At 38.0% G+C, this 144,179-nt stretch overlaps 4 protein-coding genes across 6 annotated transcripts; 1 reads left to right on the top strand and 3 right to left on the bottom strand.

The window, feature by feature from the left end:
- Nucleotides 1–33,937: 33,937 nt before the first annotated feature.
- On the bottom strand, nt 33,938–48,637 carry apip (APAF1 interacting protein). Its single transcript, XM_023299469.3, has 8 exons — nt 48,508–48,637; nt 44,232–44,300; nt 42,728–42,828; nt 41,116–41,164; nt 40,859–40,976; nt 38,442–38,577; nt 36,194–36,361; nt 33,938–34,440 (listed from the first exon to the last, which is right to left on the bottom strand). The coding sequence occupies exons 2-8, from the start codon at nt 44,295–44,297 to the stop codon at nt 34,338–34,340; spliced, it is 741 nt and encodes a 246-aa protein (XP_023155237.3). The 5' UTR covers nt 44,298–44,300; nt 48,508–48,637; the 3' UTR covers nt 33,938–34,337.
- Nucleotides 48,638–60,420: 11,783 nt separating this feature from the next.
- Nucleotides 60,421–64,270, top strand: LOC111588880 (uncharacterized). Of its 2 annotated transcripts, none has more exons than XM_035943476.2 (5): nt 60,421–60,576; nt 62,367–62,996; nt 63,092–63,154; nt 63,248–63,326; nt 63,426–64,270. In XM_035943476.2, the coding sequence occupies exons 1-5, from the start codon at nt 60,510–60,512 to the stop codon at nt 63,595–63,597; spliced, it is 1,011 nt and encodes a 336-aa protein (XP_035799369.2). In that variant the 5' UTR covers nt 60,421–60,509; the 3' UTR covers nt 63,598–64,270. The 2 variants fall into 2 exon arrangements, with proteins under 2 accessions (XP_035799369.2, XP_023155238.2); XM_023299470.3 differs by having other exon boundaries at nt 63,077–63,154.
- Nucleotides 64,201–109,277, bottom strand: LOC111588877 (uncharacterized). The gene is made up of 21 exons (XM_035943477.2): nt 108,530–109,277; nt 107,449–107,619; nt 107,072–107,197; nt 105,033–105,147; nt 104,192–104,409; nt 102,206–102,403; nt 101,917–102,099; nt 101,512–101,578; nt 99,342–99,604; nt 97,290–97,630; nt 95,289–95,452; nt 76,320–76,459; nt 75,003–75,155; nt 72,934–73,184; nt 72,727–72,835; nt 72,228–72,354; nt 71,836–72,069; nt 70,921–71,115; nt 69,725–69,859; nt 67,616–67,826; nt 64,201–66,706 (listed from the first exon to the last, which is right to left on the bottom strand). Exons 1-21 carry the CDS (start codon nt 108,633–108,635, stop codon nt 66,635–66,637), a joined length of 3,579 nt encoding a protein of 1,192 aa, XP_035799370.2. The 5' UTR covers nt 108,636–109,277; the 3' UTR covers nt 64,201–66,634.
- A 5,886-nt stretch (nt 109,278–115,163) lies between these two features.
- Nucleotides 115,164–125,540, bottom strand: slc35c1 (solute carrier family 35 member C1). 2 transcript variants are annotated; one of them, XM_023299468.3, is made up of 3 exons: nt 125,426–125,540; nt 120,687–121,191; nt 115,164–117,002 (listed from the first exon to the last, which is right to left on the bottom strand). In XM_023299468.3, exons 2-3 carry the CDS (start codon nt 121,165–121,167, stop codon nt 116,422–116,424), a joined length of 1,062 nt encoding a protein of 353 aa, XP_023155236.2. In that variant the 5' UTR covers nt 121,168–121,191; nt 125,426–125,540; the 3' UTR covers nt 115,164–116,421. The 2 variants fall into 2 exon arrangements, with proteins under 2 accessions (XP_023155236.2, XP_054869209.1); XM_055013234.1 differs by lacking the exon at nt 125,426–125,540 and having other exon boundaries at nt 120,687–121,206.
- Between the last annotated feature and the right edge of the window lie 18,639 nt (nt 125,541–144,179).

Here is a 144,179-nt window from a genome sequence, read left to right as displayed (position 1 = left end):
CGGGCAGACGGCGCTCACTGGTGATGTTGTAGGTGTAAATGGAGTCATGCTCTGCTGAGAGACTGGGGCTGGTGTGTGCGCTGCCCTCATCCATCATATTTGAGGTGGTGTGTGTGTGTGTGTGTGTGTGTGTGTCGTCTTTGCGGGCGAGGAGAGACGGAGGATGCTCTCCAGCCGGGCCCAGGAGATGGGCTGAAGGAGGAGGGATGACAGATGACGGATGAGGTGCCGTCATGGTTTCCTAAAAGCTCAGTAAGACCTGTCTTCTGGCGGCACGTCTAAATTATGACCTCAGCTTCGCCGCCGTTTGTAGCGCTCAGCCCCGGTCTCGGGTTATCCAAGCGAAACTGCCAGACCTTTAGATTTTGTGGGCTCGAGGATTTTTTTATTTATTTATTTTTTTGCCATTCACCTTCTTGCAGGAAATAAGATAATCATCTGCATACGTCTTGCAGCTGAAATGACAAGTGCCTGCTAGGTTCAGGAGGCTGTGATTATAGCAGCACATCTGAAGGGTGTAATAACTAGAAGATCCCCAGTGCCCGTGCTGGCTTTCCCGTGGTCTTTTTTCATGTACAAAATACTAAAACATCCAATTTTTGTGTAAAATTACCTGTCCTGAGACCAAATCAAATAAAACTAGGAGAAAAGAATGTTTGAAAATATTTGAAAATAAGTCTGGAGTTCTCCCTAAAATGCAAATTTTCTCGTCCCACTCCCCTGATGATCAAATAAAACTGTTAAAATGAAACTTGAATCTCCTATTTTTGTTTTTTTTTTTTTTTTTTTTGCATTGATGTCTCTTGTAATTGTGGGAAAATTTTTTTGGAGTTTGCATGGTCCCCCTGTCCAAGCTTCAGTTTTCTCCTTGTACTTCGACTTCCTCCCATAGACTAGAAGGCAGCAAGTGCAACCTTTACTAAATGTACAGAACTATACAGGGTGAATGAGACTTGATATATTGTAACTGGGGCTGGGACTATAATGTGTTAATTTCAATTAATTACAGAAAAAATAACGCGTTAAAAAACTAGCACATTCAAACACGCCTTTCTCCCTAATTTCTGGCACATCAGCACCGATGCACACTCCAGCCCAGATTAATTGGTAACTCTCAATCATCTGTACAGGCACCCAGATAGCTCAACTGGTTGAGCGGGCGACCCATAAACAGGGGCTATAGTCCCCAACGCAGCAGCCAAGGTTCGATTCTGGCTCCTGGCCATTTGCTGCATGTCCTTTCTGGACGCTTCTCCCCACATTTCCTGTCTCTCTCCACTGTCTACTACAACAAAGTCTGAAAAAAAGCCCCTAAAAATGTCTTTTAGGTGTGAATGCGAGCGTGAGAAATTGGTGGCCTGTCCAGATTGTCCCCTGCCTTCGCCCCAAATCAGCTGGGATAGACTCCAGCCCCCTGCGACCTTAATGAGGATTAAGTGGTGTATAGATAACGGATGGATGGATGTTAATGCAAAGCGCTAATGTCAATGCTTCCTTTTTGCCAATGAATCTCAGATCTGAAAGTGATGTATTTTTCAGTCCCCACTCCAACTGCTTTGGAATATGTAAGCATGCGTGTTTCATGATTCAACAATCATGTTGAATTTTCCACCTCAGTATGGATTTACTACGGGGTTGGAATTTGTACATGAAGCTCATTTCCATGCTCCCTGGAACAGCTGGTCTCGAGCAAACACTGCTATTATAAAATACTTGACACAAACAAGCCCTAATGATGAATCCTGCCGCATGCTCATTAATTCAAGAGTTATAAAAAGAAAAAAAAAAAAACCTGCGTGGAGTGTGATCTGCTCCCCGCAGGCAGGCGCTCTCGCTGTGAGCTCGGATAGCGGAGGGCCCCCATCGGTCGGTGCTCGACTGTGGCCCTAGAAAGTATAACTGGCAGCGACGCTCACAGGAAATGTGCACCTGACGCACGTATCTGCCAGACACTGTGGGCTAGTGCTGACTGGGAGCGTCGACGTGCCAAGTTGGTGTGGAGGAAAGTAGGGCAAGCGATGCCATCCAAAGCACAACAAAGTGGACACATCCCTTTGTGCGGAAATCACACAAATTTATAGTGTCAACAAGATTTGCATACATTTGCAAGCAAAACATGGAAGTAATTGTTACAGCAAGTGCAGCTTCTGTTAGCAGTCCAATGCCTCATGTGCGGTTTTATAATTTCACAAAAAATCTGCAGAATCTCTGGTCTTAATTAAGATTACATTTGATTGAACTTTATTGTCATTATACGTGTACAAGTATAGATAACGAAATGTAGTTTGGCATCCGGCCAGAAGTGCAAGATTTACTAAATGTACAGAGATAGACAAGGTGAATGAGATTTGATATATTATTCCCATGAAATTGTTTGTTATAGACACAATGCACCAAATATTGAGACGCTATGCACATATTTACAGACTGTGCAGTTGTTGTGTAAATTTACTTGTCCTGAGACCAAATCTTAAAGAAAAAGAAAAAACTAGGAGAAAAGAATGTTTGAAAATACTTTTAAAATTACCAAATAAGTCTAGAGTTCCCCCTAAAATTACATTTTTCTCTTTTCCCACCCCCCTGATGAGCAAACTGAATCTTAAATAAAACAGTTAAAATGAAATTTAAATCTCTCTTTTTTTTTTAGTATTATTTCTTTCATTGATGTTTCTGGTGATTATGATTTTTTTTTTTAAATCAACATAATATTTTAAATAATTATTATGCATGGAATGTGTGTTCCACAACAACCCTGTTAGCATAACCTTTTTGCTGGTTGAAGAAGAAGAAAACAGTGACTCACAAAAGGAACTGTCTCAATCTGAAAGGTCAGCTTTTTTGAAAACCAAAATGACTCAGTTCGAAATGTTTTCTATAAACAGAATTTATCATTTCTCTGGTCTGATTTCAGCATCTGATGGTTTGTTATTGCTGTGTTTTGTAGAGAGAAATTAACATCTCATCTGTTCTCAATTTAACTTAATGCCTCTGCATTGCATAAAATAAAATAGAGTCTAGGTTCTAACATCTGCCATTTAAGGAATGTGTAAAAATAAGACGCGTTTGTGTTTCATCTAAAAATCAGGCTTTTGCAGAGAAACTTGTAGCATTATGTGGTACATCTCACCATTTGGGGGGTTCGTTTTCCTTTCTTTCTTCTCGTAAACATGCTCAGATTTTCAGATAACTTGTGCTAAAAGCTATAACAGTGCTGCTTTATGATACCTAAAAAAAATACTACAATAAATTTTAGAATATAATAATGTAAAACTTGCATTAGCCCCACAAAACAGCATCTGCAAATATTTAACTAAAATGTATTTATTTTTAACCATGTTTCGGCGTTTGAAATGAACAGATATACTAGTGCAGCTTAAAGCTTATGTTGAGACTATGCTAATGGGGTGGTACAATATTTTCACAGTCATACCTCTGCAAAGATGAGCTTGTTTCTCTATGTCAGTATACACAACATCAACATAGCAGCAGGTATAGAAGTTAATTTTCTTCCATATACGTACTGAGGTGATGGTAGAAGTCCTTTCTAGTCTACACTAAGTTATCCAAACAGTTATAACAGGTTATAAATGTTTAGCATTTGCACCAGAAAAAATGCTTTGGAGCCTTGTGTGTTTGAATCAATATTAAAAACTTTTGCGTTTGTCTTATGCGGTGGGTAAGTATTTCTAATGAACTTAAACATTACAGTGATTCTCGTTGGAATTGACATCATCAAACAGTTTTCCAATAGAATGTGTAGAGGAAAGCTATGTCCTCTTCTCTATTTTTCATATTTTCATAACATTGTCAGCCTTGATTGAATGTCTCACTCTACCTCATATTATCAGGATCAGGCTAATTATTTTGACTGTTTTCCATCAGTCAGTTTGTCCTCTTGGTCAGCAGTAACAGCAGCTAAATATCTAGCTTCTACTGCTGAGAAAAAGATCACATTAGCATGGATTAGCAACCCTGTTACTGTGATTAGAGTAGGGTTAGCAAACAACACAGAAAACATGGAATAAAAATGGTGCCATTGATGTGTAAGCTGAGCCAATCAAGCCTTTGATAGTTTATTACCTATTATTGATGAATGCGGAGCAGAAAATTGGTTTCTTTTTCAAAACTTTGAAGCCCAAATGTCCTCCAATTCTGGAATGGCCCACAGACATAATATAAATTTAACTGTGCAGATATATTACTGGAGAGGAGAGTTGTTTTTCACACATGCAACACAAAGACGCAGAAGATATGAGCTATACAATAAGATGTTATATAAAAATTGGGTGTAAATGTGTGTAAAATGCGCTTTCTTTCATTGAAGGTGTAATAAAGAGATGTCCCTCACTCCCACTCTCATTTGTGCAGGATCCCTGTTCTGACTCACTGTCTTAGTCATCTCTATTGTGAAAATCTTACGTGAGGATCTTCATTAATTACCCACCGCTGAGGTTCAGGCGGGCTAATGAGAGCAGCGCAAGGAATCATCTCTATGGTCTCATAGCTCTTTTTTTTGTTTGGTTTTTTTTAGTTTTTTTGTGCAGGATTTTTTACAGCGAGCATGAGTTTCTTTTCTTAATTTATTATTAAAGGGAAACTTCTGCATTTTAGTTTGTGATTGAAATCAGCCTGTTTTGGTTTGACAGCCTGAAAGCTGCACTCCGACACGGTTCACATTCTACTTGTCAAACTCTAAGACAGACTTTTTTTTTTAAATGCGCTTGTTGGTCCATTAAGCATTTATTGCAAAGTGTAGTTTCACATGACATTAACCCTCAAACCTGACGAAGACTTTCCATACTGACGCTGCAACACGCCAGAAAGACTCCATCTAACATCAACCAAATCTGAAAAACCCAAACTATGTTGAATATTAGTTTGCAACAGGAGGAATCACAGCATCAAATGTGTGTAAAAATGCTCATTTCTTTGCCTCTAACTTGTTCTGACCAACATTCTGATATAAGCCTTGAAAGTTTACCCAGAATGCACTTTTTAAAGTTTTCTCTGGTGATTTATCAGAAAACAGAAACACATCAAGGGTACCAATGATTGTTTAGGACAGGTTTGGAACAATTTTAAACAGGTTTTTGTTATTTTAGTCAAATTTTGAGTCATTTTGGACCAAAGTTTTATAATTTTGGAGGCATTTTGGACAAGTTTTGTGTATTTTAGGCAAATTTATTCTCATTCTGGGAAGTTTCCAAGGCAATTTGGATAGATTGGAGGTGTTTTTGGTAACTTTTTGGCTCAGTTTGGACAATTTTCTAGTGATTGTAGACAGCTTTTTAGTTATTTTTACTTGGTCATTTCAATTAGTTGAGTAATTTTGGACAAACTGAGTGTTTTTAGATAATTTTTTGAATGATTTGAAACAACAGAAATGCACTTTTTAAAGTTTTCTCTGGTGCATTGTCAGAAAACGGAAACATATCCAGGGTACCATCTGTGCCATAGACATTAAACTATTGCAGTTTTCCTGTTCAAACTAGGATACATCCCATAATACTGATGCTCAACATTGGTTACAGAGCAAATGAACCAAAAACAGATTTAGTGTTTAGATTATGATACCTTGAGGGGATGTAAAACTGATCTGATTGCAATTTTCAACAGAAACTTGAAAATGTCATGTTTCCAGTATGAAGGCTCAAAAATGTTGAAAAAATTGACCCACCAACATGTACTTGGATGGTCTGTAACTGTAAAATATTCATTGTATGAAGGTAAAACTTCATTCAACATACTAAAGTCACTTGAAAATAAAAAATCTGTTCATTTTGTGGGGGTCAGATGAGAGGAACTGATTGATTTTTCATGGAATAAAACCAAAACAACAAGCAGAAAGATGCTAAAAAGCTCCTCAGAGCTGCAAGAACAACAGAAGCTGATAATGAATCTGTTTGTGACTACAAATGACCCGTTTCATGTGATCCAATATTCATATTAAACATTGATTATCTGCAGCTTTAGCATGACATTAAGTCAATGAATTCCCTGCTGACAAATCAATTGATCAATATATTAATTGTAGAATGTCACTCTCCAGTATAAACGGAAAACATTCATTGGCACTGATACTGGTAGATGGAATGTAATGAGATGTTTATCCACTTACTGGTTTGGAAACCTGAAATAAAAGCTGAGCAGATCCATCTTTTTCAGGATTAATACCTAAACTACAATAGAGACGTCAAATTACAAACATTATTCTTCTGATAAACGGAGAAATGACAACTTTAAATCAGTTATGAAATAATTCTCAGACTGACATTTGACTGCCTAACCTGCAGAGAAAACACTTCTATGGCAACAGCTCAGTAATTACAGAAGATCTATGAATCACATTTTTATTGTCTGTGATGATATATATTTTTTTGTTCTATTATTACTGTGCTGTTAGACGTGTTATCCAGAAGCGGATTTTCATACTTTTTAAAAGAAATAAGAACCTTCCTGAGTCAATCTATTTATTATTAGAAGGTGAAGACAGCTCAAGAAGTCAAAATGTTCTTTTACAGTGCATCTAATCGCTTAACTGAATTGAAAAACAAATCAAATCAATATTAATTGAATGCCACGAGCAATTAGCGACAACAAAGCACCAGCAGAGGGCAACAAAAAGTCACCATCCTCCCAGTCAAGTGTTTGTAGGGCAACACCAAGAGCTGCATTTCACAAGAACCCAAAGGATGCAGTGGGGATGAGTGGCAAAAAAAAAGAGATTAGAAAAGGGAGAAACTGTGGGGCGGCCACATGCTTATGGGATCTGCATTTGACAGCTAACATATTGCTGTCATATCGTGCTGGGGAACAGTAGTGAAGCTGTCAGCTCACACAAACCTTAAAGTAAAAGCGCCGCACAACCGGACAGTGGCGGCTGTCAGGAAGAAGAAGTCACATTCTGCAAACTGTTGGAGATGTTAAACCGCTCACACCGCTGCTCCTTTCCACATAAACCATTTCTACCTCTGAGGTTCAAAGTAAGGACTAATGCAGTAACGCCTTCATCCAATCATCTCCCCGAAGATAACAGCCTCCATCCCTCAGATGTCAGATAAACAAGGTTCTGCTTTGGCTAGTAAAAAAAAAAAAAAAAAAAAAAATGTGTGTAAAACAATGCATCATCCGGCATCTACTTTGGCTCGCAGTTCATTTAATCCAGATGTGGAAGTAACTAGATTAGCGGCAGGTCTGCCAAATCTCCACTGGATGTATCCAATCACGTTATGTATGAAATGCACTGCAGGAATACGGAATATTTTCAGCCGTGATGGCTGAGATGTGTGGCGGCAGCTGCATAGGCACTCTGTCTTGTGCTGCTTCTCGGAGCAGGGATGCGTGCCAAGAAGGAACTAAGTCCCTTGCAAATCCATTCACTGGGAATGGTTGTCATCCCTCCAATCCATTCAAATTTGATTTGGCAAAAAGTAGTTTGCATGACAGAACCTTGAGCTTCAATTGGGGGAGGTGATGAGGGGGAGGCGGATGACGCACACGGCCAGGAAGCTAAATGAGTCAGGAGGAGGAATCCTGCAGCTCGTACAATACGCTTTGTTAATAAAGCTAATACCTCCTGTGGAGAAGGCAGTTTATTCAGCCAGATAGACCCACAGTAGACTCATGGGAGGCTCAGCGTTCAGACCTTGTGGCTGTTTGGTGATTTTCTGTGTAGATTTTGTTTGTTCTCAGTGCTCTTTCATCATCTTTTCTTGGAAAACTATAAAATTAATCAGCTCCTCTGGTGTCAAACGCTCTGATTGGCTGCTAAAACAACACATTTATAATTTGCACATATTAACGTGCACTTTGTGATGTAATGTGATATTATGTCAAGTACAGCAGAGAAAATATTTACTTTATGTTATCTGCATGAACATTTTTTTGCTTTTAAAGTTCAGTAAAATGAACAAACATGCTACAGATATTATTAAGTTTGCAGTCACTGGTGAACGTGGGAGTATTTTTTCTGCCTCTACATGCCTGAAAGTGACATCTTTGGCATTTTTCTCAATAAATTGTCAGATTTTTTGTCCATAAGTTAATTAAGTTATCACATTTCAGCACATCAGCATCTTTTAGCTTATGTTTTGGTTTTTGGTCACAAAATGAGTAAAAATCACACTAACTACTTCAAAATAACACAAAATGCCTTGAAATTCTCACAAAATCTGCACAAAAATGCATATAATTACCACAAAAACACATGAAATGATGACAAAAGTAAACAAAATATCAAAAAATGGTCACAAAATGACAACCAAAGATATAAAATTAACCCCAAGTAACACAAAATGTCACAAAATTTGCACAAAATGCATAAAATGACCACAAAAACAAATTAAGTGATGACAGAATTCCACAAAATTCCACAAAATATCAACAAATGGTCACAAAATGACAACAAAAGACATAAAATGACCCCAAAATAAGACTAAATGTCCTTAAATTGTCACGAAATTGCATAAAATTACTGCAAAAACAAATTAAATGATGATAAAACTACACAAAATGTCAACAAATGGTCATATCTGTTTTTCTCTTTTCTGTGTAGATTTTCTATGTTCTTAGTGCTCTTTCATCATCTTTTCTTGCAAAACTAGAAAATAAATCAGCTCTTCTGGTATTGAACGCTCTGATTAGCTGCTAAAACAACACATTTATAATTTAGCTGCACATATTAATGTGCAGTATGTGATGTAATGTGATATTTTCAGTACAGCAGAGAGAATATTTACTTTTGGTTACTCTGCATAAACAGTTTTTGTTTTTAAACTATACATTACTGCAGATGGTTTGCAGTGAATGGTGATCGTGGGAGTATTTTTCTGCCTCTATGTCCGTTTTGCTGTATTTTATCCTTTTGGTTAGGGAATAACCAGAAGCATAAGTCCATAATAACATTTCATGTAACTGGATAAACCATTCTGATGATGAAAATGGATTCAAATGTTTGTATAAGTGTGATTTTGCAGTCGAGTTTTTTGCCGTTTGAAATGATTCTTCGTTGACTCTTATTCTGTCCAACCAAACGCCTAAAAGTGACATTTTTGGCATTTTCTTAACAAATTGTCAGATTTTTTTTGTCCACCAGCTAATTAAATTATCACATTTTAGCACTGCAAAGTTGCAACAGTCTGTATTATTCATTTATTTATTTATTTTATTATCAGTGAACCACATGACTGTGTGATTGTGAGAAACCCACAGAGAATTATTTGAACTCTGCAGAGCATTTTGGCACCTTTTAACTCCTTGTTTTGGTTTTACAGAACACATATCTGTTTTTTTTTTTGTCACACTACTATCATCACTGTCAGTTCCGGATCCAGCAGTCAGCTTCTGTCTGATTTATTTTTGAAAAACTGGTTTAAAAACCAGCTCATCTCAGATCACAGTGGAACGTTTAGCAGAGAACAACATGAGAACAGAAGATTAAATTGATTATTTTGCCCAACCAAAAACCTAAAAATGACATTTTCGACATTTTTCTTAGCAAACTGTCAGCTTTTTTGTCCATGAATTGATTAAATAATCGCATTTCAGCCCTGTAAAGTGGCAATAATCTGTTTTTAAATTGTTATCAGTGTTTGTGAAAGCGTTTGCTCATTACAACAAATTATTTCCAAACTCTGCAGAGCACTTCAGCATCTTTCAGCTCTTTGTTTTGCTTTTTACAGATCACGTCTGTTTATCTCTTGTCACACCACTTTCATCACCATTTATTCCAGATCTTCTGCCTGATTTTGTGATTTAACTGTACATTTCCTGCAAAGCTGTAAAAGACAGATAAAATTAGAGACTACCTGGAGATCACAGTGGAACTAATTAAAAAAAAAAAACAGTCAACATTGGATCTGGATTCATTAAATGGTCAAAAACAGAATCCTAGTGTCTGTTTAATGTGTAAATAAACAACTGTTAGCTTACAAGTTTATGCTAGTGCAGATCAGCAGCATTTCCACTACACTTTAGACTTTATATTTAATATTCAGGAGATTCCAAATACCAGCATTTAAGTCACTTTAAACGGCTTCTTTCTCATATTATTATTTCTTTATATTACAGGCTAATAAACGAAGCAGGTCGTAATGTTTCAGACTGATTTTCATTCTTTCATTCGTCCGTTTCACATTAAGTCTGCATTTAGCTGCTTGTGACTATTTGTTACCTAATTGTCATGACTTTAATTCTATCATTCAGTAAAAATCTGGCATTTCCATTTGTATTTAAACTTCACTATAAAGCTCTGTATGGTCATAATATGATACGTTGCAGCATATTTCTGTCAAACACTCACCTGAGACAAATTCAAACTCAATATTTTGTAGTGTTCGGTGGATTAAAGTCTTTTTTTTTTTTAACAGATCTGTTGTAATCATTTTTCAGGTTTTATTGTTGCAAATATCACCTTTTGCGTGTTTAGTCATGCCTTCTGCAGCTGAATCACTAGTCACCAGCTGTGAACTAGACGGTATTAATAGATTTTTGACGCTAACAAAGACAGAATGAGAGCTTTGTTAGCTGCTGCGACGACCTCCTGAACGCCCAGATGTCTCCGTTCCTGCAATGCACTTAATGTTACTATACAGACTGAACACAGCGTCACACACCCACACACACAACTGTGACTCTTGAAGCAAAGTTGCATAATATTACAGCCCGGTGATGTCACGTCTTCTTTTTGTTTTTTTGAGCAAGATGTGAATAAAATAAAAGGATCTGGCCCCTGGTGTGACTCGATAAGCCAAGACAAGACTTGACAAGAAGTGACTGCTTGTCTTTCCCTGTGCAGTGTATTTATCCAGAATGCTAATGAGCACATCAGCAGTCAGATGAGCCGTCTACAGTCTGCTTCCCTCACGCTTTTTTATTTGCAAAAACTGTCCAGTCAGAACTACAGAGAAGGAGTCAAGTTTCACTTTAAAAGCAACTAGACAGAATATACCATGAAAAGAAGACAAAATATCTAGATAATAGTCACAAAATGAATACAAAAACACATAAAAGGACCACAAAATGACACAAGATGCTCTGATGTTGCTACAAAATTTGCACAAAAATGCATAAAATTACCACAAAATAAATGAAGTGACGACAGAATTCCACAAAATTCCACAAATGTCTACAAAAGGTCAAAATCAGACCAATAAACACACAAAAAGCCTTGAAATTGTCACAAAATTTGCACAAAAATGCATAAAATTACCACTAATACAAATTAAGTGATGACAAAATCGCATAAAATGTCAACAAATTGTCACAAATTGACCAAAGAAGACGTGAATGTAGCCGAGACTAAAGTGTCAGATTTTAACTTCAAGTCTAATGTAAAAACAGGATAAAAAGCCTCATTAATTATTTGTTCATTCTAAATGCTAATGGTTTCTGTAGGGAGTGTTTAGCGGCAGTTACATGGAACATACGAACTTGTGAGACTTATTTATGATGCTGTTTCCTCCTTTTCATTGAGTCCTTCATCTGTAACTGAATCATTTATTCCTATTGTGTGTGGATGTGGGGGTGGAGAGTGTCAGGTGGGTTTTGTTCTTTTGTGTAACATTCTGTTTATTTGAAAAGTACAAATCCAGTCTGATTGATGGACTGATACCACAGTGAGGGAGAAAACTGCTCTGCACTCGCATCGCCATGAATAATTGGTTCTTGAATGTAAAAAATGAAATGGGTGTTATCTGCACTAATGGCGCTCATTTTTCCATTTGATCTGCAACATTTAATGAGTTTTCTTTACTGTAGCTGAATGCCAGAGGACGGTAGACGACATGAAAGTTTTATATTGAGCTACACACATATGATTGTTTTATATGTTTTGATCTTTTTCCACTGCATTTTATTCTTTATAGTAAAATACTCTTAAAAAAAATACAGTAAAATCTTCTAGTTTTAGAGAAGCATTGCAACATTTACTGGTCATATGTGTTAAAATGAATGTAAATATAGAGAGTAACAGCTTGTGATGTTTAAACTCTGGTTAACTAAGCCTACATACTTTATATATTATTTCTAACCCCTCTACAAATGCTACAGTTGTGTAGCTCATTTAATAGTTGGTTTGCAGTTGCAGTAACATATTGAACTTCATTAGTCTTTTTATTGATGAGGACATTATTGTCTTTGATGCTGCAAATTTTATTTATTTATTTATATATTTATTTATTTATTTCACACAGCATAAAAATAATAATAAAAAAAAAAGCATTGATGCTAATATCTGACCAATCCCAAAATATGACAAAATATCATCAATCTCATGTGATTTAACAAAAAACAAACAAACAAAAAAAACTAATGGCATAAATTTAAGCAAACTGGCATTTAAATTGCTAAAATCAAGATCAAGACTGACGGTGGTTAAAATAAATCTGTCATTAAAAGTGGAAAATAATATTAATATATGACATTTTTAAAACAGGTATTTAATTTAATTTTATTTTAATAAGAAAATTTTTGTCTTACACTGCATAAATAGGAAAAATGCACCAGAATCAACGTTGTTAATCACTGATGCATATCAGATTGTGATCATCAAAAAAATGTAATTCAATTCAGCACCTGATATATGTTTTAAAAAGTTATTAAAAAACTGTGACATAATGTGAACAAACTGGCATTAAAAGGTTTAAAACTCTAAAAATCAGTGAGTATTTGGTAATGATCGGAACTGACAGTGGTTAAAATCAATCTGTCATTAAAAATGGAAAACAATATGAATAATAATTACTATTAATAATAATCATGTAAAATTGTTGTTGTCAGACTTCAATTTCCCATTTAGCACTTATTTTATGGAAAATACATATTTTTATCCTTTTTTTCATAAAAAACACAACTGTGGCATCATGTAAACAAAGTGGCAACTAGAGGGTTAAAATCCTGAAAGTGAATGAATATTTAGTAATTGTGATCAGGACTGATGTAGATTCAAAGAAATAAGTCATTGAAAGTGAAAATTACTATTAGTATGGGACATTTTTCGGCATCATTTTTGACGTGGACATTTTTTGTCTTTAGGGACCCTAGTGTGAGTGGCTTTTTTTTTTTTTTTTTTTTTAAATCCAAATAAAAATAATAATAAGACATCAGAATAACTGTTGTTGTTAATCACTGACACGTCATACCGTGATAATCAAAAAGAGAATTCCATTTAGCATTTATTATATGGAAAATAGATCATTTTTTCCATTAAAAAAAAAAACTGTGTTATCATGTAAACAAACTGGCATTTAAAGGGATAAAATCCAGAATATGAATGAATATTTACTAACTGTGATCAGGACTTATGTAGATTTAAAGAAATAAATGATTGAACGTGAACATTTTTATTAATATATATTATAATTTGGCATTGTTTTTGATGTGGACATTTTTATCTTTAAGGACCTTTAATTTCCACATAAAGGTTAAAGACAAGCTTTTTTTAAACTAATTATCTAAACTCATATCCTGTGAAATGTCAGCAGGACCACACATATTAGCACGTTTGAGTTTACATGAAGGATTTTACAGGACGCATTACATGAATTTATGATCGTAATCCATGTAACCGTTGTCAGGTTATTCTCCAATATCATAACTTTGACTGCAGAGGCTCCCGATAAAGCAGGGATCACCAACCTTTTTGAACTTGAGAGCAACTTCAAGGGTACTGAGTAGTAGGAAGGACACCTTGTTTGATACAAAACTTCCTCAATAGCAAACTTTCTTTGCTAATCTTTAAACAATAATAATAATGAAAATAATATGAAAAAAGACTGTCTGATCACATTTATGTTAATTATTACTTACAATAATTATTCACGACGATTTCCACAACAATGACGGTCGGAAACACACACACACACACACACACACACACACACACACATATATATGGAAATCTGTTCCAATATTTAAAAGTCAGAGGTATCCCATCTCTGAAACTTTGGTAAATATCTTTCTTGGCAGTTTTGTATGAATCAGCATATTTGCAGCATTTTGTTCAAAATCACACCAGTTACATTTCTGTGCAAATTATCACTTCTAACATTTTTAGGAAATCATTAACTGTCATCAAATCATGCTTCATTTGTGCAAACTACTACCTTTGTAACATTTTTGAACAATTCATGAACTCTGTCCCATGTTTGTAAAAATTATCAGTTATCTAAGAAAAAAATCAACTCTTTCACATTTTGAAATGAATCCTATCACATTAGTACTAATCACCAGCATTTTTCACCAGCATTGCAACATTTTTAACAGATCATAACAACAAATCATTACATGTTTTCAACTAATTATTTTTCACATTTTTGTGTAATGGCACGGTGTTTTGAATGACAACATGTTACCTCTTTCTCTGTCTGTAAATGTGTGTTAGTGGGAAGCCTGGCATTGCAGAGTTTATCATGTCTTACCTTTACCTTGCAGCTCACAGTTCAGATGGTTCAGTTTCCCAGTGATGTCCGTTAAAAATGCAAGGGCAAGAATCCACTCAGTGTCCTCAAGTAGCGAGGTGTCTTCCCCTTTGGATTGCATCAACTCTTTGATTTCGGCCAACAGTGACAAAAAACGCTGCAAAACTGGTCCCCTGCTGATCCATGGGGTTTCTGTGTGTAGTAACAGGTCACCATGTTCAGCTAACAGCTCCTCCAGCAGCACCTTCAATGTCCTGGTTGTTTGGCTTTGGAGCCATTTATGATCTTCATGACACGAGTCATCACATGATCAAATCCGTCCACTTTTGTACATACATATGTCCTGCTGGTGAATGATGCAGTGGTAATGTAGGAATGCTGGGAAGTCTGGCTCACCTCTGCATCGTACAATGGAGCCTGCATTGGCGACCCGTCATGGAGGAGCCCCATCTGTCGTCAGTAAAACAAACTTTTCTAATGGTACATTTTTCTCCACGAAGAAACTTTTCGCCGCGTAGTAGATGCCAAAGCTGCCTTTAAGTCCCGGCTTTTCCTGTCCGTAGTGCGCATCCAGTCTATGTGCGCTAGCAGGTCCCGGCTTTTCCTGTCCGCAGTGCGCGTCCAGTCTATGTGCGCTAGCAGGTGGCTAGTTAGCATGGAAGCTTTGTGGCAGCTAACGTAGCGTCTCTCCACATTGTGCCGCTTTGCCGACGCAATAGTCGCCCCGCAAATAGGACACACACATTTATCTTTCACTGTCGTGAAAAAGAACTCTTCCTCCCAGTCATCGTGAATAAATAGTGTTTTCTCTTCCACTTCTCTGTCATGTTTTGGGGGTAAAAACCACATCTAGCTTCCCAAAGCGTCTGCGACCGGACGCTTCAGCAGAATGACGTAGTGGTTTGACATGCGCAGTGAACTTTGACTCGGACAACGTCAAAGTTCATTTACACCGAAGACATTTTTAATTTTTTAAAAAAAAAATATCATAAATATTGTAATTTGAAATCTGCATTAATGTAAGTATTTTGGATTTAAAAAGAACAGCAACTATAATTTTTTTAATAAGGAATTTCATGGTGACTAGTGTTATTTTTAGAACGTGTTGCAGGCAACTCACATGGTCTCTGCGGGCAACCAGGCGCCAGCGGGCACAGTGTTGGCTACCCCTGCGATAAAGTGACTGATGTCGGCTTGTCAGATTTATATTTTACTGCAGTTTATTTAATCCAGACTTCTACCCAACATAAACATTTGATGAGATTAGTGCATTTCCTCACTGGTCTGCGTCTGTCTGCGGTTCAGCTACATTTAGCATCATTATTAAGCTGCTTCTTTGTGTAAATTTGTATTCGAGTCTCAGATTTAGAAGGAAAGCGAAGTCTGCAGGTTCAACATAATTTCTTACTTTGGGCCGTCTAGAGCCTCGTCGTCACTTGGAAATTAGGATTTAGAGGAATTCTTATCAATCAGTGATAAGTCTAGCTCTTCTTCATCTTTATATACGTTCTGAATTGCAGTGAAATAAATGCGCTTCCATGTAATTAAAATAAAAGGCGTCTATGCGTTGAGGTTTGCACATTAAAGCTCATATAAATTCTGTATTTTTACTGATGATCTTTCTTGTCCGTTTGAGGATCTGCTCCAAGCTCTGGGGAAAAGTGCCTCAACTAAGGAAAGAAACCAAAGCTCCAGTCAAAGCCTCCTTCTCAAAGCCAAACTTATAATGAAGCACACGTGTTTGAAGAACAGACGCTCGGGCGCCTCCTCAAAGAATACTAAACTCAAATATAAAATGTATAGCTGGAGCATGAAGAATTAATGGGAAGGTAGTGATTCCTCATTGATCGTCACATTCTTTTCAATGGGGCTTTTATATTTAGATTCTGTCCAGCGATCTAATTAAATGAAAAGACATCTGACGTCCGTTTGCACTATATAGAAAAACTGCAATAAACGAGAAATATAAGGAAAACGTTCAGAAGATTGTCTCTAAATGACATTTATTTCTGACTGGGATGTGTGATTTAAACCAATATAGAGAACACTAGTTACTTCTTTGTAATATCAAAAGCAATTGTTTCTTTAATGTGACAAAAATAAAGAATTATGTTTCCATTTTAGAATTAGTTCAACCTCACTGACATGTTGAGAGTTTGGTTGGATGCATCCTATGCAGAACTTTGAAATAGTGCCGTTGACTAAATTTGTAGTGTATGACAAAATATCTCCAATAAGGGTTACAAGAAGGAGGATTTGAATGCATTTTTCTTGCAAACACATCAACGCATGCATGACTTTCCATAACCCAGCTGTTGCATGTCATTGCAGAGAGCTCTGAAATTCGCTGAGAGGGCTGCCATGGAAATTTCTGCAAGGCTGCGTAAGACTTTACACTTGTTATCGGATGTGCTAGCATCTAGGTTTGGCTGTATGTGGGAGGATTTAGCACCGGATATCTGGAGACTTTAGAAGTTCTACTCAGTTCAGCTGCTATAAGGCACGTATATGTACAAATCAGTCATTTCCAAAGTCAATAATTGCACAATTGCACTGAATGGTTCCCTGTGCCACTCCTTATCATTTAGATTGATGTATATTCATTTTATAAATTAATATTATTAATATGTCCAGAACATGTATTTGGATTTATTCAGGACTGATGTTGATGAAACAGAATCGGTCATTAAAAGTAGAAAATAGTGCCATTATATTAAAGTTTTGTGGTGTGTGTGTTTTTTTAGAGAGAACATTTTTGTCTTTAAGGTACTGAATGAGGTTTTTTTTTCCCTTTCACTGTTGGAAAAAAAATTAAAAAGAAAAAAGCATGACTGTCAATGTAGCTGATCTTTGACACATGCCACATTGTGATAACCAAAAATAATTTTCTACTTAGCACTTACATAATGGATACGTAATTAATTGTTTTCATAAAAAACAACAGCTGTGGCATTATGCAAACCTAAACTAGCATTTAAATGATTAAAATAGTGAACGTGAATGAATATTTGGTTTGTATGATCAGAACTGAAGCCACTAACAGGGAAAAGTAATTTTTACTGGAACACTCTTTCGCATTCCTTTTGATGTGGATTTTTGTCTTTAAGGTCCTGAGTGTGAGTTACACTGTTAAAAGTAATAGTATTGATAGTAATAATAATAGAATTATTAACAATGCATCAAAATCAAAGTTATCAATAATCATTGACATGTCAGATTATGATAATAAAAAAAATCCATTTAGCACTTAGTTAATGGAAAATAAATAATTTCTCTGGTTGTTTTCATTAAAAAAAAACAACTGTGGCATCATGTAGCCCTAAACTAGCATTTAAACGATTCAAATCCTGAAAATGAAGGGATATTTGGTTTTTATGATCAGGACTAATGTAGATTAACAGAAAAAGTTACTGAAAGTGAAAAATAATATTTATTGGAACATTTTCTTTGGCATTGTTTTGACATGGACATTTTTGTCTTTAAGGTCCTGAGTGTGAATTACACTGTTAAAAATAAATAAATAAATAAATAATAACAATAATGAATAAAAATGAAATTTGTTCTTAATCATTGACATGTCATTGTGATTAAAAAATAAATAAATAAAAAATCCACTTAGCACTTACTTAATGGAAAATCAATCTTGTTTTTTTTCCCCTGTTTGTTTTCATTAAATAATAATAATTTAAAAAAAACTGTAGCATCATGTAAATGTAAACTAGCATTTAAAGGGATAAAATCTTGAAAATGAATGAATATTTGGTTATTATAATCAGAACTGATGTAGGTTAAAAGAAATAAGCCACTAACAGCAAAAAATTTATATTCATTGGAGAATTTTTTGCCATTTTTTTGGACATTTTTGTCTTTAAGGACCTCAGTGTAACTTATTTAAATTGATGCCTACGGGTTAATATGTATTTGTTTAATTTTTGAATATTTTTCAGCTTTGTTTTCCTTCACAAAGTGTTTTTTTATGCCGCTGATCCATAAAACCAGTTACTGACTTGATCCATGCCTTCATGAAGTTACACACTGCAAGTTCATGCAATCATTCTGCAGAAACAGGAGCTGATGTGACCTTTAAGCATTTATTTCTAATCCCTCCTTTCAACAGTCCGAGGTCTACAGTAGCTCAACTATGACTAGTCCTTACTGCTCCCATTACCATTAACCAAGGAGGCATCGTCAGGCCACACAGGAGCTGAACTCGCTCTTATCAGACCTGACAGATCTGTTAAGAATACATGCGGAGCGCTTTGCAACTTTTGTTTTGAAAGGTGTTGTAGAAATAAATCTTCATCTTCACAGCTGCAGGAGTCTCAAAGAGCCCTGACAGCCGTGGGTGAAGCAGATAAATCAACCGTCTGGAGACCCGGTGAACGAGCTCCTCTAGTTATTTAAGCGCAAAAATAGACCGACTTGTGCCTGAGCCGGTCCCAGCTGAGGTTGTGCCCACAACATGTAGTGGCTTGTAATGAATAATACTATATATACAATAATGCAGCAGACATTTACTCTATTGATTGGACGGAAAGCAACAGGTAGCACAAGAGTAGTTCAGATAATTAAGAAAACCTTCCTTCATGACTCAATTAATCAGCAATACAGAAAAAAACTATAATAAAACTTCAAATCCTACAAAAAAAAACATTAATTTTAAAGGCAAATAACCATCTTAGACAATAAATACTTGTTTTTTATGTCATGAGATGCAGCCAAGAATAAAGACTACAACAGACCTTATCACTAAATCTGGGTAATCACATGGGATAGAATAAAAACAATGCTCTAATTAATGTCAGTTTTTGTAATTTTTACCACATTTTACTGGTTTAATGGTGGCCATATTGCTAGTTACTATAGCAACAGTACACCCAATATTTGTCAAGTCCTCTCCGTTGAATACATTGGACCCAAAAACATGCATTTTGGGAAAATTATCACAGCTTTATGGCTTTATATGTCCACTACTAGTGGCGGCTCTTGATACAGAAATATATATCATAATGCAGCTTAGCTTTTCTGTATTAATGGAGGAATTGCAAATGCTATTGCAAAGGTAGTACAAAAGTAGTTCAAATAAAAAAAATTAAAATAATAATACTACACTTCCTCGAAGACTTAATGAATTAATAATACAGAAAAAATATAGCAAATTTACATTTAAATAAATTTTTTTTCAAAAACATGTATTTTACAGTGAATAGCCACCTTACACAGGAAATACTACTTTTTTCTGTTATGAGATGCAGCCATAAAGAGTACAACAGATCTTATCATTAAACCTGGGTAATCACATTGGATGGAATAAAAACAATGTTAGATTAACATTTTCTTAAAATTAATGACAGTTTCTGCAATTTTTACCATATTTTCCTGGCTTAATGGCAGCCATATTCCTTGTTACCATTGCAACAGTCGAGCTAACATTTCTAAAGCCCTTTCTGTTGAATCAATTGGACCCAAAAACATGGATCTTGGACAAAATATCACTTGTTTGTGGCAGAAAGCATTGAGAAATGTGACTTGACTATATTCGCACAAGAATGACAGGTCCCATTATTTAAATCCCAATGACTAATAATTAGGAGAAAAAAAGCAAACATTTATGGGCCCGGTTGGTAATTTCAGAATCATTTAATTCAGTAAATGTGCTTGAGACAATAACTATTACATGGTCTGCAGGAAAACAAGGTGCATTCATGGACCTCAAAGGTGGGAAAACACAGTAACTGCTGCCAAGTGCTCGCTCGAAGAGAATCCAAAGGAAACCTTGGGTTTGTTGGGTCTCTTTGTATAATTTTCTGAGGTCTTCACCTTCATACGTGAAGTGCCGTGAGACACATGTTGTGAACTGGCACTAGATAAATAAATCTGAATGGAATTCAATAAACAATGTGAGCAGAAATTCTATGTTCTAACTGGAAGAAGGTTGCAGGTCGAAACATTGACCCTGAGAGTCTTTTAAAGGTGAATGCAGTGAGAGAATAAGTGAGGAATGAAGGGAAAGGTAGAGCAAAAAGAGCAGCATCATGGAAGGTGAAGTGGAGGCTCTTGTAGTAAAGGAACACACAGATTAAAGGATAAACAGAGCAAGAATGGGGAACATTTTAAACTTGCCGTCTCATTTAAAGAGTACACAAAAAGGCAAACTTTGCACACCCTTTCTTTTGCACAAGAATTACACAAATATAATACTAGAAAAGCCCTCAGAGAGCGCAGTACTCTGCCAAGGCTGCTCAGTCGTATCATTTCTGATGGCTGGAATCTTGAAAAATACATGGCAGAAATCATGGCACCATAGAATGTAGTCATTTAAATATAGACGAACCCACAAACAAAATGGCCTTGTGGTGAGCACAGGCGTGTGTTATGCATGTGTACGTTTTGTGCAGATACCGAATTGTGTGACCAAAATATGTAGCGGGCGGTGGGAGTTGATGGGACTCGGAAACACCCCCATTATTTAATCAATTGTTCCTTGTGTCATTTCTGACGGATAAGTCCAGATAAGTCCACAACAGTCAATTTGTAGTAGGATCGCAATCATGTGATCATCAGCAGGCAGCTGACGTAGTGTTCACTTGTAGTCATAGTTACAGTGAAGCCATGCTGCTATCTCCCATCCATTCCATCCATCCATCCATCCATCCATCCATCTTCTTCCACTTATCCGGGGCCGAGTTGCAGAGGCAGCAGGTGAAGCAGGTCACTCCAGACGTCCCTCCCCCCCAGCAACACTTTCCAGTTCTTCCTGGGGGATCCTGAGGCGTTCCCAGGCCAGACAAGATACATAATCGCTCCAGCGGGTTCTGGGTCTTCCCTTGGGTCTCCTCCCAGGCGGACGTGTTCGGAAAACCTCCAAAGGAAGTCTCCCCGGAAGCATCAGAATTAGATGTCCAAACCACTTCAACTGGCTCCTTTGGACATGAAGGAGCAGCAGCTCTACTCCAAGCTCCCTCCAGATGTCCAAGCTCCTCACCCTATCTCTAAGGCTAAGTCCAGCCACCCTGCGGAAGAAGTTCATTTCAGCCGCTTGTATCTGCGATCTCATTCTTTCGGTCACTACACTACAAGCTCATGACCATAGGTGAGGGTTGGAACATAGATGGACTGGTAAATTGAGAGCTTCGCCTTGCGGCTCTGCTCCCTCTTCACCATGACGGTTCGATACAACGCCCAACTTACTGCTGACACCACACCAATCCACCTGTCCATCTCTTGCTCCATTTTCCCATCACTCGTGAACAAGATCCCAAGATACTTGAACTCCTTCGCTTGGGGAAGCAAAATAAATGCTGTCTCGCAATGATACAGAAATCTTTAACAAATCCATGGATCCAGACCATAAGTTGCATCACTGCCAAAATCTGATCTATTGGTCTCTGTGTCATTTCTGACATTCCCCAAACATTTCATGTAAATCCACTAATCCGTTTTTGAGTAATGTTGCGAACAGACAGACAAACCAAAGCCCATCGTTACATAGCTCTGCCTCCTTGGCGGAGTAATAAAAGGCTTGTGAAGATACAGCTTCAAGAGGAAGTGAGTTCCAGATGGTACAAATTAAAGGAAAAACCAACATGAAGCATCTTAGTAAGATGTTGTGCCACTAAAACAACTTCAGTGCACCTTTGAATTGATTCTACGAGTCTCTGAAACACCATTTTTCCATTTGATTTTGTTATTTTGAGCTCAAAATATCTCATAGTTGGGTTGAGATCTGGTGATTGTGTCTGAGCAACATCATTTTCAGTGACCCTGTTGATGGGTGGAACAACACTGTCATCCTAGAAGACTCCCCTCAGGATATAGAAGTGCTTCATCATAGGATAAAGGTGCTTACTCTGAGCATCCTCATATTGATTTGAAGTGATCTTTCCCTCTATGGGTGCAAACAGACCTGAGCCATGCCAGCAAAAACGTCATTTAATTTGTCACTACTCCAGCAGTTTTTAACACAACATACTTCTTTTTTTGACTGTTCACTTGAAACTACATGTATGTACAGTTTTTAAAGGGAAATAATTGCATTTTGTGGCACATACAGAGGGTTTTCCAGGGAAGTGGATTGAGGTTCTTTTACATCTCTATCAGCCAAGGCAGAGCAAGCAAGAAAAACAAAGTGAGGCCCGGGTGAAAGGATTAAGGGAGGAAGAGGGCCCAAAGCAAAGAGCTGCTGCTGGTCTGATAAGTTCGTTGAGGAGGCTGATTCACTCCACATATTTGGTAGACATCAAAACCATTAACCCTTTGCTGAGGACATCATCAAAAGTAAGTAGACGATTCGTTTTTTTTTCTCCAGAAACCTGTAGCAGCAGACGGTGGCGAGGAAACCTCTCGTTTAACTTGATTTATACAGCTCACTAAGCTTATTTAGCCACTTCTCCAGGTTAGATTTTATGGCAGGCAGCTCGGTAAATTAAAGTTTCAATGCCAACCTGAACCAGCTGCAGCACTTTTTCTCATTGTTATTAGAGGCTGGATTAATACCCTCCTAAAACCTTCCACTGAAACGTTTCTTTGTCAGCTTTAATTAGCCCAGCCGCTTATTCATGAGTGTTTTATGTGTTTGCAGGAGGCGATTACTCCATTACAAGTAATAATTCTTCGACATCAAACAGTCATGATTCATTAAGATCAATTGTGTAAATATTGATCGCCCTTTTGTTCATAAATTTTAACATGTGATTAGATTTATTGACTTTTTATTGGTTCAAGCTGTAGCAAACCTCAAATACAATCTATTATTTCACTTTCAAGTATGTCCAGCATTCAATCATTCAATGTTTAATCAGAACTAAGAGGTAAGCTTTTGTCAGTTTCACACAAAATTTAATTAACTTACAAATTCACTGTTCTGTTCCAACATTGGACATTTGCAGCTCATATTACAGGCAGGAAAGTCTGATTTTGATGGTATTACATCATTATGGATTTATATACACTGATCAGGCATAACATTATGACCACCTGTCTAATATTGTGTTGGTTCTACCTTTTCCTGACCCGTCAAGGCATGGACTCCATAGACCCCTGAAGGTGTGCTCTGGTATCTGGCACCAAGATGTTGGCGGCAGATCCTTTAAGTCCTGGAAGTTGCGAGGTGGAGCCTCCATGGATCAGACTTGTTTGTCCAGCACATCCCACAGATGCTCCATTTGATTAAGATATGGGGAATTTGGACACCAAGCGAACACCTCAAAGTTGTTATTGTGCTCCTCAAACCATTCCTCAAATTTTTGCTTTGTGGCACGGTGCATTATCCTGCTGAAAGAGGCCACAGCCATCAGGGAATCCATGAAAGAGCTTTAGTAGTTGGTACGTGTCAAAGTAACATCCACATGGATGGCAGGACCCAAGGATTCCCAGCAGAACGTTGCCCAAAGCATCACACTGCCTCCGCCACTTACCTTCTTCCCATAGTGCATCCTGGTGTCATGTGTCCCCCAGGTAAGCGGCGGATCCAGCCAATCTTGTGAATTTTGGGACATTTTGGTCAAATGTTTATGCATGTTGAACAAGTTTTAGTCATTTTTGACTAATTCTGGATAAACTTAGGTCATTTTAGACAGATTTAATCTAATTTTTGACACCTTTTAGGAATTTTGGATAAATTTTAGTCTTTTGAGACATTTTGAAAAATATTTTTTACAAGATTTGTGTCATTTTAGTCTACTTTTGAGTCATTTTAAGAACGCTGGTGCAGCTAGAAGCAGAACAGTGCATGCAAGGACATTCTTTCTTCCATTTGCACATTTTGGACTAATTTTGGGTAATTTGGGACAGATTTCACCTAATTTTGGGCACATTTTGGCAAATTTTAGGATACGTTTTAGTCATTTTGGACTAATTTTGGTTATTTTTTTTGATGCTATTTGGATAATTTGGGGCATTTTTTAGTAGTTTGTTTACTTGCCACAATGTACACAGACGGAAGAAGAACAGTGTAAACAAGGAGGAATACTGATGCTAACATATCCATAGTTGGTGCTTTCTGCAGAGCACAGGAGTCAGCATGGGCACCCTGGCTGCTCTGCAGCTATGCAGCCCCATGCACTGTGTATTCTGACACCTTTCTGTCAGAACCAGCATTAACTTCTTCAGCAATGTGAGCCACAGTAGCTCGTCCGTTGGATCAGACCACACGGGACAGCCGTCCTCCCCATCTGCATCAATGAGCCTTGGCCGTCCATGACCCTGTCTCTGGTTCACCACTGTTCCTTCCTTGGACCACTTTTGATAGATCCTGACCTCTGCAGACCAGGAACACCCCACAAGAGCTGCAGTTTTGGAGATGATCTGACCCAGTTGTCGAGCCATCACAGTTTGGTTTGTGTCAAACTTGCTCAAATCCTTACACTTGCCCATTTTTCCTGATTCTAACACATCAGCTTTGAGGACAAAATGTTCACTTGCTACATAATATATCCAACCCACTACCAGGTGCCATGATGAAGAGCTAATCAGTGTTGTTCACTTCACCTGTCAGTGGTCATAATGTTATACCCGATCGTTGTATTTGCCAACTTCTGCAAGCATGTGACTGATACGCTTCCACGGTATTTAAGTAGTTTGTTTTAGTTACCTTTTACGGCTGTTAACACCAACTATAAATGGCCATGGCTGAATGTTCAGCTTCGGTTGCATTATGTGGCTTTTAACCAGCAGGGGGTGGAGAGATTTCAAACTAGACTCATAGAAATGTAGCTTGGATGTTTCATCAGCTTAATGTTACTGCTGACATGTTCAGAAATGATCTTTATACATCTAGTAGACATGAAGCAACATGCACATGTGGGATGACCCCATACACACAGCTCCAAAAAAAGTCCATTTTTATGAAGTTATCTTCCTTCTCTCCTCACTACAATTGTCTTTTTATAACAGTGTATTACACTAGTGAGTAGATCTTTGTATTTTATGCAGCTGACCAAGGTTATTCAGGCAGTTATTTCTCATGTTCCTCACAGTACACTACAAGCGGGTCTGTGTGAAATTAAATGACCCAAATGACCTTTTGGAATTTTATACCATCTAAATTTCTTGAAGGACACACGATGAACACTGTGCCAAAATAGAAAAGAGAACCTTTTATCCCAATGAAGAGAGAAAATAAGCAGCACAGGGAGCGGAATCTATGAATAAACAAGTGTGTGTCCTCTGTGAAGCTTGGCTCCACTTTTAGAAAGAAATCCATAAAATAACAGTGAATCTACTAGCAGCTCATGACATGAACTTTTACATATAATAAAACCATAAATGTTCGGTGTATTAACAGTGTGTCCACATACAGGACAATCAGTATATTTTCTGATTTTAATGGCAAATATTGAAAAAAAAAACCCAGAGATTTCCTACTATTTCATTCTGTATCTAATGAAAAATATGACATTTTCTTTTATTTAATGGTAAATCTATGATTAAAAAAATGGCTATTTGCTACTAATTTATTGTGTATCTAATGAGCAAAATAGAACATTTTATGATATTTAATGGCAAATCTATGACAACAAATTGACATTTCTTATTACTTAATTGTATATCTGATCAAAAAATGAGACATTTTCTATTATTTAATGGCAAATTAAAAAAAAAAAACAGACATTCCCTACTATGTAGTTGTGTATCCAATGAAAATAGGACATTTTCTGTCATATTTGCACCTTCTTTCTTCTATTTGCACATTTTAGACTAATTTCGGGTCATTTGGGACAATTTTTATGCATTCTGGACACTTTTTACTAATTTGGGACAGATTTCACTTCATTTTGGACACAATTTGGACAATTTTTTTTTAGGAATTTTAGATAGTTTTAGACATTTGGAATAGTTTTGGTTATTTTTTGACAAGATTCGGATAATTTAGTGCATTTTTTTAGTAGTCTGATTACTTGCAACAATGTGCACAGATGAACCGTGTAAACAAGAAGGAGGAATACCAGCATGATTTGCTCGACATTTTCTGGTATTTAATGGTAAATCTATGGCACCAAATTGACATGTACCATTGCTTAATTGTGTAGTTAATGAAAAAAGTAGGACATCTTCTTCTCTTCATAAATTTTGCAGTCATACAACTGTTTATACCCAGATATTTCTTAAAATGTACCCAATAGGACTGCAGGATCATAATACAAGCCAAATTCTGGATGTTGTAGTTGTAATTATACTTTTGATTTAATAGAATTGCTATTTGGCAAAACACATTTTATGTAGGTCTATTGTTTGGACATCTGTCACTTTAAAAAGACACTTTCATTAACAAATTAGAGGAATAGTCCAGACAGTTTACCACCTTCGCTACAAAAAAAGCCCAAATTAAAAGGAAAACACAACCATCAGTTCAGTTTTATCATTTAAATGTGGTTTTATACAACCCAAATGATAATCAAATACTAAAGTATCTCACATATAAATGCCCATGAAGTCAAGAGAAACAAAATTTAACTGTTAAATGTTTCCTCATATACTAAATGACAAAATGCCATCAGATAATTTCAACTCAAAGTGTGCATGGAGAGGGATGTGTTTGGGGGAGGTGAACAGTCTGTAGTGCTTTAGAAGGATTTTAGTTCAGTTAAGTTCAGTTCAGAGAGATGTGGGGGTGTTTGAGGAAGAGCAGGAGAGTAGGAGGGATGCTGCAAACTAAACTGAGGTAAAAGAAGATTTTAAAGTAAAAAAGCTGGAAACTTATCTTAACCAGGGTCCAACAAACACGCATCATCCATCTCTGAGCGAGCAGGCCGAGGAGGTAGGGGAAGGAGGAAGGAGCTATATCCAGCTTCTCCTGGGAGCCGCTCAGCATCAGCACTTTCTTCTTGACCAGGAAACTTTCACAAACCCAGCCAGTTCCTGGATCCGAAGCTGCTCCGTTTACTTTTATGGTTTTAAAGCTGAGATGACCTGAAACTGAATCAGTTATTTCCTGTTTTTAAACTCTCACTGGATTCTCCTCCATGCTGCCTTTGTTAGCTTTTTCAGCTCTTAGGTGTGTTTGATTCATTACCTCACTTCCTCTTCCCGTCCAGGTACAAAAAAGGGGCAACTGTGTATTTTCTTGCAACTTCCTGCTTCATAGTTTGTCATGGAGGTGGTTTGGTCTGTGGTGTATTTTCAACACCATTGAAGGCACAGTTATGACTCTTTCTGCTACTTCTGCATCACAGATGACGCCATGAATTTAGAAATTTGTCAGGGTCACAGCTTCTAACTTGCACTCAGATAAAGGATCAGTGAGTCACCCAGACTAGACTAATATATTCAACTAAGCAACCTCTCTGCTCCTGCACTCTATGAGGAAGTGGAGAGTTGGGGATGGCAGGTTAACAAGGTGGATGCACTTTAATCACTTTGCTAACAAGAGGATCTCCCCTTCATCCCCCACTCCAATCACATGGAGGGGAAACAGTAACTTTAGTGTGCTGGCTCCATTTACAGTTCCAATCTGATAGATGCTGGTTTCTCTTCACATACGAAGTCAGCGAGGTTTGTTTCTACATGTAAAAATGGTCTCAGCAGTTGTTTTCACTCATTCAGGTGATGAAATAACATGTTTTTTTCTTCTCCAAAAAGCATAAAGGGAATCACGTCTTAAAGTGATTAGATGTTGGTCAATCATACAGATGCGGTCGCTGCCTAATCGCTGCTCTTGTAAAGCCAAGGTTCACTAAAGAAAATCCATATAGCTTTGTTGCAGACGGGCTGAGAGTTAATCACCAGTCAAAGGTCACCGTGTTCGACTGCTTGTATAATGTACTCTATGTTATTGTACGAAATGCATATTCATCATGTTGGCAAAGGGTAAAGAGGAAAAAAATATTACATTTGGGTTATTTAGGCGGCTACAGTAAAGTATATTGGACACACATATAACAGATGCGTTACGTAACAAGATATAATGTCAGAATTTCAGGAATTTAGAAGAATTTTGTGTCATGTGTTGGTCATTTTCAATCTCCTTACAGTGATTCTGTCACTCTACGAGGTCATTTTCTGCTATATTTGGCCACATTTTGTCCCCTTTTGGTAATTTTATGTCAGATCTTAGTCATTTTGTCACCTAGCGAAGTTTCTGTAGGTCCCATTTGAGGTCCTGTTGGGTGTGAGTTAGGGCCTCCATAGACTAGGTTTGTTCCATTTCATCTCTTGGATGCTCAGTGTGATTGTGATCTGGGCAGATTAGAGGCCAGATCATCTGGGGCTCTTGGTTGTATTCCTGTGTGCTCATTGTCTGTCACATATGACACATTCTGGTAATTTCTTCACCTACCAGAGAATCTGTAGGTCCCTTTTATGCTGCCAGAACAGCTTTGGCCAACTTTTGAGGTCTTTTGGGGCTCAGGTTTGTTCTTATTTATCTTGGGGATTGTTAATTGGATTAATGCCTCAGGCTCTTGGGTTTTCTGAGCAGTTTTTGCTGTTGCCATTTGCTCCATCTGCAGCAATGTTTACATGGTTGGTGCATGTCAAACATCCACATGCATGCCATGACATGCATGTAGATTTCAGGGGAATGCTAAGGCTCATACCCCTCAATAGCAACAGTATTTGCACGATTATGTTTACTTATTGTGTCTGAATTGTGTCTTTTTCTTGACATATTTAAAGACATTTCCACCAGACTCTTAATGTGCCCCCACCCCCACAGCGTTCAAATAAAATCCATGCCCATGTGCCAGGATCTAAGGTTTCCCAGCAGAACATTGCACTGTAATGAGATAATCAATATTATTCCCTTCACCTGTCACTGGTTTTTATGTTGGGGCTGATCAGTATGTGGTAAATCAGTGTGCTAAGGAACATAGAGTGCCACAAAACTGCGCACTGCTCTTTTATCATATTCTGGCTCCCATCTTTCAATATTTTCTGTCACTCTTGTGTTAGAACTGTCAGTCTGAAGCAAAATGCCAAAAATAAAAAAGAGCAGAATGTCAGAAGGGAGCCATCAAAGAATGTCAAAAAGCAAAAGTGGTGTTTTTTGACCCCCAGTAAGATTCAAGTGTTTTCTGTTTGGATGTGCGACTGTGTGCTGAGTGGCTGATACACATAAGCTTACAGTAGTCGTGTCTGAACGTCAATAATATTAATTTATCTCACCATTTGGCCTGTCACAAGGCTTTTACTGAAGCTAAAAATCATAAACACATTTACACTTTAATCAATATCATAAAAAATATGGTGCGGCAATGAGTGTTCCTTCTCTCCTGAGACATGGGTGCCAAACACGTTAATACAACTTGAACATAATTTATGGGTTGAGAGGCGCCACTACAGCACTTGAACCGTTATCCATCCCTCAATTGATTGAATAGGCTCAGGGAAAAAAGAACATTTTCTGCAATGCTTATAATGAGATGCCCTGTGCAGCAAATGATAATGTGTCTCAAAAAGGATGGCTAATGGCTGAAGTGATGAAGTGGAAGAGGATCAAAAATGGTGGTGCTTTCTTTGCTGTCTGGGCTACGTACTGTGTATACTATTGATGGTTTTATGAACAAACGTAGATTGAAGTGAGCTTTTTGAAGGAGCTCAATTCGAAATACAAACAAGGCAAAAATATGACCAAAGATGTGTCAGGTGTTGTTTCATGGAAGGCCAATAGAAGACTTGTAAGACCATGTATGTCATGGCAGTCTTGAGTTTCCAATGACTCTTTTAACTGGAACCACTGAAACATTTGTGCCATGAAACCTTAGATCCTGGAACATGGGCGTAGATTTTATTTGAACGCTGTGGGTGTGGAGCACATTAAGAGTGTCTGGTGGAAATGTCTTTAATTATGTCAGGAAAAATACACAATTTGAGTACAATAAGTAAATATAATCATGCAAATACTGTAGATATTGAGGGGTATGAGCCTTAGCATTCCCCCTGAAATCTACATGTGTGTCCTGGCATACATGTGGATGTTTGACATGCACCAACCACGTAAACATTGCTGCAGATGAAGCAAATCAAAAAAACAAATAGAACAAACCTTAGCCTTACAAGACCTCAAAGGTTGGCCCGAGCTGTTTTGGCAGCATAAGAAGGACCTACAGAATCTTTGGTAGGTGAAAAAACAAAACAACAATCATGCATTTTGATTATTTCATAGATTTATTACACATCTTCTGGAAACACGACAAAATCTGTTGGACAAAAAAATATACATACAGCAACTTAAATTTTCAGCTTTGGTGAAGTAGAAAGCTGTGCTAATCTCATTTTCTTGGTTTCATGGCCTCTTAACGTGTCGAGAGTGATGCCGATTAACTACAGCTGGTGACTCCTCTGAACCAATTTAACTAGGACACATTTGTTTTGCTCATTAGACTCAAGTTTCACTGATTTCCGTGACTCCATCATCGAAAATTTTGAGTTATGGGAGTCATTGGAGACCCAGGAATGCATGACACATATGGTTTTTATAAGTGTTTGGAAACTTCTGTTCACAACTGCCTATCTAAGAGTTACAATAGTGTAACTTTATTTATTTTCTTTGGCTGGCATGCTAGAGAAAGTATTTTTACTGTACTACGTGAATGATCTTAACCCCAAATACCTTCCAAAATATCATTCAACAAGCGAAGTTTCATTGTTTATAAGATCTTTTCTGGGAGAAAGATGGTTCGTGTACATGTGACATTTATTTTGGATTACGTGTTACTTGTTAGATATCTGATGGTACATTCTCAAGGATGTCTTTTTTTTTCCTTCCTTTTAATATCATGCCTTGAGTGTCAGCTATATTGTGGAAAGTAAAGCGAGATGCAGTACATGTGCACCGTGGAGTTGTCTTAAGCAAATGTCATGTTTGCATTTAGGATTACTCACCAGAATGCACTGTGTGGATCCTCCAGCTCTAACAAAACACACTGCAGGCATTTTAACTTCCATAGAACATTTGAAAAGCTGATTTAAAAAAGGAATTCCTACAGTTTATATCCATGTGTACATGCCTGACAAGTTCATCTTCCCCACCTTTGATGTTGTTTTGTTGCATATCTTGGCATGCTGGCAAGAGTAGTTACTGAGGAATTGTAACTACATTCAAGTATTTTGATTATGTGCTGTTATCTTCCTACCTTACTTCATGTCAAAGAGAAAAATAGTGCAACACTGCAATTATCAGGCTGTTAAAGTTACTAAGAACTTTTCAGATTAAGCCTCTGAACCTCAAGCATTTCTCTGAGAATTTCGTTGCTCCTGTCACATTTTTCCTCACTGTGGGCTCATTTTTCAAGACAATATAAAGTCCTGTACCTTTATGGAAACAGAACAACCTTGAAGTGGGAGAGAGAAATGCCTTCTGTGCAGTACATAGCTGTTACAAGGTCATAAATCATAAAAAGAGAGAAAAGAAGTTCAATCTCTTACTTTACAGAAAATTGAATCAATTTGTCCAACATTTCTCCAAGTGCCCACAGGTGTACTGGCTGGTGTAATGTTGGCTCCACATACTACAGATATTTAACTACCTACTTTTTAAATTTGTTTCTCTAACCTGTGTCCTATCTGCTATGTGTAAACATTTCCTGCAGTTCACCTGAAACCTCTGAATTTTTGTAATGACTGTTGGTCACAGCTGAAATAATTTCTGGCTTTTCAGCTGCACCAAGCGTTTGTTTTGGGTTTTTTTTTTTTTCTTTTTTAGAGGATCTGGTGCAAAAGGTTTTTTTTTTGTTCAGAATTTTTAAGCAAGGCATGCAGATTAGAATGAATTAAAGAAGTATCTTGATTTTACTATTAGATTTAGTTCATTTCTCCCACAGAACTCATCTGAAAATCTGATAATTCTGTCGGTTTTTGCCTCATAAATTGTGTGATTTTGGCATTATTTTGTAAAGATAACATCCTTTTCAAGCTGATTTGTGGTTCACAGGGTTTAGATCTCACATTAGAGTGTTTAGAGAGTTTACACAGAGTTGTATGCATTTAATATACATAACCAAATTCATGTATAAGTGTGGTTTAAATTAGCTCAATTTCAACCAATTCTAAGAAAAAAAAAGGCATTTACATCTTTTTGCATTTAAAAAAAGGTCTAATATTGTAATTCATTTCCATGTATTACCCAAAGGGGGTATTTCTGTGCACTGCAAATACTTTTACTATCATTTTGTGTCTTCTTTGTGTCACGTTTTTGTCATTTAATGTCATTTGTGTCTCATTTTTATCATTTTTGTAATACTTGAACATACTAGTTCTTGTGCTATTAGTACAACAGGACTTCTGATAGATGTCTTTGAAATCTATGAAATATGTTTTAGTCTTTACATCCAAACTATGTTTTTCTATGACAGTAAAATGCAAAGAAAGTCAATGTTTTTGCAAGAAGTAGTCTAGTACTGCTTTCTTCCTGCTTGTTTCTAAAGTCCCTGACTGTATGCAGCAGCTCTGGGCTCTTTTCACTTTCCAGAATGCAGTAGTTCTGCTCAGTCACTAGCTTTTTTTCCTACTAAGAACGCTGTCTGTGCCCAGCTGGCCTCCTTCCACAGTGTGGTTAATGTGCCACAGCGCCCCCCTGAGCTCTCACATCAGGCGAGTCTGTCTTCATATTCTATTCTTAATGTGTCTGTTGCTGAACTTTTCTGGCTGACAGGTGATAAATATTAATATGAATGCATAATAGAATGAATATTGGAAAATATAATATACATAACATTTGGTATGAGCAGTTTGAGTCTCTCAAAATGTTAGTGTCAGACTTTGACATTGCTGAATATGGAGGGTTTTTTTCTCCTCAAATGTGAATTTGCAGATATATAAAAAAGTAAAACAAACTCAACAGCGGCAGCAAGGAAAAAATATCTCTAGTCAAAAATCTTAGAACTCATTTCATATGAGACACTGAGTCTCTGACATTGTGAGCTTCACAATGTCTTTTAATGCTACGGGCTGCTGCACTTTCTGTTGCAAATGAGTTTATCAGAATTCCTCATTAATCAGAGGAGTGAGGAATCTTGGCAGAGTTAGTGCAGCACGAAAGAACAGTTTTTGTTGTTTTTTGTGTGTATTTCTTGTTTTTTACCAATTTTAAATAAGCCTGCGGCACATTTGACAGTGCTCTGTTCTGAGCGAGTGCCGTGGTGGAAGCAAGGGGATAGTGGCAGCAGAGGGAGCTTATTAAAAGAACAACAACTCCGGCTTTCATGAGGAATGAGTATGCAGACGACTGAGCGCATGCTGCGCGAGGATCTACAGACGTTGTGTGAGGTTTGCACCAAATGCACTTTCCCGCTGCTGGGATGGTGGTGTGGGAATTAAAGGATGTCCACGGACACAGCGAGAGGCCTTTTTATGCAACATCGAGTTGTTTTCAGTCAAAAGGTGTTTGAATGACCGCAGTCATTTGTGTGGATGTGTGTATGTGTGTGTGTGAAACTGAGATTCAGATGTGATTTGTAGCACAAACAAAACATCAGGCATCACTGTTTGTGTCTTCTATTTAAAAAAAATACCAGTATGAGGGAGAAATTGTTTCAGAAAGTGAAAATAGTTAGACTTTTGTGCAAAAAATCTTTTTCTGTGACTCACTTTTAACATTCCGTCTTTTATTTATCGATTGAATCAAAAAAAAAAGTTAAGCGTCAATACAGATCAGTGGAGATGCACGGTACACTCATGCCCGACATGCAGCGACACTTTGATTCCATTGCAGTCAGACTCGAACAGGAAAGCATTTGAACCTGAGGACATTGATTTGACAGCCGCTCACTCATGAGTTGTCCCACAGCGCCTTACATTGTACCTCCAGCTACTTCTAGATCACAGGCATTCAATCTCCTCAAACCCCGAATCAGCCCTCACCATCAAATTTCATCAAATTTGAAGCAGGCCGGCATGAAAGGCAAATGATTACAATCTGCTCTCCTGATTGAACTCCGCTAACCTTTCTGTAACAAATGTCTCTTTAAAAAGCGCCGCTGAATGTCACATTATTCCTTTCTCCTCCTCCGTCGGAAGGGCTGAAGGGTCCAATCCGCTCTGCTTCATCTGGACGGCGATGTCGAACAGGTAGTCGTAGCACTCGCACCTGCAAAGTGCGGCAGTATTTTTTAGTGTTTGAAGAGAAAAATGCGACATAAAGGGAAGTTAGGAACTAAACTTTTACAGCTAGAATATGCAGGATTGATACCAGGAAGAATAAACTAGATTATGAAAGCAGACAAATGAAAAAATTCTATCCTGTCCCTGCAGGTCTTTTTGCAAAACACAAACATGCAACATCTAAGTACTGCTGAAAGACTAATCCATGAGAGAGAGTACCGTCGTGTGTAAAAACATACAAAATGGCTGCATAATCATGTCTGCAAAACATACCATAAAGAGACACTCACAGGAAGGCTACAATGCAAAGAAGTGGGGGCCGCATATACAGAAACATGAGAACATCCTCTAATGAAACTGGAGGAGGATGGAGACTACAAAGAGGACTGAAAAATGCACAACATAAGTGGATGCAAAAATATTGCATGTATAGAAGTACAGAAATAAGCCGCACCATCACATCAGCTGAACATGCATAACGTAGCATAAAAGGACACTTGGACAAAGCTAGCTAAACTGCAGAGAAGTGGGGGACAGACACAGAAACATAAAAAACATGTACTAATAAAACTGGAGGAGGATGGAGGCCACAAAGAGCACTTCAAGATGCACAGATGCATACAAAAGACATGAAAATATGGCATGTCTACAAGTTTAAAGCATAAGAAGACACTTGGACAAAGCTAGGCTACACTGCAGAGAAGTGGAGGATATACACAGGAACATAAAAACATTCCTTATTGAAACTGGAGGAGGATGGAGGCCACAAAGAGCACTTAAAGATGCACAGATACAAAAAAAACACGTGAAAATCTTGCATATTTAGAAGTATAGAAGTAAGCTGTGGACAAGCGGGAGACAACTACATAGAAATGTAAAAACATCTCTGAATGCAACTTAAGGTAGATGGAGACCACAATGAGCACTGAGTAATGCACAGATATATAAAAAAGACATGAAAATCTGCCATGTTTAGAAGTTGAAAGCATAAAAAGACACTTGGACAAAGCTAGGCTACACTGCAGAGAAATAGGAGACATACACAGAAATATAAAGTAATCATACACTAATAAAACTGGAGGAGGATGGAGAGCACAATGAGCACTGAAAGATGCACAAATACATAAAAAAGATGTGATAATCTTGCATGTTTAGAAGTTTCAGCATAAAAAGACACTTGGACAAAGCTAGGCTACAGTGCAGAAAAGTGGGGGACATACACAGAAACATAAAAACATCCCTTAAAGAACCTTAGTGAAGATGGAGACCTCAATGAGTAGTGAAAGATGCACTGATACATAAAAAGGATGTGAAAATATGGCATGTTTAGACGTTTAAAGCATAAAAAGACACTTGGACAAAGCTAGGCTACACTGCAGAGAAGTGGTGGACAGACAGAAACATAAAAATGAAACTTAAGATAGATGAAGACCACAATGAGCACTAAAAGATGTACAAATAAATGAAAAAAGGCGTGATAATCTGGCATTTTTAGTAGTGTAACATATTGGAGGTGCAAGGCAGGCATCCAATCATCACCTATGATCTGAATGCATTCATTGGACAGGATTTTACAGGCCTGTGACTGGCACAGGTAGCAGATTTTTAGTCTTTTCATTATCGAATCGCTTGATTTATTGACTGCTGGCGGGAATATAAACAGGTTGCATAATATAGCCTTGATAAAATGATGCTAAATTATTCAAAAATGTTAACAGTGCCGGGAGGTAAACGCTCACATGGTCTTGGCTTTTTCCCACGACTCGCCCCAGACGTAGACACCGTGCCGGCGGACGAGAACCGCGCACGAGTTGGGGTATTCTTCCATCGCCCGAGCCATGCGGTCTTTCAAGTCCTTCTCCTCTGGTGTATTCTCAATAATAGGCACCACCAGGCAGTCGTCATACCTGTGCAGAGTAAAACACACCAAATGACACCGGGGATGACATTGGACCTTCACATGACTCGTTCTCAAAGACGAACCCTGCAGCTGCTCTCTGACTGTGTGGCAATCAAATCAAATTGAAGGAACACAGTGACTGAATCAGGCTTAAGTGTGAAGCAAAACAGCCACAGGATTTCTGATTTCCAGCCCACGAAACACGACGGTTTGCTGTCTTTGAGTCACGGACTGCTGGTAAAACAAGACAAGTTGTCACCTTTGAAATCTTTCACCATTGTAATGAATAAAAATAGTCACTTCCTGCCTTAATCCAGAAGGTCGATGACCGACTCTCGTACGACATTTTCTACTATTATTCAGCAGCATGAGTGAGTAACTACCTCATGGTCAAACCTTGCCAATTTTATGCTCATTTATAGGTGCATAATTGTATTTTTGAGGTATACTAGAAGAAATATACACAACTTTATTTTATAAAAAACCACAACATACTGTACATCGCAGCCACACTTCTGTTTACCTTCTGTCTGAAACGCTAGTTTTTACTCTTTAAGCACCACCTTCTAATAAAGTTGCTCATTGTTATTTACAAGAAATGAATGGAATTCAATTGAGACTTTTCATGCAGGTAAGGAGCAGTGTTTTCTATCAGACACAATAACTACCTTTAGCATGAACTTAAGGGTTTTTGGAACTTTGCAGACCTTTTACATGCACAAAAAAGCTACATAACAAACAAATGAAGGGGGGAAATGTCATATCTGTACTTGTTTAAGGTGTACATAGTGTTTATATTTTCATTTTCAGCTTTATTATAGTTTTGTATTTATCGTCTTGCTTATTGACTGTGCTTCATTTTTATCTACACTAGCATTCAAAAGTTTGGGGTCACTTAGAAATGTCCTTATTTGTGAAAGAAAAGCTTTTTTTTCCAAAGAAGATAACATTAAATGAATCCAAAATCCAGTCTATCCATGTAGTAAATGACTATTCTTGGTGGAAACAGCTGATTTTTAATGGAATATCTCCATAGGGGTACAGAGGAACATTTCCAGCAACCATCACTCTGTGTTCTAATGCTACATTGTGTTAGCTAATGGTGTTGACAGGCTAATTGATGATTAGAAAATCCTTGTGTAATTATGTTAGCACATTAATATAAGTGAGAGCTTTCATGGAAAACATGAAATTGTCTGGGTGACCCCAAACTTTTGAATAGTAGTGTACATGTTGGAATGTAAGAATTTCTCCAGTAAAGGCTCATTAAAGTTTATCCAATCTTAAGAAATCCAAAACCTTTCTGCCTCTTCTATTGTTGACAAACTGTCAACTGGGCTCTTTAAAAGAAGAGTTGGTGCATTTTAAATGACCAAACACGCAATTTCACCCAACTGTTACTGATTCTGTGCACAAAATTAAAAATGTTTTTAAATCTTTAAGTTCCACTACAATTCCCCTGTTGTACAGAAGAGAGTCACGGTAGACGCCAATATGTCTCAGCCTGTGATTTTCATCAGACATATTGAAGGAAACTGAGGCAAGACCAGGCAGAGTTATGGACACGGAAGCGACCCAGAAAGAGCTGAGTTTATGTAACGGGCTTTCCATGTAAATACCTGCAAACTATTATGAAATTCTACTCTTTACGCAGTTGATTTGACGTACGATGGATATGCTTTTCCTAATTCTAGTGAAACCAAACCACTTGCGGGTTTCCAGAAAAAAATTGGCAGATGTAAAACCTACGAATGCTGGAATTTTGTGCTGTGTGACTAACAGCCCGGGAACTTGAGCCAGAGCCAGAAATATTCTGGGTGGGCAAGTTTTAATTCATTTCTCTACTCCGTGGCAGATGAGCAGCGTTACTTTTGAGTGAAATACAACGAGAAACAAACACAGGATTCACAGGGTTAGCATTTCATGTGGAGTTCAGCAGGTCATCCATCACATTTAAGTTTGTGTTTTCTGCTCTCAGCGCGCAGATACTTTCCTAACAACGGCTTCTCAAACCGCTCCTCGGACGAGGAGTAACAATGCTGGGAAGCTCTTTGCACTGCACTAATCCTTGCTGCTTGATTACATACCGATAGTTTGTGCCTGAGGTGCCCTTACGAATCCCCTTGATCATCTCCTGGTGTGTTATCCTGAACTCCTTGCCAGGATACAGCAGCGTTGCCATGACAGCAGCCTTGGAGTGGGTGTGTATAACTGCCTGTGCCCCTGTATTTTAGCAAAGGAAAAGCAGATTTAGATTTTTGAATGTTCTCTGCTCGTATTGTCTTTCTAAACTGATAACTGTAACAAGCCAAGAGCATGCATGGACTGTGCTTTGTGTTTTTAGTTGGAATTTAAACTGTTAGTGATCAGTTCTAGTTTTAGAGATTTCGTTATCTATCAAGAATGACAACTAGACAGACTCTGACATGATAATACAAGAACAGAGAGGATGAATAATTGATACTAATATCATTATTGTGAGGTCAAATGTTAACCTCTAATTACAATGCCCTTACTGAAGAGTGGCATAATGAGTTCTCATCGGGTTCCTGTAAAATCCAGAATCAAACTGAAAATCCCTCTCTTCACATACAAATCTCCTCGTAGCCAAGCTCCTTCACATCTTATAAACCTTATGGTACCATGTTATCCCAACAGAGCTCTTGGCTTTCAGTGTGGAGGCTTTACTTGTGGTTCCGAGACTTTCTAAAAGCAGAATGGGAGGTAGATCCTTCAGCTATCAGGCTCCTCGGCTATGAAATCAGCTCCCAGTTAAGGTTCAGGAAGCAGACACCCTCTCTAATTTTAAGATTAGGCTTAAAACTTTTCTTTTTGATAGATCTTATAATTAGGGTGACTCAGGTGACCCTGAACCATCCTTTAGAAAGTATATACCCTCTTTTTAAGTTCCTTCTTTTATTGGTTCGCAGCACTGAATCACTGTGAAGGTAACTGCACATGCAAATGAACAAAAAAAGGACTCTTTCATGTCAAAATGAAAATATTAAATGTAAAGTAAGTGACTGCATTAGTATTCAACCCCTTCAAGTCAGTATTTATTAGATGCAACTTTTGTGGGAGTAACAGTATTAATCCTGTGTAGATACATTTAAATCAGCCTTGTACACTTGAAAACTGCAGTTTTACCCAATTCTTCTTTACAAAACTGCTCAACATCTGTCAGGTTGCCCAGGGATTGTGAGTGAACAGCCCTGTTTAAGTCCAGCTACAAAACCTCAGTTGGATTGAGATCTGGACTCAGACACTACAAAACATTCACCTTGTTGTCTTTAAACCAGTTCTGTGTAGCTCTGACTGTATGTTTCACCTTATTGTCTTTCTGGAAAACAATTATTCAATGAAGTCTCATTTCTATTGCAGATTGCATCAGGTTGTCCTCCAGGATTTCTCTAGACTTTGCGGCATTCATTTTACCCTCTACCTGTACAAGCCTTCCAGGGCCTGCTGCTGAGAAACATCTCCACATTATGATGCTGCCACCGCCATGCTTCCCATCATAATGCTGCCACCACCATGCTTTACAGTGGTGATGGTGTGTTTGTGATCCAGTGTTTGGTGTCCATCAAACATAATGTCTTGTCTGATGGCCAATAGCCTCAATGCTGGTCTCTGGAACCTTCTTTGAGTTGACTTCAGAGTTTGTCTCATGCCTTCTGGTGAAATCTAGTCCTGGATTAATGAAGGTTTTTTTTTTCTTTTTCAAACAGAGTCTTTCTCTGGTTAAGAACAGCCAACAGTTGTTGTATGAACAATTTCTCCCATCTTAGCCAATGGTACTTGTAACTCCTTAAGAGGAGTCATAGGTGTCTTGGTGGCCTCAATCACTAGTCTTTTTCTTGCTCAGTCATTTTTTCATATGTGCGATATTCATTTCATTTCCTAATAATGGATTTAACCCTACTCCAGGGGATATTCAGTAACTTAGTACTTTTCTTGTATTAACTTCCTGGCTGATGCTTTTCAATAACTTTTTACAGAATTACTTGTTTTTTTTGTTTTGTCTTCTTGGTGTAGTTCTATCCAGGAGTGCTGATTCACCAGTGGCTGGACTTCCCAGATACAGGCGTCTTTATACTACAATCACTAATAAACATTCACTGCACTCAAATTATCTCAGTTTCACTAATTGTGTAACTTCTTGCACCGGGTGGCTACACCTGTGTTGAATTAGATGAGTCACTATAAAGAGGGTGAATACTTATGCAATCACTTATATTACATTTTTGATTGCAGACTGTGCAGAAATGTGTTTTCTTGTCAAAAAAGCAAAATTAAATTGACAATGATTGACTGATAAAAAGCAATTAAAGGGTACAACTTATTAGTTAGTCCTCTCTGCAGGCATCTCATACTGTCACCTCATCAACCTCTCCGACTCTTAATTACAAAGATCATTTGTAGTATTTGGGATAACTATCAGTTGTCTCGCTCTCTGTAAATAGCAGTTAGAATGGCTGGTATCTGATGTGTTAGACTGACTAACCTCTCATAGTGTAGGCGTTCATAAAAAGCGGCGTACACTGGCTCTTCTTAAACTTCTTCCAGGCAGGTGGACAGCTAATGTCCCTCTCCTCCACGTCACACACAAACATATCTTCTGGCTGAGTAACAAACATTTGAAAAGGTATGATTTAAACCATAATGCATTAATCTTTGTCTGAATATTACTCCACCAGAACACTGAGTTATTGTCTCTACTGACAAGAATAAAGTTTCACTCTGTGGTTAGACCCAACTCACCTGTATTCTCTCTTTCTGGACACCCGATGGTGCAATGTAGATATGGTCTCTGTGAGTAATACAAAAAAAAGATAAGGACAATGAAGTAGCATTTTGGAGGAAGTGAACCCTGGAGTTAGTTTGTCATGACATAATGGAACATCATAGTTTTCTGCAGCAGACAAATAACTGAACTGCTCTAAGCTTATTTTGTCTTTGCCTGAAAGAAAATGTTTCTGTGAGTACCGGGGTTGAAACTCTGGCCATTGCAAAATGTGAACGAAACACTCAGTAAAGCTTTTCCAGCCATCCATAAAGTACCCAATCCCCAAAGTAGTTATTGTAAGTAATTCTTTATACTCCTGCCTCAGATGGTTTCAGCTGGTGCCGAAGTTGACCATTTATCTGAGAGATTCTGTTGCTGAATTCTCTCCCTAACAGTTTTCTTTTCGTAGGAAAATTCAGCATCCCACGGCCTTGGTCTGAAGACCTAAGGGAACAAAGCCTGGAATGAAATGTACATATATATAAATGTAGAATTGCGGAGCTGAATAGACGGCTGTAGTTGATCCTCTCACAATCTTTGCGATGATCACGCTTAAATGTTTAGCTCCTTTATGTTTCCCAATACAATGCAGCGGGTAAAGCCATTGCACTCTTTTTTATTGAGCAACAAACATTTCCAGATGAAGAAGTAGCTTATTGATTTTGAGCGCAAGGTTTGGCGAGTCCGCCTCGGGCTGTGAGTCATTTCTGAGTCAAAGCAAAGCAACTGTGGGAAGAAAAAAAAAGCTTCAAAACTTAAAATTCAGACCTGCACTCACGGAGGAAAATAGACCTTTTGTGTAAAACATCTAACGACACTTCTGTTTTGTGTATTCGGGCTGCTTGATCTACGCCATATCTGCTTGAGAACATGTGATTTGTGCTATTTGAGAACATCTGCAATCATCTCAAAATACACTGAAGTGATAAATGTTGTGGCAACAAATTGGGACTGGTGTATTGTGTCCAGTGTCTCTTATTTGTTGAGAGAATGTAAGAAAAAATTTGCCATTTCTGGGAATGCTACTTTGCACAGCTCAAGTATTTCAGTGGAGCTTAAAGCTGCTCATGTTCAGTCTAAAAGTACAATCATTTTAAAAAGATGAAAAGGAAATTCTCCCTTCAATCATTTTCGAGTTACAGTGTTTTTTTATCTGAATGAAATACCAGTGTACACGGATCAGCAGTCACCGAATCCTATTTGGTTTCATTAAAGGTTTCATCAAAGTTCTTTGTTGGCTTAAATAAATGTCTGCCATTCCACATTACAAACGGAGATTTGCTAATGGGTGGTGCTTTCTCCGGAGCTGCCATCCAAAACAACACAGTTCAAAGAAGTTTGTAATAACCTGTCAAAGTCTTCAATTTGAATTCTTTTTCATTACTGCCAAACTGCGGCCGTCTGTCTTCAACAGAGATTTGCCCACATTGTCAAAACCGAAACAACCGACCTCCCATTAGCGTCACTGCACTTTTCTCAGTGTACAGATGTTCTAAAACGTGCCCATGACAGCATATGATTTTTAGCATTGTCGAGGAGTAAGAAAATGACCATTTCTGATGATTTGCAGTAAATAAATGTACAAACCCTTGTCTCAGACTGATCCCGCCGCCCGTCCCTGTCACCCATCCCAGCTGGTAGAAGAGTCGACATAGCTCAGGAATCAGGACACGGGGATGTTCCTTTGCCTGAAACACACGTAAAACTGTTTAATCAAGTTATAATGACACAAGTTTAATACCTTTTATATAAATCAGCATGTAGAACATTCAAATCTGTATTCCTATATGTATGGGCGCAATGCTGCATTTGTGGATACTTCAGGTATTATTGTGCCAGTAGCGTGTCACTGCAATACAAACAATAAAACTTTGGATTTGTTGGGTTCTGTTTAGTGGTTTTTGTGGACACAGTAAGAAAAATGTAGAATACCACCAGTGTACATGCATTATATATACATTTTCACTCAATCATGTTTGGATTCCACCTGTAGCAGGACTTTGCCACAATCATGAAAACATATTACCATTCAGGGTAAGCAATGCACACCTGAATACTGCAGTTAAAGCTTCCTAAAAACAAACTAACACAAGGACCATATTACACCGGTACTCAAAACACTATACCGGCTTCCTGTTAGTCAAAGGATAGAGGTCACAATCTGATTCCTGGTTTACAAAGCACTGAAAGGTCTTGAACCAAAACTCATCCTGGACTTATTAGCTTCACATGAAGCATCCAGAGGCCTCAAGTCATCAGGGACAGGCTTACTGTGTGTTGCCAGAATCAGAACCAAAAATAGTGAAGTAACATTCAGCTATTGTGCTCCTCATTTGTGGAACAAATTTTCTGAACACATGAGTTCTGCTCAAACCACCAGCTCTTCTAAATCAGGTCTGAAAACCAGATTGTTTACAATAGCTTTCTCTTAGATGCTCAATCTTTTAATGCACTTTTATGATCACAATGTCTATTTTTATGTTTTATTTCTATGATTTTAACGTATACTATCGTTCAGAAGTTTGGGGTCACTTAGAAACGTCCTTATTTTTGAGAGAAAAGCTGTTTTTTTCAATGAAGATAACATTGAATGAATCATAAATCCAGTGTAGACATTGTTAATGTGGTAAATGACTATTCTAGCTGGAAACAGCTGATTTTTAATGGAATATCTCCATAGAGGTACAGAGGAACATTTCCAGCAACCATCATTCCTGTGTTCTAATGCTACATTGTGTTAACTAATGGTGTTGAAAGGCTCATTGATGATTAGAAAACCCTTGTGCAGTTATGTTAGAACATGAATAAAAGTGTGAGTTTTCATGGAAAACATAAAATTGCCTGGGTGACCCCAAGCTTGTGACTTTTGTCTACCTTTAAATCTTTTTTTCTGAATGTATTTCTTTGTCATTGTAAAACATCTTGAATTGCCTTGTTTATGAATTGTGCTATACAAATAAACTCGCCTTGCCTTGCCTAAAATCCCTTAAAATATATTTAATATTTCTCGATTCCGCAGGTTCAGATGCACTTCTATGACAGAATTACATTCAAAAGCAAAAAAATTGCTTATTTGCCATGTTCTGCTTGCCTGTTTCTCTGCCGTCTCCTCAACAGCAACTTGGCAGCCATTGCTGGTACCACATGAAGATGACATCCCCTGAGGAAAAACAATTGTTGACATGAAGAAACAATTCACGATTCCCAGAGAAGACGTCTGGGAAATGTTGGCAGCACAATTCATTTTGGTGACATAAAACAGGCGTAGTACTGTTGAGTCACAAGCAGATAGCATTCTGTCAGTGCCTTACTTCCTTGTTTTACTTGTGCGTGACTGGAATCAAATGCCACAAGGAAGATTAACAGAGAACCGATTTACAGTTCCAGCTAAATTCTTTTCTTGCTTCTCCTCCCACATGCCAGTTCAGGAGAATCCGTGGTTTTCTGCGATCGAAGGGCAGACAAGCCTGCAAAGATCTCAGATGCTACCATTGATTTCTATTTCTATTTCTATAACAAAAGTTACATAAGGGAAAATGAGGGAAAAAAGCAACATGATTTGTATCATTAAGACACAAAGTGAATATAATGACATGGTACAGTCTATTTTCATTTGTTGTGATTAAGGTGTCACCAACAGAATAGATGAAATTAACCTATAATAAACAAACCAAACAAGAAAATACAGTGAAATACAAAGTGCATTCTTACATATATTCCCTTTGATTGTTTGTATGATGTATTTATCAATAATTAAAGGATAAACATCAGTTCAAAAGACTATTATTCCACTGTTTGTCTTCAATAAATGAACCATTATTGTGACATGAATTTTCCTACATCAGAAAAAGAAAACAAACACAACAGATACACCGCCCATCCAAAAAAAGTCACACATACAGTATTTCACTGGACCACCTCTATCTCTGAGAACGACATATATTCGCTGTGGCATCGGGTAAGGATCAGCTTTTGCAATGTCACAACATTTATTTCTGTCCAGAGTTACATTAATTTTCGACCAAGATCTTGTATTGATGGTAAGAATTGGACCGCTGCACAAAGTGTTCTTCACAACATCCCAAAGATTCTCAATGGGGCTGAGGTCTGGACTCTGTGGAGGCCAATCCATGTGTGAAAAGACAGCTCTAAGCTCTAGTCCCAAACTTTTGAGTTCCCTTCGTGTTGTGCGTGTGGAAATGCTTTTACTTTCACTAGTAAACTGTTGATTTCCTACACTCATCTAACAGTTTGTTCTGACCGCATTTGTTCCTGGAAGATGATGGTTCTCCACTATCCTTCAGGTTTTAATAATGTGTTGGACAGTTCTTAACGTGATTTTAGTAGCTTCAGAAATCTCCTTAGTTGTTTTCTTTGCTTGATGCAGGCCAATAATTTGACCCTTCTGAAACAGATTAACATCCTTTCCACAACCACAGGATATGTCTTCTAACGTGGTTGTTTAAGAAATGGGAAGCTCTTGACTGCATCAGCTACAGTTAAATAAGTTGTAGTCTGCTGAAACATATTCATCACTGCAGTAATTATCCAATGGAAGGCTCTCACATATTTCCTTAGTTAAATCCAAGCAGTGACTTTTTTTTCTTTGGACAGGCAGTGTATATTGTGTTTCGGTAGGATCAAGCAGAGAGCAACGGACTGGCAAAACTAGACACAAAGCATTCGTCGTTAGTTTTCACGAGGTTATGCGATTGAGGCTTTCCTCTTTTGAATTGGAAATGCCTTTTCAATGTGAAAATGAATCAACAAAAACAAGCCGTGACAGACAAGACGACTCTTCATATGAACAGTTTTCTCTGGGCTCACTGGTCGCAGTGTCATTAGCATCAACTTCACTTACATTTGTGATCGCCTGCAGTTTTAATAGACGGATTGTGCTGCACAAAAGTGAACATAAGAGGCCCTTTGAGGGATCCTCTTGGCAGGGTTCTCAATACATGTTGACAGCTAACTAACAATGTTTGTTAGCTTACAGTAAACACTGACGGCTTGAATGGAGCATTATAAGCTAATGCTAACAGTTGTAAATAGCTGGGATTGCCTGAAGGTGAATGTGAGGTTACTGGACGGAGGAATTTGCTCTGGAACAAAGTGCAAAAATCGTTAAACAGATCAAATATAAAAGTCTGTTTGTCTTGTATCTAGTTTGTTTAATAAGCAAAAAGTTGCCTTTTGTGTTGTGATGAACAGTAAATTTACTGAGCTGTTCTTTAAACATATGAAATGACCCAGTACATGCAGGACTAAAAAGGGAACTCATCAAATAATATGACTTTTACTTCACTTTCCTTTTTGTGTGATTCAGTCCTATTTAGGGATTTTAAATCTTCTTCAATAACCAACAATATGTTGCTAAATATGTTGTAAAGGCAAAAATGTCATTTGTGTGTTCTAGATTACCCACTGAAAGCATCATTTCATACAATTATAGAGTGAAGATCTTTGCCTTCTGGACTGATTGTTGGTCAAAAAATACATAAATCTGAAGAAGATACTGTGGGCTTCGGGGAATTTTATGGATTTTACACTCTTTCCTGACCTTATATAGATTGAGATTTATGATGAAACTATTCAGAATAACTCAACTGAAAGTACCTAAATGTAAGGTGCAGTCATAAAATCTAATGTAGTAAAATATAGGATAGCATAAAGTGAATAATTAATATCTAAAGTCAGTTTTGCATTCACCGCAAATGACCGTAGGGTGCACTTCACCTTGGTTATTTAATATCTGACATACTGACCCAGACTTCAATATTTAAGTAGTGCAGCTCTAATGATATTTTACTTTGATTTTGACTTCATGGAGGATATTTTAACCACAACTGAGCAACTGAAACTTGTTTGCTGCTACAAACTCTTTTGAAGTTGCGCTGTTAAAACACTATACATGCCACCACGTGCATTATTTGCATAAGCACTGTTGCATCAGTAAAGACCGTATGAAAGTTCCTGCTGCAACAAAAGATAACATCAGCTGATTTCTTTTCATCAAGTGACTTCGTGTCAGTCAAGGCTACAGCAGGACTGGAATGAAAACCTTAACGAACTTTAACAGGACAACTGGCATTTCGGATTAGATATAAGATACTGTATTCATTCTGTGTTTGGCGAGAGCTTCATATTTTAGCTGACATAAAAACTGCCATCAACAGACATTAGATTTGATATACTGCAACAGGTTAAAAAAAACTAGAGTTTTCCATCAAATACGTTATTAAAAACTCTAAAAGCTGCCATGTTATAGTTTGTGGATCTCACTCATTCACAGACACACACCATATGGTACATATCCAAACACATGCATTAATAAAAAATGAAAGCTACTGGTGTCCAAGACTGACTAACAGTGTAAAAGGAATGCACTCTACTGAAATATGACTTTCTGTACAGCCTGTGTTGCTAAACCAAAGGGCAAAATATGTCTACATGTTTATGTTAGGTAAGATAAGGTAACATACAAATGTCAGAGCTTTGTTAACTGCAGCTGTAAAAAACAAACAAACATATGAATGAACAAAGTAAACGCTATGATAATGTATATCTAATAAATACTTGTGTCATTCACTTTTGGATTAAATCTGACACTTCTACAAATATTCACCGCTGCATTGTACAGATCTAGATGACTAATCTACAAATTGCAGCTCAACTGAGAGATTTCTTTATACTCTCTGGCTGTGGATTGTGTTTCACAACTGATGCCAAATTCCCACAGTGACACCTGAAGAATCTTTTATTCAGGGATTTCTTTGTTATTGATATAATAATAATAATAATAATAATAATAATAATAATAATAATAATAATAATAACAATAATAAACAAAGAATACATGTTTAGGCTGAAATAAAAGCTTGTGCAGACACAGACCTGACATCTTTAATTAGACTGAGACTCCATTCAGCTTAATAAATATTTGCAATCTTGCACAAAAAGTCATTGTACACTTACCATTTGATCACTTTATTCCTAGGTAAACAAATGCCATGTGGTAATGCCATTTGCTAACGTTGCATGTTGCACATTAGCACCTGCAGTGAGTGCAATTGCTGCAGGCTTTACTAATAAAGCTAACTTTTATGTTAACAGACGTTTTGCTTTTCAGTAGTCTGAGAAGTTTTACAAGTCGCTCGGTTTTCTAAAATAACGTTTTAACCCCATTATAGATTCTAATAAACAAGTTAAGTTGTGAGCTAACAGCTGTGGCTAACTATCTACAACAGAGTAACTTTAAAAACAGGTCAGTTTAGCTTCAAAACGCATCGTGAAGTGCCATGCATGCCATAATTTAGCCTCTACTCGTAAGACACGTAAAAACACACATAAATAACATAGTTATTTACCGTATTTAAGGTGCGAAATCCGCCCTGCAGAGTGCTCGATGTGACAGCAGCTAAACGGGCTAACGCGACGTCATCAGCGTGCGACCCCGAACAGGAGGCGTCTGCGGATGTTTGTGTCCCTCGAACTTGCTCCTCTTGAACGCTTCGCCTCAGGATGACAGTAATTGACATTTAATTAGGGCCTTTTGTTGTCTCTGTCAATTGTGAAAACGATACTAACGTCTGCGGTTAAAGAAATTCTGCGTAAAATAATAATAATGTTAATAATAATAAAAATGCTGTAAAAGGAGTATTTATTAGGACTAATTTCCTAATAAATACCATGGCTTGCAAAATGCACTCAATTAAAACTGCTGTTGTCTTGGAAACAAAATGTACTTGTAACTATTAAAATAAAGCATCAATTGCAATGCATGTCAGTGTGACATCTATATTGTTTATTATTTCAATAACTGATTTAGCTTATAACTTTATTTTGTGTACCTGAATAGTAGTGAATATGTTATCCTTTGTTTATGCACATAGACAAAAACTTAAATATAGTCATCTAAACAGAGGAATGGAATGATGCCATAACATAAAGATCTTAAAATTAAGAAGGAGTAAAAATATAGTAGACTACAGTACTTGTTACTTACTAATTGTCCGTTCGATTCTGTATTCATGCATATCATGGGCTACTGTTTTGTTGTTTTCCTATGAAGGTACTGTGATACCTTTATTTAACTGTGTGGTATTTTAATTCTTCTTCCCTTTACAGTCAGATTTCGCACTGTTTTCCCTTCAAAACCCTGCCCTCTCTCTCAAACAGACCCCGCTCGGGTGCAAACCTGCTCTGCTGCTTTAAACTGTTTGCGCTCAGATATACTGTTGCTCGCACAAATGTCCTGTGTTTCAGTTTCAGTGTATCTGCTCGCACTCAGAAATACTAGTACAGTCCATGCACTCCTTCTGCTCTCGGGTCTTTTTCTAACTTGGCTCGGTGTTTTTCTTTTTGGTGCAACCAACCACAGAAGCATCAATGACGCTGCGAGAGCACAAATCTGAGAGCAGTAATTTCACAAGCGCACAGAGAGAGACACTCAAAAAACTGAAGCACGGGACATTTGTCCAAGCAGCAGTATGTCTGATTGCAGTTTCGAGCAGCAGAGCCAATTTACACCCAAGCAGGTGCTATTTGAGACAGATGGCAGCGTTTGGAGTGAAAACAATGCAACACTTAAATGTAAAATTAGGAAATATTGCCCTCAAATTAAAAGACCAGGCTCTGGATTAAAGACAAGAACATAATTTCAGATTTTAGCTGTTGTAAATAACTGCACAGAACTGTTTGCTTTTACCTTTAAAGGTCTTGAGAAGGTCGTCCATGCTTGTGTTACTTCTAGACTGAACTTCTGCACTAGTACCCCAGTTGCAGTCGGTTCAACCTGCTGCTGACCGGTACACATAAGTGGCACCACATTTCACCTGTCGTCCTTCCATTGGCAACCTGCTCTGGGTAGGATTAATGTTTATAAGTGCTTGAATAGATGAGCCCCGACTTATGTGTCAGACCTGTTGCACTGTTATTATGTCTTACTTGTTCCTAGACCTAGATTGGCACTTAAGGTCAAACTGGTTTTCTCAGTGGCAGCTCCACAACTTTGGTTCCACTTATTCTCCACCATAATATATATAATTTTAATTGCTAGTGTAGTGGTGGCACGACAGCTCAGGCTCTGGGTATTGATCAAAGTGTTGGCTTTTGAAATCCCAGTTCCACAGGGTTACTACTGTTGTTCCCTTGGGTAAGGCCATTACCTGCCACATCCAGGAGTGCCTTATCATTGCTGATCCCAGCTGGGAAACATGAAAAGATAATTTCACTGAGCTGTAATGTATTTGTGACAAATAAAGGCTTCTTTATTTCTGAATCCAAAATAATGTTTTTTCCCTACTTTTTCCATATTAAATGCCATTCCAATTACTGTCTGAGTGGAGGCTATCCTATTTATCATACAAGGATTACAATAACTTGTTACTCCACCAAGGAACATGGTGGAGTTATGTGACGATCGGCGTACGTTTGTCCTTCTGTGAATTTGTCTGTGTACAACATTACTCAAAAACGGACTAACGGATTCGGATGAAATTTTCAGGGAAGGTCAGAAATGACACAAGGACCAAGTGATTAGATTTTGGCAGTGATGCAGCTTATAGTCTGGATCCACGGATTTGTTAAAGACTTCTGCATCATCATCAAATAACAATATCAATCTATCTATCTATCTATCTATCTATCTATCTATCTATCTATCTATCTATCTATCTATCTATCTATCTATCTATCTATCTATCTATCTATCTATCTATCTATCTATCTATCTATCTCTCTCTATATGTGTGTGTGTGTGTGTGTGTCTGTGTGTGTGTGTGTGTGTGTGTGTGTGTGTATGTGTGTGTCATGTGTGAATATGAACTGATGAACTGAAATGTTAAAAAATAAATTTAATTGCACTGAAAGACTTCTACTTATGTTATTTGAGTTAGTTTACATGATAATTTATTATCAGCTCCATCAGTGAGGTTACAGTCAGCTAAAACTGCATCAGCAGTGACACACTTCCTGTTCAAATTTGTCTCACTTTGGCAAACATTAAAAGTCTTGTCATTGTTTTATTGTTTTTAATTGACTTCCTCGTTTTACTTCAGTTTTGTCTGATTTTGTGCATCACTGTGGTCAACATTTTGTTGTGTTTAAATGTGCTACATAACTTGACTATGTGATTTTCACTGTCTAGTTGACACTAAACTGCATTCTGATGTATTTACACTTACTGTGTGCAACGATAATAATGTAGAATCTAATCTATTCTGTCCAGTACATCTATTGTAATCTTTCATCTCTATGAAAGTTCTCCAGAACCACCACCCACATCAGTAAACATTCTCTCTCTCTGGAAATCCAAGCTATCATTTCTATATCCAGTTTGTCAATGATTCTACATACAATTGTGCAACAGATAGAGAACAAAAAGATAAGAAAGCATAAAGTACAACTACAATATACAAGCATGAATTAGACGATAAATGAAGGCCACACATATATCATGATGAATGATGTGCTCCATACACAGGGCTGTGGAATAAACACTGATTTAAGTAATAACTGCCAATCAATACTGTAAACGACAAGGTCTCTGCTTTCTTTATTTTCTTAAATCCACCTAAAATGTCATGCAGAAACTGTATAAATAATAATGGATTTGCGACCTGTAAATGCAAAACCACGTTCGTGATTAACTGAAAACAGGTTGTACATTTAAAAGAGGTCTTGTCTGAACATGCTCCTGAAACTCAGCTTTGTGTAGTGTTGAGTAGACTCCAAGTCTTACTGCATGTGCGGGACCTGCAAGGATTCTGTGGAGGTTCACATCTTTTATCTGGCACATGTCAGCGAGGGTCTGCCTCTTGTCAAAGTGCTTTTCAGATTCGAGTGTCATTAAATTCTCCATCTGCACCAGCGGAGTAAACACATGTCATACAAACACAGCAGGCTTGTAGAGAAGGCGGTTCACAGTCATGTTTTCTGTACCGAGCTGCACTGTGTATTTCATGACTTTAATGGCAATCTGTAATTGCATGGCTCTTTCAAAAACAACTATTAGTGCTTTAATACGGTGCCCAAACAGTGACGCAGAGACTCTTCATCCAGGGCCATCATTAGATTGGAGCCTTTTTGTGAAATGTCCAGACAATTACTGGATGTTCTGCCATGAAATGTAGCAAAGGTAATAATAAAGGGGGACAAAAAACACTTTCCTGCCATAACGAGGTTTAAAAATAAAACAAGTAACAACAGGTTCAAAAAAAAAGACAGATACAGAGCATACAAATAAACTGATAATCAAGCTTTAGAATGGGAAAAACTGCGCATGATATTTGATATGAATAACTGCCACTGATCTGAGGAAGCTGGCAAAAAGAAAAAAAAAACAAGGAAATAAAAATCCCCACTTAACCAACCAGGAAAAGAAACCGTGTTGTTAGAATGAGTCATGCACATGTGACATAATAAAGGAGTTATTGTTGAAGTTTCTCATGGACTTCATATCTTGGCTGTTTTTTTTTTTTTTCAAGCAAGATAAATAATTTCTAACCTCTGTGAATTTATACAAAATTTTGTAAACCACTAAGGCATTAACTATAAGGAGAAATAATATAAATGTGATTGTAGGAAAGAGACTTTCAAGAATAATATCTGGTAAAAAACAAACAAACAAACAAAAAACAAAAACCAAGCAAAAGACAGTTAACAAATCGGGTTAATAAAACCATACAAACCAAGTAATAAACTAATATTCCCACACATTCAGCATTATATCTGGTGAGATTTGTCAGCGGTCTGGAGCCTGCTAAGCTCTATTTACATTTGATTAACTGAGAAAACAAAATTCCAACTTAATCAACCAGGACAGGAAGAGAAACTTTGAGTCATCTGAAAGTAATAAGATAAAAGAATTGCAGTGTTTTTACATTCGTCATCAGGGACAAATCTTACATCTTCGGGGGGTTTGTGTTTTGTTTTTTTTTTTTAACATTGAAGATATGTCCAAAACATTTTACTTCAAACAAGGCCAAAGAATGAACCGATTTTCCAATTATGTGATCCAAATATGACACATTTTTATTCCATTAGGGTAATTCTGTTTGTTGTATGACTACCCAATAGGGTTCATGAGTCATTTGTAGGTTTTCAAAATGGGTCTAATTGTAATAAATTTACCATGCTACATTAATTGAAATAGACACATCCCAGATATTAGGCTTCCTCCAACGTTTCGGGCATAAACTAACCAACAGTCACATGAGAAAAGAGTACATCCCATGAAATTTTTTGACTTATTGAAACATAAAATAGACAATTTGTAGCATTTTTCATATCAGTTTTTTGAAAAAAGTAAATACGTGTATGTGTCTATAATCAAAGAAAGATTGTATGAATTTGACCTACATGGGATTTGTGCCAGGACAAAGCTATTTCTGTCCAAAAAAGAACATTAGAGCAAAACCACGGTTTGCCAGTGCTTTTGGAATGACGAGCCTTCGACAGATGAATCAAAGATGGAGCTGTCTGGCCACAGAAACCTTCCCCATGTTTGGCTGAGAGCGAGGACAGCTTTTCAGGAGAAGAACCCCACGCTAACTGTGAAGCGCGGTGGTGGAAACGTAATGTGTTGGCGTCGCTTCGCCACCTCGGGGACCGGGCAGCTTGCAGTCATTCAACTATGAATTCTGCTTCATATCAAAGAGTGCTTGAAGATAATGTGAGGCCATCTGTCTGAAAGCTGAAGTGGACCTTTCAACGGCATAATGATCCTAAGCACACTAGCGAATCCACAAAGGAATAGCTCAAAAAGAAGAAATGGAGGGTTGTGGAATGGCCCAGTCAAGGAAAAAATAAAAATAAAAGCTTAAATTTGAATCCAATTGAAATCTTGAGGGAGGTTTTGAAATGGGCAGCACATGCGAGGAAACCCTCAAACATCTTGCTGCTGAAGGAATTCTGCATCAAAGACATCCAAAAAAATCACCAAGCCAGTGTCAGACACTGATGGACAATTATCCAAAACACTCATAAAAGGTTATTTCTGCTAAAAGAGGGGGGTATGAGCTTCTGCAGGTAAGGGTGGAAGTTCTTTTTCAAAGATTAATATAGCTGCTATTGATATTTTTGTTCAATAAATTATTAAAAATGCAAATTTTCTCTGTGATGCTCTTCAAATATTTGTCTATAGGTGCTGCATGAATGAAAATCAAATATCTGCTTGCCTAAATATGTCAAAAAGCCCAACTGATTTCAGAACTGAAAAGGAGTTCAATGTGTCGCTGCATGTTTTGTTCATCTTCAGTAGGTGGTGGATGCTTCAGAAGAACAGCTACTGTTTTCTCTTGGGTGTGACAAAGTCCAGCACATGTGGCGTTCTAATTAAATTCAGCTCATAACATGACATGCTGGGTACCACATGGAACCGACCAACAGCACACGATCTAATCCACGAATACCAGTAAAAGGACCAAAAATAGCAAAACTCCATTAAAAAAATAAACTCCTGTAAAGTTCCTGCAAGAAAATTCCCACTTAAGTGAAAGTACACAAGTATCAGCAGCAACATCAGCTTACAGTAATAAAGTGAAAGTACTGATTTGGTCCCTCTAACTGACATATTATGTAATCATTTCATTGTAGGTACTGAGGCATCAATGCGCCAGCAGCATGTTCCTGTTATGACTGCTGCAGGTGAAGCTAGTTTCAACTACTTTGCATGTAGTCTAAAGATCAAATAAATCTCAGGGTTTGTCACATGATTAATAGGAGATGAAAAAAGAGGTAAAAAGTTCCCTATATATTTACATTTTTGTGGGATATTAGATGGATGGCTGGATGATTGGATAGATAGATAGATAGATAGATAGATAGATAGATAGATAGATAGATAGATAGATAGATAGATAGATAGATAGATAGATAGATAGATAGATAGATAGATAGATAGATAGATAGATAGATAGATAGATAGATAAATAGATAGATAGATAGATAGATAGATAGATAGATAGATAGATAGATAGATAGATAGATAGATAGATAGATAGATAGATAGATAGATAGATAGATAAATAGATAGATAGATACATAGATACATAGATAGATAGATATTTCAAGGCACAGTGATTTAAAGTGATTTAAAGTGAAATCATTTAAACCTGTATTAAAATAAAAACTGTGAGTAGTTTAGGGCGAAATATCAACGTTTGGTGGAGCTAATTTTCTTTGTGATGCTCTTCAAATATTTGTCTGTAGGCGCTGCATGAAAGACAATCAAATGTCTGCTTGTCCAAATCCACCAAAAAAGCCAACAGTTTCCATTTTTTTTCAATTGATTTGCGCCACAAGAAAAGCTACTGTTTTCTCTTGGGTGTGACAAAGTCCAGCACATGTGGCGTTCTAATTAAATTCAGCTCATCACATGACATGCTGGTTACCACATGGAGCCGACCAACAGCACACATTCTAATCCATGAGCATCAGTGGTGGTAGAGCTGCTTCTGTAAAAGGACCAAAAACAACAAAACTCCATTAAAAAAAATAAACTCCAGTAAAGACCTGCAAGAAAATTCCCACTTAAGTGAAAGTACACAAGTATCAGCAGCAACATCAGGTTACAGTAATAAAGTGAAAGTACTGGTTTGGTCCCTCTAACTGACATATTATGAAATCATTTCATTTTAGGTACTGAGGCATCGATGTGCCAGCAGCATGTTCCTGTTATGACTGCTGCAGGTGAAGCTAGTTTCAACTACTTTGCATGTAGTCTAAAGACAAGGACATCAAATAAATCTCAGGGTTTGTCAGATGATTAATAGGAGATGAAGAAAGGGGTAAAAAGTTCTTAATAGTTTAGATTTTTGGTGAGATATTGGCTCATTTGAACCTGTTTTGAAATAAAAGCATGTGAGTAATTTCAAGGGAAAAATCACACTTTGCTGGAGCCGTTTCTAACTCTTGTAAGTGTGAAATGTGATTTTGTCTACATACTGTTTTTCAAGATGCAAGAAGCCCAAAAACTTCTTAAATCCTTAACAATGCATTTTTTAATGCTTGGTTTATCATTCATTGTGTAAAATATTCTTCTTTAAAGTAACTAAAGATGTCAGATACATGCAGTGGTATAAAAAATGTGATGCTACCTTCCGAAATGTGGTGGAAAATAGGAACATAAAAGCACAGGAACCTTAAAATTGTTCTTAAATGCAATATTTGAGTATATCTGCTTACTTACTGTCACTATAGACCCACACAGTGCCACTAACACCCGCTATACTCCATCACAGCTGCTGACAAGGTGAAACCAATACAAAGTTATCGGTATGTGGCTGCTTAGAACAGTTCATATGGGAACATGCAAATGAAAGTAAACTCTAATGAACCTATGCCCTTATCTAGACCGTCTCCCCCGTTAAAGCGAAACTATCTACTGTCTGATAATACCCTAAATAATTGAGACCAATGCCTGCCAAGTGCCCACCAGTTAAACGATTCGTTGCTGGCAGGCAATCCGGGGCAAGCTGCGAGGTTAAAATGCCATCCAGCTAGCGTCACCACAGAGAAAACACTAGAGCAGCTGATAAAATTAACGGTATGCAAATATTATCTTCCCTGCCATGCTATGTAGCTATATATGGATTCATTTTAATATTTACTGCTACCACAGCTTCCTGCAAAGGCCAGATGTGCAAAATGTAAGCGTTTTCACAGCTGCGTGTGTGAAACAGCACACAAAAACACTCATTTTTCATGATTGTTTTTTCCAGCACAGCTAACCTCTATGTTTTTAATATAATGTCATAATTTCCTCAGAATTGCCTTGCAGGTCACTGACTCACTAAAGTGTAACTCAACTAAAGGCCAGAACTTAATTTACTACCCACTCATTCATCACTGGCGAGCTTATTATTGTTATTACAGTTGAATATCTATTTGTTTAAGGTACAAGGTGTGCACTGATATAGAGGGAGTGCTTCCTGACCTTTTCCCAAAAAGAAGACGTTTGCACTGCATATAATAGAAGTAGTATTTGGAGGGACTGTGTATAACCTACTTGATTAGTCGTTGTGGAAATCTGCGGTATTGTTAAACTATCATAAATCATGAAACACAACATACTTTGCTCTGTTGATGGCAGATTTAACACAATGTAATTTATGGAGAAAAACATGGAGTTCCTCCAAATTCTCAAAGAAGAAGTGGGACAGTTTTTATAGTAAACAGACTGACAGAAATTCATTTTTGTTGGTTAGTATACATCAATTTAGATATCATTTGAGAAATTCCGAGTCCTTTTTTCCAAGAACAAAAACCTTATTGGGATGTAAACATATCTTCTGAGGTTTAACTCGCATTCGACTCTTTGGACCCTTGAGGCAGCTCTTCCACAATTATGCTAAAGGACAGGAAAGTTACTCTACTAACATGAAATGATTCCCTAAAAACAAAGATATATCAACATAAAATGAACAAACTGCAACTCATTTTCTCAGATCCTGTGAAAATTGTCAGTTGTACAGATAATGGTAGATCTAAATGCTATAATGAAGGCAACTGGACTTGATTTTGCACTGTCTGTATTTGTATTTGTACAATTAAAACAGCACAGAGAGACAGAACTCAGTATGTTCAGCAGAGAAATAATACCAAGAAGCTTAACTAGGTGATAAAATAAAGGCAGCTGGACTTTCTTTAGATTCTTGAAGGTGTTTTAACTATCATTCGAAAATGCTTCTTCATTTCTAAGTTGCTGTTGGGGGGTCCCAGGTATTTAACATCCAGTGAGAGGTCATTAGAGTCACATTAATTGAGCTGTAAATGGGTGTTGCGCTGAATCCCAAGACTGCATTGTAAGTGTCTGGTAAGTGGTCTCACAGACCACCTCGGTGCTTGTTCTTGTTTGGTTTAGATTGTTTTCTTTCACCAAAATCTGGACATAGTTGTCCACAAATACTTATCTCCCCTGAGTTGTGTAAAGCTCTTATAAAACAGCTGTTTTGTATCCTCAGTGCCCAGGTCTGTGAATCCCTCCCTGTTTTGAACCCTGTACACTACATTGCTCTGCTTGTCTGTCTTGTCCTCAGGGTGGACAACTTTCTGCCACAGTGTGTTGTTGGACTTAAAGTGCACTAGGATGTCATGTTTATTGAAGAGTTTTTCTGATACTCCTGTGATGTAGAGGGATAACAATGTTGTGTGCTTTGTGTCCTTTTTGGTTTTGACCAGGGATAGACCAATGGTGGCCAAGATCTGCAATTTTTACTGACCGGTTACTGATTAATTAAATGCACTACTTTGGTTCTGATGCAACCTCCTCTGTCTGTGATCACTCTGAAATCTCTCAAGCAGCGACACAAGTTTTTGCCACAAACCAGGAATTTAGCTTCCCTCACGGAGGCTATGACAATGCTAACGGGTAGCAGCTAAGTTAGCATGCAGCCACAGATTAATCTGAAACAGAATCTGGAAAACAATAATTAATCTTGCTTTAAGATCTGGAGCTTAGTGGACAGAAAAAGAGCTAGAACAGTGAAATATTAAGAAAATAGAGAAGAACGATACTGATCAATCTCAGTCGAGAGCTTCACTCTATTTTCAGTTTTACATATTCAGTCATAGTCGCCCTTATCAATGAGGATGCCTAGTTATGAATGACAGCTTCTCTGCCATCACATGCTGTTAAAGCATTACATCTAGTGTCTATTGGCTCAAAAATACAGTTTATTGGCTTCTCTTGATCACCAAGTCAGTGGTATCAGCACAGAAAAACCCATATCAGTTGATCCCTAGTTTTGACAAAAGCCCATTTTATCCATTAAAGACTGATTATATACTAGGAGGGATACTGAGAATTTAAATGTTTGACCTTGAGGGACTACAGTTAAATCAAAAACTCTCTAAATAAGTGATTAAGAGTGATTTTACTTCCTCATATTTTGCCTTTTCTATAACGTCTTACTCTTGCGTTGCTCATTAGGAGCCCAACACCATGAGAATAATTTGAATTCTGAATCAGTGTCTGGCCAGTGAAAGCCTGATTTGTGTTTCTGCCTCGCAGTTCTTCCTTTGTTGGTACAGTGAAAGATTCCAGTCTTAACACTAACAGAAGTGATCCTCAACTGGGTGTGGATTGCAAGTCTGGACAAGAGCACACCCACACATGCTGAGTAATTCATGACGAATGTCGCAACTCAGAGAATGTGCCAGATAACCTGCAGGCTGTGACGCATTTACTTCCGTCAAATAGCCCAACAGTCATCATATACACTTTACATTGTCTGGACGGAGATGAAACTTGTCTCTTCTTATCTTTGTAGTGAATTTGCATACTGAAGTTTGGAACCAAGACCAAAGCTGTTGCTCAGTGTTTGCTCAGTTGTGTCTCTTCTGCCGTGATATGGCAAAGCTGTAAGATAACCACAGATGAAAAAAACTACAGTGTGCTGTTGTTTAATGTGTCTCCAGTGCCACATATAATGTGCTGTTTGTCTAACTGAGGTCTTGAGCCGTTTCCAAGGCAAGTCAGGTAACAGATTCCTCATTTCCCTGAATGCTGTTTCACACGCTGCGCTGATCAGTTTTATTGTTTCCCTGTAATCGCACTGCTGGTTGATCAGCATTACAGAACACTCCAGTCACCACACATCATCAGACGTATTTGTTTGTTTTTGTGTCTCCAACCTGTTTTGCCCGAAGTGCAGATCTATATTCTTACGCAACCACCCTCGTCTTTAACAACAATGGTCGCCTTTATTGTGCTTTAATCCTTTTGCAGTTCTTATTGTGTGTCAGATTACATTATGAAACAGATGTATTCATCTAAAATGTTGGTTAAAGGGTGAAGACTGCCTCAAAATATTGAAGTCTGTTCCTTTATATACAGTAGAAAACTGTTAGAATACAGCAAGAAAATAATCTTTTTGGTGCTTTTTCTATTCTATTTGAGCTATTTTGGAGCTTTTTTTCTGTTTTAATACAGATATTTGATATTTTCTAAAGTCTTGCTGCCATGCCTCGTATTGTATTCTGCATGGCAAAGATTTACAGCCTTGTCTGTGGTATTTAGCGTCATTTTACTTCATGGTATGTTGATCTGAGTGAGCAAATGGATTAGTTTTCATCTGCATCACTTTATGATAGTGCTCATATGATGCACCTGAGGGCGAGAAATTGAAAAAAAAGGAAAAGCATGAGAATGTGGGTGAGGAAGAGGGTGTGTCCGACAGGTTTGCCAGCCTTCCTGTGTGTGTGTGTGTGTGTGTGTGTGTGTGTGTGTTTGTGTATCAATAGGCATTGTAATGGTGTGACACCTGCCTCCCGCTGTGTATAAAAGGCAGCAGCGTGATTTCATCCACTTCAAATAATCAACTGAGCCTCAGTAACTTCAAGTTCTCTGATAAGCTCTGACGCCAAGATGAGGAAATTTCTTTTGGGGCTTTTTCTTGGACTTCTTGCTGTTGTCCATTCAACACCTGTTACTAGTAAGTGACTTTTATTTTTAACATCCTTTTTTTCTGTTTTCACACGGTTTCTCCTAAATCAACACTTTGTTTTAGCTGTGTGTCTGTGATTTGTTGAACGATTTGAAAGCTAAATCAAAAGAGACAGACTTCTTGCTTACATCCTGTTTCAAAAGAAGAAAAATAACAGCCACATATTTATTCACGGTCACTGAAATTCTCTAGCAGAATGTCATTCCTGCATCTCAGGGCCGCAGAAATGGATTTTTCAGTCCGACAAAGTCATTCTTTTATGTGAGACCTCTGAAATTTCAATAATTCCCATGGTGTCCTTTACTTCACCCTGTGAGTCAGCACTTCCCCTGCCGCCACCTAAGATGCTCTTTACGTTTCAGCTCCGACTCTTTCTGTGAGAATCCTGTTTCAGTGGTGTGCAGGTCTCGCTGGAACCTCCAGATCACACACAGAAAGTCTTTGTAAAATGTTCCGAGCTGCTTTAGGAGGCGCATTAATGCGTTTGTCTTGAAAGCGGTGAAACCAAAGATCCGCAAAGTAACCTCAGAGGGAAAACCGGCGTTGAACATGACTGGGCAGAAATGCACAGTGGAGATGTGGGATTTGATTCTCAGGCCTTTTTAAATTAACTTTATTTAAAACCCCTTTTCAACCACATTATGTCTTATTACAGTCAGTGATGGAAAAAGTTCTTTATTACAGCATTTAAGATATCAAAAATATATTTAAATTATGCAAAGCAGATCTTCTGCACACATTAACATCAATACACATTGGAATATCAGATTGTTTAGGCTGTTTTAGCAGTGTGTAACTAGTATTTTTACAGCATTTTACTGTGCAAAGATAATACAGAAAGCCGAAAAACAAACTCTGATGAACAAATTTGCATCCATCCTTGACTTTGCTTTAATCTTTGCTTTTATTCGATGAAATATTGAACAATTCAGACTCACTGGGCCCTGAGCAATAATTTAAATGAAGCTATCTGAGTGAAAACTTTCTTCAGTGGAACTGCTTATAATTCAAAGAAACTCAAAGATACTTCTTTTTTGGAAGCAATATGGTGCAAAAAGGGCTTTAAACCCAAAATTTGTGTATTTTTTAAGATGGAAAATCTTATTCTTAAAAGTAACCTACAGTTGTAGGTAAATAAAGTGGAAAAAATGAAATATTTCCTGATAAAATGTAGTGGAATAGAAGTTTAAAGCAGCATAAAATGAAAGAATTACAAACTGTACCCGAGGAAACCCTAAATGTGTTCTTTATTGTAGAGATTATTGTTGTAAAACATGAGTGAGTTATAATGCAGGCAGATCAAATCATAAACCATGGATACTCATTAATTATGTGACAAATGATTGCCCAATTTCTTCTCCCGCTTTTTTTTCCCCCTTTTTTTTTTGCTTAATGACGCAAAACCCTCTCGATGGCTTATTTCCAACTACAGCTCAGAAAGTGGAAAAACTCACGGTCTGTTCTAGTTGTACTGGTTGTGTCAATTATTAAAACTGATGCTTTGATGAGGCTGCTTTGCTTTTGTTCACTCACTAATGCACCTATTAGTCACCCGGGTTAATCATTACTGTCTCCCACCACACCTTACCAAAGCAGCCCACAAAACAAGCTAACACAAGAATCTGGGGCGAAGCACGTAAGCTCTATGCAATCCTTTTGTGATCCATGAAAAAAAAAACTGAAAAACCACTTGGTGACTTTCCTTTCCGCTCATGTCAGGGCTGGCAGGTAAATACTTAAAGCTGATCTGTGATTTTTTTCCATCTTCTTTGTTTCAGCTGTGACCAAGGTCCCCGTCAGCAACGAGGATGAGGTTTTCCGGGAGGCCATGACGGACGGCTTCCTCGTCCCGTCACTCTCAACGGAAACACCCAAAACACAATCGACCATTGAAGCATCTCAACAGACTGAGTCCACCTCAAGTGCAGATGATGTCTCCAGAGACTTTTTACTCACAACTGAAGCGCCCAAAACAAATGCAACCGTTCCGGCGTCTCAGCAGCCAGATTCCGAAGAGCTCAAAGGAAGCGCAGTAGTGGCCGACAACTTCTGGCATGGAGGCTACACGACAATGACCTCCATGCAGGAAGCCTCCAGTGCAACCAAGTCCACGACCAGCAAGTTCGATCCCACCAAAATACAGGCCAAAACCATAACCGTCAAAGCCTCTCGGCAGCTGTTCTCCGATTATACGTCGGAAGGCAGTGCATCGGGAGGGGGCGAAGACATGTCCACGACCGTCTCCTCGCTTGGAACCTCCACAACCTCCACCAGCACAGGTTCACTGAGTCCTGATTCTGGGTCCGGAGATGCCCAATCTATCCTCCCCAGCACAGGCTCAGACTTGGGCTCAGGAATAAATAAGGAGGAAATAAATGTGAAGGCTGAAGGTCGACTGTACAATCTGAGTAAGTATCTTTGTCTCAATAATTAATCCTAGAATCGTTATTTTGTTGCCCTTTTATAGAGTTTTAATCATTTTTTATAGTCTTTCATGGTAAAGAAAAACCAGAAAAGGTCGTGGAAAAACAAGACCCAGAACAGCACAAAGGACACAGTACACCAGGTGAGTGCAGCAAAAATACCACAAAACCCCCCACATTTCTGCTCCAGTTTGAGACATTTCATTTGGCTAACCCCTACTCTCCCTTATGTCCAGGTTGGATCATTATCGTCGGCTTCATCGTCGGTGTTGCGGCACTCGTGGTGCTCTGCCTCGCCATCGCTACCAGAGACAAGTGAGTTTTGAACATCAGAAGGAAAACAGCAATATTTTTTTTAATGTTTAACGTCTTTGAGCTTTTAATAATTAAATTCTGCTGCCTCTGATTGCGCAGGTGGAATGGACCTCGCCAGGCATCCACAACCAAGACTGAAAGCAACCCCTTGAACCAGCAGAAGGGGCTGGAGATGGAGACTTTCCTGCCCGGGGAGGAGCCCAGGGAGAACGGAAAGGCAGCGGAATACACAGTCATCCCCCTGGACGAGCTCTCAGAGAGTTATTCATAACGGCCAGGTTCAGAAACAGACTCTCCGGAGGCTCGACACCCACCACACAAACCCAAGACTGTATTTGAAGCAGATGAATTAGTTCAGAGGAACCGAGCTGTTCAAAAAGCAGCTCTAAGTCTCATATGAATGATGGTCTGTTGCTTTTTTTTTTTTTTTTTTTTCCAGTAATGACTTTTAAAAGCTTTTACCTTTACTTTAAAGCTGCGGCAATATTTTGTATATTTATTGAGACGCGTCAATCTCATGTAAAATATAGAAAACTAGTCAGACAGTGTGAATGTCATTTATTTCAAAAACGCAGCTGAAAAGTCTTTACAGTGTTGTTTTTATCTTCCTCTTGACTTTCCGTCGTAAGTAATTATTGTGATTTTTGATCAGAAAAGTTATATTTTTATTGTGTTTGTAATAATGTTATTGAAAACTGTTGTGGATTGTAACTTATATTAAGATGCTCTGTTGTTTTCTCTGTGTTCATCATGGAAACTGTGCTAAACTCAATACTTCCACCTGACAGCACTTTACCGGCTGTAACTTGCACTTACTGTTCATTTATTCACTGTATCGCATCCTCCTTTAAATGAGAAACAAACACAACAGCAGTTCATCAATAAACATTTATTTGTTTCCATTAACATTAACAGACAAGTATTAAAACCTTTACACACTTTCAGTCCGTTTTCCGGATGAATACTTTTGCGATATTTCTTTGGTCCATTCAATCCTACATCCTTGCATTTAGTCAGCCAAGAAAGAAAAGGAACATTTTGCTTTCTTCAATACATTCTTGGACCAATATGTTCATAGAACCAAAAATAGAAAATATACGTTTTATGATCTAAAGATGGTACAGTGTCACATGTTCATAGAAAACACTCGCTACACTAGGCCAGAACAAATTCTAAATCAGAACGAGGACCAGTAGCGAATCGAACAAGGGAAGTAATGAATTAATAAATGATGGGATTTTTGACATGAAATCAGGGTTTTGCTCCTAATTTAAGAGAAAGACTCTCTTCCAAGGCGGCACTTTGAGCCAATCGCTGGACGGCTTACTGAGGTCTCACAAGTAGACAAAGTGTAGCTGCCAACACCAATATTGTCACGCCCCCCAAACCGCCTCAGCCTTTAAATAACCAAAATGGGTCATGAACAGCAGCCATGAAAGAAGAGAAAATTGTGAAATATTGGACTTGCTTTACTGGAAAACCATTCGCAGCTCAGAAGTTTCTCCTAAAAACAGCATTTTTTGTAAATAAACGACGCTAAATTCACAAGCTACTGAGACATCTAGTGGCCCAGAGAAGAAACTTAACTTGTACTAACATTGTTGCATATATTTATATATGTATATATGTATGTGTATAGTTATAATCTTTATAGAAATGTTTAGCATAACAAAAAAACAATTATGATGACAAAAAGTTCTATACATTTGATTTGTACATTTTTATCTAAAGAGAATATATACACAAAGTGCAAGGAGGCACTTTAAAAAAAAGAATATATAAGCTGTTGCTTATATGACAGAGAAATGAATCAAACCAGTTTTAGGTTTCTGGGGAGTTTCTACACAGAGTGAAACTCAAAAACATGAACATATCGAACCAGAATCAATGACCTTGTTGTTACGGCGTCAGATTTATGCGAGTGCTGGAGGCAGAATTTCGTGTGCACTTGCTAAACAGACATGACCACAGCTTATTAACTAAAAAAAATATCTTTACAAGCTTATTCTTTTTTTCATCTAAATCTGCAGCGTGAAGTCTACAAAACAGTAATAATCCTGTAAGGTAGGAACACTCGGTGCAGGTAAAGTTAAAAGGTGGGGCTGTTTCCATTCGCTCTGCTAAAGAATAATACTCTACTGAAATAATGAATCCAGAAACGTCTTAGTCATCATACTGACTGCACTCTGCATGTGACATCTTCAAGGCAAGGTTGTCATATAGCAAAGATAAAATAAACAGTGTGAAATAAAACACAGAACAATGCACTGGCCTGCAGAGAGTTTGAGAGGCGATTCTCCTCTTTCTTTTGCTTTTTGTTTTGTTTTCAACCTCCGACTTTCTAGTTCTTCTCTTGCTCTCAGGAAACACACATGAACACATCCAGGACAGGCAGATCACTAACAGACACTCAGTGCGTCACACATGAAAGAACACACACATACAAAATAGAAATAAGAAAGAAAGAAAGAGAGAGAGAACTGCGAGGCACCCTTCATGTCCTCTATTTTCAGCTTTGCTCTCTGCAACACATTCTGTACTGTTTGCTGCCACATTTAGAGGCCAGGCCTTCCTCCTCTTAAGTCCTAAGCTTCGCTTCTTAGGCTTGACCGTGTGTGACATCAGGGAATAATCCCATAAATCAAAGAGTCAAAGGTAGTGCAGTGATTTAAATGTCCTGCACTTCCCTTCGAACGCCACCAGAAGCGCTATTTCCTCCCTCCGTGCTATTTTTGCTACATAAATTTAGTGTCTCATTAGACGTCACAGCTTTCAGAAATCAAAAAAGCCATTCACAGTGCAACAATAATGAAGATGTGTTGATTGCGAACATTTTACTCCGTATTTTTGTCTTTATTGTAGCTCTCTCTGTCCTTGTATTTAATTCAACAGGCAAGGCCATCATTCACACATCATCTCTCTGCCTTTTAAGCTACAAAGAAAAATGCTTCAATAGAAAAGAAAAAAAAAAGGAAGAGGTGTTGCACAAGGTAGAAGGTTTTTTTTGTTTGTTATCAGGACAAGAAGCTTGCAGCAGCACCAAGTAAGGCCCTGAGTGTTGTCAACTGATTCCTCCGTGAATGAAATGCGACAGTTTGTGTTGCTGGTGCAAATGCAAGATCTAATGCAAGTTGTTGGTTCGCTCCACTGGCTGTCCGACAGTTCGTCCTTTCACCTCCTCTTTCTTTGGTGTGTTTTCTTGTTGTTGTTTTTTATTGTTATCGTTGTTTTTTTGTTTTTTTACAGTTGTGTCGGCAGAAAGCAAAAGCTGGTGAAACTCAGGGTAAGGTGCAGCGGCTGCATCTGCTTTATGCGCATTTCCACGGTTCCTCTTCAACAAGAGAGAACTCTGCGGTGTTGCCATTTTTGCCCATGGTGACCTGAAAGCAATTACCAAGAACAGCTAACTATTGGGGCCAAGGCACCGTTATTTACAGCGGTTGGGAGCAGAGAAGCCATTATTTCAGTACATTCAGGCCATTGACCCTGGGCTTAAGTTGAACTTGTGAACACAGAAAACACGTCATCTCAAACACTGATGGAATCAAACAGCGATTCCGTTTACAAAATCTTCATATTGTACTTTGTCACTGACATTAAAGCTTAAATAATTCGAGTTTTCCAGAGTTGGCCATGTATTTTATGGATTCTCTCCCCAACCGAATTACATTTCTAATACTCAGAATTACACAGACAATGAAGTATCAGCAAAATTTGAAGTTTGTTTAGGAATCTAGCAGCAAAAACAAATAGGAAATGATCTGAAAACAGGCATTTCATGAAAGTATGCACCACTTTGGATGAGATTCGGTGAAACAGCAGTCTTTATGTATACCAACTCTTTGAAAAGATGCCCAATTATAATGAAATAAAAGTGTAATTTGGTCAGGGCTGCCATAAATACATGTCCAATTAAGTAGACAAAAGAAAAAAATCAGTAAATCAGGACATAAAACAACAAAATACAAGTCAAATAAAAACAAGACATTCCAATGGGTGTGACTGATGCGTAAAAATGAACACTTTCTTTTGGGTTTCATGAGATGATGATGGTCAAAACCAGGTGGAATATAAAAATGAACAGCTTTTTGGTGAAGCTGGTATCACAAAAACTGCTTTTTCATATAATGAAACATGAGGAATGTTTAGCTTTTTAAAAACACTTTCAATCTGACATTTACTAGACATGAATACACCGATGACACGAGCACAGACACGAGTAGACGAACACAGAGCTCGGGGAGGATCTCCTACATACACGTCTCTATGTCCGTTAACGTGAAATGTACCTTGCAGTCGTCTATCAAGATTGAGTTGTGGTGAGAGTATACATTCTGGTTGGTGTTATTTTCAAAGAATGATTGCGTCTTTGCCATCTCAAACTCGTCCATCCGGGCCTGTTGGGCGTCGTACAAGTCCAGCTCATCTTTGGAGAGGTGGTACACGATTCCTGCTCCGTACGAGTCTCCGACCACGTTGACCGAGGTACGGAAACGATCCCTACAGGTGGAAGAAGAAAATAGCATCTAAGAACAACACTGGAGCAAGAAAAACACACTTTTCTTCAAATGTAATCATCTTTTTTAGCCTCGGTAGTGGCATGTTTCTCTGCTGTGAGTCCTCTACTGTGGCTGAAACTGAAATATCTCAAGAACTACTGAGTGGTTGGACGTGCTGAGATGAGGAATCTTGACTCACCGTGAGTTTTTTTGGGGCGAATTTTTGCAACAACTTGGATGGATTGCCACAAAATTAAATCTTTCTTACTACTGATGAATTCTAATGATGCTGGTGATCCAATAACATTTAATCTGTAATTACCAGGTCAAAATTGCAACTTTTTCAAAACTTGCAAGACTCAAATGTCTCAAGAACTATTTAGTCGTTTGACATAAAATTAGGAAACAAAAGTCATGGACCCCAGATGATAATTCTTTATTAGTTCTGGTGACTTTGTTGATCCATTACCATTTAATTTGGCATTATCCGGTCAAAATTCAATTTTTTTCAGTGCTTCAAAACCTATTGAATTGTTCAACATAAAATTGTGAAGAGACATTCATGGTCCCCAAATGGTAAATCTTTATCAATTCTGGTGACTTTGTGGATCCATTACCATTGAATCTGCCATTATCAGGTCAAAATTCCAATTTTTTTCAATGCTTTCAAACCTAAAATGTCTCTAAACTTACTGAGTTGTTTGACATACACATTCGTGGTCTCCAGATGATGGAACTTAATGATTCTGGAGATTCTTTGACTTTCTCACCGTGAGGTTTCATGTGAATTTTGATTTCTTTTTTTGATTTCTAATGACTTTGGCAATCCATTACCATGTAATCTGCCATTATCAGGTCAAATTTTCAAGTTTTTCAATGCTTTCAAAATGGAAATGTCTCCAGAACTATAGAGTAGTTTGACATAAAACTGTGCGGAGACATTCATGGTCCCCAGATGATGAATCATAATGATTCTGGTGATCTCTGGACTTTCTAACAATAAGGTTTTGTGTGAAGATCTTGCAAAAACTTGGATGGATTGACACAAAATTGAGTCCCTCTCACTTCTTCTGATAATTTCTAATGACTTTAGTGATCCATTAATATTTATCTGGAATTATCAGGTCAAAATGTACATTTTCCATCACTTTTTATGTCAATATTTTGAGTGAATTGGTCAAATCTAGAATGTTTCTTTGCTGCTATTATTATGAGTGGTTAAATTCTTAATTTGTCAAAATTTTTAAGAGAATTTCCACCTTTCATATGGATTATTCACAGCCTCATTTAGCCAACAGATAGCCTACATGATATCTGTACTTGTGTGTAGGTGGCAGCAGTTTATTCCCAGATGAGTAATATCAGTGCCTGAACCTTTTTTCTGTTTTTGTAAACATTTCATGTAGTTAACCAGCTTGTTTTCAGAATTAACACAAAGATGTCACTGAGTGGGAATAATAATAAAAAAAATGTTTTCATTTAGAAAACTTGTGTAAGTTTTACTTTACACCCCCTAAACATGTGTTAGAGGCCAGTCAAACAAGCACAGTGCTTATTTTACACCTGCAAACAGCTGCGAATTCAAATCTGTTTTGAAACTTTTTTTTTTTTGCTGCAGAACATGTGCAGCTCTGGAAAGTACAAAATATATACAGAAGATCCTCAGGCCATGGATAAATAGATAAATTATAAAGTGAAAGAATGTCAATAAGTCAAAGAAACTAAGTGTTGGGTTGATTTTTAAAGTCTTTAAAGTAGTGAACTGTCACAAGGCAAGCAAATTTGTGCAGCTATCCAGTAAAAAAAAAAGACATTAAATGAAAAATAATAGCCCCGGCACGCTGTTGTAATATGTGTGTGTGTTTTTAATAGTGGTAGCGGTGTTGATGTGGAGCTCACAGCAGCCAGTCGACAGCCACCAGGAGGCTGATGTCCTGAGTGGGAAGCCCCACCGCCGTGAGGATCAGAAGCATGGTCACGAGTCCAGCGCTGGGGATGCTGGCCGCTCCCACGCTGGCCAAGGTGGCTGTCATGCTAAATAGGAGACAAATTCAGCTCTCAGCAGGAGGACAAAGCACAGGCTGCAAGGCTTAAACACAACACTGTTATTTTACACTTCACACACAGTGTGCACGATGCATTTCTACTGAAAATGGTATATTTTAATGATGTCAACTGCAAAAATCACAGGGTTTTTGGAGTTTGTAGCCCTTTAAGACCTACTACTGTGCAAGTCTGCCAGGACATATTGTTATAATTTTATACATACTGTAGTGCAATTTTTTAGAGTATTTTTATTTGCTTTACATCAACATAACCCTTATATCCCAAGTTTTAATAATACGTATTGACTTGCACTACTGTTCAAAAGTTTGGGGTCACCCAGACAATTTCATGTTTTCCATGAAAACTCCCACTTTTATCCATGTACTAACATAACTGCACAAGGGTTTTCTAATCATCGATGAGCCTTTCAACACCATTAGCTAACACAATGTAGCATTAGAACACAGGAGTGATGGTTGCTGGAAATGTTCCTCTGTACCTCTATGGAGATATTCCATTAAAAATCAGCTGTTTGCAGCTAGAATAGTCATTTACCACATTAACAATGTCTAGACTGCATTTCTGATTCATTCAAAAAAAGGGCATTTCTATGTGACCCCAAACTTTTGAACAGTAGTGTATGTTTTTTTTTTCTTTTTTTCAAGATTTCAAGACCTTTATTTATCATGAACACAATTATACATCGCATAATGTGCATAATGTGCAGTGAAATGCATTGTGCACCTGTTCCAGACCGAAAGAATAGGAACAAAAGAATAAAAGCACAGCAGAATAAATGAATAAATATATATATACACACACACACACACACACACACACACACACACACACACACACACACACACACACACACACACACACACACACACACACACACACACACACACACACAGAAGGTGAAAGTGAATGGATATTGAACACAGTTTGCAGGTTGATTGTCTATTGAGTCTACTGTTTCAGGTTCAGCAGGTGACCAGCCTGTGGGAAGAAGCTCCTCCTCATGTCACTCTTTTGTGCCACACTCTCACCTCACAGTAACAATCTGGCCCCAGTCGAGCTCGATCCCGTTCATCTGAGCGATGAAGATGGCCGCCACGGCCTCGTACAGCGCCGTGCCGTCCATGTTGATGGTGGCGCCCACCGGGAGGACGAAGCGTGTTACTCTCTTGTCGATGCCCAGGTTCTCCTCTAAGCATCTGAATGTGACAGGCAAGGTGCCGGCACTGCAGCGAGAACAACAGGGAAATGAAGATTCATTATTATGGCAATCACAAGCAGCATGCAGGGCGGCTCAGTTTGCAAACTTTGCACCCAATCTGGCGGCGAAAAATAAAGAACTCCATAACAAATTATAAGCTGCCTGTTGAGACTTGGTTTAAATGGGGCACACTTGCATGGATAGATTTTAAATTTAATTACACCATTCTTCTAATCACAGTGAAATAAATTCCCTCTGAACTATGCTAATTTATTCATTCTTGTTCATTTTTAAATAAAATTGACTCATAGAGGATGAAATTTCTCTTGACTTTAAATTCACCAAAAAGAAACACACAAAAAAAAATAAAACTTTGAATTCAACTGAAGTGTGAATTTCATGAGGACAGCGGTGGTTGTGACTCAGCGGTTGCTCTGCTTGTTTTGTCTGAAAATTAAGCGTTTTTTCTCGTAGGTGGCGGAGCAGCGAGGAGGCAGGAACTTTTAAAAAAAAAAAAAAAAAAAAAGCTCACCTCGGGAGAAAAGCAAAGAATGAGTCTCCTGCCAGTAATAAAACATAAAGGAGTGATATCCCACATGGAGGCCAAGTCAGAAGGTGTTTCTGACAAGAATGCTGCTTAGTTACCACTTGATATGAAAGTTGCTGTTGACCACAGATGTAAAGAATTCAAGTACGCATCAAAAAAAACCTGCCACAAAAGCCGGAATTGGCTTTTGTCCCATACCTGGATGCTGTTCCGAGTGCCGTGACCCAGGCCTGGAATATTCCCATAAAGAACGTGAAGGGGTTTTCTTTTACTATCACAAAATAGATCAGCGGAAGGAAGATGCCTCCGTGGATGATGAGGCCCACGATCACGGTTACCATGTACATCCCCAGCTGCCGCGCGACCATCTCCAAGTCAGCGATGGAGATGATCTTTCCACAGATGAGGCAGGCGATACCGACGGGAGAGTACCTGAAGAGGAAGACATAACGGCATGTTTTTACACCAAAATATGTGTGCAGTATGCTGCGAGCTGTGGGATATTCTACATAAAAATGTCTTTCTACCGCAGGGAATGGTTTGGAAGCTCGATTTAATATGAAACGATGCTCGCGGCGAACCGCACTCACCACATAATTGCACCAACGAGCCTCATAACGATCTCGTTCAAGACGTTGAAAAACTCCAACATTAGCTTGGCCTTCTCTCCCATTTTGCCCATAATGACGCCAAAAGCGACAAAGAATCCAATCAGACCTGGGAGACACAGAATTCAGTATGAATGCACGGCTGTTTTCAGGTCACGTTCCATCCCTATTGTTAATCAGCAACACACCAAACATTCTGCAGCACAATATACGGATCTCACATGAACTGTCCAAAATGCAAATCTTGTAATAAACATTATAATACCTAGCATAAAAGTATCACCAAAAGTAGAAGTAATAAAGCCATGGAAGGGTGTAGAAGTTCAGCCGGATCTGAATTCATTGCAACATGGAGCAAAGGAGGTTTTGTTTGTTTTCTTTAGCAGCTCTGGTTGTTCCTGATGTTTTCTTGTTTTACGTGACTGAAGATTAAAAAAAAAGTGTTTGTTCGATCCTTTTCAGCCCAAACTTCTTCACCTACCCAGGACGTTCATCCCACTCTTGAACTGAAGCGACCTCTTGACTGTGAACTGCGGAGGTGCTTTGGTTCTGTTGGTGGGCACCGGTATTTTGGTGGTAACCGTCTGGATCTGGATGAGAGGAAGAAGGAAAAGAACGAGCAGTTGACCTATGATTCAGATGTTTATATTTCGTGGTGGGTGAGCGCTTTCTTCTGCGAGACTCCTACCTGCTGGAAACAGGCCTGCACCAGGTTCTCCGGGAACAGGTTTCGAATGAGATCGAAGAAGGCGTCCACGCTGGACACATCGTCGTTCTTCTTGCCCTGACCCAGATTGGCCCTCAGCTTGGGGTTTCCGGGATGGATGAGCAGCACCAGGATCACCCCCAGGACGGCTGCGATCACCGTCGTGGACATGTAATACACCATGGCCCTGGTTCCTAAGCGGCCGCTGGATTTGGCGTCCAAACCGGCCAGTCCTGTTAGCATAGGAACAGGAAAACAAATAATAATGTATGATGAATAAACAATAGAATCATCAATAGTAATTATTTAATATATTATAGATTTATACTTTTAAATATTGTAATACATTTTTCATTTTTACATATTAAGTTATATAAATTAAATATGAGTTTATTATTATTTGTAAAAAAATTTTGTTATTATTGCTACTATCACTACTACTACTAATAATAACAATAAAAATAATAATTTAATTATAAATCAACTATAATACATGTGTAATTTGTAAATGACTATTATTATCATTTCTAACAACAACAATAATAATTCTATAATAATAATAATAATAATAATAATAATAATAATAATAATAATAATGCATTTCTGTATAAATGTATTATTATAATCGATTTATAAATAATAATATGACAAAAAATATTCAGTGTTTAACTTTTTATTTTTTTAAATGATAGCAAAAAAAATTTGTGTGGTGGATTGGAGCTGCTTCTTGATTAAACGATCACATTTAAATTGATCAGCTAACCTCCTAAAATTGCTTCCAGTTCTTCCAGTCAGAGCTGTGAACTGTGAAGCCTCAACCCGCGGGGATTATATAATCTAGTAATAAAGTACTGTGATTATAATTTTAAAAAAAAAGTCTGTACTGGAATATTTTAAGTGAATTGTTTCCAAAGTGACTGAAACTCTTAAGATTTATAAGAAGAACAGATTTATATGCAGATTTAAATGACATATTTGTACTTAGCTAGACAAAGATGGTGATAAAAACAATAAATAAATGTTGTAATTATTACAAGTAGACTGTTATTGTCAGTAAACATATTCTAGATAATTCAGATAAATAGATAAATCTATTTACTGTCATTAGGTGTATAGAAACATAGAGACTGTGTGTTTTGTGTGATATTTTAGGGTGTTTCTACTGTGTTTTTGCATTTTTTAAAAAATTGTTTTTATTGTTTGTTTATCGTGAAGCTTGTGTAACTGCTGCATAACAAATCACCCTTCAAGGGGCAAATAATAAAGTTGAAGTTGAAGAAAACTGTGCGCAGTCTCAGGATTGTGAAAAAATAAAAAAAAGACTGGAAACTGTTCTTCTCATTGTCATCATCGTATCAGCTGAATATCTGCACTGGTAGATGATTACAGTGTTGCATCATCTCAGAATAATTATAATGCTGCTGTCTGTACTCATGAAACTGTGGTATGGCAACAAAAGTAAAAGTTCATTTTCTGTGCAGAATTTTCACTGATTATTGGACACTGTGTCCAAAGATGCATTCTTTTCCTTTTGTTAGCAAACCTGTGTGGAGATAGTTCAGACATATCTCATAAAGAAATATAATTTAAATCAAATTTACAATGATCTACACAGCTATGAAGCATAAGATCAGGGAAAAACAGTTTTTTAAAAATATATATGTTCCTGTGATATGTTCTATGTTTATGTTTATTTGCATATATATGTATTTCACTGGACATGCTGTCGACACAGCAGGCCTGCAGGTAGCTATGTCTATTTACTGTATCACATTGGATTTAGTAGTTTCCACCAAATGTAGTTTTCAAGATGGAAAAAGAGTAACATCTGTGTTGTTGTGCCTCCTGTCCTCCATGCTGCTGTTTGTCTCCCCACAAAAACAGGAATTTTAAGAGGCATTTCTCAGTTTTCCAGAAAATAACTTCACCCCTCCCCCCCAAAGCCCCCCACTCTCATCTCTGCTGCTGCAACTCAACTCCCAGGCAACAACCAGCAGCAGCGTGCGACAAATTCAGCTCGACAGCAGCAGCGGTTACCGTATCTCACCCACCTGTGACCAGACTGGAAACAACAAGCGGCAAAATAAGCATCTTCAGCATCCTCATTAGGATCTCCCCGGGGAAGGCAATGATCATTATAACGTCGGCGGGGAGAGGCGATATGTGCCGCAGAAGCATCCCGGCGATGGAGCCCAGAAACACACCTGAGAAAACACAAATCACACACAAAGCCGAGGGAATGTCAAACCTGCAACCTTTGCTTTTGGAGCCACAAGTGTCTGAAGAATCAACACCAACAGCCGTACGCTAAATAAAATCATGTGGAGGCTTAATCACCGCCAAAACCTTTCATCTGAGAGTCACGGTGTGTTATCTAAAGACGCTAAACTAAAAATAAAACTTCTTAAGGTCACATGTTTCTTCTCACAGCAGGTAATAAAATACTGTAAGCATGCTTGCTGTGCAACTAGTGGCAGATAGACACCTCACCTGAACTAACACCTGATCGGCTCAGATGCTGGATCAACAATATTAGATTCTGGCAAAGTTTTCATTTGAAATAGATTAGATTTGTTAGATTTTTCGGAGTCAGATTTTATTGACTGTGACTCTTTTTCTTCTCTGACTATCATAGTTTTACAATTAGTGTTGTAATTTTTGAGGTTTTATGAAGCAACACAGAAGTTTTGCCAACAAGTGTGATGTGTGGATTCAAAAAATGATAAATACTGTATTCCACGGAAAAATAATGAGAATTATTTGAAGGTTTTCTGACTATTTATTAGTGTTTTTAATGCCTTGCTGAACAATTTGAATGATATACCGTCACATGAGAATGTTAAATTTGCATGTAAAAAGTGGAAGTTAAAGCATAAATATCATCATGATAATCAGATTTCCTATATATGTAGCTTCAATAAGCTCTCCTGTCATACAAAAAACACAATAGAAAGTGCAATTATTGAACACTGAGGAGAGAAAAGGGCGGATAGATTGGTCAGATAACAGGGTATTAGATCATGATGGTATCTAACAGGATGCCAGTGTTTATGGACTCCCGGTGCAGACGATGAAAGCTGCTGGAAACTTCAATCTCCACTGCAGCTTTTTATCTTTGGCCACCTGCTGCTCCTGTCCACTTTCCAAGTGGCTCAGTTTTTATTTTATTTTTTTTTGGACGAGACTTGCTGTCTGAATTTCGCCGTCTCCAAATCAGTTACCGGTCTGCGTGCCTCGCAGTGAATCCGGCACATTTAGCAACGGATCTCTCATCTGTAAACGTATACTGTCATGATGCACGTTTGGAAATGCTCCAGCTCATCAGAGACCCTGAATGGGATGCAGGAGCAACAGAAATTGAAACTTACCAAGGATTGTGAGAGTAAGAACCATGTTCTTCATGATCTTGTCACAGAAGGAGCTGCAAAAACTATCAGAAGTGTCCACTATGGGCTCCAGGTGGTTCTCGTCCATCCTGACCTCCACTTGCTTCTGCATTTTGTTGGCACTGAAAGAAGAAAGAAGATATTAATGAGTGATGATAATTAACAACATTCACACTTATTCGCTCATATTTTACGCATTTTGGAGCATGTTTAGTAACAAAAATTGTGTGTTTTGCAGCTAACTGAAGGCATAAAAGATGTTTAAATGGAATTTTCCATTCTCACTGGCTTTATACAGAACTACCCAGTGCTTAGAGAGGCTTTATAATTCACACATCTAACTCAGAAAAGAGTAGAATGTAGGTGGAACAGGGTGCACAAGGGCAGCATCCTCCGCTGTAATGTCCTGGGGTTTCCTAGCAGCCGTTGTTTCCAGCTTGTTTGTGCATAATTGGCATTGTTTATTGGAGGGAGGCCAGCGAGGGATCATGTTTTTTGTCACTGTTTAAGCACTTCCTACATTTTGGCCGAGATGCCTGCACACGTAAGAGTGGGAACAGGGGAGGATAACGTCATCCTCCTACAAATGATGCTGTGGCTCACTACTGGTAGGTGAAAATAAAAAATTGATTGACTCGTCTAGAAGCTCAATAGTTCAGCGGTAGAGAGCAGTGACTACAACGTATTTGTGAGTCCAAACTGACTCATCAAAATCAAGAAATAAACTGTGCAGTAGTGGCATTTTGTTGGAATGCTGTTTGATCTTGCACTACAAGCGTTCTGTGTGTCATTAGGCGCTTCGCGGAGACACGTGATTAATTTCGCTTAATTCTGCACACTCTGCATTCTGAGCACGTGCAAAGTCGTGAAAAGTTGGCAGATGGCCTTTTCCGAATTAGCAACTGACATTCCCAAACAATTACCACAGAATCAATAAGGAGCCCGCGTATAATCTGCATTTTAAACAAATTATTGCAGTTTTACTCGGTAAATTCGAATAAACACAACACCAGCTGTTCCTCATATCCTCCCCTCTGGCGCCACTTCTGCTTGATGCCTTTGCATGATAATGTATGATAATTCCAAATATTCTGTTTGTGTTTTACACCACAGATTTGAGCCCAGAAAAGCCTGCATGTAAGGTTTAACTGACTGCTGGGCAATTTTGACAAGCATATATTTGATATTCAGGTGCATTTACACCACTGTTCAAAAGTTTGGGGCCACTTATGTTTGAAAGAAAAGCAGTTTTTTATCAATGAAGATGACATTAAATGAATGATAAATCCAGTGTAGACATCGTTAATGTGGTAAATGACTATTGTAGCTGGAAACAGCTGATTTTTAATGGAATATCTACATAGAGGTACAGAGGAACATTTCCAGCAACCATCACTCCTGTGTTCTAATGCTACATTGTGTTAGCTAATGGTGTTGAAAGGCTAACTGATGATTAGAAAACTCTTGTGCAGTTATGTTAGCACATGGATAAAAGTGTGACATTAAATTGTCTAGGTGACCCCAAACTTTTCAACGGTGGTGTACATGTTCAGTAATTCTTGACGTTTGTTTTCAGTATCTCCATGACTTCTTGACTCCTTGGACGTTAATTACAGATCACGAGCTCATCCGCCCGACCATGCACCTCAACATACGACTCTATCGTGCCTCTGCAGCAACACTCAGGTTTGTTGTGGTCTGGCGTAAAGCCTCTTTGACTTAAAGATCAACTCTCCCCCGTGCTGCCTTTAAATCCTCTGTAGAGTACAGACGTACATGGTTATGTAACAACGATTCTCGTGTCTTTTGGATAACCTTGGTGATTTCAACACCTGGAGCATCACATTTTGGCTGCAAAAACACAACATAAAGACACAGAAACGTCTCTCAGCGAAGGTTATGGATAACGAGAAACTTCTCTTCCATTAAAAACTCTCCTGCAGATGAGAATTCTTAACTGACGGAGTTGCACAAAGCTTCAATTATGTGCATTACAGAAGCATATTGTGCTCTTATTTCCACATTGGGTAACATATTTGAGAACTGAGTATTCCCCTTTGGTTCAAGACATGAAAGGTAACAGTAAGGTGAGGACAGAACCGCTGCCAAGTCAATCACGCCCGTCTGATACACTGTGCTCTAGCATTAATGGGACTTAAGCCCTTTAAAGAGGATAAAATTAGCACCCCCAGCACACAAGTGATTGAGTTATGTAACAGAAAAGGGGCTTCCCAGGAAAAGTCAAGGTGTCACCACCACCTGCCTAAAAGCGTTATGCAGGAGATTACGAACTTCAATTGCAAACCTCAGCACCCAAACCCAGATTCTGTTTCTTCTTCTACAGCTGGGTAATCGGAAATAAGTGGACAAAGCATTTAAGAGCGAAGAAGAGCTTCAGGAGTTGGCAGAATTACAACCAGTTAATGAATATTTTTTGGTTTGTTGGGGGAGAAGTCAAGCAAGAAACAGTTGGACAAGTTAATTGGATGTAAAGCCTGTTTAAAAGTTCAAATGGCAGAAAAGCACAAAGTTTATGTTCTGTGTTTAGAGCAAAGAGTTTAGCAAAGATTAGAAAATCCATCCAACTCATTGCCAAGGACAACGGCGCAACAATAGATGAAAAATTGATGGAAGCGTACCCATATGGCATTTATTTCTGGATATAACAGATCACAGTTATTATTGCATCTTCCCACAGAAAGTCAACCTGCCACCACCACCTGTCTCAAAGTGTTATACAGGAATTTAAATTCTAAACCTCATAAACAAACTTCTCTTCGTTTTTTCAACACCTAAAGAATCCAAAAATGGTGGAAGAAAGAGCCAAAAAAAACTTCATGAGTCACGAACAAAGGACTTTTTTCTGATAAGTTGAGGAATATTTCCACTGAAAGTCACACAAGACATGAGTGTACGTTCTGTGTTTACAAAGAAATGATGAATGAATACTATTTACCGCATCATCAAGGACACTAGAGAGGACAACTAGAGATGTAAATTTGGCAGAAAGCGTACCCTGGTGGCGTTTATTTCTGGATCTAACAGACCACCATTATTATTGCTTCACTGCCGCATCAGTTTCTTTGGGAAGAGCAGTTCAGGAACTCTGAAACGCCACTTCGATGGCACCTCTTCAGCGCCACTTGCTTTGATGACTCATCTCCAACTACCACCACACCACTACACAGCTACCAGCAATGCTTACCGGCTGATTTGTACGCTGCTTTGAAATGAAATTGTTACTGGTGGAGAGCTACTACACGTCCACTGGCGTCAGAGCAAAAATTAACAAAGTCATGACTCATGCATTCGTAAATCCGGTCAGAATCGCCGAATGAAAAAAAAAAAGGCTTCAGTTATTCGAAAACCTTCTTCTTCGGAATCTGATGTATATCCACAGACGAAGTGCTCAGTCAGCTGCTGGGAGGTGCATGAAGGTAAACTGACGAACCTGGAGTTCTGACAGAAGGATCCCAGAAGAGAAGGGTGGAGTCAACCTGCTAAGATTAGCTGGGCAGTGAAAATCCTTGTTGCTGCCCTTTTTTTTTTGTTGTTGTGTTTTGCTCACTTGTCTTTGCAGAGCTAATGTTTTGTTTGCTGTAATTCATCAGCACGATGCAAATAGGGCCTTAAAAGCAGATTTTTAAGTGTCCTAATGCTGCGTTTGCAAGCACAGATGCAAAAAGTGGGAGTGTTGCCGAAGTTTCTTTCCTTTTTAAAAGATGCCAGGCCTTTCAAGGTACACTTTAATGAGGAGAAAATCAAAGGACATAATTCACTTCATGATATCAGATCTTGTGTTTTATGAGTTTCTGCTGCACCTTGGTGCTGCTGGCCACTTTGAAAGTGTTAAATAAATACATACTTGGATTCTAAAATACCATCAGCACAAGAATTTTACACTACATTACTACTTATGTGTGTTTTTTTCTTGAATTCTAACTTTAATAATCTCATATGACTCATTGTGAGTCAGTAATGGCTGATCCAACGTGGTTAATTTTCACGTTTCAGGGGACTGAGAATGACTTTGCACAAATTTCTACAAATAAAAAGATCATCAAAGTAATTCCTTTGCAATTTTACTGCCATTCTTCAATAACACACAAACAAAAAAATCAAGGTTAGTGTTGACAGCAAACAATAATTTCCAAATTTGTGAGCAAAAAAAAGCTTGTTTAGCAGAATAAAAGTTGCTTATTGGAGCAAAACTGGAAGAAAAATGCTTTCTTTTTGTCTTCATTTTCAAATATTTAATCAGTTAATGCTCATATTTGATTAAGATTTCCCATTTCTTACCAATTATAATGACGGTGTCAACACGTAAGCTGCATATCTGCTCCTCGGCTCAAACCAACACTGGGCTGCTTGATGTTGTGATTGAAGCAAATAAAAAGCCAAATTAGACTGTATGTTTGCTGTGCTCCGTTAATATGACACCGAATGTTCCTTATGTTGCTCTCAGACAAATTAAACAGCAGAAACTTAGCATAGCAACAGCAGCGGCAGTGATCGGGGTGTTGATTGGAGGTGCAGCTGTTCTCACTGCGTTATTTTCCTCCTGGATGTGACCACGGCTTCATACCGAGAAACATTTTACATGCGTTCACTCTGGTGCTGTTGTCATGGCAGCGTTTATTCTTTCAATGCTGTGTGGACAAGATGATTACAAAAGTGCGCGTAATAATGTCAGAGGAGCTTTTTATAAGTTTTGACAATTGTCACGCCATTCAGAATCCAGTGAGCCGTCTGAGCGATCAATTATTAAAGGCCACTCGAAGAAATGGGCCTATTATCGCCAGAATTACCGGGTGTAGGTGAGGCTGAAGTGTGTGTGAAGCTTCCAATTACGGAGCGTCTCTCAGGGCCATGAGCGAGGGGAAAGGAGGCGATCTGAGAGCACATGGCCGAGCATTCGTCCCTCGCCACGCCTTCTCTCCCCTCAGCCAAGCGGCCGCCTCATGCTGCAACACCTGACAACACGACGCCACGCTTAGACAGCAGGTGTCTATAATTAACTAATCTGTCCTGAGCCACGCTAATCCAGCACACATACACACCGAGGTGGATCAGACACACCTCCGAGAACGACTTCCCTTGAGATATTCCTTAAAAATCACAAAACCAAGGACTCGTCTTTTTGGCGCCTTTTGCCATACAATACTTTAGATCTTTTTTTTTTTTTTTTTTAAATTGCTGTCAGATAATAAAATAGCTTAACAGTAGCGCATGTAACATGGAAAAAGGCTGAATATTTTGTTTCCACGGTGTGAACTCTGATGCTCCAAGGCTTCAGTGTTTGCACACATCTGTGTTCTGAGTAAGGAACACCACAAATCCTCCTCAGGACCACGAACACGGAGTCCACAACGGCTTTTAGACGTGTAGGAAAAATAAATAAAAATGACAAAACATTACACTTTTATATTTCAGATATTTATAACCAGTTGGTGTGACATAGAGGAAAAAAAATCTCTTTTTTTCTTTGAATTATTGATTTGAAGAAAGAGGTGCTTGTCCATCTCATTTGTGAATTAAACTGACCTTCACTGACTTTAACATTTAACTTAAAGGCATCAAGTAGCACTTTTTCTTGTCTGTAAACCACCATGTAACCCTTTTTTTGACTTAATATTAACATACTTTTACATGGGAAAGATCACTATGGCTAGACAAACGTATTTTTAAAACGTGTGTCGCTGGTTTTGTGCTCTGTGGTTAAATCTGTCCTGTTTAGATGATATTTGTGATGTTTTCTTGCCTCAGAAGTACAGATTTTTCACTCCAGTGATGATTGTATTACATTTCACAGTACATTCAGATGAAGTTTGTTTTTTTATAGTCACCGTTTTAAATTCAGTTGCAAAATGACAAAATAAATCTCAACAAAACATTAAGTTAAGAAAATATAAAACTACCTTAAAATACAGTGAAAGCACATATAATAACTACATTTGGTGAAAGTTTTTCTCTTGATATTGCCCCTTTTTTGAGCAAACTAAAAAAATAAATGTGGGTTTTTAACATTTTTCCATGTTTTCTTTCATTACTACTAATAATGACTAATTAAATCACAAAAAACATTTACATGTTAACTGTATTTGAAAAAGAAAAGCAAAAACTGAATAATGTCAATTACTTTCTTACTTAAAATTGATTGTCCTCGGGTTTTAACCTTTCTTTTACAGTAACTTTACCATAATTTCTGTTAAATATATTTAATGCCAATTCTAATATATTTGCACAATTTTTCAGTAGTTTTTGAGTGATAGTCTTGAAGCTTCAGTTATTTGAATGTCATTTAAAAGTGTTACTGTTTTATAAGTTATATTTTTAAAAATGAGTTCTAACTGTCAAATAACAGCTACATACATACTGTATTTGTGGAACATCTAGTAATTTCATCTATTTTACAGTGATTTTTTTGGCACTCTTGCTGCCACATTGTCACAGCTTTTTTGACAGTTTTTTAAAACATAAATTTTTGGCACCCTTGCTGACAGATTTTCTCTCATTTTTAAAATGATTTTTTCTTTTTACATGTCTTTAGGAACATATTTTCTTTACAATATTTATCAAAATCTAATCTTCCAGTTACAGTAGCTTACTTAACGTTGATCACTACATTAATGCTGGAATAAAACCAGCGTTAATCAATCAAGCAACTATTTCAACATCAGAATTAATTCAATTTTGCTATGCTGACTTCAGGGAAACATGTAAATGAACAGAAACACCACAGATTTTACAGTGTTTAGATGTAAAATCTGAATTTTAAATGAGCAATATAATAAATCTTATTATAAACTCCATATCCTCAGTTAATAAACATGCCCAGAAGAAGAGTCAGCATTATATATTTACACCTTCTACCGACTGTAAATACAAAAAAAAAGAAATCCCAACAAGCACCAACTCTGCTAATAGCATTCATTTTGCAGTAAATGTGGAAAGTCCATGAACTGCACAGAGGTTTAGTCAAAGACCAGTCAGTCACTCGGTAAACTAGACATAATTGAACGGATTAGTGAGATTTTCTAGTCGCCAAAGTGCGGAACTGTTGATGCTTTTGGGGATTTAATGCTTTCAGATCAGTTAGAAGTTGAGAAATCTCAACTCTTAGTGGAAAAAAAAAATTTAATTAAAAAAAAAAAGACTTTGCAATTTAATAAAGAAAACTGCCCTTTATGTCAACTTTAATCAAGTATTCTGTCTATTCTGCCTACAGTTTTCAGGTTAAACAGTCATTTATCATAGTAAAACTCCAGTGCAACCAATATACAGAGAAAATACCATCTTAGGAGGTCATAAAGTAATACAAAATAACAGGACATATAGAAATATAGCGAGAATAGCGAGTATAGCTGATTTGCTTTCAAGCATTCAAGCAACTTTGACGGATATTTTAGTCTTTATGGAACATCAGATTAGACCCTTTAACACTCTGGTGCATTTTCAATCCCATTTTCTCTAATAATACATCATCTGAAAGCAGAACTGATGATTAAAAACAGTAGCAGCAGCAGTTAATTAGTTTCTTACATGTTCTCTCGCCTATAGGGGCATACACTTAAATCTATATACGCTGCACATTGTTCTCACCGCATGACTCCAGCTAACACAACGCTTCCAAGCTTTAAGTACTTTTAAAGTAAAACGGAAGTGAATGTTGGTGGAGGGGGGTTGCACAATTTCATCCACAATCAAAGTAACTTTTTCAAGATTTAACCAGTCAGAATCTAGTTCTTGTTTCTACAAAACTGGAAAATTCTGACTTCAGTTGGACCTTTTTTTTCCTCGCTGGATCAAAAACCAAGACAGAAAATGAGACTGACCGCCTCATTAAGACGGACGATCTTTGTAGTGAAGCTCACTGACAGCTGCAATGTGTAATATTGGCTCCGGTAGATGTGCAGGGTGTGTTTACTCTGCAAGTCAGAGGAAAGCTAATTGAAAGCCTTATTTCTTTGATAGAACACACAGAAGTTGTTTATTTTCGTCATTTGTCCTTTGATTTTCTCTTTGCATTGTGTCTTTCATCTGTTTTCCACACTAAGATCTCCTCAACCGCTAATTTGGAATCTGAGCATTTCGAGGCTAATGACACAAAAAACACCAATTTGCATTTAGAAGAAAATAAGTCTGATGTTTTTACGCTGGACCAAGCTTTAATCGCTGAAGATGAATCAGTCAGTAACATCCATTCATTTTCTGCAAATACTTATACTGAGTGATGCCTGCATGAGTGAAAATCAGGGATAAACTGCGCTAACTTTTAGCTAAATATCAGCAAAAGTTGTGAGCATACACTACCAGTCGTTAGTTTGGACACACCTTCTCATTTCATAGTTTTTCTTTATTTTCATGACTATTTACACTGTAGATTCTCACTAAAGGCATCAATACCATGAATGAACACATATGGAATTATGTAGTAAACAATAAAGTGTGAAATAAGTCAAAACATGTTTTATATTTTAGATTCTTCTAAATAGCCACCCTTTGCTTTGATTACTGCTTTGCACACTCTTGGCATTCTCCAGATGAGCTTCATGAGGTAGAACCTGAAATGGTTCTCCAACAGTCTTGAAGGAGTCCCAGAGATGCTGAGCACTTGTTGGCTCTTTTACCTTCACTCTGTGGTCCATCTCATCCCAAACCATCTGGATTGGGTTCAGGTCAGGTGACTGTGGAGGCCAGATCATCTGACATAAGCAGCACTCCATCATCTCCTTCTAGGTCAGATAGTCCTTCCACAGTCTGGAGGTGTGTTTGGGGTCATTGTCCTGTTGAAAATAAATGATGGTCCAACTAAACGCAAACCAGATGGGATGTCATGTTGCTGCAGGATGCTGTGGTAGCCATGCTGGTTCAGAGTGTCTTTAATTTAGAATAAATCCCAAACAGTGTCACCAGCAAAGCTCCCCCACATTTTTTTGGAAGATTTTTACTCATTTTTTGAAAAATATTTACAAGAATTTTCTTGCCAAATTTGGGGGATTTTTTTTAAAATAAAACTTTTAAGGGAAACTTTTAAGGAATTATTGGATTTTTTTCCTGAAGGTTTTGCAAATTTTCAGGAACTTGGGGAATTTTTTTGCAGAATTTTGGATTTTTTTCAGACAAGGAAACACTGATTTTTGGTGCCTGTAAATGAAGACAACAGGAGGGTTAAAATAATGATGAACTGTCGTTTCTCTTTACTTAGCTGATTGGTTCTTGCCATAATATGGGTTCTAACAGTTGTCAAATAGGGCTGTCAACTGTGGACCAACCTGACTCCTGCACAACACAACTGATGGACCTAACCCCATAAAAGAGGCAAGAAATTCCAGAAATTAACCCTGACAAGGCACACCTGTGAAGTGGAAACCATTTCAGGTGATTACCTCACCTGACTCTACCTCACTACCACACCTCATGGAGAGAATACCAAGAGTTTTCAAAGCAGTAATCAAAGCAAAGGGTGGCTATTTTGAAGAATCTAAAACATAAAACAGGTTTTGACTTATTTCACACCTTTTGTTTACTACATTATTCCATATGTGTTCATTCATAGTTTTGATGCCTTCAGTGAGAATCTACAATGTTAAATAGTCATGACAATAAAGAATAAATGAGAAGGTGTGTCCAAACTTTTGACTGGTGGTGTATATTAGAGAATAGTCTTGTTTCATTTAATCATGAATTTTTGATATTTGGCTCAGACTTTTAGGTCAAATTTCAACAAAGATATAAATTGCACATGCAGAAATGCAACGTCATGCATGCACACATCACTCTAAGCCGCAGGTTACACATGTGGATTGTAGTTTACGATGCTTCAGTGTTGATTTTAATGTCATCTATCTTGTAAGAGCAGGTTTTCAGCTGGATGGGAGCCAGCGCTGCAGCTCCAGCTCCTCATTATGACAGTTAACTGCTCTTACTTATGCAGGAGATGTACAATTAAAAAATTTCCGATGGGATAAGCAGCACTTGACTCGCTCTGCCATCATGGCCTCCACTCGAAGCAGAAAAGGAAATGTGGTTTCCACTCAATTCTTGTTCTCTCAGATGAATTTCATGCATGTGCCTGCTTAGGTATCGGCTTATGTCTCTGTGTATTGAAACTGTCAGAAAATGTAGCTTATCTTGAAGCAATAATAGCATTAATATTAAAAAATACACATATGAACTGCTCCAAAATCTTGTTTGAATGAAATACCAAGCTTTAATCAATGTTAAGTTTCGTTGTTTTGTTAGTTTTTCCAGTCCAGACACTGCAGGTCTTTGCAGTCACTGCCACTTACTGTCCAGTGAAAGTTCATTAAAGACATGAAAAAACAGAAAGAGAACTGAACTTAGTGGCTGCATCTGTAAGTTATAGCTCGACACATGTCAAGGTGCCTCTCGCTGCTGCTCAGCCTCCTGATGCTTTCTGTACCTACTGAGAGTAATTGCACGTTTAAAGGTTAATAATCTGCCTCATGCCCGAGGCCGTGAAAAGGCAAATGGAAGAGGTGGAATATTAAATGACTAAAAAAGCATTTTAAATTGGTCGAACCTGGAGAGGAGGTACTGACTAAATTGTACAGAATAATGAAAGGATTTAACCCGTTCAGGAGTGAATTAAAGCGCGCAAACCCTTTCAATGTGGCATCTTTCTGTAATTTCCTCAATCGATAGAGTTGTTGTCTCGCTCTCTCTAAGAGTAGAATGCATCTCAGATGTTGACAGAAAACAGACCCTGAAGCTCCGAACTTAAACTGTTTTGCATGTATGGAATATAATTAAAAGTCACAGTGTGATTATAAAGTTAACTAAAGAGATTCACCTGCAGGAGTGTCAACATGCAGCAGAAACACCATCAAGATGAAGCTCTTCTAATAATCCTACACATGTAAAGATTTCATTGTTGCATTTATGGAAACAATTAAACGGAAATATAATTTTTGAATCCAATCAGCAAAGTCAGACTTTCAGGGATCACATAGTAAACAATGATAAATTAGTTTGTGACTTCTTATATAGGGGAAAATGACGGTTTTTATTCCTGAACATGCTTAGAAATAAAGATTTTTTGGAGGACTGGGATCTCCCTCTGCAAATATAGACCAGCTTGTTACTGGATTTAACGAGCTTTGCTTTTAAATCGTGTTTAAAACATTATCTGTACATGCATGGCTTAATTATCACGGCTACTTAAAGGTTTCTAGGAAAGCCCATGTGCAGTGTAAAGGACATAATGGAGCTGAACTGACAGAATAACAGGCAATACTTTGTAATCTGTTGCAGCTAGGAGGTGATCTGATGGGTTATCTTAATATTTTAGAAAGCAAGCACAGAAACATCAACAATGCATTTAAAAAGGTGGATGATTAAGACACATTGTCTGGGGTAACTGATAAATATCTCAGAAGTAATCAGTCGTAGGCTCGACATCAATAATACGATCACATACAAGAATAATATAATTGAAATGGTATTATGTAATTTAATAATATTAAAACAAGAACACATTTTAGTAAATGGTTCTGTAATTTGAAATTGCACACTGTTTTGTTTATTTTGTGTACTATTTGAACTACACATCCATCCATTATCTATACACAGCTCAATCCTCATTAGGGTTGCAGGGGGGGCTGGAGTCTATCCCAGCTGACCTGGGGGGAAGACAGGAGACACCTGGACAGGTCACCAGTCTGTCACAGGGCTACATACACAGATGAACAATCACTCACACCTACAGGCGATTTAGAATAATCAGTTAACCGCAGCATATTTTGGACTGTGGGAGAAAACCCACACATGCACAGGGAGAACATGGAAACTCCATGCAGAAAGATCCCAGGAAAGCCGGGACATGAACCAGGGATCTTCTAGCTGCAAGGTGAACTAACCACCACGCTACTGTGAACTACACATAAAACATTTAAATATTTGTACATTCTTCACATAGGGCATTTTCCATTTTAGATTTTTCTTATTGTTTGTTTTTATTTACTGCACATTTTTGCTTATTTATCTGTATTTATGGTGGTGAGAACTGTACTCTTTCTGCTGTAACAACCTAATTTCCCCTCGGGGATTATTAAAGTATTTCTATTCTATTCTATTTTATTTTAAATGCTAATTTCAGTGACCGTTTTAATTTTTTGGGGGTGATTTTTGTCTACAAAGAAATCTGTCATGTGTAATATCCATCCATTTTCTATACTTGCCTTTACTTTTAGAGGGATGCTGGGAACTGAAGCTAATCCCAGTCGACACTATGCGAGAGGTGAGGTTCACCCACAACAGATCTCCAGTCAGTCACAGCGCTGACTTACAGAAACAGACAACCATTCACGATTCATTCACACCTCCGTTGGCAATTTAGAGTCACCAGTCACAGCAACCTGTAAGTCTTTGGACTGGCAGGAAACTGGCAAAGCAGGTTCAAACCCAGTGACAAATGCTTTATATCCACAACAGTTCATGTTATATGTAAAGTAAAAAATGGTATTTCTATGATTGCATCCATTTAGTCTTTGTGCTGTATCAATTGGAAGACTTGTACGTACATTTCACTTTTATATTAGGTTGCTGTTGCTCTTTTACTGGTAGTTTCTATACCAAACTTTACAATAAACTATGGAGTCTTGTGTCTTCAGTGCCAACAAGCATCTCTAAACTAATGAAGCTTATGCTTAAGTTCAGTGAAGAAGACCTGTTTAGTTTTTCTTTATACTTTAAGTACTAGTGTTACACCTACCCGTACCACAATGTGTTTCCCTACTGATTCATGCAGTGTTCACACACCTGGGACATACTGCTTCATCACAATATTTCTCCTTAAATTTTAGCATAGCATAGCATTCTGTGTGCGCTCTCAGCAACTCAAACTTTCTTATTCCTTGTGCGAGACGCCGTGATCTACAAGATGTAACTGCGCAGACAAATCATATTGGTGTAGTTGGACATCTGGGTGTTTTTGGCGTATTAGATTCTCAAATAGTCTTCTGTACACGATCTAACTTGCAAAGCTAAATTTGGTAGCGCAACGTTTCAGTATTAGTTTCATCTTTTGGGTTTAACCCTCCTGTTGTCCTCATTTACGGGCACCAAAAAATATTGTTTCCTTGTCTGAAAAAAATCCAAAAATTCAGCAAAAAATGCCCAAATTTCTGAAAATGTGCAAAACCTTCAGGAAGAAAATTCCAATAATTCCTTAAAAGTTTCCCTTAAAAGTTTTATTTTGAAAAAAATCCCCCAAATTTGGCAAGAAATTTCTTGTAAATATTTTTCAAAAAAATGAGTAAAAATCTTCCAAAAAAAATCCTAAAAATATCTAAATTGATTCCATATATATCAGTAAAACTTCTAATATTTTCTTTAAGAACATTCACATAAAAATCAAACAAAATCCAGCGAATTTTGCTGGATTTTGTTTGATTTTTTTGTGAATGTTCTTCAGAAACATTGTTAACATTTCTTTTTTCCACCAAAAAATGTTCAAAATAGATTTTTCTCCACATTTTTAAACTTTAAAATAGGTCATTTTTGATCCGCAGGACAACATGAGGGTTAAATCATTCCGTACTACAGGGGACATACTATACATTAGGATCTTTCTTTTGGTATCCTATATAGTATGGCAGTATGGATATTGGAGCGTAACCTCTGTTTCCATTGCTCTTGGTGATTATCGGCTATTCCTACTGTGCTGTTCCCTTCATTATTACAGTTTTTCCATGTAGTTAAAACCACTTTGTTCTCAGTTTCAACATCACAACCCTGCTTTTTAACTTTATTCTATAACTCTTCCTTGGAGGACGTTGATGGTGCATCCCTCCTCCTCATTTAGGGCGTCTTATCTGGAGAAAATCTGGCTGTCATTCATCAGTTCATTGTCAGTTTATTTTGCAAAACTAATTTTCTTTTGCTTTGTCTAAAACCTAAAAATGTTCATTTTTTTTTGTCAAAATGGCAGAAAAAAACCCTGAAAATATAAAAATTTAAGTGGCTAAAATCAGAAAATTGAGACTTTTTTCACTAAAAATGAGTCGATGTTTGAAATAGCTGCTGGTTAATTAAACTGTTGATAATTAACTAACAGTCAGATTTTCCTCCATCAGCATCCAGACCGTCCTCACCACTGACCTCCATCTGATTTCGCTTCTTAACCACCAAAATATGTTGCATGCTAATGCTAACATGCTTCTGCAATAAACTTTAGTTCTCTACTTTAAAATGATCTCTCCCTATTGAATGGCTGATTCATTATTTTTTGCTCAAACCAATGAAATGATCTTCAGAAGTCAACAAAAGAAAAGAAACACTAGAGTTCACTATAAAAAACAAAAAAACACCACTTTTATCAAATTCACTACTATTTTCCTCCATGTAGCCCATGTTATTTTTGGTTTCCCGTTGTTTTTTTGTGTCAAACCTGATGGCTTTTTGCTTTTTCCCTTTCTGTGCTGCCTTCAGAGGCAATTAGCAGCTTGTCAGGTAGCAATTGGCAACTTTGCTGCACCGTCTGGAGAACTCTTAGTCTCTTTAGATGCTTTTCATCCTCTAATGGTGACATTTTTAAAAAAAATAAATCAAAAAGTTAATATTAAAAAGAGAAATATCACAACTGAGTAGCGATTGTCACTCTAGTGCCCCCTACTGGTCGGGCAAACCTGTTAGTTCTGTTCTCTAACAAGAAGCAAAGACAAAGAAACAGTCTGATGTGCAGCCATTGAGTCCCTTTACTTGGGATTTCCAGTGTAACCCCCTCTGGGCTTTTCTTTTCAACTCCATCCTCTTGCTGCCTCGTCTTTTAGCTCTTGGAGCGTGGTGTGGAGTCTATATCTTTAATGATGCACATGTGGCCCAAGGCGAGCAGTTTTGCATTGCTTTCAGAAAACTGTCCCTTCCACGAAACGCACTAGTTGACTCGCTCCCTTCTCAAGACACTAAAGTCATTAATCTTTTAATTCGCCAACAGTTTAGGAGTTAAGGAACAAACTCAGCTCATTTCAAGACTTTGTGCGCTGATGATTTTCACCGGTCGGTGCTTTGCCAGCCGCCCTGAGCTGACCTGAGTGGGAATACAACCGAGCATCACATTCAGGTATGTTCAGAAGTGGGTCACAACGTTCACAAAGCTGTGTGCGACAATCGCTTCACCGGCAGGAGGAATACCATTCAGTATCAGCATGCTAAATAGCACAAGAGAAGATTAGGTTTGGGTCACCCTGAGGAAATCAGATTCATTGCAGGCAGTATTGTTCTTTAAATTATGAATTAACCTGCTTGTTATTTACATGCCGCATTGATATTCTCCTAAGATAAACCTCCAGCATCCTTAAACTCAAACTGCTCACCTGTGGAAATCTTCTTTTCTTCAAACTTGTGGGTTTTCCTGATTAATTTCCTTGTGCGGCGTTAACAAGCAGTTAGCAGAGTTTTTTGCAGACAAATCAGGCGCTGCAGCAGGTTCCTCCTACGCTAAGGTGTAGAAATCTAAGCAAGCTAAACAAACACCTTGCACATGCACAGTGCGCTCAGCGACGCGCACACAGAGGTGGGGATTTGACATGAGAGGTCAGTACCTCCTCTCAGGTGTGGGTGTGGTGTTCTCTCAGCTAAAGAGTAATAGATTAGCAGACTTCCACCCATTTTTAGCATCATGACATCATGCAGTAACATGGAGACCTTTGCCTTTGTAAAACATAAGCTCATTACTTCAGTTTAAATGCAAAAATTGTGAAAACTTGCAAATTTAGGTGTCTTTACAGTGCATTATTTATATGTGTTTTTGCTTGCATAAGGGTTTTCTACAATTTTAAGATAAGCAAAAGGATTGCTAATGTAGCAGTCTAAAGCATTTTAACCTGCATTCTCTCTGCTGTGTTGATTGCAGCAGAAATACAACATCTTGAGCTGCCTCTCGTTTATTTGCTGGCGATTCACTTTGCAAGTTGCAGATAGCAACCACTGAGCTCCTCATTGTTTAATTGGCCGGGCTTAAAAGGTGTCCTGCACAAAGCCGCAGAGAGCACAGCGGGTGTCTGCGTCTCAGGAGTGAGAGCTAAGTTTAGCAAATCCTCTCAGTGTGTTTCTCAATGACAGCACATGTTGGACAGTCTGCAGAGAAACTCACGAAGGCGCAACCTCACATGCGAACACGCTGCAGACACACAGGTTCGGTGCATATTTACAGATGAGCAGCGGGTACACGGTGTACCGCCGTGCATGTGCACACACACACACACACACACACACACAGCTTTGGAAATGCATGCAAACAAGGCAAATGATTTGTCAGTGCATGCTAACTGAAGGGCTGTGTGGGTGTTGTGGCTCTTTATCGGGCAGATAAAATATAGTTTTTATTGATTTTTAAGGGGAAATTTGCAACTGTGCATGCAAACTGAATAATTAAGGTGATAATTTCAGCTAAGCAGAGAAAGAAACTCACGCTTATTTGTGCTAATGTGTGCCTGATTTTGCAAATAGTGATTCTTGTTTATCTCAGAGATAGTCGGAGGTAAGAGGCCTGAAGCTGACAGAGATTCGGTGACTTGCCAAAAGAAGCTTCAGCAAGAGGGAAAGCTGGAACTACAAGGACTCAGCTCATCTTTTATGTAAAACAGACTGTTGTAATTTATCTGTTAAACTCCAATGGTCAAGTCCATTTCAGTTTTAACACAGAATCTAGAGACTAGAGAGCTCCTGAAGATATAAAAAAAACCACAAGAAACAGATGATGTTAACTGTGATACTGAGCAAAAGAAATGTGAAAAATGATATGCATCCATCCATTATCTAAACACCGCTTAATCCTCATTAGTGTCACGGGGGGCTGGAGTCTATAGGCGCTTTTCCACTAGCACCTATTCAGCTCAACTCTACTCAGCTCGACTCGGTTTAGGTCGTTTTCCATTACAGTACCACCTCATCGTGGGTGGAGTCGTCATAGCACGGCGGCCCGGAAGCCCCTGAACATCATTTGCGACACAAACGCAACACAATAATGGAGGACATCGAGGCGATGTTATACCTGCTGCTCAGTCTGTGGCTTTTTGTCAGATTCCAAGTAAAAGAAGAGAGTCAGAGAAAGCTGAGAGCGGCGAGTCGAAACACTCAGGAGAACGGGAGAGTTTGGGAGGCGATACAGCAGCATCAAGAGGAAACGAACTAGACAACGTATGAGGGTAAGCTACTGCTAGTTCGCTAGCTATCGTATATCAGTCCTGTTTACAACTCTGTGATGGCTGCAATTTATCGCTATTAGGTATTAAAATATGTATGCTGTGTAGTGTCGTCACTCCCTGTCAAATCAGTGGCCTGCACTCTGTAGACGTCACATTATCGGCTCAACTCAGGTCGCCTGGAACCCCGGCCAAGTAGGAACTAAAATAGTACCTGGTACCAGATACTACGTCCTAATGGAAAACCTCACAAACTGAGTAGAGTCGAGTAGGTGCTAGTGGAAAAGCGCCACTTCCCAGCTGACTAAAGCTTGTTTTATGCTTGCCGCGTCCACAAGGTCTGTGCGGACAAATTAGGTCATTTCAGCAGCAGCTATGCCCCCTCACACAGCCCTTCTCAAGCGCAAAATTTCCGTGTCGTGAACCTCCAAATTTTTCTAACTACGCGGACGGAGACATGCAGAAAGCTGGCGGAAGAACAGGAGCTCTGAGCTGCAGAAGTTCAGAAATACAGGCATTTATACGATTCATCACACAGAGATCGCCTTGGCAACCGGGTTACGAACAACTCATTGCATGAAATTAAAACTAACAGCTGAAATGCAACTATTCAGTGAAATGCCATGTTGTAAGTGGTGTAAACAATGGCAAATTTCTTCTACTCCAGTTTAGTGCTAGAGTAGACTAGGTAGACGTGTGTTTGCGATACACTGCCCCCTGCAGTTTGGAAGCAGACGCTGCATGGAGTATAAAGTCACACACGGTCTATCGAGCGGATTTCCAAGTATCTCATTTTCACGCGGCTCGTTCGTGCAGAAAGCATAACCCAGCCTTTAGGGCGAATGCAGGGGACACCTGGACAGGTCACCAGTCTATCACAGGGCTACACATTGAGAAAAAAATCACACTCACATTCACACCTACAGACAATTTAGAGCTACCAATTAACCTCAGCATGTTTTTGGACTGTGGGGGGAAGAAGAAAACCCACGCATGCACAAGGAAAACATGCAAACTCCATGCAGAAAGATCCCGGAAGGCGGGGAGCTTCTAGTTGCAAGGCAGAAAGTACTAACCACCAAGCCACTGTGCAGCCCCTGAAAAATGATCTAAAAAATATATTCCTGACAAATCCTTCAAAGATCTGTGAGCATCTTAGTCATCTCATGTTGGGTTGTTGAGAGAAGAGAGAGTAATTGACATGATTACATGATACTGACATGGATAGAAGGTACACAATATCTCTGCCTCTCAGCGCCATCTAAACTGGTTCTACCCACTCTGACATTCAATGCTTTCCTTCACATGTAATTACTTTAGGTTCTCCTCGATCCAATCTCCAAAGTTTGCTATTCGTGTCTGAACTGTGTGACTCTGCCGGTCGCAGCTGGTTTTCTCATGAACTAAACTCTCCAAAGCGAGGAGCTGCCAGTTTTCACCGGAGCCTCCTCGAGTCTCCCCGTGACCCGACAGGACAGGTGAAACCCCGGCCAGCGCGACGGTGATGCCTGGGATAACGGCGGGACAAGGGCCTGGAGAGGTGGACGGTTTGCTAACGACACACAGCGTCTTGTCGCTGATGGCGGCGGTGCGTGACCCTCCTTGGGCGAACCCTGTCTCACACTGAGCCGCATCACTCAGCTCAACCCGCCTCGTATCACTCAGCTCAACCCGCCTCGTATCACTCAGCTCAACCCGCCTCGTATCACTCAGCTCAACCCGCCTCGTCTGGCTGCCGGCTGCGGAGCGACTCAGGCGCTCGTGGCCGTCTGGTAAAATCCACCTCACAGTGTAAGCCTCCTGAGCTGTCGCCTCTCCTCCCTGCATTCGGGGCAGACACGCCGGCAGCACTCGCTCGCTGATCCTGACTTTGTCTTTCAGCTTCAGCACGGCGACATCCGAGTCCGACGAGGAGGGAAAGTCTGGATGAACCGAGATGTCTGAAACCTGAGAAGTGACAAAAATAAAAAAAGTCAGAATACCTGAGAGAGCCTGATTCCACACAGGACGCGCCGAGTTTTGTTGATTTTGGAAAACGCATCGGGATCAGATAATATGCGTCAAGATGCACAAATATTTCACGTCCAAATCAAACGCGGTCGGATCCGGTGTAAGCTTTAAGTGCACATCTGAACGCCAAAGGATTTCTCCCCGTACCGTTCACAAACACAAACTCATCCAAGAGATTATATTTATTTAATGAAGACTCCTTGCTTAATACTTTATCGCGGCTGTTTGGGGGGTTTTGCAGTGATGGCAAACTTTACTGTGCTCCATCACCTGGAAACAAAAAGATATTAAACTACTGTATGAACCATAGTGAGCATATTTTTTGGTATTTTTGCTCATTGAAAGGTGTTAATTCTACCTTTAAACTGATTTAACCTGGTTTTAATCTCCAAATATCACTATCAGTCAAATGCCAGTATGCAGGCTGATATGCTTTCATGTTATACTTAATTATAGTCAATAACATTTGTCTAATAACTGTGATTATACATTTTTTCAGCAGTAAATCCATTAGTTTTATATGTAGACAAAGTTTTTGAAACATTCTAAGCCTAAAGTAATTGGCCTAAAATAAACACATAGACAGAACTACATTGTAAAAAGTAAGTAAATGAAAAAATCAGTAATTTTGCAAAATGTTTTCCATCAGACAGATTTTTTTCTGCTTATTTCAAATCCACCAAAATATAAATGAAATTGCAAAAACAGACGAAAAATAGAACTGACCTGTCTTATGTACTGATAAAATATAACAAAAAAATGAATAAAATCTATTAAATATACAATATTTGTATGTAAGGTTATGTATAAAAACTTAAAATATAGTTGATTTGGACTAAAATGACCAGTTTATTAGTGTAAGTATAAACATTAGCGTTTACTAACAATGATTTTAAAGTTTTTTAAAGGTAAATCGATTTCTTTTAAAGGTGGCCATACTTTTCTAGCATTAAAGACCTGCCAAATAAACACAGTTTTTATGTAATGTTACACATAAAAACTCACGTTCTACTGATATAATCTAAAGTTAACAGCTTATTATTGTATTTCTAATCAATGATATTGTTTGATAACTGTGATTTTACATTTTTTGAAATGTAATTCTATTAGTTTCATTCTTTATCTATCAGTATAGATAAAGTCTATTAACTACATTTATTAGTTACTATATAGTTTGTTTGCTTTTTACTCATGTAGACACCTTTAAGTAAACATTTAAAATAACAAAACAACAACAACATAATAGTTATGTGTGAAGTTTATTTAATGATTTTAATTTTTTTTTGTAATTTTTTTTTTGGTGATGGACAGTGTCTTTTTTGGAGACTCTGTAATTTTTCTCCAAAGAAAACCTGCATTCCACCCAAATATATTGAAATATGGCAAAATTTTGCTAATTTTACAACAGTTTTCTGCCATTTTCTCAAGATTTTTTTTGATCGAAATTATATAATAAAGCCCAGCCGACAACTAATAATGCCACTTTTCTGTAGTATTAAGGCTGATTATTTGTATTCTGACATTATTCAAACATATTTGTGAGTCATTTACTTTTTACACACTACTTGCTTAATACTTCATCACGTCTGGAAGATTTTGGGAAACTTTTGTGTCACAGAAAGATAAAATACAACTGTAGAAACTAAAATAAGCATGTTTTTGGTCATTTTCTCATCAAGCGGAGTCATTTCATGCTGCCTTCAGCCTGGTTTTAGCCTCGCCATGTAATTTAAATCTAAATATCAGTGAAACGTCAGTGTGGACTGAGCTGTACCCTGAGCTGATGCAGGCCTTTCAGCCGATCCCTGGCCGTCTGCTGCTGCAGACCAACCACAACTTTCACATGCTGGGGGTGAAGGAGCTGCTGCTCGTCCTTGCTGAACACACACTGAGCCGCCACCAGGACCCTCCGCTGGGCCACCAGGGCCCCGCTACAGGCCAGGACCCAGAACGAGGACTCCTCCGAGGCCCCCTGCTGGTCCAACATGGCCCCTCCAGGGGACCCCAGGGTGCTCGCGCTGTGATCCGGAGGCGAGCGGATGTAGACGGCTGCGTGCCACGGCCACTGAGTGTCGGAGAGGTTGAGTCGACTGAAAGAGGCTAATTTACCACAAACTGTGAGGAGGACAAAGAGGAGAAAGAAAGTATGAAGGATGAAGACTTAATGTTAACCATTGAGACATTAAATTACAAATCTGTAAGACATCTGTTAGTTTTGTAGATGGAAAAAGTTTTTTAACATTAAAAACCTGGCCTAAATCCAACACAAATACAACACTACACTGTAAAAAAAATAATTTAAAACAAATCTGTAATTTTGCTAAATGTTTCCCCTTTGAAGGTTTTTTCCTCCATTTTTGAAATTCACAAAATCTAAATAAAATTGCAGAAATAGACTATGAATTTACATGTCTCATGGCTAATATTAAATGGAAATTAAAAATTATAATGAAGTTTTACAAATATTTCTGTTTTATTTAATCAAATGAAACTGTAAAATCAACTTTAATATTGTAATTTTTTTTAGAATTATTATTTTTGCTGTTGCTATCTATGTAGGTAATTTAATTGCTTTCACACATGTAAATATCCTTCATTACACATCAGACGGCCAAAAATAGACACATGACCTCTTGTAAAATTACATTATTCTTTTTTAAAATCGTAATTTTAAGTATTTGTACTGTTTTTACTGTGTGTTTGTAGCACTTTGAGATTTTAGAAATATTTCCATTATATTTTACAGATAAACTGTTTAAGTCAAGTTTAATACTGTAAAAATATTTCTAGAATTGAATTCAATTAGAAACTAATAACAGAAGAAGAAGTGCTGTTGTGTAATTTTACAGAGTTTTATTTAAACTGATCTATTTCAATAAATATATTATTATTGTAGCTGTCATTATGCATTATACATGATTTAATTGCATTTACACATTTAAATATCCTTGAACCCTCGTCTCATCCTGCAGGTCAAATTGACCCATTTTAAAGTTTGAAAATGTGGGAAAAAAATATATTTTCACTGTGAAAACTCCCACATTTTCAACATTTTTGGGACATTTTTAAACAATTTTGGTGGAAAAAAGAATTTTAAAAAAAGTTTCTTTAAGAACATTCACAAAAAAAAAAATCAACCAAAATCCAGTGAAATTCCCTGGATTTTGGTTGATTTTTTTTTAATGAATGTTCTTAAAGAAAATATTAGAAGTTTTCCTGATATATATATAGTCACTTTAGATATTTTTAGGATTTTTTTTGGAAGATTTTTACAAATTTTTGGAAAATATTTACAAAAATTTTCTTGCCAAATTTGGGATATTTAAAAATAAATAAATAAATAAATAAAACTTGTAAGGGAAGCTTTTAAGGAATTATTGGAATTTTCTACTTGAAGGTTTTGCAAATTTTCAGAAATTTGGAGAATTTTTTTTTTTTGCTGAATTTTTGGATGTTTTTCAGACAAGGAAACAATATTTTTTGGTGCCTGTAAATGAAGACAACAGGAGGGTTAATAAACATCAAACAGCCAAAAACCTATGTATAATCTCATGTAAAATTAAGGCTGGAAAATGGATTTCAATAATGAAAAATTATTTTATTTTTGCAACGCAGTTATTTTCCATTATTGTACAGTATTTTTCAGTGCCTTAATAGCCAGAATTTTATTTTATTTTTTAACATTTATTACATTTTTTTTACTGTGTAACTGTACCGATGACACACAGAATCACAAATGTCAGGAACTAATCTTGCAGGATGGAGCTTTGTGCATCAGTTATTCTGTTTGTTTAATTAGTTTCCACTTCCTATCTGCTCATCTCACCTGGTGAACAGGTAACATGGCGTCCGCTCCACCTGCCGGTCTTCAGACAGGTGCGTCTGGAGGTTCCGGTGGTTTGGTACAGAGGTGAAGCACATCTGTACTCGATGCTGGTGTAGATGGAATGAAATCCTCGAGGAATCTCCTCCAAGGCGACGTCATCTCCGCTGGACTGTCTGCCTGACGTCAGAGGGATGAATCTGGCTGACAGCAGGTCGTGGATGTTGTACCTGGATGACAGGTGGAGTCTCTGCTCTGAACTCTCTCTGAGGGAAGAGAACAGTTGATCTTTATACAACTACATTTATAAATCCAAACAGCAGCAGAGCATACTTTAGGACACTAAAAGGTTGTCTGACAAAAGCACAAGGTTCACTTCCAGGAAATGTTCCAAAGTTTTCAATTGGCCTTCGTCCGCAGATGGAACAAAACCTATTTGCTTTTTTCCCGTAAATAGTCTTATTGCGCTTTTTTGTTTTTTCCCACAAGGTCAGTATTGAACATCTGAGCTCTACTTAGTGGTGCTCTGTCTGATTTATTTTAGTGCTCATAAAATTTCATTAGAGGAAATCTGTCAATATTTGGTGTTCAGCTCTCCTAAAACTCTGCTCAAACACTGTAAAACTACTCTACAATATACAAGGCAAGTTGTAATATTGGAGAAATTCAGCCACACATGTTGAAGTAATTAATGTAAACACTCCACCCTGCAAGATTGGTTCGTCAGATTTGTGATGTAGAAAGTTCTGACCATCTGACTCTGTACTTTCGAGACGGTCATCAGTGCACTATACACTACAAAAATTATTTTTCTGACTGTTAAGATACCAAAAAATATCGCAATAATGCAATAATAACTGCAATAATGCTGAAAAAGTATCCCATAAAAATACGGTAATAAAAAAGACACTGACAGATATTAATGTGCATCGCTGTTACTGCTCACTTTGCAAAATTATCACGAAAATATTTGTGATAATGGCCTGAATTCAACATACAGACAGCAGCGAACTGTAAAAAAAAGAAAAGAAACAAAAAGAAATAAAATAAAAAAGAAATATTACTGAATATTTCCTTTGTCACAGATTTTTTTCTGCATTTTTGAAGATTTTTTATATTGACATTACACAATAATGCCTAGCTGATAATGTTATTTTTCTGTAGCAATAGACTTAGATTACTTTATTAATCTAAGTTTATAATATTAATATAAAAATTTTCATCACCCGTGTATATATATATATATATATATATATATATATATATATATATATATATATATATATATATATATATATATATATATATATATATATATGAAGAAAAAACAGACACTCACAAACACATCGTGTAAAATTAGGGCAGTAAACTATATTTTATTTTCGGGAAATTATTATTTTCCATTACTTTATAGTAGTTTGTGGTGGCCAAACTACTGGAACTTTAGACTTTAGTTTTTTTTAACAGTGTAGTTTTTAATTATTAAAAATTATTAAAAATTATTTTAAATTTATAGTTTTACAAATTTTCAATTTGCAGTTAATGTCTTTGTCATTTTTACACTTTACAAAGTCGTCCTGTGGGCCGGATTGAACCCTCTGGTGGGCCGATTTTAGCCCTCGGGCCGCATGTTTGGTCACCCCTGGTCTAAAAATAGGTACATATTTTTGCTATTAACTGAAGTGATATTTAGAAAAATCTGAGAGAAGATGATTGTTTTTTGCCACGTCCTAAACATAGACTGTATGATTGTAATATATACCACCATTCAAAAATTTTGGGGTCACTTAGAAATGTCCTTATTTTTGAAAGAAAAGCATTTTTTTTTCAATGCCGATACCAATAAATTAATCAGAAGTCTAGACATTGTTAATGTGGTAAATGTACAGAGGAACATTTCCAGCAACCATCACTCCTGTGTTCTAATGCTACATTGTGTTACATAATGATGTTGAAAGGCTAATTGATGGTTAGAAAACCCTTGTGCAGTTCTGTTAGCACATGGATAAAAGTGTGAGTTTTCATGGAAAACATGAAATCACCTGGGTGACCCCAAACTTTTGAACAGTAGTGTAATTATTCTCCAAACACAAGCTGCAAAATAGCATGAATAAAATCCTATATAATGGCTTTAAGTCTGCTGAAATGATACAGTTACACACATAAAACATACCTCGTTAATAGATGTGGCTTCACAACAGTTTGCCGCACAAGATCAGACACTTTGGGTTCTCGACAGACTGTAGGAGCAAATCAAGAAAAAATTAGTAATCAGTATAATGCAGCATATTGAGCAGAAATGTAAGTTATCTACACCACAAACACAACTGATTATATGCTTTAAATATCAGTGACAAACATCACTTATAAGGACAAATTCATGAGCATCTTTACTAACAAAGCACCGTATTTACATTTACGATGTTGCAAGTCATAGTATGTACATTTCCAGGTAAACTGGGACTCACTATATGTCAGAGACGCTGTGTGAAGTCCCCACACAGTGACAAAGTGGGAAAATAGGCTGTGTGTGTGTAACAGTGTGTTCCCACCCAAATGTGTTTTTGAAAACAGCTACCTTTCACACACTTGGGTGACCTGCTACTCCAGGATCCATTAGGGAGGCAGGTACTCCGGCGGTTACCACTCAACATGTAGGAGTCTTTACAGAAAAACTCGATCGTCTCTGCGCCTCCAGCAGCTCTGTGGTAGCCGTGGAGCAATTTGGGCGGAGGGCCGCACCGGAGTGGGCTTGTTTGGCCTGCATGTGGAGAAAAAAACGTCCTCCAATAAATTCCGTGTGTGGTTTTTATACAGCGCAGATTCCAGTAACACAGAACAGGATCCATATGGAGGGAAGAAAGTACCTTTTACACATGAGGGGACTGAACCACTCCATGTGCCATTAGGCAGACAGATCCTCTGCTCGCTGCCGGCCAGAATAAAAGGTGGATGACACCGGTGGTTCACTAACACAAGCTCCTCCTTTGGGCCAAACACAGGCAGCAGATATCCATTCAGAGGTTTTTCTGGGAGTGAACAAGCTGCGTTCTTGTTGGTGGAACCTGTGGAGACATTTGATAAATAAAAGACACACCTGAAAAACTAATCTGTGCATTGTCAAGCTAATTCTGATAATATTTATCCTGATTTAAAGAGAACTTAAGTTACAAAGTGCTTCCAAAAACAGCAAAATAAAGCATACAGGTGTAAAATCATCACGATTTAAGAGACAGAAATGTTTCTCATCGAAGAACAGAAGTGTAGAAAAGTAAAAATAATGCTGGAAGAAATAGAAGATGGTGTGAAGGAAATCAAATCAAATCAAATCCAGAAAGATTCTGCAAGAAAAGTAAGTTTAAGACCTAAAATATGTCATTCCAGAGCCAAGATTTATACTGTTACAGTTTTTAAAATTAACATAAATGAAACAAAACTGATTATAGAGCTTCTCAATTTGCAAAGTTCTGATGTCTGGTTAGGGGTAATTTGTATGCAACATGTTTTATTCTATTTTAATTCGTGCAGTATTTGTCAGATTAGCAGATCTGCATGTATCTGTCAAATTCAATTTTTCTACATTAAGCTTCATGCTTTGTCATTTCTTTAATTACTTATTTCATTTGACATATTAAACAGCTGATAGTTTGTAAAGACTGTAGTCCAGCATGTATCATATGTAGACTCTGTTACATTTTCTTAAATAAATCTGAAAATCAACAGACTACAGGGGGTCCTCGGTTTACATCGTCCTTGACCTACGGCGTTTCGTTGTCGGACACTGGTTATGGGCAGGTCCTTGGTTTACGGCATTTCGTCGTTACATCTGAAATAGTTACATGGAACTATAGGATGGCTTTGTTTACATTCGCTGGTTGTACGCCACCTTGGATTGTGCTACATTCGCTAACTTTTTGCCCTTCATTATGGCTCCCAAGCGTAAGTCAGACTCTTCTGATGGCAGTGCTTTGAAGAAAAGGAAAGCCATCTCCATGGAACTGAAATTAGATATAATAAAAAACATTCTAGTTGTAAAAACAGTGCAACATATTCTGTTGTCCTTTTGTAAAATCACTCATACATGCATGAAAGTTGTTGGGATTCATGACTTTTGAACTGACTGATATAGTGATGCATGTTACAGCTTTGTTGACATTTTCGCCGGAGTTCCAATTTATGGTGAAAATTGACTTACGTTGAACCGTGGGAATGGAACTCCGACATAAGTTGAGAACCCTCTGTATAAAGATGAGCATATATTGTACTTTGATAGAAATAACAGAGCGTCATCTGCATAAACAAACACATCAGATAAGCTTTAAAATCAACTGCTGTAGTGAAAATAATAACGACTCCAGTGTGCTGCCCTGAGGAACCGTGTACGTTTAACTATTCTTTACAGAAATGTTGGTGACAATCATTCATGCTGCACTACTTTGATTTGTTCAGGTCAGCCAGCAGGAGTCGATACCTATTGAGTGAAAAAAAAAGGATAAATGTGATGCAAGTTAGATGCATGATTTGCTTCAGAGAAAACGGGGGAGGCGAGGAGCGGGAATGATAAATCTGTGTCATTGACTGTCCATCTCACAGCGCTGCTTTGTGCAGGAGGCTGCAAAGAAAAGGGGCAAATGTTGTGCATGCAAACACTGAGAACTGTTGCAGACCATCAAAATAAGAGGAACAGCACTCATAATGCAAGACAATCCAACACTTTGGACCTAAACTTAACAGAAGCATTTAAAAGAGAGTGTTTAGTTTGAGGTAAATGTATGAGTGTTTCTATTGTTTTGTCTATGATGTATCCATCACATGTATATGGACTTTATCAGTCGCCTTAACAATGATTATACCTGCAATCTTCTGAAAAGTAAGAACAAATCCATCAAAGTTGCTGTAGCCGTCTGAGGCGAACAGAATGTGCAAAAGGTTCCCAGAGCTTTTGATTGGAGGAGGTGTCCTATCCCCACAGAACCGGCCAATCACAGGGGAGTTGAGGTCGTCGCCATCGCGCACTTCCACGTAGTCGTAGCGACAGTTGTGGTCGGACTCCAGACTAAGGAGTGAAAACCTGCAGCCCAACAGCAGGGAAAATATGATTTTTCTATTTCAGAAGTGCGTAAATACCACGCAGGACTCAGTTTACTTCCACCGTAAACTTCACTAGACAGACTGATGGTGAGTTGATCCCCAAAGAGCCAATTGAAAAGCACATAAAACAAAGCAAATCCTCTGTCTCGGTCTTTCCTACAAGGCAGGATTAGCGTTACAGATACATAGGTCTTCTTAATGTCAGTCCAAATGTCAGATTTGGAAAGGATTTCCACATTATACTGGTTGGTTTTGAGATAGAGACAGTATTTATACCTTAAATTGTATGCAGCTCAAATACTACACTAGAAGAAAAACAAAGCCTATCAAAAAAACATTTGCTTATTTGGAATTCTTGAGATAACTTGAGCCTAAATGTCAATTTGAACTCTAAAGAATCTCAACTTCAGAGTATTTTTAATGAATCCTGCAACAATCTCTAGACTTATCGACTCATCGTTTGTACAATCTGAAGCTCAGCGGTCCTTTTAATACACCACGTTGTTACTTTTGAGCTTTTTCAAATGAAGACTCATTAAATTTGTTCTGTTTGCTGTTCAAAAATGGCTTTAATGTACCACGGCCTTGGAAAAAGTGGCCTACCTGAGCTGGATGCTGCCGCCTCGTTCCACCTGCAGCGTCCATTCACACCGGGCATTGGTTGGGTAACTCTCCAGGGCGATGTGACCCTGAGCTCGCTGAAGGACGCCTCCACACGCTGCCCACAGGAGAATTATAATTACCTTCGCTTAGTGCATGCACATTACCATCCAAATGTGTCTTTATCACAGTGGAGCTGCGTATTTTGGCTGTTGCAGGCATGCTGGGTAAGACGGCAGATAATAACTGAAAATTTATCAAATGACAGGACCCAACCAGCCACTTGAATAATAATGAGATAATAATAATAATAATATTAACATCCTGCTGGTGTTCATGCAGATGTGTGTTCTTCAGAAGGCTGCTTGTAGAATATTTCAATCAGCTCAGTTCGTCTATTATACTTTTTTTTTTTTTTTTTTTTAAATTGCACAACAAGACAAAAGAATTTGCACAATTGCTCCAGGTCTTCTCTTGTCTACATCAAACCGACACAACGGCATCCAAGTGGCATTTTTTCCCCCACTGGAAAAATACAGTGAAAGTGAATAAGAGAAGGAGTGGCGACTTGGGAATTTTTTTTTTTTAAACTCAGTTAGTAGTATGTATGGTGTTGCAGTGGGATTTACTATTGGATTTTAAATGATTTAGGTGTGACAGCTGCTATATCATAATGCTAATAATTGAAGCTTCAAAAGACAGAACAAAAGGACTCCTTGTCATTATTTCAGTGTTTTTAGTGAGACACCAGCTGTGGCTGCCAAATAAAAAACGCACTGTGGCCCCCAAGTGTCCCTTTCATGTATTGCAACTGAGGATGTGGCAGTCTTATTAGAACTCATTATGATGATATTCCCATATCATCTATTGCACAAATTAATAGTATAATTCCTCATAGATATTAAAGAGGTTTACTTAAAATTACATGGGGATTAGGTTTCCTTAACTTCTATAAAACTGATTTTTAAAAAAAAACAAAAAACAATTTTTCCAGCATTTTTTTTGTTAAAATGCTGCAAATATGAGCAGATTTTAAAGCTCTTCTAATACAGAAAGTAATTTCTGGTTATTATATTTCATTCTTGTATACATGCTGTCACTGTACTGTGCTATATTTCATTTCATTCTTTTATTATAATATGTGAAATTTGTTAAGACCTCTGTCAATTTGCTTTTTATTGCTCTATTCTAGCGTTGTTTTAGCTGATTTATTTTAGAATCTGTCATAATTATATCATAATGTTCTACTTTTAGAAACCCTATTTATTATGCTTTGTCGTTTTGTTTATTTTTTGAGCAATATCTGGTTCAAGAATTTCCTTTGGTATTAATAAAGCTTTGTGTTATGTTTCCTATGCTATGTTATACTATGCTATCCTATGCTATTTTATGTTTTGCTATCCTATGTTATGTTATGTAAAGGTATCTTTTGCTATGCTATGTTATGTTATGCTATGTTCTACTATGCTATCCTATGTTATGTTATGCTATCCTATGTTATGTTTTGTAATGCTATCCTTTGCTATGCTGTTATGCTATGTTATCTTTTGCTATGCTACGTTACGTTCTGCTATGCTATCCTATGCTATGCTATGCTATCCTATGTTATGTAATACTGTCCTTTGCTATGCTATGTTATGATATGCTATCCTATCCTAAGTTATGTTATGTTATGTTATGTTATGTTTTGCTGTGCTATGCTATCCTATGATATGTTATGTTATGCTGTGCTATGTTATGCTATGCTATCCTTTGCTATGTTATCTTATCTTACCTCACCCAGTAACACCAGAGTGGCAAAATCTGTTGAAAAATAAAAATCTAATCGACAAAAGCAATCTAATATTTCAACAAAGCTCAACAGATGGTGCACAGAACACATTAACACCGTAGCATGATGCTGTGCAGCTGTTCAGTTCTTCATAAATGAGTACATGTGAAACGTATGTACAGTTTGATGCATGTTTTGTCCTCAGCAGCGGGTTTCAGAACATCAGACTCGAGGCCTCATGGCGACTCTGCACTGAATCACTTTAACTCACTTTTACAGTCCCCTCCACTCCAGCCTTCACGGCACTCCGTGCAATACTTTCCATTGACGAAGAAGTCATCATTAGCTTTCCACGTTCCATTGTGGCAGGTTTTGCAGTTCTCAAAAAGGCTGCAGCCTGGCAAGGACAAAAGCAGAAAGTGGAAATCTTTTTTGACACTTTGAAGTCAATTTATTTATTTATAACACCTTAAAATTTTAGATTATACCAAGAAAAGTCTTTTTCCAACAAAATAGAATCTAAAAACACAAAAAAAGTGTATTTTCCGGTCGCTGAAAGCAGCAGAAGAGGAGCATGAGCAGCAAACAAGGGAACAAAAGAAGCACCACGCAGGTCAATAACACCTGTAAGTGAATGTGACAGTTCACCTGGGTGAATGATACAGGGGTCGCACTGATTTACAGCGTTGCGGCAGCAGGGGACGGTGTATCCGACCTTCGTTCCCTTCGAGGGACACCGACACTGGATCAGGTCGTACTCACAACATGGACGACACATGACGTTCCACTTGGAGCTCGGACAGTTGTCTGCTGTCAGAACTGTGGAAGCAAAAAAACCCAAAAAATCCTTGAACTTAAGAACCACCTGTGGACGCATCTGGCTTCTAACATCTTCTCAAACAACAATATAGCCATTTACAGCCAATAAATGACGTATTTTTGTTATTACAGAGGTGCAAATAAGTCTCTTTAGAGGATCTTAATGTTATCTGATGGTATTATTTGACTGAAAACACTGTTTCTTCTTACACTTAATACCTACTGACTGGCAACTCTTTTAATCTATATGCTACTGTTTTACTGTAATGCACTAAAGCACCAAGTCAAATTCCTTGAATGTGAAAATCTACTTGGCAATAAATCCGTCTGATTCTCATGCAAATCTTGTAAATGGAATCTCATGCTTGAGCTGACCTACAATGATGCACCAAACTGAGCAGTTTAGGATGCAGAAACAGGTTTAAATATGACATAAAACCGGCTAAAAATGTCAGTTTTTCCTCTCTTTTTGAATGCAATTGCAATATCTTAACGGCTACATGTTCTGTTGTATGTTATCCGTCAATCAAACACAGTAATCAAACAAGAAAGCAGCAAACAAGCAGACTGGGGTTGAAATTTGCAAGGAGAATCAGCCAATTTTCATGTTCCCAGGTTTAATTCTGCCCATAAATAGTAGTTTTTCTGTGCTAAATAAAATGCAACAGCCTCCTAGACAGTAAAAACTTCAAACCACATCCAAATTCTCATTTCAGTGAGGCACATAGAAGCATGAGCTCAGACAAGCAGAAGAAGTGACTCATCATGATGAAATAACTCCACAGTTAGTCAGCAAACTATGTCAGTGTGCTTTTTTTCTGGTTAGATATTTGCAACAGTTTCACAAAGAGAAGACAAAGATTCTCTAGAACTTTCACTCAAACCTTCAATGAGTGCCTTTTTTACTCACCATGAGGCCACCCAGTTACACAGAAACAGAGGTTTAGCAGGAGGCACCAGAGTTTCGGCTCCGGAACAGCGAACATGGGTACATTCCTGGTGAGAAAAGTGAGCATGTCGGCTGCCAAACTAACAAACTTCCAAAGAAATTCCCAGAAAGCTGCAGGAGCTCAGTGTTATCTAGAGTCACACAGTCTGCTTAGAAAATGTAATGCAGCTATGAATGATGAATTTTCCCCACATCAGCACAGAGATGCTTAACCCGTTCCTTCCATTAAGTTTTCATTTGCTCCCGAAACGGTTCAGTTCAAATCAGGTCCTGTTGCTTTGCTCACATGAGTCCGGAGTGAACAGCAACATGGGGAAAGTGCTGGCAGAGGAAGTGGAAAGTGCATTTGGGGGGGAATAAAGACACGCTAATGAGAAAAACAGTGAGGAGTGATGAGGAAAGACCACAGGAGGAAAAAAACTGTCAGTTCACTGAGAGGTTCTGAGGAAATTAGGAGCAGAAATGATTTTCTGTGCATCGACAAGTGACATATTCAGAGTGATTCCTTTGTTGTAAAGTCTAGAAATGAATATTTGCGTGAAGCTTAATGTGTTTACCGAGACTGGAGCTGTCACAGCGGACCCGGTAATTCCACAACATCTTCCCAGACAGACAACAGATGTCGTTGGTAATGATGCCGTGAAGTGTTTATGATGTCAGTCTTGCAGGAACGAAGCTGACAGGATCATTACAGACCAGCTCAGGGCCGATATTTGTTTTTTTCCATTACATAAGCCTTTACGCAGGTATCTGTTCTCATCTGCTCCTTACAGCAGCTTGTCAGCAGACAGATAAATACGTCAGCTGTTATTTACGGTTCACTAAGACTGCTGCCTTCTACTTTTTATTAAATAATATTATCACTAAAATCATGTTTATTTCAAAATGTACATTCGTAAGATGTGATTAAGCAACTTTAGGCTGACTAATTACTGTAAAAATGCACATTTTACTGTTTTATCACTCTTTGTAAACTTACTGTATGCAATAATGCTGATCTAAAACTACAAATCTCCAAATATATTCAAAATATGAAGGGTTGTGTGGTCCTCTATGAGTTTATGAATGTATCTTGACTCTACAGATAAAAGATTCACCTTGTGGATAAACTGAAAGAAATAAGACGTAGTTTAACAAGACAAAAATGACATTTATTTATTCAGTCATTCATTTTTAATATTAAAGACTTTGAGAAATGGCCATAAACTTCACTGTTCACATTTTTACTCCGCCAACGAATGCTGCGGAGTTATGTGACGATCGGTGTATGTTTGTCCTTCTGTCTGTTATTTTGTCTGTGTGCTAGATTACTCAAAAACTGACTAACGGATTTGGATGAAATTTTCAAGGAAGGTCAGAAATGACACAAGCACCACCTCACTAGATTTTGGCAGTTGAAGCACACTTTTTTCTGTTTCTCAGGTTTATTATAGATTTGTCCAACATGATTTTTGACACCTAACTGCAGCTTTCAGAAAACCCATATCAATTTTGTATCATAAAATGATGTGCTATTACTTTTGATGGTGATTTATCATATGTTTTCTATAAAAAATACTTTAAAAAAACTGCATTAAATATCTTTAAAAGGCCCCACCATCTTTGGAGCCCAGTAGTTTTGTCATATTTTACAGTTTAAACAGGTCACAAGGCTTTGAATGTCATTCGTCCAAATCCATGTTTTGATATCTTTTGCAGTTTTTACACAGCTGCAATTGAAATTCTTTTCAGACATTTAATGGTTTTGAGCTTAAAGCTTAATTAATTATTTATGTGATGATCGTCGTTGGTTTGTATGTCTGTCTGTCTGTCTGTCCATTCGCAACATTACTCAAAAACAGATTAACGGATTTGGATGAACTTTCAGGGAAGGTCAGAAATGACACAAAATCATTCAATTTTGGCAGTGATGCAGCTTATAGTCTGGATCCACGGATTTGGTAAAGATTTCTGTATCATTGCGAGATCGCGGCACGGTGTCACTGTAACCATGACTACAAGTGAACACTACATCAGCTGCCTGCTGACGATCACATGATTGCGATCCTACTACAAATCCACCGCTGTGGACATACTGGGACTTATCCATCGGAAGTGATACAAGGAACAATTGATTAAATTGTGGGAGTGTTTCTGAGTCCCATCAATTCCATACATTTAGGTCACGCGATTCGGTATCTGTACATAACGTACACATGCATAACACATGCCTGTGCTTAGCGCAAGGTCATTTTTCATTGAAGATTTTATCCATCAGAAGTGATACAAGGACTGAGCAGCCTTGGCAGAGTGCTGTGCTCTCTAAGTGCTTTTCTTGTTTAAAATGAGACACGTAGAATAAAGGGAATTTGATTAAATATCACAATTTTAAGCATAGATTTGGAAAATTTTCCTGATGGACCTGTACATCACCCATGATTTATTCAGCAAGTGCTGCAAAGCTGATTTTTTTTTCAGTGGTTACACTTTGAGACTCACAATTTTTTCAACACAATATGCCTACAAACCAGGTTTTCAGAGGGTTAAATGTGCATTTTTATATTTGGGAACACTTCAATTCGGGTGACCGACACAATAAGCTGATGAAATTAAAAAAGCGAATATATTAGTATACATTTCTAAATATATCAGTACACAATTGGCCATTCACACAAGTAGCAGACACGAAACAACAAATACTTTCTATATTTACTCCCTTGGTTTCATATCCATCAATTACTGTGAAACGCTAATCGGTCATTAGGTTGCTGAATATCTGACTTTTCTTCACCGTATTGGCTTTTTGGTGCCGAGCAGCTGATGTGAAAATCTGTCCAGCTTGATAAGTGTGAAATGTAGGAGGAATCGAAGGAAAAAAATAAGCGAAAATTATAGATTTGTCAAAGAAAATGAAAGCTGTAATTAGCGCCAAAGGTGCTAACACAAGTATAGATATTAGAGTACACATTATCTGTGCATTTCAAACTTAAATAAAAATAGAAATAATTATCCAGTCATGTTTCAATGCTGTCATTCTAGTACACGCACCAGTTTAGTTTTTTTTTCTTTGCTGCTATTTAACATTAAAAAAGTAGCACGGGTTGAAAACTACGATCACATTTGAATCACAGTCTGTTAACTTATGTCTATATTATCCTTTAGTCTAAACTTCTGTCAACAACCCTGACAGAAATGTGCAGTGATTCATTTACTTACAGCCTCTGTAATCAACATTTTCATGGAAACTATTACCTCCTGGTTGGACCGGTTGCATCATTTCCACATGCAGCGGCTGGTTTCAGCAAAAGAATGTTCTGATGAAATCATTTCATTCTCTCTGCCAAGCAGAAAAAGACAGATAAATGTTAGCCACAATTAGCAGATGTTGTTTTTAGCAAGTGAAGACCAAAACAAAACTACAAAGAAAGTGAATAATGAACTTACATTTGTCAGGGTGATAGAATAATGGCTCCAAATGAGTGCTAATGTCCATCTATAAGCAACAGTTTTAGAACATTTTTAAGATGATATATGTCAAACTGGTGTTTACAGGTTACAGGTTGTTTTGATGCACTAAAACACACGTTATGAGTGAAATAAGCAGTCATCACCATTAAACCGCCGCGTATCGATGAGAACACACATTTAGACTTCCAACCAAATCAAAAGGTCCTCTCTGCTTGTGGGTTAAAGCTTTCTGGATTCTTTTTCTTCTAAAGAATTGGTTTCTGGCTCTAACATTTGAGGCTGAATCGTTCAAATATTACCACTTGCTTTAGTGTAGCATGTGAGCAGAGTCATAAATGAGCTATTTGAACTACTTTCTGCCTTCAAAATATGTAACTTTGCTACACAGAGATGTATTTTTAGGGGTTAAATCAACATGAGATTTCACTGTACTAAACAATGGAATACATGAATTCTAGGAATGTTTCTACATGCTGCAGGAAGACGCCGTAGTCGTGATTTTGAACCAAAAACATCACAGCAGCAATTAGCTCTGCCATCAGCGAAGCGACAGCCACATTCTGACCAGCACTCGAAGCCGACAGATCTAAAGAAACACGAGCGATACTTGAACCCTTTGAACTGCCAATCACGGCTGAGGATTCCTCCTCGTCCCGGCGTGTTGAACCTGACCCCAGCCAGACGACAGGAAGAAAAGACGAGGGCTGGGGGGATTATGCATTCCGCATTATGACACAGTTATAAAACTTTCATTGGTGTCACAAGGCCAAACTCACTGTTGAAATGAGTTCTCGACATCAGAGACCAGTGTTTTTTGGTTCATGTAATTACCCACAGTGCTCTGTCGGCTATTTTTAGCGCCCTTGTTGCTCAGAGAGATATTCCATTTGGAGACTGTCTCGTCCAACCCTCTGCTGCAGCATCTATTGACCTTCCTCATCTCCATCCAATGACAATAACCGAGCTGCTGGTACTGGCAACAGTGAAACAAAAGAGTAGATGCTGCACCAAAATACAGCGAAACCCCCCCCCCCCCCCCCCCAAAAAAAAAAAAACAACTGTTTCTCAAGTTCAAAAAGCATGAAAAATGTTTCTGCCTGCAGTGTCTCGCCTTCAAACCAAAAAAATCACATTTAAAAGTTCAGTCAAATGCAACAGATGCTCAAATATCCAACATTATTCACAGCTGCTTCAGTTTTCTTCAGTAACACATGCGTCTGTTTGGGTTCTTTAAAGCAGAAAAGAGCTCCAGAAGTAGCAATAATGAAAAACTTAAAGTACTGCACCAGTTACATGCACCCTGCAAGAAGACTTATGAAACACAAAAAACATCAAGAATTAACAGAAAACATATACTGCAAATAAACGTGATTTTTTTTCCTCTAAATGTTGAATCCTAAAATGAAAATATGTAAAAGAAAGATTTTTTAAAAACTTGATTGCACACATTTTTTTTCTCTCTCAAAACTGCTAGTTTCACAGTCAAAAACAAGAAAAGCACTCAGAGAGCGCAGTACTCCGCCAAGGCTGCTCAGTCGTTGTATGATTTCCAACGGATGAAATCTTTAAACTATTCATGGTCCACAGCGGGCGATTTGTAGTAGGATCGCAATCATGTGATCATCAGCAGGCAGCTGATGTAGTGTTCACTTGTTGTCATAGTTACAGTGACGCTGTGCCGCTACCTCACAATGATCCAGAAATCTTTACCAAATCCATGGATCCAGACTATAAGCTGCATCACTGCCAAAATGTAATCACTTGGTCCTTGTGTCATTTCTGAACTTCCCTGAAAATTTCACCCAAATCCGTTAACCCGTTTTTGAGTAATGTTGCGCACAGACGGAATAACAGACAGAAGGACAAACGTTCACCGATCGTCACTTAGCTCTGCCGCGTTTCTTCGCGGAGTAAAATGTGAACAGTGAAGTTTATGACCATTTCTCATATAAAAAATCAATGACCGAATAAATAAATGTCGTTATTGTTAGTCCGTTTTTAAGTAACGTTGTGAACAGACAGACAGACAGACAAACAGACGGACAAACCAACGCCGATCATCACATAACTCCACCGTGTTCCTTGGCGGAGTAATTATACTTTAAGCTTAAAACTATTAAATGTCTGAAGAAATTTTAATTTCGACTGCGTAACAACTGCAAAAGATATCAAAACACAGATTTGGACGAATGACATTCAAAGCCTTGTGACCTGTTTAAACTTTGAATAATGTTCTACTGTCAAATATGACAGAACTACTGGGTTCCAAAGATGGAGAGGTATTTTTTAGATGCTTTTAACACAGCTTTTTAAACAAATTTTCTTTTAAAAAAAGTATGAAAAATTGCTAGCAAAAGTCATAGCGCACCATTGCTGGTGGAGCTGCACGTTATTGCTAGGAACAAGTGTGATTGAGTGTTTATAAACTGGCACACTTTAAAACATCTGAGATGAAAATCAAAATGCATAAAGAGAGCAGCATATATGAACGATCAAGGGTTTGTCAGGGACTGGGGAGGAATTTTAAGGAAATAAATTTCAAAATTCATGGCAATTTATCCAATAGCTGACCACAAATGTCGACCAAATAAGAGGAAAAGTCAGGGAAGGTCTTTAGAATGCATCATTCTGAACATCTTGAATGTCTATGAATGTCTGAATTATTCCAATATTACAACTTACAATCAGGTAGTTTGACAGAGTTTGAGCAGAGTAGTGGGAACTTCAGAGATCTGTATATTATCAAAGGAGTTGCATCTAAGACATTTTAAGGCTAAAAGAGATCATTTTCACTGGAAAAAAAAATGGAATTTTTCCTTTCTTTACAATTCTAATAAAATATTTTTGTGTTTAAGGCCAACTTCTAAACATGCAAAGCCCGCTGATAAATGTGATCCACTGGTCTGTGTTGAGATATTTGGTGATTTTACTTTTCATGACACTGTGAGGTCCATATGTGATGTCTGCCAATGCACAAAAAAAAAATCCAATTTCTCAATCATGGAAAAGCTCAGACATAAAATAAGTCAATATGGCCTCAAATATTTTACCCAAAACAGATAAAATCTCAGATATTTGCTGTTTGTTGGACTATTATAACACCGTCTTTACAATTGATGGATTAACTGTGAAATGAAGAGAAAATATGTACATAAAAACAATCACACAATTTATTTAAACCAGAAAATATCACATTTATAAATTTAAAAAAAACCTAACAATGAAAGCATAAAGCACAATCCTTCCTGGTTCTGTTTTACTGAGATGCTGTAATGATTTAATGACATTTTAACAAGCTAGCTTTGAATAAAAACCGTAGTTTCCTGGACCTTTTCCTGGCAGGTGAACTCTTTGTGGTTTCTAAGCTGCCTTGTCAAGTGTCAGAATGGCAGGTGAAGTTATGCGCTGCTGTGACAGATACTGTCAGTTCTACTCCGACCATCAGAACGACACTGAAACTCGAGTCCTGCACCTGAACATTCCAGCAGATTCTCTTCCAGTCTGACCCAGTTTCACGTTGAAGTGCTCAACTCACACCCACATTTACTTCAGTTTAGAATCTGGCTCTGCTCAAAAACACGCAGTTTCTACCTGCGGGGGTGTTTTCTGTGACCATAAAAGACCTATTGTGTGTCCCGTTTCTTATTACCTCAATAAAAAAGCAGGATATTACAGATATCCTCATGTCTACAACAGATCAGTTCCTATCCGAAGGCAACACCGACACAGTGACCTGCATTATTAAAAGGGCGACTATTTATATGATTGAAATCCATCCATCCATCCATTATCTATACACCGCTTAATCCTCACTAAGGTCATGGGGGGGCTGGAGTCTATCCCAGCTGACTCAGGTGAAGGCAGGGGACACCCTAGACAGGTCACCAGTCTGTCACAGGGCTACATACAGAGACAAACAAGCACTCACACATTCACACCTACGGGCAATTTAGAATAATCAATTAACCTCAGCATATTTTTGGACTGTGGGAGGAAGCCGGAGTACCCGGAGAAAACCCACGCATGCACAGGGAGAACATGCAAACTCCATGCAGAAAGATCCCGGGAAAGCCGGGACGCGAACCAGGGATCTTCTTGCTGCAAGGCGAAAGTGCTAACCACTACGCCACTGTGCAGCCATGATTGAAATCCTCTTCAGTAAAAATATTAAAATCAGAATCGAACAACCGGCGTAGAAAAATTCCGATTTCAGTATGACACCATTTCCTGCAATCAGAGTGAATTTAAACATCAGTAAAAACTTCATTTCCTCCGTTGCTTGTAGACTCAAAGACATAACTATACAAGTCATAAAAATAATAGTAAAAAAGGCCCCGAAGAGAATGTAAGTAGCTCCGAACCGATTCACCAAACTCCAACTATTCTAATCTATTTGTTTTACATTCTCACACTCCTAAACTGCCTTTCTCGCCTGGCAGTAGCTTTTCTTTGGCTAGATCCTGAGGGTCGTTGCTGGGGCTCCTCTGCATCTCCAGAGATTTGACCCAAGTGTATGCGGACGATCCGCCCAGAACCATCATGTTGCTGGTCCACCACAGCAGGCTCTTGCTGGACGAGTTGTACACCACCGCTATGACTGTCTGCGCGCACGCCTTGGCCGTCCCCGAGACGTTGTGCGTCAGCGGGCTGGTGTATTTGATCTGCAGGCCCGTGACGTAGCCGATGGCGAAACCGAACAGCCCCCCGAGCGTCATCATGCCCCAGAAGCCGAGGTCGGTGAGGCGGCTGAAGGCGGCGACTCGGCCCAGTTCCCCGAACACGAGAATGAGCGGCAGGAAGAGGACACAGGCGTTGATGTTGTTGTAGTAGGACAGCTTCCAGATGTTTCCGTCCACCGCTGGCATCACCTTCTTAGTGTAGATGGCGTTTAGGGAGACGCAGGCGCTGGCAAGAACCCCAAAAAATACGCCGGACCAGGAGAGGGACCCCGCGGTGCCTTCCTGGTCCACGCCGAGCCAGAACCCACCTGAAAGGACACATAGAGGACTCAGATTTCACAGTAAACCAGTATTTCAGACATGCAAGTGAATAATCATTAGAACTGGATGTACACTATCGTTCAAAAGTTTGGGGTCACTTAGAAATGTCCTCAATTTTGAAACACAAGCAGTTTTTTCAATAAAGATAACATTAAATGAATGATAAATCCAGTCTAGACATTGTTAATGTGGTAAATGACTATTCTAGCTGGAAACAGCTGATTTTTAATGGAATATCTCCATAGGGGTACAGAGGAACATTTCCAGCAACCATCACTCCTGTGTTCTAATGCTACATTGTGTTAGCTAATGGTGCTGAAAGGCTAATTGATGATTAGAAAACCCTTGTGCAATTATGTTAGCACATGAATGAAAGTGGGAGTTTTCATGGAAAACATGAAATTGTCTGGATGACCCCAAATTTTTGAAAGGCAGTGTATTTCAGTCATTTTTGATTCAATCTTGTTTATAAAGCGCCAATTACAATTTAAATTGTCTCAAGATGCGTTACAGAACCTACATGCCTGAACCTCAGTCATTACAGACAATATTGGAAATACTGGTTGAAAGTCGGGCTGCAGACATTAACTTTTTGTTTGAAAAATTGCTCAATTTGTCAGATAAATAATAGTCTGTGCGAGGAAAATATTTTAAAATGTCTAATCAGAAGTTCCCAGAGGCTAAAGCATTATGTTCAAATAGACCAAAAATCCCAAACCCAAAGTATTACAAAATGATTAAATGCAATAGAATGGAATAGAACAGAACAGAATAGAATAGAATAGAATAGAATAGAATAGAATAGAATAGAATAGAATAGAATAGAATAGAATAGAATAGAATAGAATAGAATAGAATAGAATAGAACAGCTTTATTGTCATCATACATGAGGGCATGATGTAAATTTTAATAGCTGCCACTGGATGGTGCATTGATAAGCAAAATTAACAACAATACATAATAAAATCAAATGTACATATAAAACAAAACTATTATATAAAATTAAGAATAACAACATATGCAAAAGAGGCAAGATATATAGGCTTGAGATTTCATGTAAGCTTTAAAAATGACATTGTGCGCTACAATAACAAAAAAATAGAAAACTTACTTGTCGCTTTTGAGAGGGTGAAACCAATATATGTTTGCTTTGTTTGTCTGATGAGTCACTAAAAATGACTGGTGACTAACAAATCTTTCCTTCCCTGATTATGTATCATAATGTTAGCACATGTCAGCTTCCTCACACTCTAAACTGGGATTGAAATGGTGCAATAAAGAAAAATGTCAGGCAGTCGTGATTTGTTTTCTTCACAAAAATGGAACTGTGACTCCACAAGAGTTAGTCAAATGGAAGTAAATGTTCAAATATCTGTTTGATTTTTTTTTTTTAAATTACACTTTTTTTTGCACAGAGCTGCTTTTCCTCTTTGTTCCTTAACTAAATTCTTCTCCTAAGTCTATCAAGATATGTATTTCTGAAACAGTGGCATCTCCAAGGAGGACCAAGGATGATTATGGATGGTCTCACTGACGAGATCTGATAGGTCAAGTTCACTGAAACTCTGATGTCCAAGTTTCAGCGAATGCAACTACGATATATGCGTAAACCCAAGCCACAATATCATTAAATGACTGTAATAACTGGGACTGTTTGTGCATTTAGTTGATGGAGTTGAACCTGGGGTTGTAATGGTGCATGTATTTGTATTGAAAATGTACTCATCTACTTATTTATCTATTAAGAAATAAATATTCTGGTAAATAAATAGAAAAAGGTAGCATGAAAAGTTAATTTAGATGCTGCTTTTGGAACAGTTCTGTACTTGTATTTGCAATGACAGCTTACAGGTTCACTGAGCAACACAAATATTCTCTCAAATAACTCTGTACCGATTAAAGTGCAGCATTTAGTAAATTACATTAGAAAAAATCCATAGAAATGGCAGCATTTGAAAAATAAACCGTCATTATTATGTTTCTGAGTCATCTCTGTTAAGGTTTTGTTGTTTCGGACACATTCCAAATAACTTTTGACTCACTTTAGACACTATTTGGTCCAAATTTCAAGACATTTTGGATGATTTTCTGTCATTCTGGACATTTTGAATCATTATGAACATATAATGGAGCCATGTTGCTTTGTGCCGTTACTGTCAGCTAACTCATTAGCCCTTTATTTTCACTCATCGGTCATAAGAACAGATGTTGGATCAGTTGTGCACATCTGTAGCTTGTGTTTGTTGTAAAGGGCTACAATGGCTTGCTAGATGACATGTGGATTAGAGGGAAGTAGAGGTTTCATCTGGTCCACCTGTTTTTCCTCAATCATCCCTGTAGTTAACTGAGAAATCATAGTGTTCCTAGACAGTAGATTCTAATAACCGGGAGGATCTGCAAGTTCTAGTTGGTCTGTGTTCACTGAAACTACGGCAAATTTCAAATGGACGCACAAAAAAGTTCCGTGTGTGCAGTGGCTGCATTTGTTTGGTAAGTAAGTGTGCCCAACCAAAAAGCCTGTAGCCAAAAAAAATAAATAAATAAAAATCCAGTACAAATACATGTATATAATAGAATTAGTAAAATCCAGTTGAAGGTTTTGGTTATTGTGTTCCACCCCAAGATGCTCAACGGCCCCATATGGCCTCTGAGAAATTTCTGGAGGCGCCCCTTTTTCTGAAAGATGAACTAGATTCATTTATAGTCGCTGACCCACTTCATGAAAAAAAAACCTAAATAATACTGTCACTTGCCAAACTGTCATAATAACATCACATCCAGTAAAAGAAAAAAAAGCTAACTTTATATCTGACCAATGACATCGGTGTAATTTGCAATATTTTATCCATGATGCCCGAAACAACCGAAATACCAAACACCTGGGAGTGGAACAAGAAAAGTTGATGCAGTTTAAAAGATAACACTTTACTTTTCTATTCTGATCTTATGTTTGCTTGGTTAGTTTTATTTTAATTATTTATTTATTTATTGTGATGTATTTTACTTGTTTTTTTTTCTTTATTCAGAACATGTATTTGACTTGCTTCATATAGACAGACAGACAGACAGACAGACAGATAGATAGATTAGTATTTATTGTTTGTTTTCCCCGTTAGGCACTGCATTAATTAGAAAATGTATTTGATTTACTTTATTTATTTTGGATTATTTTCTGATTTTTTTCACTTTAAAAAAATCATTAAAATACAAAAATGAAAATAAGCACATGCAACTTTTGCAGTGACACATTTTTAGAAATGTAAAGGATAAATCTAACTTTTTAATAACTTTGAAGGTTTACACACATACACAGAAAAATCTTCAAAACATATTCGCGACTGCATACAACATTTAATATTTTATATTTAATTTTATTTAATTTGGCCTTTCCCAGCAACTTGTGCAATATTTGTTTCATAATATCTTATTTTAATTCCATGTGTAATATTACTTAACTGCTTCAGAAGCATTGCCAGTATTACCTCTTATTTTAATATTATTATTATTGGTGTGTTATTTCGGCTTATTTCGTTTTATTTTTAGGGATGTATTGCACTAATTGTGTTTCTGTGATGCACGCATTTCTGTTTATGTTACGTATTTTTTTCTGAGCAATATTTTGCACATGAAGTTCCAGCAGGAAGTTTTAGTTTATCTTATCTGAACTCACCCAGAATGACCCCGCAGCACATGAGGGCTCTGAGGGAGGTGGTCTGTCTGAGGATCCCGTAGGACAGCAGCACGTTGAACACGGTGCTCAGGGACCGACCCACCGTGTAGAAGGCCACCCCGACGTACTTCAGACACAGGTTGTTGAACGTGATCATGCCGATGAAGACCACCGACAGCGGCAGAACCTCCCGGGACGTCTTCACGTCGAACCGGACCGCCGGGAAGTCGATGAGCCGCGGACACATCCCGGACAGCAGCTGCATGACCCAGCAGAGGCCGACGGTCACCGCGCACTGGAAGAAGGTGACGAACAGCGGCGCGTCCAGGTCCCGGTTGTCCAGCAGGTAGCTGTTCAGGAACACCATCGTGATAGACACGAACCAGTACAGAACCACCACGGCCGCGATCCGGACCGCCCGCAGCAGGAACGTCTCTTCTGAGACGTCCGGGTCCGACGCGTCCGAGCCGGCCAGAGCCATCCTCAGGATACTGGACCGCTTCAGCTGGGTCCGGTTCATGGTTAGAGGGAGAAAGGACGGAAACCTGGGTCAGAACCGGAGCCTTTACATGACCCGGAATGCAGAAACACAAGCAGCGGTTCGGCTGGAAACACAAGCACCGGTAACAACACACATTTTCAGCCTCACTCCTTCAGAATAAAACTGCGACCCAACCCAGATGGTTAATTTCCCGCCATTAAGCAAAACCTAAATACACATTTCAATATTATTTCATCCCTTTTCTCATGCCACTTTGAAAACTAAGCGATATTTGGCTTCAAATGCGAGAAAACAATTGTTTTCAAAGTTTCTAGACTTTTATCTTGAAGGTGTCCGCACATACCGGGAGAATCCTTTAACGTCATTACTTCCTCGTTTGAACGACGTCATTGTATTTAAAGCGACAGTGTCCTGCATAAATGTTCCCACGTAGTCAAATACTGCTATTGATTCTTTCAACAATAATAATAATAACAATAATAATGTGGGTCCAAGTGCAATAACATAATGTAACGTAGTTTATTTTCTTTGTAAAAGTACAATTCTACACACTGTGTGCGTCCTTAATGTTTAAAAATTACTATCAAATACGATGGAAATATATATTTTTCTATGAATAATCAAGCTGAATGACACAAGAAATATGAAAAATAAAAACATTTCTTAATCAAAACATATTCTCTTCAACTGACCTTTAACATTAGTGTTTTATTTGGGGGGAAACAGGACACAGGGTTCTTTACAGCAGCTAAAAATATTGTATGTAGTTCGATTAAATAAATGCAATTTTATTTAATATGATCTTTCCCAATAGTTTGTGCAGTCTTAATACTGTAATTTTAGTATTTCAGTTTGTGCAATATCACCTTATTCCTTCAGAAGCAGTTTTACCTTCTACTGTTTTATTCTCATCTTTCTTTTTTTTTACGCAGTTTTTTTTATGTATTGTCCTTATTGTTCTTTGTTTTCTGTTAGGACCTGGAATCATTCAGAAAATTGATTTGATTTAGTTTTATTTTCCATAAACTCCAATACTGTGAAAGTACTTATTTTTCTATGAATAATCGACTCAAAAACTTGCGTTTGTGACACCAACCATTAAGTTGCAAGCAAATTCTTCTAAGTCATTCATTAGAAGTAGTTTTAATGCAATAAGTAAATAAATGATGAAAACTGTTGCGTTAATTTTATACAGTTGAGCTCTTTTTTTCTCTCGAGTGCAGCATGCAGACAGTCTTTTACTCAGTCTGCGAGCTCCTCCACAGTGTGGTTTCACGGTTACAGACAGCACATCCTCAAGCCTTCTTCCTCATCACAGGGGATTTTAACCATGCTTCCCTGGCTGCCACTCTCCCCACCTTCCATCAGTTCATGGACTGCCCCACCAGGGACAACAAAACTCTGGACCTGCTCTATGCAAACACAGCAGATGCCTACAGTTGCTCCCCGCTTGGCTGCTCAGACCATAACCTGGTCCATCTGCTCGCTGCTTACACACCTCTGGTCAAGAAACAACCTCCAACCAAAAAGTGTGTGAAGCAGTGGAGGCCAGTGAGGCACTCCAAGACTGTTTTACCACCACAGATTGGGAGGTGCTCTGTGGGCTGCATGGACAGGACATTGACAGTTTAACGGACTGCATCACAGAATACATAAACTTCTGCGTAGAAACCATCGTACCCACTAGGAGGGTACGGTGTTTCTCAAACAATAAGCCATGGGTGACTCCTGAGCTGAGAGCCTTGCTGCTGGACAAAAGGAGGGCCTTTAAGTCTGGTGACAGAGAAGACCTGAGGAGGGTACAGAGGGACCTCAAGAGAAAGATCAGGGAATGCAAGGCCAGCTACAGGAGGAAAATGGAGGATCAGCTGCAGAACAACACAAGAGAGGTCTGGAGAGGACTCCAGACCATATCAGGGCAGGGCAAGGGCAGAAAAGGGAGCCTGAACCTGGGGACAGAGACTGGGCCAACCAGTTAAACCTGTTTTTCAACAGGCTTGATAATGGTCTCACCTCCTCCCCCTGCAGCCTGAGCCTTGTCCAGCCTGCGTCCAGCTCCTCCTGCCTGCTAGCTCCCTCCCCCTCACCTCCTTCACCTCCACCATCTCTGGAGCTCTCCTCCCTCCCCCTCACCTCCTTCACCTCCACCATCTCTGGAGCTCTCCTCCCTCCCCCTCACCTCGTCCTCCTCTCTTCACACCAGCAGTGGATCAGGTGAGAATGCAGCTCATGAAGACCAGAGCCAGGAAAGCCACGAGTCCTGATGGCATCAGCTCCAGACTCCTCAGGGACTGTGCAGACCAGCTCTGTCAGGTGGTCTGCTACATCTTCAACCTAAGCCTGAGACTGGAAAGAGTTCCTGCCATGTGGAAGACTTCTTCTCGTGCCCCAAGGAGCCCAACCACTTCAGACCTGTGGCCTTAACTTCTCACCTGATGAAGGCACCTGAGAGGATCGTCTTGAACCATCTTCGCCCCCTGGTGAGTCCAAACATGGATCCCCTGCAGTTTGTGTACCAGCCTGGTATTGGGACGGATGACGCCGTCCTCTACCTGCTGCAGAGATCCCTGTCTCACCTGGAGGACACTAGAAACACTGTGAGGATGACGTTGTTCGACTTCTCCAGTGCCTTCAATACAATCCAGCCCTCACTGCTGAGGGTGAAGATGGAGAGAGTGGGGGTCAGTGACCAGCTGGCTGCATGGACCATGGACTACCTCACAGATAGACCTCAGTATGTGAGGCTACAGGACTGTGTGTCTGATGTGGTGGTCTAGGAGCCCCCCAGGATACAGTACTCTCACCTTTCCTCTTCACCCTCTATACATCAGACTTCTGCTACTCCACAGACAGTTGTCATCTCCAGAAGTTCTCTGATGACACTGCCATCATATGATGCGTGTCAGAGGGAACGACTGTGAGAACAGGAAGGTCATCATGGACTTTGTCTACTGGTGTGAGCAGAACCACCTCCAAATGAACGCCAGCAAGACAAAGGAGATGGTGATCAATTTCCACAGGAAACCCTCATACACTCCACTGCTGAACATCCAGGGACTTGACATTGAGAGAGTGAGGACCTACAAGTACCTGGGTGTTCACCTAAATAACAAACTGGACAGGACAGATCACACTGACTCTCTTTATAAGAAGGGTCAGTGTCGTCTATACCTGCTGAGGAGACTCCCATCATTTGGTGTGAGCAGGATCACTGCTGAGGACCTTTTATGACACTGTGGTGGCATCCATGGTCTTCTATGCAGTGGTGTGCTGGGGAGGAGGTGCTCTGAGCGTGATAAGAACAGACTAAACAGACTGATAAAAAGAGCAGCTCAGTCTGTGGCTGATCCCTGGACTCCATGGAGGTGGTGGGAGAGAGGAGGGCTCTGGATAAACTGTCTTCTATCATCAGAAACTCCTCCCAGCCTCTGCATCAGACTGTGAACTCCTTAAGAAGCTCCTTCAGTGACAGACTGTTACACCCTAGGTGTAAGAAGGAACGTTTCCGCAGGTCGTTTATTCCAACATCAGTCAGACTTTACAATGCCGCATTATAAACTGGTCTACCTCTGTTACTGCTGCACTTTTCCCCTCACATATGCATCCCACTTATGTGCAGTAATTGTTTCAACCTCATCCTCATGTAAATAGTCTTCTTCTTTAAAAAAAAAAAAAACATCTTCTGTGTATATAATGTTCTCTGCGTTTTTGCACTGTGTGTTTCTAATTTATTGTTGTACTGCCTTTGTACTTTTTTTCTACTTGGAGCTGCTGTAACAGTGAACTTTCCCCACTGTGGGATCAATAAAGTTTATCTTATCTTATTCCTGCCCCCTTCTATGATGCAGATCCAATAGATGGCTTTTCTGTGTCTTGCATTTACTGATCTGCAGCTTGTCATGGATACTACGTGGGAGAGGTAGGAAGATAAAAATAAAACAATCCATAAATAATGAAATTCAAGGTCTTGTAATTACTCCTGAGACTTCAGGATCTGAACCAGAATTACCTTATTCGTAGAGTCATGCACTTAAACGAGGGAAACTAGTCGTAACAGCTACAGATGTGTGTAAAAGACAACGTTTTTAACCTGGTTTCTGTTGAGATCCTGCTTTCCTGCCTGACTCCTGTTTCCTATTTCAGTCTGACCACTGGTTCATTAGAGGCAGGATTGTTTTCTAGGTCTTGCTTTCCTCTAAAGGTGATCAAAAATACAGAAACTCAAATTAGAACTTACCAGCAGCCAAAGAAAAGAAGAGGAATGTAGCGTCTAAACCAAACTGTGGATGTTTGAACGGCTGAACAACAACACGGAAGAGAAGCTGTGTCAATGCAAATGAGGTCAGTGCGTGTTAAAGCTTGACTGTCAGACCAGTTTTTCAAGTCGAGTAGGATTTAACCACCAAGGCAGGTTTTTATTCCAGTCTAATCTTTTACGATACATAGTTTGGATCAGGTTTTTTACTCTGATCTTCTATATTTGCTGACAGAAGCTAATTTCAGTTCAGTATTTGTACTTTTCTTACAGTTGTCATAGGTTTGGATTTCATTTTGGACTTTAAAATTCAAAGCAGTGTTAAAATTTTGGCACAGTAATACATTCATTCCTATGCTGCTGATGAATATCATGAGGGAGGCTTCTAATTGGTCTCTACAGATCCCAGATTTTACCATCATCAACCTCACAGAGTCATATTCATATAATTTTTAATATTACTTTCATAACAAACCTGCCAAATACCTGTGAGTGAACAAAGAAAACTGATGCTGTTTTAAAGGTAACAACTAGTCACTCGAAGATGGATTTAATTTAGTTTTATTTTGTCTTTATTGCACTTTTTTTCATATAAAAATATTCTTGGCATTATTTTTGAAAGCATCCCCACATAAAACTTCTACACCATGCTGAATGTTTAGAAAAGAACAGAATAGATTAAAACCTTGTAACAACTTTGAAAACATGTACGAAACAAAATATTTAAAACATTTTCTTTTTTTTTCTGACCTTGAATATCTGTGTTTAAATGTAATTATTATTTTTTTAAGCATGGAAAAAAATTGTAAAAATGCAAAGTAATATCCAACTTTATAACTGAAACTTTGGAGAAACCTCAGTATTAAGTTACGTAGTTATTCAGTTTGCAATATGTATTTATTTTTCATAGTTGTCACAACTTTCTAGTGTGTCTTCTGTCATCTTAAATTAACCATCGTATACACTACCGTTTAAAAGTTTGGGGTCACCCAGACAATTTCATGTTTTCCATGAAAACTCCCACTTTTATCCATGTGCTAACATAACTGCACAAGGGTTTTCTAATCATCAATGAGCCTTTCAACACCATTAGCTAACACAATGTAGCATTAGAACACAGGAGTGATGGTTGCTGGAAATGTTCCTCTGTACCCCTATGGAGATATTCCATTAAAAATCAGCTGTTTCCAGCTAGAATAGTCATTTACCACATTAACAATGTCTAGACTGGATTTATGATTCATTTAATGTTATTTTCACTGAAAAAAATGCTTATCTTTCAAAAATAAGGACATTTCTAAGTGACCCCAAACTTCTGAATGGTGATGTACATTACAATCATACAGTCTATGTTTAAGACATGCGGCAAAATCAATCATCGTTTTCCAAATTTTTCAAAATGTCACTCCAGTTAATAGTAAAAATATATACCTATTTTTTAGACCAGGAGTGTCAAACTTGTGGCCAGAGGGTCAAAACCGGTCCGCCAGAGGGTCCAATCCGGCCCACAGGACGACTTTGTAAAGTGTAAAAATTACAGAGAAGACATTAACTGCAGATTGTAAATTTGTAAAACTATAAATTTAAAATTATTCCTAGACCATGACAAGTTGTTTTGATCATAAAGTAAAATGCTATGTTGCTCATTGTTCTTTTGTCATTTTGTGTCTCATTTTTGTAATATTTTGCCTTGTTTTTGTTGTTTTTTGTATTTTTTGTCAGACTTTTGTCATTTGTCTTTTGTTTTGTCATTTTGTTTCTCATTTTTGTAGTTCTGTATTTCTTTTTTGTCTCACTTGTGCTTTTCTTTTATTTTGTCATTTTGTGTTTTGCTTTATTCATTGTTTTTTGTCTTGTTTGTGTCATTCATCCATTTTTTGTCATTTTGTGTCTCGTTTTTGTTGTTTTTTTGTCTGATTTTTGTCATTTTGATCATAAAGAAAAATACTAGATCATTCACTTCCAGATAGCTGTGACTAAATGTGCCTTTGTAGACACACTGTGATCTGGAAGTTGTAATGTGGAAATGATAAATTGAGGCATAATGTTGCTGAAACTGAACTTGTTTTTCTGAAGAAATTTCAGGTTGCTCATGATGTTTTGTAGAAAGATAATTCCTTAACAATTCCTTAAATCCTTAATAATTCCTTGAACATTTTCAGAATGTACTTTTTGGCACTAAAACAAAGGGAAAATTCGGAGTTGTAGTTATTTATAGGTTATTATGCTCTGATTTTACTGGTCCAGCCCACTTGAGATCAAACTGGGCTGAATGTGGACCTGAACTAAAATGAGTTCACCCCTGCTTTAGACAAACAGAGCTTTATCCCTGTGTTGTTTTTAATAATCCACCCACAGGCTCAGCAGCAGGTATTTACAGCTTCAAGACAGCAGATGGCAGCAAATGATCATCAGTGCTGTTTCTGTGGCTGGCTGCAGAAAAATGAACTCAAACTGACACTGAACTTCTGCTCACATTACATGGCTGCTGCTGCTCATTTGTATAATTCCTTGTTAGTCTTTAGTGGAGAAGAATCTACAACAAAGGCCACCGTGTAGCGAAGCAAAATACCACCAGTCGTCTGTATGCCATATGGCTGTCTGAATTCATTCAAGTTTTTCTCATTTACATCACATTATAGCTTTCACATTTTTCATATGAGCATCTCTACATCACCTACTGCATGTTTAAAATGTGATCTACACCTAATATCAGGTACACTAATGGAAAATAGTGCAGTTTAATGCAACAGTCCTGCATTAAATCCTCCTTTGTAGTTGTTATAATATACAGTTTATGTTGAAATAATTCCAAAGAGGTAGAAATTTAACTGTATGAGCAGTTTGAAGGATGTCATTTGTGTTTTTATTATGCAGTCCGGCCTCCCTGATTTAAACAAGGTGCTCAGAATAGCACCAACACAATACAGTTCAACAGAATTTCTGTACACGCAGTTGAATCAACAGCTCTTTTAATTAGTTTCAAGTAATATATTGCAGGATTAGACGGCAATAGTTGTAGCTCAGCGTTCCTAATTATCTGGCATATGAACATACACGCCGTTTTTATTGCTGTTTCTGAGGATATAAAGGTGGATGACATATAATAAAAGCTCATGAGCAGATTCAAACCATGTAGTGCTTCAGTCCTGTACAAGGGCAGAGTATATAGAAATGTTTAATTACTCTGCTTCACTTTTTCCTTCATTCTATTTAAGTGGGCTGTTGAGCTATTAGACCACTGCTGTAAAATGACTGTCTTTTATTCCCTGGCCTTCTCTGCACATCTCCACTCATCTCATATATCAGCTGCATCTGCAGACTGCGCCGCCTGTCTGCCTTTTTTCATGTATTTTCTTAAAATAGACCTTGCAGCCTTGATAGCCCAATGGTGTGTTGCTTTTTTTAAAAAAAGAAAAAATGATAGAGAAAGTTTAACTTGTGCTTCACTTTCCAGCCCAGACTTCGTCCTCCTGCTGTCACACTGTTCCACAGCAGCAAGCTTGCTCAGCTGCTGGAAAATTGCTGTAAGTGAGTGTTGTTTGTTGGGAGTTATATTTTGTGCCACAGCACACAGCGAGTCACTTCGCCGGCGTGCCAGGGTTAGCCGCTGAGCTGGTAAGCTATGCCCATGGACCCGTGCATTGCTCTCAGCAAGAATAAAACTCCATCTTTCTCTCAAGAACACGGTGCTAGAAGCCTGATTCGGCCTGTTCAGGTCATCCATCGGTGGGCGTCTGACCTCCTCATTGTGCTCCTCTTTGCTCAGGTTTTTTGGAAGGGGAGAAACGCCTCCCTGCAGCAGATTCAATATTCACAAAATGCTCTGCCTCCCTGACCCCTGCCAGCTGGGGAGCTTTCCACACTTTATTAGCGAGCAGGAAAATGCAGGGAGATGTAGCAGGTGGTGCCTCGGATGATGAAGCTTCTGGAGAATCTATACTGCGCCTTAATATATCTTCAGCTAACATCATAGCGTAATGCTAAGAAGGTATAACAAACAAGCTGTCCACTAAAACACAAAGAGGAACACAATAGAAACACTGGATCAAATACAGCATGCATACATTTACACATGTGGAGTGAGGATCTTAAAAAGAGACAATAAAAATGTGAACCCTCTGAGCTCCCAAACCCACTGCCAGGTTTTAAATGCATGTTATCTTTAAAAAAATGGCAAAATGAGAGCATTTAGTAGAGCATTTAGTAGAGCTAGAAACTGTAAAAAACAGAAAGAATTGTCAGATTTCCAACTTCCCGATGGTCCATGAACTACACAGTTATGTTCCATTGTAAAACTGAAACAAATTTAAACCTGAATTTGCAATATGTCATTTAAATCACTTTATTACTCCGCCAAGGAAAAGCAGAGTTATGTGACGATCGGAGTACGTTTATCCGTCTGTCTGTCTGTCTGTCTGTTAGCAACATTACTCAAAAACAATCCTCTGTGCAAAACTGGAGTATTACGGCAGGCTTAAAGGAGGGAAAAAAGTGAAGGCGGTGAACAAAACACATAAAATGGAACACTGAATTATGTGGGATTTGATTGATGCGAGACTCTTAAAAAAAGGTAATATTCCAACCTCTTGGGCACAAAAAATACATTAATAAATAAAACTAAATTGTAAAATAATGGAAAATAATCATCTCATTAATATATAGTCATTTACCAAAATAAATTTTAAAAAAAGGCCTTTGATTTTGGATGAATATTATGATTAGTTGGCTTTTTAATGCTTATAAAAAGATCTTTGCATGTGTAAAAACACGATTTAATATGTAAAATTTCAGAAATATATTTCTTTCTGTTGTGACTAATTGCATCCAATCGGAGACATATATTTATGCAATTTAATTTGAAATTTAATCTGTTTCATCTATTAAATCGCAATTAAATATTTGTGAACATATTTCAACTTTGCAGCTGTACACCAAATAATATATATCTGTAAAAATCTGATTTTGGCATGTAACACATAGGAAGAGTCTTGCTATGATTAAGCTAAAGAATCTGTAGAATGTGACATACAGCTCTGTGAGATGTTGGGGGAATTTTACAACTCTTCTGTCCTATTAATTCGACTCACAAAGGAGCTTTTCTCACTGTAAATACAGTGTTTCACAGATATCCTCCAGATGGCTCCTTTTAGGTGATTCTTCCAAACAGTGAGCACATTTCCAGAAGCATCCTTTAATCTGCTTTCTACGGATATATGGCTTTACATTAAGCCACTGTTGCATATGTCATTATGGAAACAAATGGCACTTTTATACAACATGGCTCTTCATGTTTCTTTTATTATGACGCCTTTAATATAAATCTCTTTCATCCCTCAACCTGTTAGTGACTCTGTTATGGAAATAGCACTACGCACACACATAAAGAACCCTACATGTAAACATCAAGGGCATCGTTTATGGACTTCATCCATTAAATGTTAAGAGTGTCATTCAGTGAACATCTGGGAGGGATGATGGAACGACATAAATACCATCATCTAAATGCCTCCCTGTTGCATTTGGCACTACATCATTTGGACACTGTGAATAAAGGAAACATATTGATCGGTACTGGGAGGCCTGGTGACGAATGCATTCTCAAAACCATACAAAAAAGAACAGTTTTATTGTGGATATTGAGGAAAAATAGAGTAAGCACAACAAAAAGGCTAGACACAGGCCTTTATGCCTAACTAGAACATATTAACTCAGGTAGCATATACTGATCAGGCATAACATTAGAACCACCTGCCTAATATTGTGTTGGTCCCCCTTTTTCTGCCAAAACAGCCCTGATCTGTCAAGGCATGGACTCCATAGACCCCTGAAGGTGTGCTGTGGTATCTGGAACCAAGATGTTAGCAGCAGATCCTTTAAGTTCTGGAAGTTGCGAGGTGAGGCCTCCATGGATCGGACTTGTTTGTCCAGGACATCCCATACAAGCTGGATTGGATTGAGATCTGGGGAATTTGGAGGCCAAGTCAACACCTCAAACTGGTTATTGTGCTGCTCAAGCCATTCCTGAACCATTTTTGCTTTGTGACACGGAACATTATCCTGCTGAAAGAGGCCACAGCCATCAGGGAATCCATGAAAGAGCTTTAGTAGTTGGTACGTGTCAAAGTAACATCCACATGGATGGCAGGACCCAAGGATTCCCAGCAGAACGTTGCCCAAAGCATCACACTGCCTCTGTCGGCTTACCTTCTTCTCATAGTGCATCTTGGTGCCATGTGTTCCCAAGTAAGCGGCGGATCCAGCCATCCACGTGAATTTCAAGCCATTTTGGACAAATGTTTATGAATTTTGGACAAATTTTAGTCATTTTTTTTACTCATTTTGGATAAATTCAGGCTATTTTGGACGGATTTCACCAAATTTTGACACATTTGAGAAGTTTTAGTCATTTGGGACATTTAGAAAAATATTTTTGACAAGATTTATGTAATTTTAGACTCACTGATGTGTAGTCAATGTTGAAGTCATTAAGGACACTCTGACTATTTTGGACACATCTGAGTAATTTTAGACTTTTTTGTCATTTTGGATCAATTCTGGATAAACTTAAGTAGTTTTGGATGGATTTCACCTAATGTTGGATGCAACTTAGATGAAATTTAGAAATTTGAGAAAAGTTCTAGTTATTTTTGGACTATTTTTGGGTTATCGTTGACAGGATTTATGTCATTTTAGACCCATTTTGAGTCTAGTTTTGTGTATTTGCAATGATGTGTGCAGCTAGAAACAGAACAGTGCACACAAGGACATGTTATTTTTGCACATTCTTTCTTCTATTTGCATATTTTGGACTAATTTTGGGTCATTCAGGACAATTTTCATGCAATTTGGAAAAGTTTTAGTCATTTAGGACAAATATCACGTAGTGATATCACCTAGTTCATATCACCTAGATCGGCCCACCTTCTTTCATTGCTCCTTGGTCCAATTCTGATGTCAATTGTTGGTCTTTGGGTGGAGCACAGAGGTCAGCATGGGCACCCTGACTGGTCTGCAGCTGTGCAGCCCCATACGCAACAAACTGTGATTCACTGTGTATTCAGACACCTTTCTGCCAGAACCAGCATTAACTTGTTCAGCAATCTGAGCAACAGTAGCTCATCTGTTAGGTCGCACCATCACTCCCCACAGGCATCAGTGAGTCTTGGTCACCCATGGCCCTAAGCCAGTTCATTGCTGTTCCTTCCTTGCACCACTTTTGATAGATCCTGACCCCTGCAGACCAGGAACAGCCCACAAGAGCTGCAGTTTTGGAGATGCTCTGACTCAGTCATCTTGTCAAACTCACTCAAATCCTTACGCTTGCCCATTTTTCCTGCTTCTAACATCAAATTTGAGGACAAAATGTTCACTTGCTGAATAATATATCCAACCCACTAACAGGTGCTATGATTAACAGATAATCAGTGTTATTCACTTCATCTGTCAGCGGTCATAATGTTATGCCTGACTGGTGTAAGGTAGAGTTAAACAGGTGCATGCAAACATGACGCTATAAAATTACGCTCAAGTTTTGTTATTTTGGCCTTTTCTGTTGCACACACCCTTGCATTGTCTCGACAGGAGCATTTGTGCCCTCTGTGCTCAGTCTACAGTGACGCCCACTTGTTTCCTCTTTGACATGCAACAACATCGTAAAAAACAGACGCTTTCATTCATCCCCAGTAAAGCTGACATTTAAACAGATCGTCCAATCTGTGCGACATAAAACCTCACAAATGGAACAAGCTTGTATCGTGCTGTTTGTTAAAGTTTGTTGATGAATGATTAATCAGGGCAGGAAACCAACTTCCAAGCGTATGAGCCTCTGTTTTATTATTAATTGCAGCGCTATCATTAAACGAGGCTGTTGTGACCACCAGTAACACTGTTGCTCTGGTCTAATTACTGCTGATAATGAATCTTCCAGCAACGAGGGTTAATATGTATTAGACCAGCGAGGGTGAGCTGTGTGGTACAGTCCACAGGGCAGCTTAATTTCAAGCACATATAATCCTCCCTTGTGGACCGAAGTTGGTTTCCCAGCTGCACTGCTTTTACTACTTTGATCTCCTCGTAGTTGTGACAACCTCCACTGTGTCTCTGTCTAGAGAGAAGAAAGCACAAGAGGTCCTTCTTAAGAATCCTCTCTGCAAAATTGGAGTGTTCTGGCAGGCTTAAAGGAGGGAAAAAATATGAAGGTGATGAAAAAAACACATAAAAATGGAACACTGAGTTAAGTGGAATTTGACTGTGATGTTACGCATAAAAAAAAAAAAAAAAAGGTAATATTCCAGCATCTTGGGGAGAGCAATACATAGAAAAATACAAGGAAATAATAGAAAATAATGATCTAATTGATATATGGTCATTTACCAAAATTACCTTTAATTTTATAGGATTGTTACCTCATTATTTAGTTTTTTTTAATGCTTATAAAAAGATGTTTGCATGTGTAAAAACACGATTTAACAAACAAAATTTCTCACCAATTTTTTTTCAGTTGTCACTCATTGCATCCATAATAATAATAATAATAATAATAATAATAATAATAATAATAATAATAATAATAATAATAATAATAGTTATTATTATTATTATTATTATTATTATTATTATTATCATTATTATTATTATTATTATTATTATTATTATTATTATTTTAACTTGAAATTACTTAATTTGAAATTTGCTCATTTTCTTCTATTGAATCAAAATTTAACGTTAGTTCTAAGTCAGTTATTTTTAATTTTCTATATTAGTATGTAAAACATTTACTCAACTAGCTAAAATTAAATGATTGTTTGGACGTTTTTCTTATTAGAAAGACGGTTTTATCACATCATAATTTAATGCGAAAACCACTGTAAAAATCTCTTTTTATTTTACAAAATAAAGGCAGTAAAATATTAATAAATTTACAAAAGACAGTGAATGCATCTATACAAAATCATGCTATTCAAACAAATTTTTTTCTATTTTTTAACACTGTTAGCTCCATTTTTGTCATCTTTATTTATGTATTTTATTAATTTCAGACACGTCACAGTATCTTAAAAGCAAAAACAAGAATAAATAAAACACAAAAAATGAAAAAAATACAAAAAATACAAACAAACAAGCAAAAAAACATCTAAAATAATGTCTGAAAATGAGTCTGATGTAGTTTAACTTTCTACCTGATGCATGTCTGTACATCTCATATTTTACTGTTTCCTGTTTGCATCCAACCTTATACTTATATTCCTCTTTAGAAATCCCAAGAACACCTTAATATTATATTTTTCAAGCAGTCTTCTATTGTTTATTTCCTTAGATTGTTTCACATTGTGCTCTTCATGGTGCTACGAGCAAATGGCTTCTTAAATTTGAATTTCCTACAGATCTGAAATAAACTAAATCAATGAATTTCAAAGTGCTTCTTTTGGAAAAAGGTGTGATATCTTACTTTTGATTTGCAACAACTGCACGCTCTGACTGTTCATTTTCCTCATTTGCTACACAGTTTCGCCCTATCTAGTTTGTAATTATGTTTCATTAGAAACTGATCATTTTCTATTGTTTGTGCACCACATGTGAGCTAGCATGAGACTCTGTAAACAGCTAAACTAATTATGACACTATCAGAGGGACTGGAGAGATTTTCCACACCTTTGTTTTATTTAGGAATTGAGTTAAAGGAAAAAAGTTGCATGTTTCTGCAACAGTGACAGTTTGCTTAATAACCTGAAATTATTCAACACCAACAAGTCCAGTAAGTGGATGGTCCAGTCACATTTTCACCATTTGTGGTTCACCAGAAGGCAGCAAATACTGCATTACCACCTTGATTTATGCTAATTCCAGCGTTTGTAGCCTTTACTGCCATCTTGTGTATAAATTTTGCCGCAGGAGCAGCCATGCAAGCCACTGATTGCATGTTTATGAGTCGCATGAGGCTTTTCACTGAAATATCTTATAAACTTACCCTTTAAAATACTGAAGTTTTATATTTAAAACTGTTACAATATAAAAAACAAAATTGTGGAAAATATGTCATGTCCATGTGTGCCTGGTACAACTGAGAAGGAAGGATTTCCCTTGAATCTCATGATACAACTGAAAAAACAAGAAAAACAAATGCACCATATAGAGTTATTTCCATTTCCCGGGACATCTTTCCAGCTCGGATAATTATTTATAGCGAATTAAGCCGAACCGCTTCATTCCTGCGAATTGAAAACACACACAATGTGCACACTAGTTCACTGCAAAGGTCAGCAGCAGATTACCTCCCTGCTAATGAAGCCAAAGTGGTTGTATACTGCAACACTTGTATTTCCACTCCTCTGCACCGCTGCCCAAGGGCTCGCTTAATTAGCTTCTTGTTTTTTTGTTTTTTTTTTTAAATTTTGTTCTCACACCAGCCCAGAATGTGCAGTTAGTGGGTTGAATGAGCGATTTGTGCCTGATCAATACGAAGCAGCAACAGATTCCACCTGCTTCCCTCTCGTGCTTTTTCTCCTTTAAATCTTGTTTATTTTACTATTATTTGCCTCTTTGTTACTTTCTGGGTTTCTTGCCCTTGAATTCATTAACTATTTTAAGGTTGTACCCTTGCAGTGATAATTTTGCTTACAATGAACAGAACGAAAACCATAACTGTCAACCTTTAAAGCAGTATGTTACACATTTCTACCTTCTTCTCTTGAGGACATGAAGCCGCAAAAAGCAAACCCTTTATTTTAAGGAATAAAAACATGCAGTTTGGTCTCTACAGGGTGTCCCTAAAGTCTGGACACATAGGAAATCTCATTAACTATAATGTTTTTTCCTCCACAGATTAAATATGGCTTTGTCGAAAGAAGAAAGAGTTGAACTCCTACCCTTCTCATACTTTCTGGATTAGAACATAATGACCATTGGTCTCTAGGACAGAGGAGGAGGGCGGAGAGGATTTGGATCCACAGGCTTGGGACCACCACACCAGGAGGCCTCAATGATGTCTGACTGACTAAACCACCAGCTCCTGGTGGTTTAGTCAGTCAGACATCATTGAGATGGTGGTCCACCATTGAGGTGGTGGTCCCAGGCCTCACTCCTGGACCGCTCTCCTCCTCACCATCACTCTACCTGGGGACCCCATCCTGGTCCTTTGCAACAGCTGTCAACACTCCACATTTCAGTAGGCCAGTGCTACCCAGTTTAACCCAAACCACTAAACCCAACCCTAACCCTAACCCTATCTTTTGATATGTCCATCCTACCCTAGCCAGGGTCTGTATCCTCATTCCAACCCTAACCTTAACCTTAACCTTAATCTTGGTCATTTGCAAGAGATGTCAACTCTCCACATTTCAGTTGGCCAGTGCTACCCAGTTTAACCCAAACCACTAATCCCAACTTTAACCCTATCTTTTGATATATCCATCCAACCCTAGCCAGGGTCTGTATCCTCATTCCAATCCCAACCCCAACCTAACCCTAACCTTGACCCTACCTCTAACTCTAACCCTATCTTTCGATATGTCCATCCTTCACATCCAACTGAGAAGTACCACTTCAACTCTTTCTCTTTCACCAAAGCCATATTTGATGTGTGGAGGCAAACAAATATACAGGCAATGACATTTCCTATGTGTCCAGACTGCAAGAACATCCTGTACTGTGATTATACAATAGGAACAACACCACAGTAGCTGAATTGTAGAAAAAAATGATGTTTTGTTATGGAAAAATGCATAAAAATGTAGAAAAAATGGAAAATAAATGTACATCTGAAGCTTAAAATGTAAACAGGTCTTTGTTCATACAAGAAAAGCAAAGAAAAACACTAAAAACTCGCTCCAATTAAGGCGTCAGAGAAGACAACCAAACATTTCCTTTGTGCAGCGAAAGCATCAGTCGTTTGGCAGAAACAAACAGAATCCCTCAGCTATGGAATAAAATGGATTTTTGTCAGGGAGTCTTCCCTCATTACCGAACTTATGGATTATTGCCTCTCTGACTGGAGCAGGTTTTTGTTGTGCAGGATGGAATAAAAAGAGCAAATGAAAGTGAAGTTTTACTTAGCAATGCTGTCATACATCAGCAGTTTGTTAAAACACCAGCGTTCTGTTTTTGAAATCAGCAAAGCAAAAGGAAAAGACAGGAGAAGATATATCAGCTGTTTAGAAAGATGTTTTACTGTAAAGTAACATGAATGTATATTATGTACGTATTTGTGTGCAAAAAAGTACTGTGTTCAGAATATAACCTTATTATGAACATGTCTTTAATACAGACTTACTGAAAATGCATTATTTTAAGACTCATAATGAAAGGAAAGGACAGAAAAATATTAAAATAAATGTTAGATTTTAACCAATAGCAAATATATTTCTTATTAGTTAAAATAACTGTTACTATTTACCAATAATACATTCATTTAACAAATAAATAAATACAGAAATTATAATAATTGCAGTTATTTTGCATGATTAATAAAATATTTAGTTCGATTTTAATCAATAATTATTTCATTTTTCTTAACCAAAACAAATATATTTGTTATGGGTTAAGATAAGTGTTAGATTTTAGTCAGTAATAATTACATTTTATAACCAAAAATAAATAAATTTGTTATTGGTTAAAAATAACTGTTAGAGTTCAACCAATAATAAATTCAATTAACTAATAAATATATAAATTATAATAATTGCAACGATTTAATGAGATTAATTAAGTAGTAACTGAAGTAAATGAAATAACAAGAAACTCACTGTTAATGTGAATTTATAAATAAATATGAAATCAACTGTGCCTCCTCCATTGATATTTAAAAAAAAACAAGTTGCTAGTTGCTAGTTTGCTAGTTTTTTTTTTGGTTGCTCTTAATGTTCTTAATATTTTAGATTTATTAAGTTGCTGTCCTGTTTTGCCTGTTTTACTATTTTATTCCATTTTTTTAAAAAAAAGAATTGATTTTACTGTCTTGATGTTTTGCACATCATTTTGGTAATAGACAGTGAATGTGTCTGTATAAAATCATGCTATTGAAACAAATCTTGAACTTGAATCTCTACTCATAGCTTTTTCTATTCTTTTAAACACTGCTACTTCCATTTTCTCTCATCTTTACTTATATATTTTATTTATTTTATTCATTTCAGACACGTCACAGTATCATAAAATCTAAAATAAGAGAAAATAAAACATACAAAATGAAAAAAATAACAACCCCCCCCAAAAAAAACAGAACTTTAAATGATGTCTGAAAATTCAGATTTAGATTTATTATTTAGATATTGATCTTACAAGTAGCTAGAAAAGAATTTTATTCTCTTTATTTATTTTATTTTACTATTTTGATGCTTTGCACATACAGTGATTTTGTTACTTCCTGTCTGACACCATATAAAGCATTTTGGTCAACCCAGGTTGTTTAAATTGAGCTATATAAATACATTAGATTTGATGTGGTGGAAGCTGTTTGATAAAATAATATTGACTATAGGTCTGTTTATAATTGTGTATCTGAGGCTTTTAATCGCATTGCATGGTCTTCATCAGTAGATTGAGTTTGACCAGTTGGGACCTTATTCATGTTAAACTGTGTCAGTGCTTAAATATTGTCTCTGATGTTGGATGCGGAAGCTATTTGTGATTTTTTTCTCCTTTCTGAGGTGTTTTGTCCGCTTTTATGGTACATTTGGTCTTATTTCCTTCCCATTTCACCAGTTGTTATACAGCAAGTCTAATGTCAGCCTCTGCTAAAACATATTTTGGGAGGAGATTCAGTTCTTTTTGGGTGCAAACAAACTGAAAATTGCACCATCGGTTTGACAGAGGTGTGATTTATTCCACTTAAACCAGCAGTTATAGAGAAGAAGCACAGGCAGCTTACATGGTAATTTCATCAGTCCCCAGTGACTGGATGAGTTGTGACTGTAGGTGGGCAGCAACTCGTAACGTCCACAGCGAGGGTTCGGTTTCTGCAGAAACAATCTGCTGCGATTCCACCTGCAGTGTTTGTGTCCACGGAGTCGTGAGTTTTGCATCCTCTGCACATCCCACATCCTGCACCTTCCTCCTGCTCAGCTGTCTCTATTTCTGCTGGTCCTTCTTAGCATCTCTGAAGTGTGAAATCCACTTGTCTTTTCTTTTTGTTAATTTGCTGCTGACTTTATCCTGACATATGTAGCAGCAGGATTAGTGTTTGTCATACGATTTAGGATTTCTACTGTCTTTAATGTGTCTTTAAAATCACAATACTGTTGCACATTTTTCCAATTTTGTTGTTAGATGTGATTACACTAATGATAGCATTTAATAAACGGGTGAGCATGTTAACTGACAGTTATTACTGAGGAGGTGTGCTGCAGATGAATTCATTATTTTATTATCACCACATTTTCTCACAAGTTGAAGAAAAACACAGGTTAATGGGAGCAACTGGGAGACTCAGATTTAATCATATTTTGGTACCAAATCCAGCCACTAACTATGTAAATGAGCTGAAAATGTCTATTAATTATGATTTAAAACACCAAAAACGACTTCACAGCTCTGAAGTTACTCAGAAATGTCGCTGCTGAAGATCAGAAGCTCCAGCACTTTAAAAAAGTAATTTAAGGGACCTGTTACCACCACTAAATTAAATGCATAATTACAAGATAAAATTTTTAATGCACTAATTTAGATAAACCGTCTAACTTGGAAGCCTCATTTTAATGGGTTGGGTTGGTATATTAGTGTTGGTAATTGCATCAGCTTAACCATGTGTGTAATTTGAACTCAGATTCTTGCATTTGCTGATTTAGAACTCAAGTCAAGTTGAGGTAACTACATGAAATTGGTTTGAATTTAAATTGTCTTTACCTTAGGTTTAAGATTTCAAGTCCCCAATTTCAGATGGTCGAGATGGTGTGTTTGAGTACCTGTAGGCTGAACAAAAGTGATAAAAAGGACTTCTCAAGTTGAGTATTATGTGTTTTACAAATAAATTCAACCAAAGTAATGCATTTGGGAATATTTTCAATGATAAAATGAAAAACGGTAGACTTGTGTGAGGGGTTTAGGCTACACTTGCTAACACATTTGATGGAATATGTTGTACATAACACTCATCATATTTAGCAGTGAAATCTGCTTATCCGACCCTTCAATTTAGAATATTAGTAGATAAAAAATTCTGAAGTTTAATTTGATAAATTTACGCAAGGTTTTGAAGGTTTTGCATGTTTATTACTCCACCAAGGAACGTGGCTGAGTTATTTGATGATTGGTGTTGGTTTGTCTGTCTGTCTGTCTGTTAGTGACATTATTCAAAAACAGACTAACAGACTTGGATGAAATTTTCAAGGAAGGTCAGAAATGACACAAGGACCAAGTGATTAGATTTTGGCAGTGATGCGCTTTATAGTCTTGATCCATGGATTTGTTAAAGAATTCTGTATCATTGTGAGATAGCGGCACAGCGTCACTGTAACCATGACAACAAGTGAACACTACATCAGCTGCCTGCTGATGATCACATGATTGTGATCCTACTACAAATCCACTGCTGAGGACTTACCAGGACTTATCCATCAGAAATGAAACAAGGAACAATTGATTAAATTGTGGGGGTGTTTCTGAGTCCCATCAATTTCCGCCACTCGCTACATATTTAGGTCACGCGATTTGGTATCCATACATAATGTACACATGCGTCTTAAATAAACTCATCGGCCTCATAAAATCTTTGTTTTTTTTCTTAAATGAATGACAATTATATTTTGTGAGCTTCTGGCATCTGCACAATAGCAGCTATTACAGCTTTGTCACTGATGTTTGGTTATTTTTTAAAGTCTAAAATTGTTTGTACTCAACAAGGCAATAACCATTCAAAAGAAGGCATCACTCTCATGGGTTTTCATTTAAATCCAACAAAATAAAAGCATAAAGTTTAGCCAAATACTCAATATGTAGTGATTTCATTGTGAAACTGCTGTTGTCTTAAGTCAATGATTGTGTTAATGAAGTCTTTTAGCACTCATTGAGTGGTGATTCGTGTGATTTTGGAGGCTCCTCAGCAACAGTTTGGGGTCAACTTTTGACTTTTCATCTCCTGCTTCACCTCGTCTGTTAAAGTCCGCCACCAGGAAAAATAACTCATCAGTGTTAAAAGACAAATGATTATATAAGTGGGGCATCCAGTCTTAGTGTGGATGTGATGGGGAGGTAAAAAAGAAGCTGTATCCTCGGTTCTCCCGTGGCCCCGGCGCTGTTTCTGCTGACATGGTGAAATATTGATGCGGAATAAATTCCCATCTAATTAGAGCAGCTGAATTAATCGGCAAGCGTTTAATTAGCGGAGTTTTCTTTTCAGTCGAGGGGGACGTTTTGATCTGAGCCATATGGCTTCTCCCTCTGATGTGCCGCGGTTCACAGCCTTATAAATATGAACTACTTTTGTTAGAAGGTTCAATAGAAAATAAAAATGAGTTTTTTTGTGGGGGTGATGGAGCCTAAATTGTGTAATAGACCCAGGTATTATAGGATAATTGAAGTGATGTGCTGTTTTAACTAGTATAGCTGTTGTTATCCAGATGCGATTTGTGGAAAATTGAAATTAGATCGTTGGTATAGGAAATATTTTGCATATTATATATAATATTGTATCTGATTATGCAAAATTTGTGCACCTAATCCATTTAACCTGCAGTTGTTTAATTCATGAGGATTTGAATTGCTAACAGAAAAAAAAGAGAATAAATGGTTATGAGGGTGGAACAACAACCCCTATATCATGCTCACATTAAAACAACTGACATGCTGTTGTTAGCAGGTAAACTGTAAATGATTTTAAGTTCATTCAACCAAGAAATCCAAGTTTAAAATGTGACTTAACTTCATTTTGGCTGATAAATTAACTTAAAGTCACCTTATGAGTGTAAAATTAGCTGACTTAAATGAACAAAACTTGAGAAAACAGGTTCAAAAAACTTAAAATTTTGAGTTAAATCAACTACTCAGTGCTTAGAAAGTTGCTTCAGTTCCACATTTTCAGAATTTAGAGTTTTTTCTTTATCATTGAAAACTTACAGCCTCAAACCAACTTTGATCGAACACAATCTGTGGTTCTGCACCAGGTGGGTGTAGAGACTGAATTCATTGGTAATTTTTGCATGATTAGAGGAGGTTTTTTTTTTTAGTATTATGGAAAGAAAAACCATAATTTAATTAAAGACACACAGTTGGTCTTTTATTTCTAACTGCCAAAAATAAATTTTTATTCTCTCCAACAAGCATCCTAGGAACTATATGCTAGTTGTGTTTCTTAAAAATAAAAAAAAATTTAAATGAGTTGTGAGCTTTTAGCTGTTCAAATAACCATTTTAAGTCATGTCTCTGTTGTAAGATGTTAAGTTCTGAAGTGGTCGAAAGTTTATAACAAAAACACATTCTAAGTTAAATTCGTGAGACGAGCAAAACTAACATATTTATATCAAATAAACTATAAAAAAGATGAATTGATTTTACTTGTGCAGATACATATTTGGTCAGAAAAAAATTCTGAAAAAAATATTCAGCACCAGACATAAAACAGAGATTACCAACTGTTATTGGAGTTCATGCAAAGAGGAGCATCGGTTTCGTGGAAATCCATCACTTATCACTAAAGTTTCTAGCTTTTCTCCTCTAAAAACCTAAACTCTTAATTGTCTGTGCAGTTTTCCAAACACTGACTGGACTCGTCATCCATTTATGACTCATTTTGAAATAAAGAGTCTATTAAATGTCACATTGCCAGACTTCAAGGATACATCTGCCCAGGAACGACCCATTAGACCCATAAAAGCTGAATTTGTTTAGACAGTATACTCTTTGTCTACGAGCCTGTGAAGTGCCATTAATTCTTCTCAGCTCATCAAACTAACGTCTCGGAACACTCAGGGTTGTCTGTTAAGCTTTAAGGAGATGGAGTCAGGCAGATGCAGCAATAAATCGTTTATTTACAACAAGAAAAAAAAAGGTTTACAGAACTACAAATCCCTACTGAACTCAAAACCGGAAATAACCGGAACTATAAGACGACAACTTCTACTAAAATTCTGCAATGCCTCTAGTGGCTGACGGATTGAACAAGACTAGAACTAACTATAGCTGACCCACAGCCGGTAACACCTGGGGCAGGAGAACAATACTAGGAAACAAGAATAACTCAAGACTCAGAGGTTCTACACTAAGATCAAAGAGATACAAAGAACTACTACGGCACGGACATGCATCTGCAGCAGAGACGGCAGGTGAGGGCTGAAGCCGGAGCTGGTCGGAGGATGGTGGAGGAGAAGGTTGGAGATGAACCAGGTGACTTGTCCAGAAGATGAGAAGGGCCAGTAGTTTGGTGGGTCTGGTGAGTCCGAATCCAGGAGACAGATGAACACGAACAGATGGCAGTCCAGGCTGAGAGGAGAACAGAAACACGTTACTGAAGTTCTCAAAAAATAACGAAGGTAAGAATTACTGGGTCTGCACTGACAGGTTGCTTTTACGATCCAGCATCGATAGAAGAGTGGAGTCTGGTTATATTGTGAGGGGGAAGTGAACTGATAGGTTCTGCAACATCTGCTCCCACTTCTGCTGATTACCCTGATGGAGATCGTCCACACCTGCCACCGCAGTCTCAACGTCACACGTTCCTAAAAACAAACAAACACAAAGGGAAGGAGGGGCCCTAGCCAGAGCCTGCAGAGGCCGGCCTGACACTCTGGCTGACTTTGTTACTTTA

This window comes from Amphiprion ocellaris, chromosome 1, assembly GCF_022539595.1.
Source record: "Amphiprion ocellaris isolate individual 3 ecotype Okinawa chromosome 1, ASM2253959v1, whole genome shotgun sequence".
Lineage (NCBI taxonomy): Eukaryota > Metazoa > Chordata > Actinopteri > Pomacentridae > Amphiprion > Amphiprion ocellaris.
This window is presented reverse-complemented; position numbering and strand designations above follow the sequence as displayed.

Bases quoted from the DNA above. Each gene is read 5' to 3' on its own strand.
- apip (XM_023299469.3), bottom strand. From the start codon at position 44,297: ATGTCATCTTCATGTGGTACCAGCAATGGCTGCCAAGTTGCTGTTGAG. The intron at 42,829-44,231 runs GCAAGCAGAACA...CGTGTGTTTCAG, and splicing joins AGGAGACGGCAGAGAAACAG to GCAAAGGAACATCCCCGTGT. The intron at 36,362-38,441 runs GTATGTAATCAA...TACTCTGCACAG, and splicing joins ACCTCAGGCACAAACTATCG to GTATGACGACTGCCTGGTGG.
- LOC111588880 (XM_023299470.3), top strand. From the start codon at position 60,510: ATGAGGAAATTTCTTTTGGGGCTTTTTCTTGGACTTCTTGCTGTTGTC. The intron at 60,577-62,366 runs GTAAGTGACTTT...TCTTTGTTTCAG, and splicing joins CCATTCAACACCTGTTACTA to CTGTGACCAAGGTCCCCGTC. The intron at 63,327-63,425 runs GTGAGTTTTGAA...CTGATTGCGCAG, and splicing joins GCCATCGCTACCAGAGACAA to GTGGAATGGACCTCGCCAGG.
- LOC111588877 (XM_035943477.2), bottom strand. From the start codon at position 108,635: ATGCTCACTTTTCTCACCAGGAATGTACCCATGTTCGCTGTTCCGGAG. The intron at 76,460-95,288 runs GTGGATTTTACC...TTCTTCTTTCAG, and splicing joins CAGGAGGCTTACACTGTGAG to TGCCAACAAAATGCAGAAGC. The intron at 72,836-72,933 runs GTAGGAGTCTCG...CCTCTCATCCAG, and splicing joins TGCAGGCCTGTTTCCAGCAG to ATCCAGACGGTTACCACCAA.
- slc35c1 (XM_055013234.1), bottom strand. From the start codon at position 121,206: ATGAACCGGACCCAGCTGAAGCGGTCCAGTATCCTGAGGATGGCTCTG. The intron at 117,003-120,686 runs GTGAGTTCAGAT...GTGTCCTTTCAG, and splicing joins GTGCTGCGGGGTCATTCTGG to GTGGGTTCTGGCTCGGCGTG.